Source organism: Galeopterus variegatus, unplaced genomic scaffold (genome assembly GCF_000696425.1).
Source record: "Galeopterus variegatus unplaced genomic scaffold, G_variegatus-3.0.2 Scaffold5571, whole genome shotgun sequence".
In the NCBI taxonomy this organism is placed as follows: domain Eukaryota; kingdom Metazoa; phylum Chordata; class Mammalia; order Dermoptera; family Cynocephalidae; genus Galeopterus; species Galeopterus variegatus.
The window spans coordinates 3,622-146,386 of record NW_007731682.1 but is presented as its reverse complement, the minus strand read 5'-3'; the positions used below and the strand labels follow the sequence as shown (position 1 = coordinate 146,386).

The following is a 142,765-nucleotide window of genomic DNA, read 5'->3' as shown; positions in this document are numbered from 1 at the left end:
TTGCAATCCCGTTGCCGGTCCCCGGTCCGGTATGGGGGCAACACTGAGGGTTGCGATCCGTTGCCGGACACAGAAAAAAAAAAAAAAAAAAAAAAAGAATACCTCATAACACCATGAGGTATATGGTATATGAAAGTGCTATTCTCAGTTCCTGATAATACAGTTAGACGGTCAGTAAATGTCAGTTGAGGGTGGTAAGAAGAAAGGAATATAAGATTTAGAGTCAAGACCTAGGTTCAAATTCCATCTGTGCACTGATTTTCTCATTTGATAAACAGGATTAGCAATTTCTGCTTTCACCTACTCTGTAGGTCTCTGAAGGTTAAACTCTATGTGTTTGTGAAAACATTTTGAAACATAGATATTTTTTAAATTCCTTGATTCGTGTAACACACATAAAAAGAGGCCTTTAGAGTCCTCAGTATTATTTTTAGGATACCTAAAAGTTTGAGAGCCACTGGTCTTAATATTAACATTATTGCTAAACTTGAAAGAAAATAATTATTGTAAGCTATCTAATAAATCTTAGTTAATGCTTATATTAATGAGTTTTCACTTACATTTTTTATACTCCTTAGTAAAGTTATTGCTTTTTGGTTAGAATCAGTGGTAAGCTCTATTTATATAATTGCCCAGTTTTGCAAAGATGAATCTTAACGGTTTTTGTCAAGGATTAATATCCGTTTATACCCGACTTAACTCTCATATCTAAAGATATTTATTTTAAACCTATGTGCATAGCACTCTAATAACAATTGATATCATTTGCTGAGCACTAACTGAGCCAAGCACTGGACTAAACACAATCATAGTTAATGCTTTTAACAACAATCCATTTTGCAGATTAGAAAACAGGGATTCTCAAGAGGTTATTATTTGCTCAAAGTGATACATCTAGCAAGTGATAAACTTAAACCCATGCTTGAGATTTTTAACTACGATGTGACTATACTGCAGCATAAGAGAAATCCCTCGGATTTTTAGTATATGTTCTTTTTAAAAAATATATTTGTTTGTTATTATTTTTTACATTCTAAGATGTGGAGCAGTTGGTAGGGAAGGGGGGAGGGGAAGAGGAGGAGGGATAAGGTGGGAGGAGGAAGAAGGGAAGGGAGGCGTGGCTGAGGACCTCGGTCCCCCACTGCCCCAGCTTGGGAGCCTGGGGTGCTTTCAGCAGCAGCCTGGTGGTCGTTGCTGGGCTGGATGTGGACATTGGGGGGATCGTGGCTGAGGCCCTCAGCCCCCACTGCCCTGGCTCAAGAACCCGGGGTGCTTCTGGCAGCAGCCTGGTGGTCGTTGCCGGGCTGAATGCCAAGGTGGGGGCAGGGAGGGAATATGGCTAAGGCCCTCAGCCCTCCTCTTCCCCCAACTTGGGAGCCTGGGAGGCTTCTGGTCTTTCTAGGTTTTATAGATGATCTTTGGTGGTTTAGACCTTTACTGGTTAATATCACAGCCTTTTCTCTGATCTGTGGGTTTTTTGTTTTTTCTTTCAGTTTTCTGTCAGATTATTTGCTATTCCCACCACTTAAATTCTGCACTGGAACTAATTTGTTGTCCTTTGCTTACTTCTAAAATGGGGAAACTTCCTGTAGGGACCAGCACATGAACCGTGTGGTTGAGCTAAATTGCTGCTTTGCTGCTGATTCCCTGGGGAAGGCTTTTTGTGCAGCTGAGATTTTAATTGTTGACCTTGTAAGTACTTCTAGGTCTTGTGAGGTCTGGTACACCTGGGTTGTGTAGAACTTTGGCCTGGTCCTGAGTCTTTTCAGCAGACTGCACCCCCTTCAGTTCTGTATTCCTGACCAGTCTCCACTGAGTGGGCCTGTACTGATTGGAGGGCAGATCAGCTGTCCGTGCTGTGTGTGCCCCAATGTTCCTACTGTGGGCCCATTTCTCTCTCCCTTCCCCCCGCACTCCAAATGCTTCCCATGGTGTGGGCCGTGCGTCTGTCTTTTGGGATGACTCACCCACCGGCCTGTGAGTGGCTCCTTTTTTCAGTTGTCTGTGGCCCCTCACTCCTATGTGAGTCCACGAGAACCCTGTTAGTGGTCTTGCTGGTCTGGGAGCCACCAAAGCCCTCTTCTCCCCTACAGCCTCCAAGCAACTTCATAAGAAGGGCACAGCAACAGCTTTTGCCAGCTCTTGCCTCGTGTGCTCACCAGGGCCAGCACTGAAGCGGTCGGGTCTCGAAACGGTTGGAGCAGTCCTTTCTTTCTCTCATTGTGGGTTTTCCTGCCTTTATGAACTCTGTAGGCCTTTCTTCATCTTCCCCTGAGCTCTAGCAGCCTCAGCTTGGCAGCCATTGCCCCCCCCCCCGCTTTTTTTTAAAATTTTAACTTCTCAATATACATTGTAGTTGATTTTTGTGACCCTTTATCCATTCTTCTTTCTCCCCTCCTTCTCTCCCCTCCCTCCCTACATCATATCTCTTCAATTGTCTTAACAAGTTCAAGGAATTGTTGTGATTGTTGTGTCTTCTTCCCCCCCCCTTATTTGTTTGTGTTTATTTATTTATTTTTAGCTCCCAGAAATGAGTGAGAACATGTGGTATTTCTCTTTCTATGCCTGATTTGTTTCACTTAATATAATTTTCTCTAAGTCCATCCATAATGGAATTCTACTCTGCAACCATTGCTTTTTAATAGTAGTAAATTGGTTGGTTGTGGGAAAGAGTGACACTAGGTACTGTCTATTCCTCCATCTTGATCAGAAGTCTGCCTAGTGTATGTTCTTAACTCCTTCCATTTTAACTTGTTTGGTTGACGAGGGGACTGATAATTTATATTTTTAACAAGTGCCTCAGATAATTATAATTCACATGGACTGGGGTTCATGCTTTGAGAAACCCAGCTCCTCTGTATATGCCAAATCTAAGGATATCTGGAGTATTAAAAAAAAAAAAGAAAAAACTGTAAGATCACTGACAACTATTTATAAACATTATGGAGAGATCAGACAGACCCATGGAAAAGGTTACTGGAATGTATAATGCAAAATAACAATATTGCTATATGCAAAATGTAAAGATATTTAAGTGAGAGAAAGATTTGTTTTTGAAGAGTTTGTGGAAGTAATGAATGAACCCCAGAGAGGAAGCCCAAAATTCAGCAGAGTGGAGAGATTATATGCAAGGACAGATAGCATCAATGAAGACAGGAGGGCTCTTAAAACAAGTAAAAGGATTCATCACTGTGAAAGGAACAATAGCTTTTCTATTTATTATTATCAGTTAGCTCTCACTATGCTGCAGTTATTAGGAGAAATTGTGATGGATGATGCCAGCTGATTTAGGGCCCGAGTAAGTAAATTCAGGAAACTCAAGAGTTAAAAAAGATACGTTATTCCCATTCAAAGAAAAACCTGTATTCCAAACAGTATTTATAATAGGTCAGAGAAGAAAAAAATATGCTTAACTACTTGGCTGCCATTTTGTCTCACCTATTCACAAGTGACATAAAAACCCAAAGAAATACAAATAGTGACTGCAAAATTATATCTAAGCACGACCTTGAAGCCATTTTTCTTCAACAAAATCCCCCAAGGAACATTAACTCTGGTATTAATGTACATAAAATGCTGCTGACATACTGCAAAATTCAAGCTAATTTAATAATGCCTGATGGGTCGTACTTCATGTTAAGATGATGTAATAATCTGTTGTTAAATGAGTCTCCTTATATTACTTTCATGGCAATCACATAACTTATGAGCCATTAAAAGGAAACTGGTGTAGCAGTATTACTGGAAACATTGATAGGTCATTCTACAATTGAATTTTTTTTATTGATCCAACACAGAGCATAGAAGCCAACATCTTTATTAATAACAGGTACAATACTTTAAAAATACCACAGTTCTGTGAAAAATTCTTTTATCATTACAACAGAGTTTTTCATTGATACTTCTTAAACAAGTATTTTTTTCAAGTAATTTGAATAAGTTTTTCTCAAAGTGCTCAAACCTGGAAGATGCCAGCATCATGGGGGGTTTTTTGTTTTTCCCAGAAAGTTTGAAATTTCATCTGAGTTCAGATATTATACCCTTAGGAAAATGACAACTTCTAAAAATTCAAGTAACTCTTAGTTATTTGGAAATATACCCATACCGTTTGCATCTTTCCCATCCTCTTTTTCCATTATAGCCAATTTCATTATATGTGGATTTTGTAATGATAAAATTACAAGAGTCAATATGTCAGGAAGACATAACAATGGTAAATGTGTATACACCTAATAAGAGAGCTTCAAAATAAATGAAGCAAAAAATTCATAGAATTAAAGAGAGAAATAAATTTACAGTCATAGTTAAAGATTGGAATACTCCTGTCTTAGCAATTGACAGAATAGTCAAAAAACTTCTTAAAGGAACTTTAGTTCCTTCCTTTCAAGGGCATATTTAACAGTGTTGAAACATATGCTGGTCCATAAAACTACTGTCAGTAAATTGAAAAGGTTTGAAATCATTTCAAACTTTTTCTAAATTGAAAGGTTTGAGTTCTCTGACCGCAAAAGATTAAGTTAGAAGTCAATAAGATATCTAGAAAAACACCAAATATTTGGAAATTAAACAAAACATGTCTAAATAACCCATGGTTTTAGAAAGAAATTACATGGGAATTTAGAAGGTATTTCTAACTAAATGATAATGAAAATATAACAAAGTCTGATGATGCAGGTAAAGCAGTACCTAGATGGAAAGGTATAGCTTTAAATGCTTATATTAGAAAAGAAAATTTGCCCTAAGAAGCTAGAAAAAGAAGCACAGAGTAAACCCCATGTAAGTAGAAAGAAGGAAATACTACAAATAAGAACAGAAATCAGTGTAACAGAAAAACTATCAAAGCCAAAATTTAATCATTTGAAAAAACACATACAACTAATAACTTCTAGCTAGAGTAGTTACCACAATGGGTGAAGGGAAGGGAGAGAGAATACAAGTTATCAATATCAGGAATGAAAAAGAGGTTATTACTAAATTATATATACATTAAGAAGATTATAAAGAAATATTATTAATAACTTAATTCAGTGAAGTTGACAATTTAGATGAAATAAATTTCTTGAAAGATACTTACCAAAAGGAGACAAGATGAAATAAAATCTGAATAGATATATATCTATTAATGAAAGTGAATTCATCTCAAAAACTTGAGACAGAAAGCTTGAGGGTCATATGGTTTCCCTGGTGAATTCTTTCAAATACTTAGGGAAAAAATAATACCAATCTTACATTTAGAGAATAGAAAACATTTCTGAGCCCATTTGGTGAGAGGAGCAACACCCTGATCCTCAAACCACATATGTGGTTTGTTCCAGAAGTGAAAGTTTGGTTTAACATTTGAAATCAATCTGTTTAGTTCACCACATTAAGAGAATCAAGGAGAAAAACAGTATTTCCATATATACAGAAAAGGTATTTGACAAAATTGAATAGCATGATAAAATCTCTCATCAAAGTAATGGAAGGCAGCTTCGTCAATTTGATAAAAGACATGCATAAAAAATGTACGGCTAACAGCATACTTAATGGTGAAAGAGGGACCAAGGTAAGAATTTCTACTGTCACTATTTGCATTTTAAGTCCTGGCCAGTGTAAAAAGGCAAGAAAGAAAAAAAGACATAACAGAATAAGTTGAACTGAATTTGCAGATGACATGTTTGCGTACATAGGAAATCCTAAGGAATCATCAAATAAATCTCTAGAACTAATAAGTGCTTTTAGCTATATCACAGGATACAAAGTCAGTCTAAAAAATCAATTACATTTCTGTACACTAGTAATGAACAATAGAAATTGAAATTAACAAACTACTTTTTATAGTAGTATCAAAAAGCATAAAATACTGAGGGATAAATTTAGGGAAAGATTATAAGATTTCAGCAATGAAAACTATGAATGAAACATTGCTGAGAGAAATCAAAGATTATATATTAATGGAGAGGTAAGCCATGTTCATGAATTGGAAGACTCACTATTATTTAGATGTTAGTTCTTCCTTAATTGGGTTATAGATTTAATGTAGCCCTGATCAGAATTTAAGCAGGCTTTTTATCAACGTTGACAAGATTGTTTAAAAATTAATTTGAAAAAGCAAAGGATTAAGAAGCCAGAACAAGTCTCAAAAAGAAAGGAGGAAGGAATAAGCCAGAACAAGTCTCAAAAAGAAAGGAGGAATAACCTAACCTAACTTCAAAGCTTACCATAAAGCAATACTTATCAAGACAATGTGGTATTTGTATAAAGATTGACAAATAGATCAAGGAACAGAATCCAGAAAGGGACCCAGATGTATATGACAAATGATGTTAATACGAACATCACAGCAATTCAATGATAAAAGAAAAATCTCTTTAACATATGGCACTGGTGCAACTGTGTTTCAATATGGGGGGGGTAGGGGAGTTCAACCTATATACCTTGTACTGTACACAAACATGAACTTGAGATGGATCATAGACTTAAATATGAAAGCTAAAATAATAAAGCTGCTGGTGGGTGGGGGAACATAGGTGAATATCTTTGCCACCTTGGGGTAAACAAAAATTTCTTAGAGAAACATAGAAAGCATAAAACATGAAAGAAAAATTGATGAACTTAATCAAAACTAAAAACTTGTGCTCATCAAAAAACACCATCAAGAAAATGAAAAAGGAAGCCACAGACTGGGAGAAGATATTTGTAATGCATGTATCTGTCAATGGTCTTGTATATAGAATATATAATGATCACTGACAGTAATAAAAAGACAAGCAACCCAAAATTTTAAAATCAGTAAAACACTTGAGCAGACACTTCACAAAAGCATATATAGAAATGGCTAATTAGCACTTAAAAAATGTTCCACATTATTAGCTGTCAGGCACATGTAAATTAAAACCACAATGGCACACCACTGTGCAACTACCACAATAGCTAAAATTAAAAAGTCTAAGAACATCAAATGTTGGCAGAGATGTGGAACAACCTGAACTCTCTTACATTGCTAGTATGACTGTAAAATGGCACATTGACTTTAGAGAACTATTTGACAGTTTCTTATAAAGTTAAATATGTATCTACTCCACAGCTCAGCAATTTTACTCCTAGGTATTTATCCAAGAGAAATGAAAACATTGTTCACAAAAAGCTTTTATCAAGAATGTTCATAGGTGCCTTATTCTTACTAGTCTAAAATTGGAAGCACTCCAGATGTTCATTAACAGAATGGATAAATGACGTCAGGTATAGTCATACGTTGAATGTTATTTAACAATAAAATGGAATGATTCAGTGATACATGCAGCATGATAGATGAATCTCAATTTTACAGTAAGAGTGGCCAAATCTCAAAAATATATACTGCATGACTCCATTTGTATGAACTTCTATAATAGACAAAACTGTCCTATATTGATAAAAATCTAATCAGTGGTTGCCTCAAGGAGGAGGATTTGGGACCCACAGAAGCATTCTGGGGTGATAGGCATGTCTTATGTCTTAATATGCATTCATCAAAACTGGTTAAGTATACTTAAGATCTGAACATTTTATTGTACATAAAGAATACCTTAGTTTAAAAAAAGATGAAAAACGACATTTACAATAGCAACTGAAATTTTTAAATACTTATGAATAAAGTTTTGTTTTGTTTTGTATTTATTTTTAGTTTTGGCTGCTGTCCAGTACGGTGATCTGAACCCTTGACCTTGTTGTAAGGAATAAATTTTAACAAAAGACATGCAAGACTTCAACAGTGAATACTAGTAACCATTGCTTAGATAATTTTTAAAAGACCCCAGCAAGTACAAAGACATACCATATTCATGAAATGGAAGACAATAGTCTTACAATGTCAGTTCTTCCCAAATTGATCTGAAGATTAAGTGCAATCCCAATAATAACCCCATCAGGATTTTTTTTTTTTTGTAGGAATTAACAAGCTGATTCTAAAATTTCTTTGGAAATGCAAAGGACCTAGACAGAATACCCCAAGTAGCCTTGAAAAACGAAGAGCAAAGTTGGGGAATTTATGCTACCTAACTACAAGACTTAGTATAAAATTATAATAATCAAGCAATGTGGTACTGGCATGATTGAGAAATATGACATTGGAAATGATTATCCAGACTAAGATGTCAACAGAATAGAGCCCATATGTACACCAACACTTACGTGGTTCATTTGATTTTCAACAATCTTGCAAAAGTAGTCTAAATGATGCAGGAAAGATTTTTGAACAAAAGATGCAGTAACAAGTGGATATCTGTATGGATAAATGTAAACATCAGTCCTTCTCTCACACTAAACACAGAAATGATTTGAAATGGATCCTAGCCTAAATGTACAAAGCTAAAAACTACATGGTTTTTTGTTTTGTTTTGTTTTGTTTTGTTTTGTTTAGGCTAGTCAAGTGCAGTAGTGTAAGGGGTGCCAAGCTTTAAGAAGGAAACGTGAGAATAGCTCCTCAATTTGAGGGTAAGCAAAGGATTCTTATACAGAAAGAAATAACCACAAGAGGGGCCGGCCCGGTGGTGCACTGCTACAGTGCGCCGCTTGGGAGTGTGGCAGTGCTCCCGCCGAGGGTTCGGATCCCACATACAGACCGGCTGCTCACTGGCTGAGCGAGGTGCGGGCGCAACACTGAGGGTTGCGATCCCGTTGCCGGTCCCGGTCCGGTACGGGCGCGACACTGAGGGTTGCGATCCGTTGCCGGTCACGAAAAAAGACAAAAAGGAAAAAAAAAAAAAAAAAGAAATAACCACAAGAGAAAAATTGATGTTAGACTTTATCAAAACTAAAGACTTCTACTTATCAAAAGATGTAGGTTTAAAAAAAAAAAAAAGAATAGACAAGCCACAGTTTATCTGGCAAAGGACTAGTATCCAGGATATATAAAGAATGCCTACAACACTGTAAGGTTACCCAGGGTTTCTACAGTTTTTCTCTTCAGGACAGGAGGTTTAAGTGCAGTGGATTAACAAGTTTCCAGACCCTTGTAAAGTTATATTCTATGGTAATTTCAAAAACAGGATCATTTCTGGTTGGTAACATGATTACAAGCTGTAGTATAAAAGATAGCTGTGGTGTAGTTACTTCTTTCTTTCCTTCTTTTTTCTCTATAAGGTTTCTCTTCTAAAGGCAGATAGTTTTCCTTAGCCAGTGAGAACTGACAGCTTTAGAGTTGGGTTATTTTTGTTGTTTTGGGGGGGAAGGGGTTTGTGACCAGTAAGGGGATCACAACCCTTGGCTCGGTGTGGTCCGCACCACACTCAGCCAATGAGCGCACTGGCCATCCCTCTATAGGATCCGAACCTGCGACCTCAGCGCTACCAGCACTGCACTCTCCCGAGTGAGCCACAGGGCCAGCCCAGTTTTAGAGTTTTAACTATGTGATTTGATGGGGTGATTTTAGACATTGTATTTAGAAAACCCCCTAAGGTAAAGCATATCATCAGTGGAATGATTATGCACACTAAGATGTCCATAAGAAAGGCTTGATGCTCTTTCTCATAAAATTAAGTTCCTAAGACTATGAATTTTTAACACATTTTAAATTATTTCAGTAACTCAAAATTGTTTAATCTCTAAATGTATAGTTTCGTTTAGTTCTTTTATAAATTTCTATAAACAGAATAAATTTCTTAAGTATTTGAGATGATTTGCTTTCTGTACCTTCTTTGGACTAATTACACAGATCTTTATCTTACAGCATGAAGTGTTCATTGTATTTTAACATTTCATTGGCCAGATTTTTGTCATTTTAGTGTTATTTATTTTATTTTTAATAAAAAGAATCCCTCATTCTCTAAGGATTATTGTGTTCTTAAAAATTATAACATACCCAACTCACAAAAATTTGTTGTTGTAACTTCTGTTTTAAGTAGACCAAATTAACTTAAAATTTAAATGCTTCATCTTTTCTCTCATGCTTCTTCTTATTGGGTAAAAATTGTCAATGAAACAACTTCACATATTACAGGACTTGCTTAGAAAAAATAAAGAAATTAATCAGTATGTGTTTTACCACGTATAAGGAACTGGGCCAGACTATAGAATAGAAGAATTAATCAGCCCTCAAGAAGCTTATATTCTACTTGGGGGAGACAGGCTCTGTACTCACAGAAAATTAACTAAAATCAGTAGGTGATACATAATCTCAGGTAAGTAGGACACATGTAAATTGGAACTCAGAGAGGGACGAACGTGATTTTGGTACAGAGAAGTTTTATAAAGAAAGTATAGAACCCTAAAACTTTGGATGATGGGTAAAATTTGACAGAGTAGAGAGGACATCTTGAGGAGAGAGAGCATATGACTAGTAAAAGAGAGACAGCAATACACAGTGCATTTTGTAGCTGTTTCCTTAATTTTCTCCCACCAAAACTATGAGCTTTGTGAGGGCAGCGTCAGCAGTTGCTTGTTTGTATTTCCAGCATCTAGCTCAGTGCCTGACAGAAAGTATCAGTAAATCTATTTTGAATGAAAAGAGATATGAATGTGGGATATATATTCTGGGAATAGTAGTATTTTAGTTTGGTTTGAATGGAATATTTTTGTAGGAGAATAATGTGAGATGTCTGAATTATTAGGAAGAACCTTAGACGCCTAACTAAAGAGTTTGTTATTTAGCCTATGAGGGCTTTAGATTGGACAGGTGGCATAAAGAAAAATAAGAGTTTCTTAGAAGGTTAAGCTCTGGTTCAGGATACACAAGAGGATTTATAAACTGGAGAGAGAAGGAAACTTTTGAGATGGTACTGCTCTAGGCCGTATGCAAAGAGCTATGAGATGGGAGGTAGTTTAGATGTATCTTATATCACAGTACATTACAGGTGATAAAAGATAATTTTTTAAAGAAAGGTAAAATCAGGACTCTCTCACAGATATAAAAATGAATAGGTATATGGATTTTATCTCATCAGTGAAGAATTTTGTAAGGTGTTATCACTAGTTCATGGGAGAATCCAAAACCAGACACATTTATAGAGCAAAAATATGGAAATTAATTTACAAATAGAGGCAGAACTGGGTTTTTTTTCCCCCCTTTTTGGAGGGGGCAATAGAGATGTTGAGGGTTGGGAGACTGTTCGTCCCTCCACTGGACAGAATTTTTTTGCAGATTTATAGAAAATTATTTTGCATTGCTATCAGTAATCTACAACTTACAGAGTTGCAAAACCTCTCATAGAATGAGAATCAGATAACCTGGAAAGGTATGATTTGAGGGGTTAGCAGATTTTGGTTACCAGCCAAATCCTACTACCCCATCTTTTCATTTGTTTAATTTTTTGTTTGTTTAGTTTTTTGTTTTACTGGAACATAGCCATGTCCATTTATTTACATGTTGGCTACAGCTCCTTTCTTATTACAATGTCACAGTAGTAGTTGCAGCAGAGTCAGTATGGCCTGCAAAGCCTGAATGTTTTCTATCTGGCTCTTTACAGAACTATCCCTACTCTAGATAATGGGTAATAGTGCATCGAAGCACAGTTTTTTTCCTACACAGGTATATGTTCTGACAATTAAAAGAATCAGGGACTTTCATGTTTGGCCAGTACTACACTAGTCTGCTGTTTTCCCAAGAGTATTAGTTAAAGCTAGTTGTTTTGGGGCCAGCCCCATGGCTCATTCAGGTGAGTGCGGTGCTGTTAGTGCTGAGGCCGTGGGTTCAGATCCTATATAGGAATGGCCGGTATGCTCACTGGCAGAGTGTGGTGCAGACAACACCAGGCCGAGGGTTGTGATCCCCTTACTGGTTAAAAAATAAATAAAATAAAATAAAGCTAGTTGTTATAAAGAACAGTTTGGATCTTTCTTTATGAAACAGCAAACCTAATAGTGTAGGAATATTAGCCTTGGGCAAAATTATTAGAAACATAATATTTAGAACAAGAAAGTTGATGTTGTATTCTATTCTGAGCAAATATATTTCAAACCAGTTACCAGTAAACCAAAATTCATTCAGAGAAGAACTGGTAAATAATAAAGTAACTTGCAGCTTTGTCATATGGAGAATGGCTGAAGGACTTAAGAGTGCTGAGTTTTAAGAATTTAGGACCACTGTAACCTGAAAAGCACTTTCAACTGTTTGAAGCATAATTTGGCTTCTTCTGTAACTTTTAAGGTTAAAATATTGGACAGTGGGTAAATGTTAAGCAATCCTGATTTCAACTTAATGTAAGAAGGAACATTGTCATAGAGCTGTTCAGAGGATGGAATATTTTACTTTGGTAGATAGTGACTTTCCTCTTACTGGACATATTCAACAGGCTAGACATCACTTTACTGGGATTTTGTAGTAGAGGGATTAGAGCACCTATTGTTTGATTGAAATAAAAGACCATAAAATGTTCCTCAGTTCTGTGAGCTCTCTAGTGACAAGTAAAAGGCTTTTCAAATGGTATTGATGATCCATCTGAGGTTGACATCCAGAAGTTTCTATTGACACTAACCTATATGGTTGTATATGTGTTTTAATTTTTATTCCAATAGTACCTGGCAGACTAAGTGTATAAGCACAGACAACAAATGATTGAATTGATATAGTGATCAGGTTTGCAGTCCAGTTGGATAGGTTAATGATAATGGTAATACATGATGACTAGCATATATCATGACATTTAGCCTTACAAATGTTATTTCATTTGGTCCCTACAGTACTCTCTGAAAGGGGTGTTGTTCTTGTTGCTGCTATAGCTGTTGTTATTTATTTCTCCTATTTGATAGCTGAGGAACCTGAAGCCTCAAGGAGTTATATAATTTTTCCAAGACTTCATAGTTGATAAATGTCAGAAGGATAGGAGAATTGAAATAGTGGTGAGAGAATGGTTGAAGTAATAGACTATATGTGGTTTAGATTTCAAAAGAAGGAAATGAAGCTATGATTAAACTTTGGGACCAGGTAAAAAGATAAAGATATTGAATGTCATGAGGTGAAAGAACAGGTACAACAAGTAATAAGGGGATAATGGCACTGTAAGTATAAGAGGTTATATCAAAGACTCCACTGTTGTACTTAAAAATTTCAGAAGTCAACTGGTTTCCAGTGCAAACAACAACCTCCTTTAGGGAGTAGATTATCAGATTGGTGCTTGGGTGATTGTTAGAATCACAAAGGTTAAGAAGATGTAAGACTAACTCTTGAATCAATGTTGAAACTACCTAAGAGATGATTCACTCGTGAGGGAGCATGTGAAAGGGCCACAAACAATGGCTGGCACGCAGTAAGGCATTCAGAAAATGTTTGAATCTGAACCATATGTTCTAGGAAAGAGCATGTTAGCAAAGGTAATACACCATAAGGTGCCTCCAGTGTGATCTTCTGGGTTTTGTGGGTTGTTTGGAGCATTTGTAAAATAAATTGTTTTGTGGGAGGAAAGTCTCCTCTTAAAGTATCAGGGAATAAGTGATTTTAATTTCCTGCTTCTGTTAAGGGCCAGAGAGTTAGATTATTCAGGGGTTACTTGGCAAGGGAAAAACTTCGTTTATTGTTTCTGTTCTCTCAATAAAAATTAATAGTTATACTTTTGGTGATACTTATTGCTCTTTGGGAACATTGTTTCAAAAGTTAGTTCATTCTTTTGCAATCTTATTTTAGGAGAAAAGATCTTATTAAGTAAAGGGTAGAGATTAGATACCATCTCAAAACAAACAAAAGGGGGTAACCATATATTGGGTATTACATGATAAGGGATTATTGTCAATTTTGGATAGTATAACAAGAGCTGGGAGATGGCAGAGTAAATGAAGCAGGAAAAACACAATGTTGACAGTTGTTGAAGCCGTGGGTGATAGATACACAAAGGTTCTTTATACTGTTTTTTCCTACTTTTGTGTATATGTGAAATTTTCCAAAGTAAAAAGTTCAATTTTCTGAAGACATGCAGTATGTAATGTTTCCATTTATAAAGTATTGCATGCCTAACTCTATGCCTAATGCTATATTGGGTTTTGTATTACTCTTAATTGTACTTATGAAAATGCAAGGAATTGGGAAGAGGGAGTTCTCATTTGCTACAGTTGAAAGCTAGCATGAAAGGGAAAGGGAGTAGCTTCAAAGTATTTGAACTCTTCTGAAAGTCATAGGACTATATAACACCATTTCCACAAAAGCAAAAGAGAAATGGCATTTCTTGTACCTTACATAGCTGACTCCTTTGTATTCATTAAAGAGAAGACTCAGAGGCATACTGGTAGTAGCACTGTAGGAAAACATTCAGAGGGCCCCTTTTAACAGGAAGTTTCTGAATTTAGGCATTCAGCAAAACTGCTCACTTTGGAGAAGACATGCTTAGAGTATGCTAACTACCAACTTTGTAAGAGTCTGCCTTCAAGAAATCCTCTGTAGCATTTTCGAAGTGGGGATTCATTATGGAAGCCTATAAAATCTATAAATCTACAAAAAGAAAGTCATTCTTATTGCATATTTATAATTATTTAAATACTGGATATATTAAAATGGCTTTTTAGCTGGTTCTCTTCATATTTCTTTTATTTCCAAGAAGTCTTTCTTTATTGATCTTCATCCCAGAACTCTCTACTCTGATGTCTTTTCATTGTCTGATATAGGATTTAGGAGTAAAGTTGAGAGAAAAAAACTAGTGAAAAAGAAATATTAAGATAGTAAAATTTCCCTTTGCTGTTAATAATTGAAGAAGATTGGGAAACTTAAGCTGCTAGATTACCATGTTATAGTAATTTAATGGTACATAGGTAGTTTATTTTCTTTTTTAAGCCAGAAAGATTTGGCTGATTGTATTGGCAGAATGCATATGATGGATGACTGTCATTATCTTCTCAAACCTGTGCATGTCATGCATGTCATTATCTTCTCAAACCTACACTTTAAGTGTAGACAATGATAATTAAGTTTTGAAGAGACCATGTTGAGATTATAAAATTTGAGACCTGTAAAAGAACCAACGTAACAGTTGGCTAGTGGTGGCTGGTATGTTTTTATTGACCCAGGAAAGGATTAGAAGCATCTAGATTTTCTTTTAGTTTGTTTCCCTGTACATCCCCCCCAACCCCCCAAATTAATACATTGTCCAAAGTGTTGGTAATGACTTGGAACTATTCAGGTTACACAAAGCATTTAATGAAATCTTGTCTTAGACAAAACACTAGAGAGAATCATAATTAATGTCTCGTTTTCTGCCATTTGCTATTGATTACTCATTCAAGATCTCTTTGTTCTCAGAATGGTAACAACTGTAGTTTGCATTACTATCTAATGAGATTCTCAGGATAGAATTCTTTAACAACATGCTGATAATTGCTAACATACCCCTGAAATTTCAATGTAAATGAATTTGCATCATAATACAATTATTTCACAAATGTTAGTGTTTTCCAAATTTGAAATTTATTACAATCTGTTTTTTAATCATTTATAAAAAATTAACAGAAGACTGAGCTATTATTAAAGCCCAACATTTATTTTTTGCCCTGGGTTCCCCTCACCTTCTGAGATTTTTGATTTGATTATGACTTGGGGTGAGAGGCTTCTTTGTCACTCTTCAGTTCCCCCATCATAATCTCTGAAACTTCAAATGGACTTACAGCTAAACTGTGCTTTGATGTTTTTCAAAATTCAAAGAACTATTGTAAATATAGTAATACTATACTAATTTTGCTTTGCTTAGAACAGGTTTGTTTCTTCATCCTCAGTGACAAAAGGAACACATAGTACTACTGCATGAAGAATTCAACTGAGAAATAATAGCAGTTTATGTATTCTATTTTATCATGATTATGTTTTATACCTTTGTATCCCTTTAATTTCAGCACAGTCCCTCCTCAAAAAGACAAATCTTTTGAACAGCTGCTTGCCTTTATGTATTAAGACTGCATTCCATTTCAGGGGTGTAAGATGTGTAAGATAGGCAGAAAATTAAGGAATTCTGTAGAATGTTCACAGAGCAGAGGTTTCATGAATCTATAATAAATATTTTAAATTTTTTGAGATATATAGCTATAACATTAAGTACTCTTCATCTTTTTTTCTAGAAAACAAATTATTGAGTTACTGCTTCAAATTTTTTATCTTAAAATGATGCTAATTTTGACATAGGGTTAATTAGGTCCTTATTTAATCTGAAGTTATGAATGCATATCAAAGAATATTTAGTATGCTTTATGAGCCAAACCATTTAATGGCAAAAAGCAGTTCTCAGAAAGCAATCCTATGTTTATCAAGACTTCAGACATTTTCTCTTTTAAGGGTAAAGAATATCCAAATTATTGCACTGTGTTTCTGAATCCACCTAGCTACTGACTAATACTATTTTGCATAGGATAATGTTCTTCTTTCCTATAAAATCACATTTAGAGTACCTTCCAATATAATTAACAAGAGTTCACATTAATAAATGAATGGGCAAACCCACTACTTTATTCCTCTCCTTTACTTTTTGATCAGTATCACCAACAAGGCTTACAGTGAATAGCCTCTTCAGGTTCACATCTGAGAATCAGAGTATCTTTTACACACATGAAGAGAAGAGAAAACTTACATATATATGTATCACATAGGCCATTAAAGTTCATTATAAAGAAATGGGAATTTTTGTTTACGGGCTATAGGTTTCTTACGTGTAATTCAAAATGTAACTTTCTGTAGGTTTGATTACAATAATCGAGGCTATATTATCATTTCAGGGGATAATCTTGACTGATAATTCTTCAGTATTAGATACACTTTTCACAGAAGAGGTTCTAGATGACTATAAAAAAAAGATTCTTTCTAAGAATGTGTTAAATGAGTGCTATTTCATTACAGAATACTAATTCTGCCTTGAATAAGACAGCTCAGCAGAATAAAACTGCTTTGCCTAGTTCTGTACCCTCTGGGATACTTGTGTATTCTTTTTGCCTGAGATACCTCCAGGACAAGATCAGTGGTAATCAATAGTGCTTCTCATTTGTTTTAGGCAGGCAGAAAAATCAATAATATAAGGTGAATACCATTTTATTTTAAGAGAAGAAAAATAAAATGCTTTATATGTGTGCTTTGGGGTTACCTAAATATTTAAAGAATCAAAGGAAAAATATATATTGTGTTAGTGGTAGAATATCAAAATGTTAGGCTTTTATAATTTAGCCATTGATTTTTTAGTTGTAATTTTCATTGGTTTCTTGGATATTATTTCATAGATTGTCAAGTCTTTGTGAAGAAAACCTTAAACTTCTTTTGTGATACAGTACTGAACAATTCATTTCAGTTAACAGGATAAAATATGGTATTATGTTCTTAAAAAGAAACAATTTCTCCTATATTTACTTTGCCTAATCATATGGATCATGATACAGATGTAAAAGGGCGAAATGGTTCTTACAGTGATTAGGACAGCTGAGTGAAGTACAGCCTCTATATCTTTTTTGGCATTAATATTCAGTATGGAACAAGAAGACAGGTCATCTCATAAGCACATGTCCTGATTTGTCTATTGTGTGAAGAAAGACTTATCATCACCAAAATTGCTAACAAGTAAACTTTTTTTCCTAAAAAATTTGTTCTTTTTCTTCCTTTATTATATGCATCTGTGCAAAAATTGACAGTAATGTATTCTGTGGAAAACTCAGCCTCAGGATTGTAATCCACAAGTTCATTTATAAATCATTCATATTTTTTGAAGTTAACAATCTTATAAATGGTAATTAGGTTCCTGGACTATTGTAGAAGTCTTGCAGTATTGAGGTAACAGCATTCTAATCATACCTAGATTCACTTTAGGGTTCCACTGCTTTTTATCTGTATAACATATGAAATCTATATAATACTTAATAAGATTGCTGTAAAATTGAGATGATACATTTGAAAATGCACTAATGGATCTTCAATATTTACTCTGATTTTCTCCAACTTTTTATTTTGAAAAATTACAAACCCACAGGAAACGTGAAAGCTCTTTATAGCACAGCAAATGTCTATATGCCCTTCATCAAGATTCATTAATTAACATTTCACTATATTTGTGTCCTTTTCTCTCACTCAATGTGTGTGTGTATATATATGTTTGTATGCTATATGTGACTTTATACACACAAATGCACACACTTCTGAATCATTTGAGAATAGTTGACATTTTTCTATTTATTCTTGATCTGGATTGATACAGCTCGAATCTGTCACAACCCTCTTTGGATTTAGTGTCTAATTGTCAACCCAGTCTCCAGGGATCTGTCACTTCTGCCTCTGTTTTCTTGCCTGTTTCCAGCATCCTGTCTTACCATAGCCATTGGGAGTTGTAACCCAACCAGCTTGTTTTCAGGGCAGATTAGGTCTCCTGAAACCTCAGGTCACTTACTTAGGACAAAGGGTTTGTTCCCAAGAAACAGAGAATAAAAATGTCATGTACTTTTCTCTTTATCATTTATATTATTTCATACCTCTACACCTATTTATTATGACTATTATTTGACTTCTTTGAAGAAATAACTCTCTGGCTAAAATTTACTCATCTGAAAGTTTATCTACCCTTACCTTATTACTGAAGGAGACAGACTTTTCTTCACCATCCTCAGTCCTTTGTCCCTCTATTGAAGCATTAGAGTAAGAGTCAAAAACATTTTCTAATAAGGGTCAGATATTAAATATTTTAGGTTTGCAGGCTATTACATTCTCTGTTGCAACACTCAACTCTTCCACTGTAGCCTCAAAAGTGCCATAGCCAGTACATAAATGAGTGGATGAGACTGTGTTTCAAGAAAAGTATTTTCAAAAACAGGCCCAGTTTGACCTGCAGGCTGTGGTTTGTTGACCTCTAATATAAATTTTGTCTTATATGCCCGTAAGAATTTGTATGCCAGGGAATGTTATAAAGGGCACTGTTAAGAGGGAAATGAATGTTCTTCTCTCATGTATTTGTTTATGTGTGTACAATGACCAGCTTCATATGTGCCTTCCACATGAGAAAATGCAGGTGAAATACAGCAGGTGCCTCAAAACATGATATCAATAAAAGTCATTTTGGCACTGAGCAGGGTACATCCTGCTGAAAGACCAGTGATGTTTAAAGGAAAACTTCAAGGTACATGACCTCTACCCTGAAGCATGTGGTAATAATATGTTCCATCTAATATACTATGAGCCATATTCTGATCTTGCTATTTAAGGAATGTTGAAAGTGCCTTGGCACGGGCAAGATAAAAGAAAGAAAGAAATGCAAAACAGATGTGACAATGGAAATTTCAGTATAACCTCTATGGGACATTTATTGATTCCTAGGTCACATCACCCTCACGCAAATAACATCATCAGGAAATCCATAGATCATAGTTTGTTATATAAATAGAATGCATATACATTTGTTTTTTACTTTTATATTGATCATTTTATCCCTTTTGTCATTTCTTCTGGAGATTATTATTTTAAGGGGGACTGTTTCTCTTTTAGGTCTCATAATCACATCTTTCTTTCCCAATCTGCTGAACATTTTACTGTTCGGAATTTGTGCATTTAATGCTAACTGATTATATTAATATTATGTAGTCTTTTCGTGTGCACGTTATACTGCCTGGTGATTGAAATTCTCTTCTCCCCACTTTTCTTCTTTCTAAAGAAATTCATCAACTCTGTCCAAAGAAGAATTTACCTTTTGAGGAGTCTGAAAAAATTATGTTCTTAATTATGAGTATTTCTGAAAGATGTAATGACTTTTGGCTAGTTTGGTACATTGATTACTTCACGTGTGCTCCAGCATTGTTGAATAAGCTTTTAAGAAACTGAAATATCAGGGGCCGGCCCGGTGGCGCACTGGGTAGTGTGCCGCTTGGGAAGCGCGGCGGCGCTCCCGCCCGAGGGTTCGGATCCCACATACAGACCGGCTCCCGCTCACTGGCTGAGCGAGGCGCGGGAGCAACACCGAGGCTTGCGATCCCGTTGCCGGTCCCCGGTCCGGTACGGGGGCAACACTGAGGGTTGCGATCCGTTGCCGGACACGGAAAAAAGACAAAAGACAAAAAAAAAAAAAAAAAGAAACTGAAATATCAAATGAAAATGAAAAGACAACATAGCAAAACTTATGAGATGCAGCAAAAACCATGATCAGAAGAAATTTATAGTTCTAAATGCCTACATTAAAAAAGAAAACAAACTCTCAAATCAGTAACCTAACTTTATACCTTAAGATACTAGAAAAAGAAGAACAAACTAAACCAAAAGTCAGCAGAAGAAAGGAAGTAATAAAGATTAGAGTAGAAGTAAACAAAATAGAGGATAGAAGAAAATAGAATCAACAAAGTCCTAAGTTTTTTTGAAAAGATCACCAAATTGACAAGCCATTAGCTAGATTGGCTAAGAAAAAAAGAAAGCAGAGTTAGATTACTAAAATCACAAATGAAAATGGGGGACATTACTACCAACCTTCCAGAAATAAAAAAAAAGGATTATAATTGTGAACAATTGTATACTAACAAAGTAGACAATCTAGGTGAAATGGACAAATTCCTAGAAATACACACACTACCAAAACTGGCTCAAGAAGAAAGAGAAAATCTCAACAGAGCTAAAACAAGTAAAAAGATAGAATCGGTAATAAAAATATTTTCAGTATAAGAAAGTCCAGGACGAAATGGATGCTCTAGTGAATGCTACCAAATCATTTAAAGAAGAAATAATGCCAGTCCTTCTCAAACACTCCTTAACTCGTTCTTTGAAGCCAGCATTATCTTGATACCAAAGCCAGACAAAGGTATAATGGGAATAAGGAAACTACAAACCAATATTCTTTTTAAATACAGATGTAAAAATCCTCTACAAAATACTAGCAAACTGAATCCTGCAGCATGTTAAAAGGATTATACACCACAACCATGTGGATTTTATCCAAGGAATGCAAGGGCTGTTCAACAAAATGAAAATTGGTCAGTGTAGTTCACTACATTAATAGAGAGAAGGACAAACAAACAAACACATGATCATCTCAATTGATGGAGAAAAAGAATCTGACAAAATCCAGCACCCTTTCATGATAAAAACATTTAACAAGCTAGGAATGGAGGGAACTCCCTCAACTTGATAAAGGTCATTTATGAAAAACCCAAAGCTGATATCGTACTCTATGGTAATAGTGTGAAAGCCTTCCCCCTAAGATCAGGAACAAGATATGGTTGTCTCCTTTCATATTCAGCATTGTACTGGAAGTTCTAGCCAGGGCAATTAGCCCCCCCCCCCAAAAGGCATCCAAATTATAAAAGAAGTAAAACTATCCTCATTTGCAGATGATACAATCTTACACATAGAAAATCCTGAGGAATTCACAATAAAACTTTAGAGCTGAAAAATGAATTTAGTAAAGTTGTAGGATATAAAAGCAACACACAAAAATTAGTTATATTTCCATACACTAGCCTTCATAGTTTTAATTACACATAATTCTACTCTTGATTTATCAGCTAATAAACAAACCAATGGGCCGGCCCGGTGGCGCACTGCTACAGTGCGCCGCTTGGGAAGCACGGTGGTGCTCCTGCCGAGGGTTTGGATCCCACGTACAGACCGGTTCCCGCTCACTGGCTGAGCGAGGTGTGGGAGCAACACCAAGGGTTGCGATCCCGTTGCCGGTCCTGGTCCGGTACGGGCGCAACACTGAGGGTTGCGATCCGTTGCCGGACACGAAAAAAGACAAAAAGGAAAAAAAATAAAATAAAATAAACAAACCAAAATTAAAATTAAGAAAACAACTCCATTTACAATAGCACCAAAAGAATAAAATAAATAGGAATAGATGTAAACATGAGGTATAAGACTTGTACACTGGAAACTACAAAGCATTGCCAAAACAAATTAGAGAAGACCTAAATAAGTGGAAACACATTTGGTATTCATCAATTGGAAAACAAGAAATTGGAACTCCCTTACTTTGCTGGTAGGAATATAAAATGGTGCAGCTGCTGTGGAAAATAGTTTGGGAATTCCTCAAAAAGTTTAATATAGACTTACCACATGACCAGCAATTCTGCTGCTAGTTATATACCCAAAAGAATTGAAAACAGGTACACAAACAGATAATTGTACATGAATAATCACAGCACTATTCACAGAAGCCCAAAGCTGGAAACAACCACAGTGTCCACCAACAGATGAATAGATAAACAAATTGTGCTATATTCTTATAATGGGCTATTATTCAGCCCTAAAAAGCGATGAAGTACTGATACATGCTCCATCATGGATGAACCTCAAAAACGTTATGCTAAGTGAAAGAAGCTAGACACAAAGGTCACATATTGTATGACTCCATTTATATGAAATACCCAGAATAGATATATCCATAGAGACAGAAAGCAGATTGGTGGTTGCCAGGGGCTGGGATAGGGTGGAAGGGAGAGTGACTGTTTGATAGGTATAGGGTTTCTTTTGGGGGTGATAAAAATGTTCTGAGAATAGATTAGTGTGGTGATGGTTGTATAGTATTATGAATATACTAAATGCCACTGATTGAAAACTTTTAAATGGTTAATTTTATGTTATATGAATTTCGTTTCAATTTTTTTTTAAAGGTGAAACATCAAAAAATCATTTAAATGAGAATTTTTCTTGACTGTAAGAATGGTAGGAGGGACTGGACTACTATGGCTACTGTTTCACAAGTTCTGCTGATTCTTCCTGACCAGAGCTGTGGTTTATTTCTCAGCCCTCAGTGGCTAAAAGGACACCTAATAAGAGTAGGGTGATGGCAGTAAGGGGTATTAAGTATATGGTAAGAGCATAGTAAATGTACTAGAGGAATCACAGCTCTTTTCACTTGAGGGCATCCTCTCAAGTGTATTCAACACCCTTTTCCTTTCTGATCTTCTTTCCTTCTTCCATCTTTCTGGTCTCTGTGATCCCTTTTCATCTCAGCTTCTAGAAATCTCAAAGCCAAATTCTGCCAAACTAACTTCATTGCTTTATGTTAGAGTCACTGGGTTAGTAGGTTAGGGCTGGCGAATCTCTGGATTTCAGTGAAGCACTTGACAAAGTCTCATGATGTTAGTTTAGCATACCTCAGGGTTCTCTCTTTAGCCTTGTCATCCTGATGGGTTTCTTTAATCACATTTTTAATGTCTAGACATTAGAAAGGCTAGAAAATACATTGGTTGACAGACTCAAAAATGGAAAAAGATAGGAATGGGTGATCATTATGGACCAAATATAACAAGAATTTTATCAGAAATAAATGTTAAATCTTGTACTTGGGACCAAAAAGCACAGACTGAACAAGTACAGCATTGGAGGGCCATGATTTAACAGCAGCACATACAACAAAACGAAGAGCCACAGGATAGGATTCTTCTTAACCTCTCAATATAAGCTAACACAAATGGGTTGTTTAAATGTGGTGCTGAAAACTACGCCACACTGTCAAGCCACATCTGGAGCATTGTCCTCATTTTACCAGAAACTGACAAACTAAAAATAAATCCAGGGGAAATTGTCAGGGTTGTTGAGGAGGACACTGAAATCCATGTCATGAGACACAAGTGAAGAACACAGGAGTAACTAGTCTTAAAAATATTGGCAATCCTCAAAAAATGAAAGCTATTTTAAAAAGAAAAGGAAAAAAACAGAATCTCGACTGCCTTGTGTGGTCATGAAAGTGTTCAAACAATGAGTGGAGGACCATTTATCAAAAATATTCTTGATAATTGAAGGGTCAGACCACAGTCACTAAAGTGTCTTTCAACCTAAGTTCATGTGGATCTACATGATTACTAAAAGCAGGCAATGTGAGGATGGGGGGAAAAAAGAGAAAATATAGGCTGAAACCAGTGGTTTCATTGGATTCAAAAAGTACTTATTGGGTGCTTCCTACTATGTTCAAGGCATTGATGAAAGTATTGTTTCAGAATTGATGAAATTTTAGGTTTGGGTCAGTATCAACTGGGAAATAACTTGCATCCTTTGCCTTGTTTAATAGTCTAGTCTCCTGAGACAAGATCTAGGGCTTGGGAGCCCAGTACAGCTGTCTTCTTCAGGAAAACCTGGGACACCATACTATTCATTCTCTGCCACAAGTTCCAGAAGAAGACCACTCCATGACTCTGCAGCACTTGGTGAGTATATCACACAACAAATTCCATCCCACAAATGGTTCTTTCTTTCTTTTTTTCTCCCTCAGTCTGTACTTTGGGCTGTGCTTTTAATTATAAGACACTCATTGAACTTGTTAAGACAAGCGAACAGATATGATGTTGAATGAGTGGGGAGAGGGAGGCAGGAGGGGAGGATTTGGTAAAGGGACATGAAAATCAACTACATTGTATATTGATAAAATAAAATTAAATTAAAAAAAAGAAATTTGGTTTCTTGGTATGTTGATATCGGCTTATTTGCATCAAAATAATATATCTAATAGATATTTAATGAAATTATCAGAATTCTTACTTTTACCGATATGTAAGTTTTCTCTATTAAAGGTTTGGCCATGAGTAATTTTGGATAACTGTTTAATTTCTAAGCCATAACTTTAACAACTTCCGAACAACCAATTTAGTACTCTGTTTGGTCCACAATGTGAAGAACAAAATAGTGATAAACGGGACTTAACCACCTTTTCTTCTCATAAGTAAAATTTCATGTTCTGATATTTATGCCTTATTTTTGACTAAAACTGATATAATACTGAACAGTTTACAAAATGGTTTAATATACATTATCATCTCTTCAATACTACAGCCCTGCCAGTCAGTGGATATGATCCTAGATTAACATAAAAACCTGAAACTCGGGCCGGCCTGTGGCTCACTCGGTAGAGTGCGGTGCTGATAACACCAAGGCCACGGGTTCGGATCCCATATAGGGATGGCCGGTTCGCTCACTGGCTGAGCGTGGTGCTGACAACACCAAGTCGAGGGTTAAGATCCCCTTACCGGTCATCTTTAAAAAAAAAAAAAAAAAAAAAAAACCTGAAACTCAAAAGAGAACACATTCATATTATTACTAGGTAGTTTACCCAGGAAAAAATTTAAGATTTTCTCACTCCAAGTCCAGTGTTCTTTGCATATTAACTGCTTATACTCCTCACTTTTTAAAAGTTGAAGTAAAATTTACATAGCACAAAATTAACCATATTAAGGTGTACAATTGAGTGGCATACAGTACAATCACAGTGCTGTGCAGCTATCTCCCCTATCTAGTTCTAAAACATCACTTCAAAAGGAAACCCTGTATGTATTAAGCACTCAACCCCTATTTTTTTTTTTTTTTTTTTTGTCTTTTTTCGTGACCGGCAATGGATCGCAACCCTCAGTGTCGCGCCCGTACCGGACCGGGACCAGCCACGGGATCGCAACCCTCGGTGCTGCTCCCGCCCATCGCTCAGCCAGTGAGCGGCCGGGCTGTACGTGGGATCCGAACCCTCGGCGGGAGTGCCACCGCGCTTCCCAAGCGGCGCACTACAGCAGTGCGCCACCGGGCCGGCCCCTCAACCCCTATTTTTTTTTTTTTTTTTTGTCTTTTTTCGTGACCGGCAATAGATCGCAACCCTCAGTGTCGCGCCCGTACCGGACCGGGACCAGCCACGGGATCGCAACCCTCGGTGCTGCTCCCGCCCATCGCTCAGCCAGTGAGCGGCCGGGCTGTACGTGGGATCCGAACCCTCGGCGGGAGTGCCACCGCGCTTCCCAAGCGGCGCACTACAGCAGTGCGCCACCGGGCCGGCCCCTCAACCCCTATTTTTTATAGATTCCCTTTTTTATGTCTTATACATAGCCTAACCAGGCCTGTCTGTGGTTGCTTATAGCAAGCTTCAGGTATCCTCAGAAGCCTTAGCCAATCTGTGTTTAAATGTCAGAATTTTTGGTGATTGCTACCAAAAATTTTTTATACAAGAAAATTAAAGTTGTAAAGCATGTTTTATATTAAAGTAGGCCAATTTCTAAAATGAATATAGTCCACCAAAAGAAAGTATGTCATTGTTATTCATTTCACATATATTTGTTGACTGCCTCCACTTTATATATCTGCCTTCTGTTAAACCTACCTTTTGATAAAATATTTCTAGTCTCTGGGTCTAGGGTATGCATGAGGGTGTAAAAGGGCACAATGACGGATCATCACATTCCACATAGAGAATTCTGATTACATGGGCCCACTTCTTAGTAGGATGGATGATTTAGTATTTGTACTGTTAGAGTCAGTCCAGATAATTTAGACCAGTATACTTTTCATTAAAGAAGTGATAAATCGTAAAATGCATTTCTTGATCTCCACTCTTGATTTCTGCCTAATAAGTTAGTCAAAGTAGGAACATTCATTTCAGTCTAGATGTGTAAGTGTCACTCTAAAAAATATCTTGTTAGTATTCTACATGAGTACATACAAAGACAAAAAGCACTCGTCCAGACCAATATACTATTACTGAAAGTTTGGGGCAGGGTGGGATTAACTATTGGAATAACTAGGAAAGAGGGAGGTAGACTTAACATTCAAGTTTTCTATAAATTAAATTTTATATCTTCTTCATTTTCATTTTGTTTATGATGATAGATACTGTTGATTGTCTCCTCCCTGACAGGTACAGTGCTATATACACTTCATCTTTACAAATACTCTATTAAGTTGTAATGTTAACCTCATGTTGCAAATAAGGAACCAGACCCACAGAAGCTAAGTAACTTGGCCAAGGCTGAGTGGAAATATCGTCATTCTTTTACTGCCCAGGGAGGCCCCCCTATCTTCTGTGTAAATACCATGTAGTGTATTATTATTACATTCTTCATTGTTATTTCTCAGTCTTAACCACTCATTTTTAGCATGGCAGTTATTGATAAGATCTGAGTTTAAAAGGACATCAGAGAATGTCTGCCCAACCTCAGCATCTTCTCAAACTACTTAGATGCTTTAGGAAATATAATTCTGTACAACAGTATCTAATTATCCAATTTATATAAACATTTTAATATAAACCAAATAGTAATGGCTAAAATTTATTAGGTATCATGCTCTGTTAGGCAGTGCCCTGAGCACTGTTCATGTATTCATATATGTTAATATTTGAAATACACAGAAAGAGGTACTATCCCTTTTTCAGTTTCATGTGAGGTAACTGAAGCTCAAAGAGGTTAAGTAACCTGCCCTGGTTCACACAGCTGCTGTATGATGCAGCTGAAATTTGAATCCAGCCAGCTTACTCTTATTACATTTTTCAGCCTCCCAAAAGTGAAATGTGAATCCCAGGCTCATGATTTTAAATCAGATATGTTGTATGTAATTGTATGTAGTGGTAGCTAATGATGAGATATGAAAGAAAATTTTCTATTCACGTGGCAGGGAAAAACTGGCCTAAACTAAGAAGTGACATCTGCTAGTAACAACCACAGAATAGAGTGATAGGTCCCAAACTGATAGGAGCAGTTAATTCAGTTGACTCTCTCAGTACAGGTTGAGCATCCCTCATCTAAAACTCCAAAATGCTCCAAAATTCGGAACTTTTTGGGAGCCAACATGACACTCAAAGAAAATGCTCATTGGAGCATTTTGGATTTTCAGATTAGAGATGCTCGACCAGTATGTATATTCTGCAAATATTCCAAAATCCAAAAATATCCAAAACACTTTGGTCCCAAGCATTTCAGATAAGGGATATCCAACCCATATAAAGAGATAAAGAGTGTGACTTTGGTTCAAGGGATGCTGTATTGTTTGTGAGGACTTGGGCTCTAGAAAAAAGGCTCACAAAGAACAAAGATTTTTCCTTTAAGTTTTACAAATACAGAGTGTGCCAGATGTTGTTTATCTTTGGCACTTCTGTTTTAAGGAAGTATAGACTGCCTCTTGGGATAAGGGCATAGATGCTAATGAATGATTTTTCTCCTTTTTGTTGTGTAAAATTTTTTCACATGCTACTTATAAAGTTGTTTTTTTTAGCTTTGCAGCCTCCTGGGATAGTCACTGTAGAGAATTCCCAACCCAAATTTAAATGGGTTTCATTCTTTGTTAAACTGTATGTTTTATTATGTGGTATCATTTATGGCCCAGGAAAATACTGTGCTTGTTTAACTCTCATCTTCACAGTTTTCAAAATATTATACTTTACATCAGCCTTCTCATGTATTCTTGCTTCTTAATAGCAAACCCCTCTGAAAATCCTGAATTTGTTCCATTATTTGTATAAGGCTGGAAAGCTCTGCTTATCACTCTATTTTACAACAAAGAAGATGGATAAGTTTTAAATTTTGCAGATAAGTAAAATTAAAAAACCAAGTGAAGCCAGTTAGCGTATGAAAATACTCATGTTTTCATTTATATTGACAAATTATATCTTAGAATGGAATATACTGGAAATAAATATAAACATTCAAGGACAAATTGTACAATAATTAGTGCTGAAGTTGCAGTTTTAACCACACATTATTAAAAGAGCTGTTCTTAACTCAGATGACATTGTATATGTCAATACCCATATTTAACACTAGTTGAGAATCTCTAATCCAAAAATCCAAAATTTGAAATGCTCCAAAATCCAAGATTTCTTGAGCACCAATATGATGCTCAAAGGAAATGAACACTGGAGCATTTTGGATTTGGATTTTCGGATTGGGGTGCTCAAACCAGTATGCATAGTCATCTCTAGGTATCTGTGAGGAATTGGTTCCAGGACCCACCTCGAATACCAGAATAATCAAGGGATGCTCAAATCCCTAGTATAAAGTGGCACTGTATTTGCATATGATCTATGCGCAACCTCTTGTATACTTAATAATATCTGTTACTTCTAATACCTAGTACAATGTAAATGTTATGTAAAAGTTGTTATACTGTACTATTTAGGGAATAATGACAAGTAGAAAAGGTTTGTACATGTTCAGTACAGATGCAATTTTTTAGAATATTTTCAATCTGTAGTTGGTTAAATCCACAAGTGAGGAAACCACATATACAGAGGGCCAACTGTATTCTATAAACATTCCAAAATCCCCCCAAAAATTCAAAGTCTGAAACACTTCTGGTCTCAAGCATTTCAGATAAGTGATACTTATCCTATAGTTATGTAGTATATCTTGACGTTAGTATAATCTTAATTTTTTATTCCTTAAATTTTATTTCTAGGGCCGGCCCGGTGGCGCACTGCTACAGTGCGCTGCTTGGGAAGCGCGGTGGCGCTCCCGCCGAGGGTTCGGATCCCAGGTTCCCGCTCACTGGCTGAGCGAGGCGCGGGGGCAACACCAAGGGTTGCGATCCCGTTGCCGGTCCCGGTCCGGTACGGGCGCGACACTGAGGGTTGCCAGTCACGAAAAAAGACAAAAAGGAAAAAAAAATTTATTTCTAATATTTAACATAATAAATTGTAGCATAGCATTCATTTTTAGTTTTTTAAATATGCCTTTAAGCCTGATTTTCAATGTGATGCAGACACTAAATTGGTGTCTCTGTTAAGGAGTCATATATTTTATTTTTTTTGTCTTTTTTTTTTTTTTTCGTGACCGGCAACGGATCGCAACCCTCAGTATCACGCCCGGACCGGACCAGGACTGGCTACGGGATCGCAACCCTCGGTGTTGCCCCCGCTCCTCGATCAGCCAGTGAGCGGCCGGTCTGTATGTGGGATCCGAACCCTCGGCGGGAGCGCCGCCACGCTTCCCAAGCGGCACACTGTAGCAGTGCGCCACCGGGCCGGCCCAAGGAGTCATATTTTTAACATGACCTGTTGCACAAAGTGCCCCTCTGCAAATAAAATTGAGATAATGATGTAAATAAAGTGCCTAGTATTGCACCTGGCACATAATAGGTTCCTAGAAAATGTTAATTCCCTTCCCCCACACATGTTTACTGGTTTGTTTTCTTTCTTGTTTTGTTTCCTCTACTGTTATATTCCCAAACTTATGGGATATATATTTCAGAATGTGTCACTTTATTAGGAGAACTTGTTTTGCATTGGAACTGTTAAGAGGAATGAGGCTGCCTGCTTACTCCCAAATATTGGGAAAAAAGAAAATCACTAGGGGAAAAATTATTTGCTGTTCATTTGAAGTCTGATTTTTTTTTCTAATATAATATTCTGATGAAATATATTATTTTCCATGTGCAGATCCTTTGCAAGCAAAGAAAGTCAGAAAGGTGCCTCCTGGTTTGCCTTCTTCTGTAAGTACCCATCTTTTTTGACTTGGTAGTAAGCAAGCTGATTTCAGGTATCCGATATTTCCTTGCTAGAAGGGTAACTTTGATTGGTGCCAATGGCATACTTTACATAGTAACTGTTCACTGCTTAATGAAATCATTGATTGAGATAAATCCACATTTAATGTTTGGTTTTTAGTTTTCTCTGCAATGATTTGTATCTTACTCGTATGCTTTTATTCCATGTCCCTGTCATTTGAATTCCCCTCTTGGGAAGAGGACTTGGCCAGTAGCTGTCAAAGATGATCTCCTATACAGGTCTTTTGATGTTTAATTAGTCATTATGTTGCTGAACAGGAGGACAGACAGAGATTAATAGCTGAGAATCTTAGAAATTTACATTTGTAATAATCCCAGTGGAGCTAAAGACATTAAGATTCGGAGGACATGTTTGGCTCAGCTTGCCTCAGTAGGACTGAGGTTATTAATATGCATAAATCACCAAGTCAGATGTTCATTGTGAAGCCCTTGTGGATTTTAAAGCCTTCATTAAGCCTTTCCTAACTTGAGCCTAGCATCAGGAAAGCTTTCAAGCAACTAGTTTGTTGATCCCTCTTTGCTCAAAAAGGTATCCTTTGAGAATAAAGGGCTTTGATGAAGGAGGTTGGAAAGGTTTGGTGGAACAATCATTAATGGCCATGATAATCTAATACTGTAGGGGTGTTTGTGCTATTAAAGATACTTTATTCTTTAAAGGAGTAAAAGTATTTGTAAATGATCTTACATCATAAATCCACCTACAATTTAAAAATCCCTGGTGCAAAGAGGGAAACATTCTTATTCTCCCTTGTGCAAGGAAGGAAGATTTTTTTTTCCTTGTCCCTTTGCTTAGAACGAATGGGGAGTGAGGCTGCTGGATTTAGGCCCTGATGCCTTGTAGGGTACATCTCTTTGTTGTGTAAATGGATGTTGGGCTTTTATTTGGCAGTACTTAACACATGGGCGCAGGTGCTGCTGGATGAGTCACAGCTCGCCGAAGTATAGACTGAATGGAATATCTGGCTTGGCAAGTAGTAATCTAGAAGGAGCAGCATGGGTCTGAGCTTTTTATTTTTTATTAAGGCTAAAGTAGAGATATCATCGTTTTGGTCGTTTGCCTTCCTTCTTTACTGTGTTCTTCCCCTGCCTTCTCTTCCGTGTGATACATGAAAAGTCGAATTAGAAATCCTCTTTGAAACTCAGTTCCAGATGGATCTGAGTTTTATACAGCCTAAGGCAGCTGTGCTCTGAACCTGCAGCCTACCTGGAAGGTTGGATTGCAGCTGCAGGCATTCTTAAAAGCTTTTGCTTGCATAAGCAGTTGGGCCCACTAGAGGCTGAATAGCTGCTTGATAAACAAAATGAACACAATGCCTCAAATCATTATTCCCGAAGACAGGAATCTTTTCAGCAGCAGCTAAAAATAGTTGAGCAATTTACATTTTAACAGTTGTATACTATGCAGGGGTAGGTGGTTCAACAGTATAACAGAAGATTTCTTTTAGATTAACAGAAATCATATTAAAACTGACAGAACTGCTACAACATGTAACAGTGCAATTTTCTTGTAATTTATTACTATTCTGTGAGAGTAATAAAAGTTAAATTACATATTAATATTTAGTAAAACTACACAGGTTAAAAAAAGTAAATGAAAAATTCATTTTATTTCTTCTTGACATTAATTTTAAGAAACAATATGTATTCAGTGTTTCATAGCTCTTTCATTTTTAAAACAGAAGGGCAAAATGGACAGAACAGGCTAGAAAGAGAATAGACACTGGGGGTCACCAACGTTCCTTAACATTCCCAATCATAATAGCATTCACTACTTGGAGATAGTTCTCCGTATTGTCTCAGGCCTCTGGGATAAGCCATAGAGAAGGGAAAGCCACTGAATTCTGATGAAACTTTGATTTCTTTGAGAACCATTAGGAAATTTCTCAAGCCAAGCCTGCTTACATATTGTATTTTACTAGCTGCCTTAGTACACATTGAGTGTTATTAAGAACATATAAATAATAAATTCTTCTTAATTAATTGAAAGTATATTTAATATTAAATGCTATGTTGAAATCTCATGATTTTTAAAAAAGAAAAATAAAAAACTTTAAAAACAGATCTTTTGATAAATAATGGCAAAATAACTTCTGAGAACATGTATGATTATACTATTTACCTTCTCAGTATCCAAAACAAATGGGAATTTCAAGTTGTGGTTTTCTATTTGAATGTTTTTATTGAAAAATATGCAATTTATAGGCATTTGACTTGTGAATTGTAAAAAAAAGGGGAGGGGGTCATAAAAGTTAAAGTGGACTATGTGTATTTTATTTCATGATAGTTTGAATATCATACTTCCCAAACCAAACTAAATATTTGACAGTAACATTCAGATTTCAGTAGTTTGCTGCTTGTCCAATCTATCTTTAATTATCTGTAAAATATATTTTACCTTTACTAAAGAAACACCAAAAGAACTAGGTTAGTATCGTACTGCTAATATTGCTACAAAAACCAATAGGCAGGGTTACTTAACGTGCAAAGTACTGGTAATCTATATAATTTGACCATAGAGAATTGGTTAGAGGGCTCCCCCCCCCCCATAAGCCATGATATATATTTAGGTATCATAAGTACGAACCTTAGTTTCTCTTTTCCCCTCTGCAGAACAACAGAATGATAACTTCTCTTTGTGGATGAAGGTCCAGTTAGGATGTTGAACATCATTAGAGCAGTATGGTCAGTAAGGTTAAAGGAATGGTTTACCCAAATCTGCACAGCTCAGTTACTGATTGGTTATATGACCTTAGACTAATTAGTTAGCTCTTAAGAAGTTTGGGGCGGGAAATATGAAGTTCCTTTCAGGTCTAAAATGCTATGCACTTATGATTTTTAAATTGATATGCTCAATACATAACCAAAAAGCATACTGAGCAAAATTGTCTTCCTCCTGATGAAGAAATGGCATTTTTAAGCACAAGAAATTTTTCAGTTCTCTAAACAGGTTGAAATATTGGACAAAGTGGATTTTTCTCTCAACAACAGTAGAGCAATGCTTAGACATTCAGAATTCAGACATATACAAACACCATAATTGCTTTCAGGGAACTCATCATCTGGTATGAGAAACACACATGCAATGAATTAATCATATGGCAGTAAGGCAAGTAAAGATGTGTACGAAATGCTCTGGTAACATAGGGTAGGTAGAACCAACCATGCCTTGGGAAGTACTAATGGCTTTAGGAGGAGCTGATATTTAAGCTGTGTCTGGAAAGATGAGTAGCAGTCCATTTGTTAGAGAAGGGGAGAATGGACCAGACAGGTAAAATGTATGGAGATGTGAAAAAACAAACACGTGTTCAGGACACATATAGAAGAATAGCAATTACTAGATTCTGTACCTGATGCAACATTTGTAATTTTCCTATAGCAGACCCTCTCTCCCACCCTTGAGGATGCTGGGGGCAGGAGATATATAAGACCAGTCCAGATATGAAAAGGGATAAACTGTCACAGCAATCTACCCTGGATGAAGGGCTCATGTATCCTAGCAAATACACAATAGAAGGCCTTTGTAATTGTTAAGGTTATCTGGGAGTTTACAAAGGCATGGGTGGTACTTTGACTTTGCAGGGTGTTTTCCTTCCTTTATAGAGTTCCCGAACCTCCCCTACCCTTGTCTAACCACTAGCTATAGTCTTTGTTCTTTACATGTATACCAGCTGTTTTTCATCTATATCAGATTTTTACTAAGATATAAAGTTTAAGGGAATTTTGAAGCACTGGGTAGAGATTGGGGGCAGTTTCTTTTTCTCCTCTAGTAATTTGTGGGGGAGAAAATGGAAACATTTGCAGTATATTTGTTAGCATCCTTTATAGCCTCAATATCACTCTGTTAGAGGTATAGGACCTTAGTGCATGAGGAACTGTGTTAACCATTACCTGTGTCATTTTAATCTTTGCCACACAACTCTATAACATAACTAATATCCTCTACTTTCAAATGAGGAATTTGAGTTTCAGAGATATAAGTAATTTGCCCCAAATCACACATAAGGGCAAGTTTACAGTCTAATTTGATATCAAAGACCATTTTCTCTTTGAGTGTTAAATCACATTATATGTCTTGGTTTACTCATAAAATATCTTGTTTAGTATATTAAGTTTAAAACATGGTTTATTCTGTCAATTATTCTTTTACTGATCAAATTTATTTTTAGTTGGCTTGGTTGTTTAAGGACCCACCACCATCTGAAAGGGTGATGTAGTAGCAGAAAACACAGACTTCCCAGTCAGGCACAATAATGGGTTTTATTTAGTCTTACCTCAGCTTCCTTTTATTTTATAACCTTGGAGATGTTGCTTTTGAGTCTCAGACCCTCAAGTTTCTATTTGTAAAAGGAGATGATAATGCCTATCTTAAATGTTATTGTGAGGTTATTATGTACCTAACATGTACCTAATGCATCACAGTTACTCAGTAAACGTTCCTTTATTTTATCTAGTTCCTACCACTACAGCACAAAATTTAAAGAACCTTAGCATTTCATTTTTACCAAATTTTGTTGAAAAGCAAGGAAAAGTTTAAACATAAGAAAGATATGCTTGGCACACAGGGAATTCATGGTAAATTGTAGTTTCTGTTGTTGTAGAGAAAGCATTAATTTGCAGAAAAGGAACCTATAAAAGGAGGGAAAGCTTGTTGAATCAAATTCTGCTGCCTAGAATTCATTGTTATTATTTTTGTTTTCTGAACTCTCGGGAATCTATGCTTTTGCCCCCACCTTTATTTTTATCATTGATTGAACATCTTTATGGATCCATTGAAGCATTTCTTAGATTTCTTTGTTCTTTTTTATTTCCTAACTTGGTGTTAATATGTATTTCCATAATAGATCATTTTTCTAATATGCTGCAGAACATGCAGAATTCTGAAGTAAAAAGCAAGATTTTATTTATCACAAGAAGTCTTTCTCAGAACATATTTGATAAATTTCAGAATGCCCTCCTAGACTTAAATGCCTAAAGCTGTGTTCTTTCTTAATAGCATTTGAAAACATCTTTTCAACATCAAATCTTAACTCTTCATCAAAATGGCATATCTTATTAGTTTTGAGTATAACTGGTTTGTGGTCCCATATATGACTGATGACAGTTATTTGTTTCGTAATCAAATGTCATGCTATCTTTTGTCCTCTGTTTTAAAATATCTATATCTTACCATAAAAGCTGTTGCTATAATTTTTTGGTTAAAGTATATTTTACCACCCACCCCATCAAGAAAAAGATGTTTTCTAGTGTGCCCCTCACCCCCAACCACTTCCTAAAGAACTTCTCTGTTTCTAAAGTGAATCAAAGCATCTTAGACTGTACTTTTTCTTGCTTTGATGCAGACAGGTACAGAGTTCAGTGGCTTTTGAATTGGTAATTGACTATAGTTTAGAAATTGATGCCTTCCCTTCTCCCAAAATTTTTATAGAATTTCATTTTGTTGGGAATGGCCTTTTAAAAAATTAATGTGACTTTGAGTCATTTGTAGTATTAAATTTAAAAATTTATGGATACCCCTTGAGATAACTGTAGATATCCTGAAATGTTTCCAAACTGCAACTGATAGACCGTGTCTAATAGTCTAGCATTTTAATGTACATACTAAATAGAATAAGTAAGAATATTAAATAGAAAAAGTCAGAATGTTAAATTCTCAGGGTGTCTAAACCAAGGATTTGCCTTTTTAAATATGAAAGAGTTAACAAACAGAACTTTCTGGAGCTGGTACAATGAATAACTTGGGAACCTATGACTTAAAAGATTGCTAACCAACTGAACCAGTAAGAAAAAGGCCAAGGGTTAGAACTGTAGAGAAAATGTTACCTCCAATTTATCCATGAAAATAGCAAGATGAGCAGCAAGTAGAATACTGTCAAAGGGAGTAGTGTCCTATGGAAGTCAGTAGAAAGCCAAGATAACAACATTAATAGACAATTATCCAAGGCCTTTAAAACTGGCAAAAAATTCAGTGATTCTGGAATAAACAGAATATATGTGCGGTACCAGCTTCAGGAACTTCATGAGTAAAACCTTTAATTCTTGAACTTGAGTTGGAATAGGTATTGACTTAGTTCCTTTGGCAGACAGCAAAGATGGCACACAAGAGTTTCTTATTTCTGGCTGTTAGATAAGCTGTCTCTATCTGAAGGCTACTGTGATACAAAATTTCCAAAGTGGCCTGTTCATTCTCTGACCTCACAGGTCAGACTAGCAGAAAAATCTTATTAAATAAAGGGGATGATTCTGTAATCCATTCCAAATTTATATTCAGTTTGGTCATTGAATGAAAGATTTTCTTCATACATGAATAAGAACAGCCACTGTTTTTGCTGACAGTAACCACTGTTCAGAACAGTGTCAGAATTGTATCAGTGTAAATAATAGGCTTTTAATCCATAGTTCTAAGATGTAAATTTTTGTGCAGAGCCGGTGATGTCTTTGATCTGATTTCAAGTCAAAAAGGAGAAGGAAAGTAACCACTGAGTGAATCCTGTTGATCCAATTGTTTGTACTGATATTGTTGTACAACCTCAGTGATATGTTATTTTCTTACTCCTGTATTTCTTTTTAAAGAACATGGCTGAATTTCATTGAAGTGGCTTTTAGAGTTTATCGAACCCTTCAAGTGCTGATATTTCAGATCTTTGAGACTTCACAAACCAGGTGTAGGATAAAATGTGTGTGTGTGTGTGTGTGTGTGTGTGTGTGTGTGTGTGTAACTTACATGGTTTTTAAAGGATATATGGTTGAATTTTGTAAATGCCTTTAGAGTTTAAGGGTACTGTTGGGGTATTCTGCATCAGTAGAACCATGAAGTTTTTTATTTTAAATTTTACCTAATATGATCAGGGTTATTTTTTTGAGTATAGGAAAGAAAGAATAGATTAAGAAATTCAGCATTTTATTACTGAAGAGTGTGGGTTCTGGATTTCATTCAAAGTTAAGGAAGGCATTTATATTCTAAGTAATTTAGTGACATGAAATTTACCATCACTGATACTCCCTTTGTTTAACCACTAATGATTTTGCTTTGAAAAGTTTTGTTGTATATTTTTTTCAAGGACTATAATAGACATAGTCATAGGTTAACTTTTAAGCATTTAAAAAACACTGTTAGTCCCAGGATGGTTTCTAATTTGTCCTCATGTGTTTATATTTCTTGAATAGATTTCAAACAAATTTTAAAGTATTGACCATTCAAAGTTTTTGTTTTTTTATTAGCTGTATTAATACATAACCCAATAAATCAACCTAGTGTGCCAACATTTTATTGGTTTTCAAAAACAATTTTCTATAAATTATGTCTTCTTCAGGATTTGCTAGAACCTACTTATCTCTTTGTTATTCGTTGTTTTGCTATTCATCCTCAATGCACTAGACCCAGCGTCAGCAAACTTTTTCTGTAAAGGGCTATGTGGTAAAGATGTTCAGTTTTGTGGACCAGACAGTCTCTGTTGCAACTACTAAAGTCTGTTATTGTAGCACAGAAGCCACTACAAATGCTACTTAAATTAATATGCATGGATGTATTCCAATAAAACTTTATTTAATAGGTGGTGGGCCACATATGGCCCCCAAGCCGTAATTTGCCGACCTGCACTAGACTTACAGAACACAAGTATATGTCTAAAGTAGACATATTCTTACCTTCTTTGTAAGTGTTGTTCCTGTGGAAAACAGACCCAAAGAGAAACAAAAAATAAAATTAAATATTTTTTAGGCCTGTTTTCTAATTTTTTTTAGATTCATTGTCTTATATTTATTAGTTCCTTCATCATTTCCTTAAGGCCCTGGACACTGGGTCAGAGTTTATTGTACGGACAGACACTTTCCCAGACCATTATTTGCCATATTCTAAATTGTTCCTGACCAGAATAATGGTAGAACCTCAATATATATATGGTACACTTTCCCAGACCATTATTTGCCATATTCTAAATTGTTCCTGACCAGAATAATGGTAGAACCTCAATATATATATGGTATAAAGTAGGTGCTGCGGTGTCCTAATTTTTTTGGATTTGTGTTACATCAGGTAATGATATGCAGGATAGGTTATGACATTGAAAGGAGGCCCATGAATAGATATATTAGTAAATAGTTATTTGATACAATTGGGTTTAAAGTATTTAAATAATCTAGCTTTGATATAAACAGTACTGCTATAATTTTTACTTTAACTTAGATATGTATGTGCCCATTTACTGTCTTTTGTCCTAGTCCAACCTTCTCATAGAACCAAAAGCTAGTGGTAGTTGCTAGCAGCTTGGGAATCAGTTCCAACCCAAGTATGATTATAAACAGATTCTTTTGAGTCATGTGACATGTCTCTGGTCTAAACCAAAAAGCTTCATCCAGAAATTAAGACTCTTCTATCCCTAGAAAATTTATTTTTCTCAATGTTAATCTCTATAATTTTAAGTGAATTTTATATGATTCTTATACATTTTCCTTTTTAACTTTTATGATGGCTAATGTTAGTAATTAGGAATAAAATTCTTCTCAAGTTTTATCACTTGTGCTTGATAATTTCCTAAACTATCAAACTTGACATTATTTGAAATCAAAAGTTACGGCCGGCCCGGTGGCGCACTGGAGAGTGTGCCACTTGGGAGTGCGGCGGCGCTCCCGCCGAGGGTTCGGATCCCGTCTGGAGACTGGTTCCCGCTCACGGGCTGAGCGCGGTACGGGCGCGACACCGAGGGTTGCGATCCCGCTATCGGTCAGTAAAAAAGACAAAAAGGAAAAAAAAAAGTTATCATTGTCTTTTCCAGTATCACCAGACATTTAAATTTTTTTTAAATCATTAATTTGAATGAGAATTAGAAAATCTGCTACTGGAGTGGTCTCCATCTAGTAGATTCCCAGGGAGGAAAACATGAATTGCTTCTCTTAATGTCATATATACTAAGTACTTATTGTGAATGAAGAACTCTTTTAGGCTTTAGGGGTTTAAATATGAATAAAAAAGATGCTTATTGTCATTAGTTAACTTTTACCTTTGTAAAGAAGTAACTTTAATTTTTTTTCTGTTGAGTAATTGTCCTCCAGACACTTAATGTAGTATCAAGAAAGTGCTTTTGGAATTAAAGGGATAAAAATAAAGACTGTGAAGCCATTATTTTATATATCTATAATAGAGAATATAATCTGATAATGACTTCCTGCTCTAAGCTGTACTTTTCAACTTCCTCTTCCTCTTGTTCAAGCCCTTGAAAATATGTTAATTTGCTTTCTTTGTATAAGGAACCTGAATTATTTGTCCCATTCCGTCCCCCCCCCCATCATGCAGTTAATTTCTAGTTATATACAAAAATAAGAATATTTTTGTGGGGCTGGCCAGTTAGCTCAGGTTGGTTAGAGCATGGTATTGTAACACCAAGGTCAAGGGTTTGGATCCCTATACTGGCCAGCTGCCCGAAAACAAAGAAGGAATATTTTTGCAAAAAATATTAACTCTACATTGTCTTAGGAATGACCTAGTTAAAAATATAGGTCCTCACATGACAGAGAGTATGGAAAACCATATAGAAAACTTTTTTTTTGTTTATATATATATATTTTACATTCTATGATGTTGTTGTGGAGCAGTTGGGGGGGGAAGGGGGAGAGGAAAAAAGGGAAGGAAATAGGGTGGGAGAAGGAGGAAGGAGGAGGGGCGCAGTTGAGGCCTGTGGCACCCCCTCATTCCTTCATGAGAGACCAGGGGACTTCAAGCAGTGGCTTAGTCATTTCTGAGCTGGGTGCAGATGTCAGAGGGGTGTGGCTGAAGCCCTCACCCCACCACCACCCCAGCTCAGGAGCCCAAGGCGCTTCCTGTGGAGGTTTGGTGGTTATGGCTGGGCTGGTTGTGGGTGTCGGGGGGCGGGTCATGGCTGAGGCCCCCAGCCCTCCCCCTTCCCTGGCTTGGTAGCCCAGGGGACTTCCAGTCCTTCTAGGTTTTATAGGTGTTCTTTGGTGATGTGAGACCTTTTCTAGTTAATATCAAACTTTGTCTCTGGTCTGTGGGTATTTTGCTTTTTCTTTCAGTTCTATGTTGGATTATTTGCTGTTCCTACCCACTTAAACTCTGCACTGGAACTAATTTGTTGTCCTTTGCTTGCTTCTAAAATGAGGGAACATCCTGTGGGGAACAGCACTTGAGCCCTATGGTTGAGCTAAATTGTTGCTTTGCTGTTGATTCTCTGGGGAAGGTTTTTTTGTGCAGCTCAGGTTTTAATGGTTGACTTTATAGGTACTTCCAGGTCTCATGAGATCCAGTACACCTGTGTTGTGTAGAAACTCTGGTCTGGGACAGAGTCTTTTTCAGCAAACTGCACCCCCTGCAGTTCTATAATCCTGACCAGTCTACACTGAGTTGTCCTGCACTGTTTGGGGGGCAGATCAGCTGTCCTTGCTGTGCCCCAGCATTCCCCCGGTGGACCCATCTCCCTCACCACCGATGCTCCAAACATTTCCCATGGGATGGGCCATGCTCCAGTCCCTTGCAATGACTCACCAGCCTCTGAGTGGTTCCTTTTTTTCAGTTGTTGTAGCTCCTTACTCCTATGTGGGTCCATGGGTACCCTGTTAGTGGTCTTGCTGGCCTGGGGACCACCAAGGCCCTCTTCTCCCCTGCCTCCTCTAAGCAACTTCATCCGAAGGGCACAGCAGCAGCTTTTGCCAGTTCCTGCTCAGTGTGCTCACCAGCTCCAGCCTTGGAGCAGCTGGGGCTCAAAAAGGTCAGAGCCGTCCTTTCTTTCTCTCATCGTGGTTTCTTCTGCCTTCATGAACTCCATAGGGAACTCCTCTTCCTCTTCCCCTGATCTCTAGCAGCCCCAGCTTGGCTGTCATTGCTTTTTAATATTGCAAATTGGTTGGTTTGTGGGAGAAAGTGACGCTGGAGACCATCTATTCCACCATCTTGACTGGAAGCTGAGCTACAAAACCTTTTTTAAAGGAAAAAAGTTATGATTTCATCGACATAAATGTGAAACAGTGGTAATCTTCTCATACTAAATTTCTCTTAGTAAGATTATCTTCAGGGATTTAGTCATTTGTCATCACCTATGTGGCTGTCATCTTTGTCCACGTCACTTTTATCTCTTTCTTGCATTATGGCAACAGCTTCCCAACTGGTCTCCCAGTTTTCCTTCAGTCTTTTTTTTATTTTTATTTTTTTTAACACAGGAAGATTCTTTTAAAGTCTAAGTCAGATCATATCGTTCCTCTGCTTATAATCCTCCAATAGCTTCCCTTAACACTGTAAATCGAAAGTCCTCAGAATGGCTCATGAGACCCTTCATGATCTGTCTGTACCCTGCTATATCTCAGACCTCATCTTTCACTGATCTGTGCCTCCCTCACTCCAGTCTAGCCACACTGTCCTTTTTACTACTTCTTAAGGATATCAAGCTCCTGCCTCAGGGTCTTTGCATTTATTGTTCTCTCAGCTGGAACACACTTCCCTTAGTATCCACATGCTAGTTTTCTCTTTGATCACATACCACTTTGTTAGTAGGATCTTTCATGACCATACTATATAAAATGGCAACATGGTCCCAGCACCTCCTCTCCGTCTCCTACTGTATTTTTCTCTATAGTGCTTAATGCCATCTGAATACCCTAATTTGTTTATTCTTTATCTGTCTCATTCACGAGCAACTTGATAAAGCAAAGATTTTATTTATGTTGTTTATTGCTGTATTTGTAGTACCAAGGAATATAATAGTTGCTCAACAACTAATGAACAAACCCAAATGATTGGCACTACAACCATAGCTCTTCTTTCTTCCTGGTCCATGCTCAGTTGACTCAGAGAAGGTATAAGCTACATACTGCATAATCTGAATTAGCTTCAGAAGGAGAACTACAGGTAGATTTTAACCCATTATACTGCAAAATATTTGACATGCTTAAACTTTGCAAAAGCTTCTCAGAGAGGAAAAAATAGCTCCAATTTTTCATCATAAAAGTAAAAGTCTTTTCAGTGACAAAGACCACTAAAATTATTCCTATTTACATGGACATACAGTCTCTCAATTATAGCTTGGAAGACATGCATTTGATTTCCAATGTGAGATCTTGGCATTAGAAAATTGTGTTCTTATATTTATATGATCTTTATTCCACTTTTAACAATAGTAACACAGTTTGACCCTTTTTTATATATCAATCATTTTATTTTATATATCTGTCATTTTAGTTTGAAATAACCAATGTTAGAGCAAGCAAGTGTCCGTCCTCAGGATCACGTACCTACAAAGTTAGTGTATGGTGTTGCTAACTGTTTTTCACCCTTTACCTTCTTACTGTATCTTATAAACTTTCCAGCCTGCATGTTCATTACAGCCACCTTTGTTTATAATCTACACTACAGTCTCTTTTACTGCTCTACTAAATTCTCCAGCCAAAAGGCACAAAGAAGCAAATCATAGGCACAGAATCTATGTTACAGAATAGTGCAGGAACCGGAGTCCACTTATTTAAGATGGGCTCCCACACTGACTCCTTGACTCTGTTCCTTGCTAAAGTTATAACAAAGCCATCTCTATAGAGGCTTACATGTTTATTTGAAGGACATGACCACAAGTCTTTTATTTTCCAGATGATGTTATATTAAACATAAAATGTCTGACCTATAGATCAAATTGCACATTATTGAGAAACCAAAATGTTATTGAGTAAATTAGAAAAGATGTCAACCTTTTTATTCTTTCTTTTTTTTTTCTTCACCATTTTGTTCTAGTTACTACATACCTTTTAAGGATTCTCATATATAACTAGCTCTTTATACAGACACCTCATTTGCTGGCAGAAATGTTATCAGAATACAACATTTGGACTCAGAACTGAGGAGTATTAATTGTTTTTGGATTCCTTTATTGGATCTGACTTTCATTTCATGTGAGGCTTTAGGCTTCTAATCATGCCACTTGCAGATGTGATTATAAAAATATAGTTTAAGGTTAGTGTGGTATTATCTGTGCCAGTGAGTCATAGCTCTGGGTCTTCAGAAATAGTAATACAGTAAGATTTAAAATATATCAGAAAACCTAACAAATTGTTTAGTTTACTAAAATGAAATTATCCGTGGTCACTAAAACATCAGATTTCTTTCACTGGAATTATTTCAGCTCGGCATGGCAGTGCTTCATGTCCCTTTTAATCAGAAGTTCTGAATGGCAGTTACATGGCTTCGATTTTTCTCTCCCTTTTCAACAGGAAAAAATCTTTATTATAAATCTTTCAAAATAGGAATTGAGAGTTTTGGGTGGAGTATAAAATGAAAAGTTTTATTAGTGGTGAAATGGCTAGAAAATCTTTGGCCTAGTTTAATGCCTGCATTTTGCAGAAATGAAAAATTAGGCTTAGGGAGATTTGGTGACCAACCCTAAGCTCTCATGCCTTGCAAGAGGCAGAGCTGAAGACTGGATCCCTATTTCCTGACTCCCAGTCCAGTGCTCTTTTACATTATATGATGTATCTCCACAGTATTCTGGAACCCAAGCAGCCTGTCTCATGTTACATACTAATGAGCGGTAGAGAGAATTCTTCTGCCCTCCTCCATAAACATGTGGTATAGATACATAGCTCAAGTAGCTTAACAGATTTCTTCCAAGTTTTGTTTGTTTCCCAATCTGTCTGATAACGGACACTTGTCATTGTTAGGGTAATGTCTTGCCTTTACTGGTGAAGCATACTAAATCTTAGTCAAATATGTTTGTTTTGCTTTGTTCTATGTTAAAAAGGCACCAGTGACACCATTTCCCATTTCTTCTCCTGTTTATTATACTCTTCTCAGATGTGTTTTCAAAATGAAGTATTGTTTGGCTTTTGTTCAGAATTGTCACCACAATTTAGTAGTAAGAAACCAAACTTTTAAGATTGGTTCAGTATCTGCATGATTTCTTCCAGTGAGTATGGCAAATATTACCTTTACTTTGTTACTTGATCATTATGAATGTGAAGCAGGATGTTTTCATAGGCTCTCAATATTTAATTATTCAGAGGGAAGAAGTATTTAAAAATTACTACCACTAGCAAGAATTTTTACAGAAACAAAATATAGATTGGGAGCCAGAAATAACTTAATGTATAAGTTTTAGAGCTTTGAATTGCAGATTCTTGAAATGGTTCTGGGCTAAGATGTAGATGTTACTTCTGGTCTCTTTAAAAATAAATTTAAAATAGAATAGAATATCTTGGTGTTGTTCCATTTCTCATAAATTGAAAGGATCTGGCACTTTCCAGCTCAGAAGAAAAAAATTGCACAGACCAAAAGAAGAAACAAAAAAAACGAGTGGCACTTTTCTTTAAGGGAGAGCTAACTGGACCCAACACCATGTTCACAAAAATTGTTTACCTTTACAGATGATTTAAAATAATAGCTTTGTTTGCTTACATTTTGTTTTGTTATTAGATTGCCCAACAAGTCAGTAATGTAAAGCCTTGTGCTGGTTTATTGAGGAATTGAAAATCTGGGGGTTCTCATCGTTTTTTTGTGTGTGTTCGCACACACACCATTAAGCAGTCCTGTGATTATAGAGCCATCTGCAGGAAAATTATCAAGTTGCAACATAGTTAATGATTCTCTTACCATGTTATTTCAAGTGGTAAATGAGAAGTGACAAACTGCAATTCATGTGGGGAAAGAAACAGACAGCCAAGAGATGCAGGAATTATTAGGGCAGGGGGATCCCCTCCCTTTAATTTTTCATAGTGAGTTTGTGATCAAAAGAAACATGCAATTTGCTTCAGGTTTTACATATTCTCAGTAATTATAGTTCTATCTCATTTGAAGGGGTATCTAATGATTGCATTTTAGAAGCTTTGTATGATCTGTCAATTCTGTTCATATTGATGTCAGAGGAATACTATTTATTTACCTCAGAAAGAGATTTATTTGCTTTCTGCTATGGTTGTCATAAGGGGTATTAAACAAGTGTTCTTTTGCCCTAGAAATGCCATTTATATAGCCGTTTCCATTGGCTACACAGATAGGTGTTTTCTATTTTTTTTTAATCATTAAGCATTTCTAAAACTTGTTGGACTTGAAATATTTGTAAAGAAACCGAAATCTGGTGTTCTATGTCTGAGGCAAATTCTGATTTGTGAATTTTAGCATGTATCTACTCTGCATTGAAAAATGTATGTTTAGGGGCCGGCCCGGTGGCGCACTGCTACAGTGCGCCGCTTGGGAGGGCGGCAGCACTCCCGCCGAGGGTTCGGATCCCACATACAGACCGGTTCCCGCTCACTGGCTGGGCAAGGTGCGGATGTGATGGCGACACTGAGGGTTGCGATCCGTTGCCAGACACGAAAAAAGACAAAAAGGAAAAAAAAAAAAAGAAAAATGTATGTTTATGTATTGTGTTACTGCTCCTGATTCCCAACCAGTATCCAAATAAATTGTTGTACCAGTTCTCAGACTAATCTTAAATATCCACTATAAGTCTAATTATTGGGTTGGGTAAGATTTAGGCATTCACAATTAAGGCTTAATTGGAACAATTTTTTCATAGAGCCTCACCTGAGTAAAGATCACAAAATCAGGTCTTCGGTTTTTAAGATTTTCACATAGTGGAAAAATAGTAATTGGAAACCTTTTTACTGAGGGATTGGGTATCAGCAAGATGAGAGTAACTGTTAAATTAGAAGATGTAGGGGCTGGCCCGGTGGCGCACTGCTACAGTGCACCGCTTGGGAGCGCGGTGGCACTCCCGCCGAGGGTTCGGATCCCACATACAGACCGTTCCCGCTCACTGGCTGAGCGAGGTGCGGGTGTGGCACTGAGGGTTGCGATCCCGTTGCCGGTCCCGGTCCGGTACAGTACGGGCGCGACACTGAGGGTTGCGATCCGTTGCCGGACACAGAAAAAAAAAAAGACCAAAAAAAAAAAATTAGAAGATGTATTATATGATTTCAGATCAATAGCATTATTATCTTTAAATAATATGCATTGAATGTGAGTGGATTGGTTTGAAAGGGATACAGTATTTCACTGGAATTTTATATTCTTATTTTCTTTGTTGCAAAAGTAAATTTTCTAAAATGTGAGAATATTGGAAAAAAACCAGAAGACCAATTTTCTGAACATTTAGGAATGACCTTATTTACAAAGTAGCACATACTAGAAAAATCTGCAATATAACATTGAGATAAGACCTAAAATCTTGGTGTTTGATTTGGTTAGCAAGGCTAACTAAAATACTGCAAATTTAGGAGACAACATTCACTCACAAGTCATCTCTGTACAAGCTAAATAAGGAAGAGATGGCATTGGGGGAAGGGTCTTTTGCTTTGAATTTGCCCTCTTGTAGATTCTGTACTTATCCTCCTAAATCTGTCCTCACCCCCACCTACCTTGAAACCAATAATTTATTAGTTATTTACTGAGTTCATCCTTTAGGAAGATGTAGAGTTCATGTGTGGAATTATTCATATGTGAACTTTTAAGTTTGGCTTTGTTTATTACTCTGAAAGTATGTTTTTCAAGAATTGATTCACTTAGAAATAGTGTTGAAACTTTTCATGAGGAATCATATGAGTGGATTATAGATTTTACTTTTGCAGTCAGATCTGGCATTTTGGAACAGCATGATGTTGCCTGTTTGTTTTAGAAGAATATACAGTACGATTGACCATTAACTGGCCTTTATTAATTAATTCAAGATGTGTAATTAGTTTAATTACAGTTTTCTTTTGTGAACTGTTTAGAATTTTATGTCACTTCTTGAAACATTCTTGGTTAAGGATAGTTTTAAAAAGTTACTACAATGTTTCAAATATCAGGGATAAAGAAAAGCTAATAAAATAGATTAAAATACTGCATGGATAATTCCAAGAAATTTTGCACAGCTTTCCAAGGAAGATCTATATCCCAATTGACAGAAAAATAAAAAGTAAGAAGGAAATTTTGAAGCCTGGAATTTAAACTGCAGTTTCCAGAAAGTCTCTACCTAGTAGACTTTTTGTTTGAAAACATCTTTTCATAAATCTTCAGTAAAGAAGTAAATTGCTTAGGCAAAGCACATTATAGCTTTTTCTTATCTAGTTTAGGTGTATCCTTGATGACTGTTGGAATAGCAGTAAACATCACATCCTGAAACATTTGGGGGGAAAAGATGTGTTTGAAAGACAGTAAAATGTAATAATCCTTAAACTAGGAATCATCAATTTGCTAATAAAAGATATATGGCTCCAAGTCATTTTTTTTTTCCAGGATCCTGTGACATTTTCATTAATCATGTTGCCAGTCTGTACAATAATGCCTATCTTGCTATAAAACTTGGTGATTTTTTTAGATTATTGGACTAGGTGATGTGAATATTGAGTCAGATCACATAATCTTAGAATAACACATAAGTGATTATGTAGAATTGTGGGTGGAAACAATTCGGGATAAAAAGCGCATGACAGCTCAGAGCTCCTGTGCAGACTGCACGCCTGTCTGAAATCAGGTTTAAAAATTGGCCCTGTCTCCAGCTGACTCGTTTTGTCAGACTGAGTCACAGGATTAACCCTTGACATGTTTCTTTAAAAAAAAAAAAGGCAAAGATTAAACAACTGCATTTACTAGAGCAGCACTTGATCCATCTATATGCATTTTTTCCCTGTAATATGATTCTCCTTAGGAAAAAATTGTGCTGCAGCTGTTGCATAGATTAAATTAGTTTTTAAAAAAAATTTGAAGAGAAAAAAGAATTTATTGTAGAAAATAATTTATAATTGTGATAAAGCAAATGACTACATCAAACAGTTTTAGTACCTTTTGGATAAGGTAAACTTCAACAAGATGGTATTTTAGAGTGACAAACTTATAAGACCACGTTTATAGCATAGAAGTAAAATGTGAGAACATTTTAGATTACCACTAGTTTTCTTGATGATTTGTTGTTTTTAAGGAATGAGTTTAATATCATTTAGATATAGATACAGAGAGATTTTTTTTTTAGGTTTCTACATCTTTTTTCAGTTTAGGCAGTAGTGTATACCAAGTGACTATGGTATGTATGGGGGAGGAGGTCTTACCTATACACGTGCGGATTTTATATCCATGTTTTTGAGAGGAGGAATGAAAAGCAGAGCAAAAGCTTTTAAGTAGTTACTTAACTCTGTTTAGAAACTATTATGTTTCACATTCAGGTTTCAGGTTTAACAGCAAATCTTATCCAGTTGCTTAATAAACCAATTTTAGAACAGTAAATGAAGTTCGATTATATTGTTTGGCTTTACTCTGAATTTCTTTTTTACCTGAATGTTTGTTTATTCCCTTCCAAATGTCATATAATTGCCTCTAAAAGAACTGGGGACTAGCCAATTAGCTCAGTTTGTTAGAACACAGTGTTATAACACCAAGGTCAAGGGTTCAGATCTCAGTATCGGCCAGCTGCTGAAAAAAAAAATTAATTAAAAAAATAAAGAACCAGTGATGAAATATTAAAATTGTAAGTGTGCTTTAAAAGCCAAAGTTGCATAGTTGGACTTACATTATGCTGTTTGTTTTATTAGACAACTTAGTAACTCTTTGTTTTCTGTCAAGCAGTAGAGAAATGAGCTTAACTATTGCAGGTGGATTCTTATAAAACCAACATTAAAAAGTTTTTTCAGGTTGGAGTAATAATTACAGAAAGAAGATGTCGAAATATTGTTAGTGCTTTGTGACACCCCTCTTCTCCCTATTCCTCCTTAGTTCTATTGAAAAGTAAGTTTATCATTTTTAATAATTAATCAAAAAAGGAAATTTTATTTTGGGTGGTTGATTTTCCTTTTTTTCTTTTCTTTTCTTTTTTTTTTTTTTTACTTTTTAAAAACTAGCTGCTCTGTCAGTAGAGAAAGAATGTGTCTATGAAAGACGAAAATTTACTTGAATAGTTTTAAGGCATGGCATTGTTAATTGTAAATCAAAGCTTTTTACACAGTTCTCCAAGGATTGAAATAGGTCTTTGTGGTCTCTCAGGAGGGAGGAAGTTACAAACCATTCTGCAGACTGGCATTTTAATAGTCTGCTGTACAGTGATGTTCTTTTGCAGCTGCTGCTTAGCCTTTTCTATATCTGGAGAGTGTGGGGAGGTTTTATTGTTGTTCCGATACCATCAGCTTTTAAACATTTGTGAAGTTAGCTGGCCTTTTTGTCTGATTTAATTTTATTGCTATTATTTGATCAATGTTTCATAAAAATAGGGGTTTGGGGTCCCTTATACTATATTCCTAGAATATTTCCTAGAGGATTTCTGCTTCATGAAAGGTACCTTTAAAAAAAAGTGATGTGCCTCCCTTTTGCAGCTTGTGAGCTCTCCTCTGATTAACACAGTCTTGTTAAAACCTACACAGACAGAAGAGAGTACAAAGAGGTTTTGATGGGGGAACATGAGAAAAAAGAAAAGTTGCTGTTCTGCTTTTCTGTGTTAAAATCCACATGAAAAGATAAATTAGAAAATTTTTAAATAGTAAAAGGTGTTCATGTGGGAGAAACATGTATTTGTAGACAGTGTTTAAAACTCTGAAGTATAATAAATCAGAAAAATCTGTGAGACGTGTATTTCCACATTGATTATTTTTTCTTTCTGAGAAATTTGAGCATTAACATAAAAATATGAATATATAAAGTATTTCCTAGGAATGATAATGAACTTAGAAGAAAGACGTCTAGGAAATCTTTAGTTTATCAACTAGAGTGCATGCTTTGCTGTATACACACCAGCCTATCATACTTTATATAAGGTAAAACAAAACCTTGTTTGTTTTTTCTACTTAATTACTGAATTGCTTAATACATATTAGATGTTCTAGAAAACTGCAGTTCATTATATATAAACTTTTAATTGGTGTTGTGAATGAGGAATGCAAGGAGTTTTATAATTGAAAATCTATGTTATTAAATGTTTCCACTTAAAAAAATTTTAAAGATAATTTTCCTGATTTTTGGACTAAATTTTTTAATGAAATGTGTTCCTTTCAATTTTTTAAATATGATTTTTATAGCTTAAAAAAAATCATCGTTTGTTCTAGCTAGTTTAGAGGTACTTACATGACGGTCAGCTTTCTCCAGGAAGTGATATTGTACAAGGCTTAACTGTCTAGATCCTTCTTGTTACACATGATTCAGTGTTTCCAATTCCTGATTGCTTGATCATGTGTTTTATCAAAGTTGGAAGCAACTTTAGACCATGACAGATGGTAATGTTGCTCGAGGTGTAGCAAGCTAGGTTTCCCTGCCACAAGTGCTCTAATTTAATTAAAACTAAAAACAGATTAGCAGAAGATCTGTCAGTTTGCCTGCCTTTGTGTTTATATATATATGTATATATATGACCAAACTGATAATTCCTTGGGATATTTATCTTCAGGACACTTTATCTCTTTTCTTTATTTAGCATTGGTAAGTCATTTGTATCTTTTAAATGCCCCAAAGTTTGTCTTATTGGTATCCTCCACCAAATGCAAGGACTTGATGGAAATTGAAAGGGGTTACTTACAGTATAAACCCTCCCTCTGTGCTCTGTGAGTTGGTTCAGTCCTATTTTGCATAAGTTCCTTTTGAGTAGATCCATGTGTGGATGCATAGTGCTGAAGACTTACTCTGTTTGCCTGTGTGGATGTGTGTCTTAGAGAGAAGCTGCATGCATTAGCTGCAGACAGTAACGTTTTCAAAATCAACATGTATTGTGCTTATCCTGTCCCTGGAATGGGCAGCAATTCTTTGATGTATTACTACAATGGAAAAACGGTAAGCCTTTTTCTTTGTTCATATAGCTTCTGAGTTGTTTAGTGGAAAGTAATGTGTAGATTAATTGCTTTTTACTAAAATCTGTGAGGTTTTTTTCATCCTTTTCTGCAATACATTAGATTGTATATTTATAAGTAGTGTCAGTAAAGTCATTAACACAGTTACTCAATAGTTGTCTTTTATTTTATTTTTAAAATAGTGTAGAAAATAAACTTGAATTTGTGAGTTACTATTTTAAGCCTGATGTCTTTACTAGCAATGAGCTTGAGACTATATTTGTTTTGATGTTTTCATATATTGTAAACACATAATCTATATGTAAAACATATATATACACACAAACATACACATATAAATTGAGAATTATTTGATGCTTTGTAGATGGAAGGAAAAGATGAAAGGCATCTTGGATATTCTTAAGAATAACAAGTATAAAGCTCTGGGAATGATTAGGGAAACAGTCAGCTAGTGAGGGCCGTATTTCCTGTTTGGAGTTTCAGGTCCAGAGCCTGACTTTTCTGGGATACCATCTGTTTCCAATCAAACTACAATTTTGACCCTGTGCAGATTCATAAAATAAATCACTATTTTTAAAAGAATGTATTTATTCCAAAGAATGTATTTCTGTTTGATTTATAGCACGTGGTTAATATTTTAAAATAATACATTTCTGTATTGCTAAGCAAGACTTTTCTATTCTTTAAATTACTTAGTAGTAATTATTTAGTGTGTTTCTACAAAAAATACCTTCTAAGCCAGAGGATTTTTTATATTTTATGAAGAAAGTGAGCTTCTCTGGAAGATTCAGTAGGGGTTATCTTTGCAAGATAACGTTATAAAAATGTTATACTAATAAATAACAATCCTGATTTATGTCAGAAACTCAGTGTTTTCCTTTTCAATCTTTCAAAAAAATGTTTCCCCTCCAGAGTCACTAAAGCCACATATGCATTATGAAAAATGCATATGTGGCTTTAGTGACTTAGGGGTTGAGATGGGGGGAGCATTTTTGATGCTAATGTTGGAAGTTATAAAGAAAATTTAATTACTTTTTCCTAAAATAGATATAAAGTCAGATATGTTTGTCCCTTCCCTTTTACCACTTGAAAATGTATTAAAGCAGTACATGACTATAACCAGTGTGCTGAGAAGTAATAAAAGCACTTTTTCATTTGCTGACTACTTTGGTGAGGCCCCTTTGAACTGGGCCGGTGTTTGGTTATGAACTTTTGGGTAAGCTTTCTTAATAGGTGATAATCAAGCCAGACTATCTTTAAATTCATTAAAAAGAGTATGTTTAAGCTGCCCGTATAAGGAGAGCTTTGGAAAATGTGAGAGGTAGATTTAGATGGATAAGATTACTTGATCTCTGTATAATTTTTCTGCTAGCTGTCTTTCAAATGGGAAAATATTTTTCTTTTTGTGTCTGATTATAAGTAAAAGTCTGTTTGAAGATGGAATGTGAAAGTGTGTGTGTGTGCGTGTGTGCGTGTATGTGTATAAGTTCAGAAAAATTAATTACACAGGACCCCTGAAGCAGAGAGACTATAACTCAAATTGAGTTTAGATTTTATTCCTTCCAGAGCACAGATCACTCTATTACAACGTTTCTCTTTGTTCTACATTGGGAGGGGGGTGGGGACAGCTTTGATAGTATTAAGTATTTCCAGGCTTATAGTAGATGGCAGAGATGGGGTAGTAGAGAAGTGTATCCTGAAAATTGATAGCTTGTGCCTGATAGAGGTCAAAGGTGACTTTTATATTCTTGAAAAATGCATAAAGAGATAATATATTGTCTTAATCTTCTGAATCATAAGGCCCTAGACTTATTATGTATTTTATTTTTACCACCTCTGGTTTTTTAAATTATTATTATCAAACAATTAACAGAAATTTTATTAGAAAATAGTAGAAACATTATTTCCTAAAACTCTTCAATAAGAAAACAATGTAGTATGTAATTACATAGTCTAAAGACTATATAAATATATCACCTTAATACACATTGAGAAATGTCTACCTATCAATGCTTCATAGTTAAAACTAGCACTTTTATTAATATTTTTAGACTCTAAATGAAATATACTTCCTTAAATGAAGACATTTTTATATAATTCTCATGGTGAACAGGTTAAATTTAAGCTCACTCTTTAATCCCATTTAGTCTATTTACTTTAAGATGGTGGAGCTGATTAGTATTTTGAAATGCTAATAAGTTCACATTGATTTCATTTTTAACATCTCATTATGGGTATTTTGAGAGAGTGAGAAATCCTAAGCAGTCCTGGTCTTACATAGAATGTGTTCCTGTTTTTCCTGTTTCTGTTTTTAAGTATTCAGTTTGATTCCATATATTTAAGAGTGTTTAGGATCTTTTCATTAAACTGAACGAACCATGAAAAGATAGATTAACAAGAGAAGAAGCTCCTTTTCATATTTTATTACCTCACATTATGTGGCCAGTATTGTATTTTTGGAAACATAACAGACTTGGGTATATATGTGCAGAAGAGAAAAGCCTAAATTTTTAACTCTATTTTTCCCACTCTTTCAAAAGAAAAGGGGTTAATGTCCTGTATCATGTAAACTTTTTTATAGCCATATTCTGCATCATGTTGTAAGGTATTAATATGTGTTTATAATAAATAAGGAAATTAAAACTATTTGAACATTATACTGTTTTGAGATTTAAGAAACAGCAAGGAATAATGGGTGTTTGAGGTTCATTATTTATTTAAAAATTCATCCTGCATTCAGTTTTCTCATTGATATAAATAAATTATGTCCTTTATGCAGAAAGATAAAAAGTCTTAGAGGTGTAAAAGAAAGGAAAATTTGGGGGTGGAGATTACTCCCATGTTTTCTTTACCTTGAAGATTCTGGAGTTTCAGCCTTCTTGTGATCTAATCTGCCTCCATTTTTCTAGACCTTGAACTGAAGATACTACAAAGTATTCCAGGTATGAAAAATTGTGGCAAGTACAGCCATGATGGTCTTTTCATTGTATTAGGGGATTATTTTAATGTTATGAGAAACAACACAGAAATCCAAGTTTTAAAACTCAAACTAGAAGCATTTTCAATGTTGAGTTTCTTTGGTTGGAATCTGGGAAAGAAGAGACAGAAACATGGTTGTAAGGGTTACTTTGTTCCAGGAACTAGACTGGGGACTTCATCACATTTAATTCTCACAACTGCTAGGTCATTTAGATGTTACTAGCCTCATTTTACACATAAGGAAAATGAGATTTAGGGAAGTTAATTAATAACTTGCTCAAGCCCCACCCAATTAGTAAGTACAGAGGCCAGAATTTGAACTCAGGTCAAGAGCAGGTTTTCTCCTTCATCTCACCCAAGTATAAATAAATTAGTCTCCATAGCAAAGAGCAAAATTAAACTTACCCTTACTACCATTTGTTTTAAAATATACTCCACTGGAAAGAAAAATGTACCTGGGCAAAACACTAGGCCATTCTTACAAATAAATATGATCACATATATGACTGGAGTAACAATTTTATGAATACTAATTGATAGTTAATCAAGCAAATTTTTATCAGTTTTTGTTTAAGATAAAAAACTTAAAACTATTTTAGCTATGTTTTAAAACTCGGGAGATTAACAGGCCTCCTCCTGTAACAAAATTCATCTTGCTGAAAATTAGTTTAGTCATGGTTTTGGCACCTGCCTGCCCATGCATTTTTTTTTTTTGTATGAATTAGAGTAACAAGTAACTAAAATTAATTTGTAAATTCTTCTAAGACTTATTTTTCAAATAAACATTTCAGTTAATAAAAGCACAGGAACCAACGTGAAAGTATATAGAGCTGATTTTTGTTCTTTTGGGAGATTTATTGCTAGTTAACATGAGAGAAGAAAGTACAATTAAGTTAATTCAAATTCCTAGACTGTGGGCCTAGTAGAGTTAAATGTAACATTTTTGTAATAGGGAAAACATGAAGTCACTTAAAAATTCTCTGAATATAGAAGGCTAAAGACATTGAATGACAAGGACTTTAGTATAAATCTACTTTATGGTTTTTTTTCACCCCTTTACCAAAAATATCTGTAGCTAAGAGGTGACTCTCATTGATTTGTTCAGTATTTTATCCTAGCAAACAAGTTCCAAATCCTGTCCCTTAGAAATTTCATAGTTTATCTTTCAAGGAAAAAAATTGTGATTATTAGAAAAATGATGGCACTTATAGTAGAAAACTTAAGAAATATGCCCAGGATGTTAATTTAATATTAATAAAAAATGTGCTTGATTTACCTAAGAAGAAATTTTTGTCATAATTAACCAATAATATTCAACTGTGCTTAATACATAGAAAAAGTAAAAGCTGATTTTAAGATGCTTTGTACTGAAAGCTGAAATTCTTTTTCCTTATTGTTGCTAGAAAGGAAATTTTACTTTATTTTACCCCTACAAGTGTCACTGGAAATTTTTGGGAAAAGATATTGGTCCTTTTATTTTAGGAAACTGTTAAAAATGTAAACATATATTTATTCCTTTTATAAAAATTCCAGTTGTGTTTTTAGCAAGCTAATTAGGTGAAAAGAATCTTTCATAGCGAAGGCTTATATGTCCCTGAGTCAGTCCTTATACTTCTGACATTTTGCTTTATGATGCCTTGTGGTTTCAGTTCTTGTGGAGTTTTTACTGGAACTATCTAAATATTTCCCATTTAGGCTTGGAATTACTGTAAAAACTGTAGTAGTACATTGGACTTTATGGCAAAACTTGCTATTTTTATGTAATATTAAAATACTGAAAGCATGGGGATATTTATCAAACTGTCATTTAAGTATTCTTAGATATTGGAGAATTCTTAAATTAGATGGCCATTTCACAGATTTGTCTTAAATTTTTTATGTCATTTTCTTTGTTTGGGGTTGTATGTGTTTTAATTTTGATTAGAGAAGGAACAAGGAAAGTGGGAAGACCTAACTTTCAGAAACTTTAAAATTTTACCATTTAGGTTTAAAGACATAAGCTTTTTACCCGAGGCTATACATAAGATCAGTACTTGTACAAAATAATGGATCCAAAATGGTATTTAGGAAATTTCTTTAATTTCTTGTTATATCTACCTAGCACTCTTATCTGAGTAGGTATAGTTATTAAAGCAAAATTTTTATGTACTCTCTTTTAAAAAGCCTCTTTTTACTAAATTCAGATCCCACAGAATTCAGAAATAGAAGGGGAATTGTGTGTATTACTATGTGTGGAACTTTCATCAGTTAACCAACAATAATTAAAACACTAAAAAATAAATTTTTATGGTTATTACCTAGTCTTTCTTTCTTAGTTTTTGAGTGCTGACTCTTAAATGTACATATTTTTAAAATTGTAGGCCCAGAGGCTTAATTAGTTTTTTAATATACGAGTTGACTTGGGTTAGGATTTTCTTTTTTCCATTGACCAAGGCTTTTTTTTTTCTTTTCAGATTTTAGGTACTCATCTAGATGTTGTAAAATTTTTATTGTTTAATACAAAATATAAAACATAAGATAAATCAAGTGGATGTTCCTGAATATTATATTTCATTTTAAAATTATGATGGTAGGGTAAATTAGCCAAATGATTTAGTTTTTTATTATTTTGGTAAGTTGATATAAATTATGTTGAAGATAGTCTTTATTATTAGCATAGAAATTATAATAATTTCTATTATTAGCATTGCAGAGGTCCATGTTAGCATGCCTTGAAGTGTTTAATGATATTGAACGCATTGGAACCTAAAGAGAACTGCTACTCAAACTGCTTGAAAAAAGAGCTAGTAGAAGCCCAAACATAATAAAATCTTGGTAATTAGTTCTGTGTTGGAGCATGTTCAGAAAAATGAGTAAACTTCTCCATCTTTCTTTATTTCAAGTTAGGTGAAGATGTTCCCAAAATGTTAGAGAATTTAGGCTGATTTTGGTTTTCATAGGTCTTGGGAGCTTGTAAGAATTCTAGATTATTTCTTTCAAAATAATTTATGTAATCTTAAACTGCTAGGTAAGGAAGAGTGATCTAAATCTGCCTTGCTCAGTATAGTAATTGTTAGCCACATCTGGCTATTTAAATTAATTAAAATTAAAAATTCAGTTTCTCAGTTGTACTAGCCACATTTCAAGTGTTCAGTAGTCACATGACTAATGGCACAGATAAAGAACCTTTCCATAATCACAGTAACCTCTGTTGGACAGCACTCATCCCATGCTTTTCTCTCATTTTCTATGGAAGAGTATCTTAATTGGGATATATAGCTATTCTCACATACTAAAGAAAATTCCCATCTCCTCATCATTTGGGACATTTAAAAATATCAGCCACCACACAAGCTGTGGATCTGTTTTTTAAAGGATGGGGAATGTCTTATCACTGAATGTGACTAGATAAAAAGGAAAACTTTTTTAACAAAAGCTTCTATTTCTTTGTATGTTTTCTTAATGATTATCAGAAAGTCATTATACCTCGCTGCCTCACAGGGATGTGTCCAATATTAATTACAGCAAAGATGCATTGAAGTCAGGAGCACACCACCTCTAGAGCTAAACAGAGAGTGGTCTGCCCTGAATTTGGGATTATCCATATGACTAAACTGAATTATCCAAGCAGGGAAAAAGAAATCTGTCTTTCCCAATTACACTCAAATGGGTTGTTATGAACTAAAAAAAATGTCCCAAGGATAATTGTGTAATCACTGTAAAGAGTAATTGTAACTATTCATCCCTAAAGTATGCTATACCTTTTAAAGAGTTATTTGAAGTGTGTGCGATAAGGACATTCACAATACTAATGTGGGGTTGTTCTTTTCAACCAGACTTAATAGTAAAAGGGAGATATCTGTTAGATTTTTACTTATATTCTTTCAAGTTAGGAGTGTCTATTCACCAACCACTCAAAATTTCTCCTAATGCCATTCTTGGAGAGGAAAATATAAGTGCTTGGGAAAGAGACAGTCCCATGATAGCTACTGTGAGCCTGACATTCTGAAACAGGGGCTAGAAAATTTCTACCTACCACATTTTAATAGAACATCTTAAATTACTTAATTGTACCCTTTTCTATTCTTTTTAAAATAGTTTGACTCCTGGTAGATTTTAATCATCTTAAAACATACATATTCCTTTCTCTTAATTTTAAGATTGTTTGTTGTGATACAAAATCATCCTTGATATTTAAATGTATGATTAGATCATTAACTAGGGAGAAAAAAACTGGCATCTATGTGCAGGTGATCAGATCGCATAAGCAGTCTGGTTTTAATTTGTGGCCAGTACTGATTGTAACTAAGAGAGACTTGCTCTTTTTGTGGAATTGGATGACTATTTTCCTACATCTGGAATTAATAAAGTCTTTGAGACCACATCAGTTGCTCTTTGCTGCAAGAACTCTTTGATCTGAAAAATCAAGACTGGCACAACTGCTGCTTCATAACATTGCATCTATGTTTTTGCAAGCTGTGGTTAAGATACCAAAAGTAAAGTTGTTTAGCCTGTGTTGGAAATGCTGTTAGATGGGCCTCTTTGGGAACCATGTATTTCCAAACATTTTTATTATGATAAAAGTTTTGAACTTGTATTAGTACATAAATGATACAGTCGTTTAGGATTTTGTTATGGTTTTGTTTTTTCGGTTTTTTTAATATTTTCATTTATTTGATCTATCCTTTAAAAGTTTATTTTTCTCAAAGTCTATTTATAAAGTCCAGCACTAAAAACAAATTCTACTTCTAAAATGAGCCTAGTTTTCTACATACAGTTTCAAAATTTTTGAGTAGGTGTAGGCAAGTCTGTTGCTGTTTTGTATAATTTATCTTGGGTTTCCTTGCTTTTCATGACAGCCATCAATGAACCATTATCTGATCAGTATATTCTTCTTTATTAGCAACAATTTATAAATCAGTGAAGTCAGATTTATCCCTTCATTTTGTAATTGCAAACATTTAAAAAACTTAAGAGTGTAAATATATCATATATGGAATACAGTGAATTGAATGGGAATAAGGATAAAGAAGTATAAATTGACAAATTATGTAGAAATTTAAACTGACTAATTATGTAGGGTTTTTTGTATGAAATGACACATTAAAACTGAAGTTCTTTCATAGTTATCAAGTGTGAAGGTTACATACTTTTTCAGTCTATAACCTGGGTGGAATTAGAGAATTTTATATTTCACTTTCAGATCAAAGATGATGCATGTAGTAAATATTCATTTGTGATAAAAAGCATATGTTCTGATGCTGTCTTCTGAATTTGATTCTGTTTGTATTTTTTGGCTAAATCAATGGCCTTGTACTGTTTTTCGTTGTTTGTGGTTTCAGCTTGGGGAAATGTATATATACAAAAGAGGCAGAGGACATCGAGCTGTGGCTAAGTTTAGAAGATGAAACTTGATTAAAAGAAAATAGTCCGAAGTTCCTTTCCTGAAAACTTTACCTGCCTCTTAGCCTGTGTAATACCTTTCAGACACATTTGTATATGCCCAATTATTTCATTCTAACACAATCTTTTATGAAATAGCTTTAAACTAGAAATGTTTGTTTAATATTTGTTATGAACAAACCATTATATCTGCCATGTCCCCCTATCTAGGATCCTTCTGAGTAATTCTTAGGACTATATCTTGTCCCAGACTTCTCAGGTACCAAAGATGTGTGTTCTCTGGGATGTGAAAGGTAGGAAACCTGAATGCCAGTCCTTTAAAAAGATATACCTGTGCTACTGTTAACAGGACTAGCAAGAAGAGTTAAAATGGACTTTTTAACCCTTTATTTAGGATAAATTGTATATATAGGTAAAGTCATATCAGACAAAATCTCTAAGAAGCAGTATTCAGAGACTGAATGGTGGCAATATTTAACAGCATAACTTTCTATTAGAATGATAGATGATAATATTAGCTAATATACTTTGCACAAGACACTATGCTAAACATTTTATTTATATGTATTATCCCATCTAATCTTCCCATCATCCCCTTAATGAAAGTACTATTTGCACCATTTTATAAATTCTGGGGAATGTTGGGTTAATTTGCAGAGGTCTTTACAGTTAATACCTCAGAGGAAGAATAAATTAATATAATTGCTAGTTAATGTAAACTAAAAATTTGGCTCCCATTTTAATCTTGGTGTGCTTCCTTAACTTTTTTTGTTGTTGTTAGTATATAGAAATACATGCTTAGGGTAAAAATATCAAATTATGGAGAAAGGCATAAAGTAAGACCTCCTTCCCAATTCTAAGTCCAGAGATATAACTGTTAAGTTCCATGTGTGTAATTGCAGAAATTTTCTATGCTTATGCATACAGGTATGTGTATTTTTTTTTACATATGCTCTTATAATTGTAATGTTATTTACTTTCTTCCATTTAACTGAACACTTAGAATTTTTTCTTTTGCAGTGGAATTTAATGGACATACTCTTATCAAAGTAACACAAAATAAATAGTTTCATTTGCTGCTCGCGGTAGTTCACTTTTCCCTCTTTCCTGACTACTGGCTTACTTTTACAGACCATACATCCCTTTAATTGTTGCTTATTTGTTTTCCTTCTTGGTTTCAGTCGTCATGAGAATGGTGCGATCATGTTTTGATCATTAAAGTTGTTTGACCACCAGGTTTAGTTTTCCAGAGGAATGCAAATGTTGGCCATTTGCTAATTTAAAATGTTGATAGTTTGCTTATCAGAAACAAAGGTTTACCAAAGGAAATGAATACTGCACTAACAAATTAAATGAGATTTTTCTTAAAGCTATGCCAAACAGGAAAATGTACTTGAAATTAAAGAATTAAAACCTCAGCAGAATTTGGTTTACTTGGCCATGTTACTAAGTTAAGGAAGTCCCTCAACAATTATGTTGTGACCTTCACAGTTAACTTTTAATAGTAACGAAGGATATCAACATTTAATCTAACTCATTTTGATTTGATTAATCTTATAACAGTGAAAAGAATGAATTTTATGAATCCAAATTCTATTTTATGCTGTATTCAAAGGACATTTGTTTGCTGCATCAGATTTTGAATTATGTGCCTATGTGAAATTTGTGTTTTGTAAGCCACATCAACACTTACGACTTTATTCATCTACCTGATGTAATTGTCATACAAAGATGCATTACAAGGATATTTTGACTAGTATTTTTTTCTAGTAATCAGCTAAAAAGAAACATGTAGATAGTATGGTTACTTTTTATGTAGTATTGGACACTTTTTATGTGGATTTGGGCAGTATACTTTGCATTCGTAGTAGGCCTTTATAGCGATTAAATAGGCCTTTTAAGGCATTTTATGGAATATAGAACACATTTTAGATAGTAAATGAGGTAGTATGATAAGTCATTTACACTTTAATTAAATTTCCTATTTAATTTTAAGGTATATGCACCATCCCCAAATTCAGATGATTTCAACCGTGAATCTCCTAGTTATCCATCTCCTAAGCCACCAACCAGTATGTTTGCTAGCACTTTCTTTATGCAAGGTAAGTACTACTAAATAGTTGTCAAATACCACCACAGTCATCTGTATATTAGCCCATTGTCTTAAAGTGTGAGGAAAGAGTACCTATACAGGAGTTCAGACATTATTTATCTAGGTATTTTTTGACTTAAGTAAATTAAAATTTAGCTTTATAGTTTTCTAATGCCTTTTATTGCTGACTGCAATTCAGTTGTATTATCCAGGAAACCACTGGAGTGCCCATCCAGTATTGTCTGAATTTATAAAGGACATAAATTGAGAGAAATGAGAACAGTCTTGTGTATTTTAGAATTTAAATGTATGATAGCAATTAACAACTCTTGTTTAAATTACAGAGTCCTATCACACCTAGAATTACCAATTAAATAAACAGTGAATATTATAGAACAAAGTAAGACTTAAGAGAAAAAGTGTTGCATTTCCTTTAATTCATTTCTTGTAAATCATTTTTATTTGGTCTCTTGTGGTTTGGGACAATGGGAAGCGTATATATGGGATCAATAAATTGTTTCATAAATGGTTCCTTGACTTTATATTGGTGAGTGAGGTCATTGCTGACACATTTCATTTGAAGGCTAACTATAATATGGTCATTATCAATTTATTTAGGTTTACTATTAGGGAAACTTCTTTATTCCACAGTTTCAAATGTTTGATACTATGTACATTGCTTGTTATGTATTAAGAACTTGATTTGTATATTTATGGGTTTACCATTTAACCAAAAATTAAATGCAACCTATCCCTTAATTTAGAATTTTTATTATCCTCCTTGATATGAATTTAGATATTCTGAGGATTTTTGTAATGACCTACCTCTTACAGTTTGGATTACTTTTTTTTCCTAACTATAAAGCTTATTTCTTCTTTTTAAATAGTAATTTTACAGTTTAGAGGGAAGAAAACTGGATAGAAGACTAGGTTAGAAAAGGGAGGAAAGAAATATCTGGAGGGTACCCTTTGAATTTTTATAAGCATCATCAAAATTAAAAAAAAAAAAATTTTTAACTAAAGAAAATTTCATATTTCTCTTTTTGTCTTAGATGGGAACCACAGTTCTTCTGACCTTTGGAGTTCATCAAATGGGATGAGCCAGCCTGGTTTTGGTGGAATTCTGGGAACCTCCACTTCCCATATATCTCAATCCAGTAGTTATGGCAGCCTTCATTCACATGACCGCTTGGTAGGTTATAACACATGATTAGGGTGCAGCAACACTTTGTCCTCATTTGTATTTCTTTTGTTTATTCTAAGGGTAAATTTTGATTCTGCCAAAACTTCTGAAGTTTGAAGTACTTCTCAGCTTACTGCATTTACCATGCCCTTTTAAAAAGTAAACAACAGTAGTAGCACTCTTTAGCTGCTAACTTGTAATGCTCTTTTTGACCCGTTACAGTAGTTGTCCATTGTATGTGCATATTTTTCAGAAAATGTATTTAATAGATTATGTCTCTTTTCCTCTTTTTCTAGAGTTATCCTCCACACTCAGTTTCACCAACAGACATAAACACTAGTCTTCCACCAATGTCCAGCTTTCATCGTGGCAGTACCAGCAGTTCACCTTATGTGGCTGCCTCACACACTCCTCCCATCAATGGATCAGATAGCATTCTAGGTGAGCTTTCTGGGTTGGCAAAACTTACAAAAACCTAATTTCGAGATTTTCAGTGAATCCCATGTTTTTTAATATATTTTTTGGTATTGAGTTTAAAAGTGAAAGAAAGGAAGAAAAGAAACTTATTTATTTTTGTTAATATAGAAACTGGTAAGGAACGTATCTTTACTTATATATTAAGTGCAACAGAAGCAGAGTATTTCCTGGTTTATTGTGACAGATATGAGATAACAATAGAGAACACCCCTGAAATGATGGTAAAGTGCTTAAAAAAAAAAAAAAAAACTTGCCTGCTTAAATTCTTAATTTGTTTCCCTACTTAAAATATCCAGGAACTAGAGGGAATGCTGCTGGAAGCTCACAGACAGGTGATGCACTTGGAAAGGCTTTGGCATCTGTGAGTATTGAGTTTACATATTCTGCTGAATGAATTTTACACTGCTAAATGCAGTGATTAGTTTTGGTGGGTGATAAGTGTCCTTACATTATCTCGTGAGAATGAACCACCTTCCCACCTCATCCCCATAAGTACCCTCTGACTTCAATTTAAATATCTGTGTTTGTTTTAGTGAAACAGGTATATGGAGAAGGAAGAGAAATTTGGGATTTTTTTTTTGTAAGCCTTTGATTTTTTTTTTTAATTACTCAAAACTTTATGTTTTTAGTTAGCTTTCTGACTCTGTGCTTGTGCCTTCAACACTTTTACAAAAATTTTTTTGCTTCTCAGTAAGAAAAGCATGCTTGATCCTTTCGCAGACATATTTAGCACACACAGAACCACCATAGGCTCTGCTGACATGTTTTTTAGTTTTAGACAACTTCATAAGAACCTTAGTTCACAGCACAAATCCCTCAAAGTCTGCTTGGGTACATACCACATGAAGATTTTCATGCTTTCCCAACCTTCTTGGTATGAAGGTAAACAATTCTCCCGCGCCTCACTCAGCCAGTGAGCTGGAACCGGTCTGTATGTGGGATCCGAACCCTCGGGCGGGAGCGCTGCCGCACTTCCCAAGCGGCGCACTATCCAGTGCGCCACCGGGCCGGCCCGGGACAGTCTACTTTTGTTAAGGACTATATTATAGTAAAGCCTACAACAGTATGTTAAACAGCATTCTGAATGCTTCTGGACACTGTCCCCAGAAAAAGAAAAAGAAGTAATCTAAAATACAAATTACTGAGATTAATCATGAAGTCTATTTATTTGTTTTAAATGTATCACACTTAGTGAGTGGCCCATTAAAATAAGTCAAGTAGAACCAAGAAAAACAACTCAGTTATTTTTCTGATCCAGAGAATGAAGTGCCTCTGTAAGGAGCTTTTCCAAGATGGAAAGTATTTTTTTTTTTTTTTTAAAGAAAAAAAAAGAGGAAAAGACATTCAGCTGCAGCTGATTCCCTGATTCCTTCAAAAGATAGAAAATGAGAGCCTTCAAAAAAAGCCAAATTTATTGAAGAATTTGTGCTAAAATGAGTAAAACTGTTTTGAAGGAATCCCATAGTATTTTCTTCAGCAACAAAGCAAAATTGTGTTTTAATATCTGATTCTTAAAACATTAAAATTAAAATCTATTCTTTTGGAATGCTCGAACTTGAAGGGAGAACATTTATCAGTAATCTACAAAGATTCAAACTCTTAATTATTTAAAAGAGGCACTTCTGCTTTGTACTTTCTGAAATTTCTCCTTAAACTTTCTTTCTTCTTTCTTTCTAAGCAATATGCCTCTTAGAATTCTCATAGAATTGTCTTATTTTCTGTGAAGTGCAATTAACTCTGTCAAACACATGTCACTATTCATGGGGAAGGCAGAGCACTTTAATATGTGAATAGTAGGAAGCAACTATTGAACATTTAAGGAGATAAACTTCTTTGTATATTGTTTCTGTAAATAAACCTTTCTCCACAGATAAGTACAAGCTTCTTAAGAAATGAAACCAAGGCGAATTCATCCACTACATAGTGAAGCCTCGCACAAAATGGAGCTCAGTAAATGTTGGTTGAATTCAGTCTTGGATCGTATAATATAGTGATGATAATAACAAAACCCACAAAAATTATCAGCTATAATTTGAATGTTTACTAGGAGCCAGGGACTATACATACAGTAATGTAATACATACATTTATATGTCCTGTTTCATTTAATTCTCAAGAAAACCTTGTGAGGCTGGCATTATTATCCCCATATTACAGAGGGGGAACTAGGTTTAAAAGGTTAAGTAATTTGAGCTCAGAAAGATTAAGTAATTTGCCCTAGGGATCACAGAGCTAGTAAGCTAGTAGGGATCACATATATTAGAACCCTGATCTGACTAGCTTCAGACTCTGCTCTTAACCTCTGCTCTATACAACCAGAAAGAGCAGTGCTGTGGAGCAGTGCTGTGGTAAATATGTCTCTCAAGGTGTTGATGAGTATTAAAGAGAATTGTCCCACCTTTTTCTGGACTTATACCTATCCAGTGAAAATGACCTTTTCAGGAAGAAAATTATTCTATACTATTAAATCTGAGGGGCTCCCAGGTATTTGACTAGCTTGCCTTATTACTTCTGCTGATTCTGAAAGAATCCAGTAACAAACATTTTATATACAAGAGGACAGATAACATTTGAACTTTCAATACTAGGCAACTTTTTAAAATATAACCTACATTTCGGGGGCTTTTTTCTCAAAGGTCATTTGCTTATTTTATTTGAGGAATATTCTGTAAAGAAACCTTGGCATATAGGCAGGCAGGAATTTGTGATGTCCTCAGTGGCCCTTCAAGCTCATTTTCAATTACTCTTCAAGTTCTTGAATATCTTCCTACATTATGAACATCATACTAGCCAAACCAGGATGGCATTTGGAAAAGAAAATCCAAATTCACTGTGAATGGAAGCCAGGGAAGAAATGTTTAATCTAGTTAGTGGGTGGGCTTTGGTTGTCATAGAAGCACAGTTCTGTCATCCTGTGTTGTTACTAGGCTGGAGCAGCCAGGTCATCCCATAAATCATTTCTGTCATAGCTGACGGTGATGCATTCCATCTGCTCCATCACTGCATGCCATAGTCTTCAAATCCCTTCCTTCGGTCCATCTGCTCCTCTCCGCCCCCTCCCCAACCAGATACCTTCCCAAACACGTTCTTTTTCTAACTTTCATTACAGATTCACATTCACTTTAATGTGTGTTCAGTGTTCTCAAAATGTACTGAAAAACAAAAACATTACATTGTCTGGGATAGGAAGGATTAGAACAGATGAGGACAAGGAACTTAATGAGGATTACAATTGAGAGTCTGACATGCATATCAGAATTTTATTTTAGGTATTACAGACTTTGGAAATGATGACCATTACTATTTTGAAATTTTAAGTTCTTTAGAATGTGACATTTTTAACATAACATCTAGTTTTAGATGGAGAAACATCATGCTATTGTCATTAGAAGTTACTTCTAGTTCCCCCAAATGTCTGATGTATGTCTTAGAAGGTCTTTCATGTGTGAAACATCAGAGGGTACAACCTTTGTTCTTCAGTTTAGGTATTAAAGAGCCCACAGAATACTGTGTGATTAAACATGTAAGGCCAGATAATGCATTTGCAAAGGTTCCTTTATTTTAGGTTTAAGCCTGGATAATTGTGGTCTTAATCTCAGGATAGCAAGAAAGAGAATTGTACATGAAAGTATTTACACAAAGTTCCCAAAGCCCTGTGGATTATGCATTAGTTTAGACAATAAACTAGGGTAGATAGAAAGAAAGGAAAATCTGGGTATTCATGCCATTTTTAATGTGTTTCCCTGAACATTTGCCAGACAATAACCCTTTAAGATTGCGCCCATGGAGAGTTATATAGAGGAAGAAACATCTGGTTTATTTCAGTGCCTAATACCATATCAAAAGACTTGGTCTTTAATTTAGAGGAGATCAAACAAGAGGACTGTTTAACTTTGTTGATTATATCAGACTTCTTTGTGATAATTTATGTTTTGATTTCTACCTCAGAGCAAGAGTGAGTGTGCTTGTGTGTGTGTGCTTGTGTGTGTGTGTGTGTGCTCGTGCGTGTGTTTTAATCTGGATAGTTAAATGGTCAGCAGTCTCTAACAAAAGAAAAGACAATTCAGGGAAGTTGACGTTTAAAAGTAATTCATGAAATAAGTTTCTTTGTTCCTTAGACTCAATAACATTAGCATAATAAAGATTAACTGAAATGTGCACTGTAGTGTTTAAAAAATGGAGCTCATGGTTCCAGGTTGGGCTTGGGGTACGCTCCATTGTTTCGTTTTTGTCCGAAGCCCTTTTCATTAGCCTCTGGCTTATTGGCACCCTGCTGATTGGAATGGACCATGACTGATAGGAGGAGGAGCCTCATTTGTTGCAGTAAAATGAGGCATATTACCGTTTAAGCCTGGCAGAAGGTATTGGGAGTTATTCATCATTGGTCATTTAACAGTATGAGGACCATGGACTGCATGCAGAATGAGTTCTTACTTTGTGTTTATGCTCTAGACTCTAAATCACTCCCACCCCCATTTTTTAAGTGACTGAAAAGATATGTATTCTTGATTTAGAATGTTGTTTGCCAAATAAAGCCTTGTGTTTAAAATTTCTTAAAGTAGCACAACAATTTCTATAGAATAAGTATAATTCATTTGTGACTTGGTAATAGAATAAACATGCAGTGATAACGTTTAGTGAAATGATCTGTGATCCAAAAGATTGTATTATGCTTTTTTAATGTTGTATTGCTCCTTCTCTCCGCATATCTATATTCTTTTTATGAAAGTAAAAGGAACAAGAAAAAGTCCTATAACTTGCTGGGCTATCTGTAAGTTCAGGAAAAATATTGATAACACTTTCATCATCACTTTCACTGATTCTACTTTGCCAGTTAAAGTGATGGATGAGTGGGGAAAAAAAATGGCTTTTATTATACAAATGAAGAAGCTGCTTTTGGAAAAATACCAGAAATTATTTTATCCTTGATACATTTTTGATCTACCTCTCATGTTTACACAGTGATTTTTAAAGGTCACACCTATTTTACATATAACATCAGAGCATTTTGCTAAGTCACTTACAGTAGTGATCTTATATGACTCTAAAGTGTAATCTCTTCCTTCTTTTTTTTTTTTGTCTTTTTTTGTGACCGGTAAGGGGATCGCAACCCTTGGCTTGGTGTCACCCGCACCGCGCTCAGCCAGTGAGCGCACCAGCCATCCTTATATAGGATCCGAACCTGTGGCAGGAGTGCCGCTGCGCTCCCAAGCGCTGCACTCTCCCGAGTGCACCACGGGGCCGGCCCATCTTCCTTCTTTGACTTAAAGGAGTTGTCACCAGTTCTTGACATGCTTAGGAATTGTTTAAGGGCAGAGTTGTCAGGGAAAATAGGGTTGGTAATTCATTTCTACCCTCAAAAGCCTATATCTACCTACCGAGTGATGGGATATGGACAGCTTAGTGCATCAACACTGATTCCCAGAAGTAGGGGAACCTCACCATATCATTATTCTCAAAGTTTATGCCATAAAACTGATTTGAAATGAAGTCATCTTTATGACAAGCTCTTTTTCCCCCTTTGATATTTCTATTGCTGAACCTAATTATGTAAATACTACAATAAATACTACCATTTACTGAGGCCTGTTTTTCGTCAGTGAGTATTATAACAAATTTCAAGTGTAATTTAGTCACTCAAGTTTAAAAAAAAAAAAAATGAGCATCTCCTTGTACAGGATAGTGGCAGACAATGATGGATTTAGTGTTGAGCAATGTAAGGGCCCTGCCTTCAAAGAGCTTATAGTCAAGAAGAGAATATAAGACAGACACAAATAATGAAAATGGAGAACACAATGTGAAGTAAAAGACCAAAGAAAAGGTCAGGTTATTCTGAGAGTATAAAGGAGATGGAAATGACATGTAAATCAGGAGGTGACATTTGAACTGAGCTTAGATGTTGTGTAGAATTCCATCAGTGAGAAGTTAATAAACAGGCATTCTGAAAGGAGGACATGCTATGTTCAGAAAAAAAAATTTTTTTGTATAATAGGGCATGTAGTTTATAAGTAGATTATAAGGCAGAAAGGTATTTTTGTGACCATATTATGGAAGACATCAGATGTCATTCTCTATCATTTAGTAAGCAACAGGAAGCATGGGATTTGACTGTTCAAAGTCATGTTTGAGGACAATAGTTCTGGCAATTATGTATAGGATGGAAGGAGAAGGGCATAACTAGACATGTGAAGACTTAACTAGTCCAGCCACAGGTTCTAGTAAAGATTTATAGTGGTGTCATTCGCAGTGAGAATGATGTGTGTCTATCCTAGAAACATTTTAAAGAATTGAGTACTAGTGTTTACAGAGGGGTAGAGGGACAGATGTTAAAAGGGGAGAAGGAGAATGTTTTTGGTTACAGTAAAAAGGGTGCTCCTTACCGACGGAAAGAAGTCAAAACAGTGGAGATGTGAAGGTTAAGTAGCTTGGGGTGATGATGCAAAACTTGGATTTGGACATACTGAGCTTAGGATGAAAGAAGAGCATGTCTAGATGGAGAAGTCCAGCAACCAGTGTGAGGATAGAGATGTCAACTTAGGTAGGAGTCACTCACCTAAGAAAGAATAGTATTATCAAGAGATAAAGCACAGGTAAATAGAAAAGAATAACCCAGACTAGAACTCTGGGGAAACCTACATCAAGGGAACTAGAAGAGTAAAAGAGAGCTGGATCCTAGGTAAATACATCCAAGGACCAAAAAGAATCACTGAAATGGAAATTTCTAGCAAGGGTGATATTCATTCTTACAATGAATATATATCAAACCCCCACCATTTATCAGACCTGTTGTGGAATCTGAAGTTACCGCAGTAAAAAGACAAAGTCCTTCTCTTCTGGAACGTACATTGTACTAGGGGAAAGGCAAGAGACATACAAGTAAATTTAGATGATTAGGAATGTAATGTAAGCACTATGAAGTAAACAAAAGCAGGAGGGTGTGACAGAGAATGCTGTTTCTCCAGTGCTTTCATGCTATTAATCCTTACAGATGAGGGTTGGAAATCAGTGAGCTGGGCTAGTTTATGATAATTACAGTTTTGCATGGAACTGAAGCTTTTCTCACTCATATACTCACCATCAATGTTATCAGCCCTACTCTTACCAGTCATATAGTCAAGACATATTTCATTAAAGTTAGCATCAATTGCTCACAAAGGTATAATTATTTAAATCTGGAACACAGGAAATAGTGGTTTACAGTGGTAAAGAGGTATGTTGAGACATGTTTTTGTTGAAGTTTGGTGACCTTACCTAATTTACTTACATGGTTGAAATAAATCAATATATGTATGCAAGCCACTAGGAATGAAATGTGACCTTTAGCTAATTTTCACCTGTCCTATAAATTTTTTAAAAGATAACTTTAAGATCAGCAATATTTATGTTATGCCACCTCCCTGTTACTAAGTCCTCTCAAAGTGTTTGGAACTCTTTTCCATAGCTTTGCTTTTCCAAAATGTCTTTCTAACTTGAGTATACAACTTCTAGATCTGGCTGTTTGGGAAAGTTGGTGTATAAAGGTATTTACAATTTCAATTTACAAACATCATACAAATAGGTAGATTTTATCTGAAGTAGATATATCCACTTATAGTCAAAGGAAAGTAGACTTGGGGCTGCTTGAAATTTGGAATTGTTATCTTTTTCAAAAATGAAAGCCATTACGTTTGTTAACTGTGACTTGTGGAATTTTGTTTTATTTACATGAACCTGTCCCAATATCTGGCTTTTTCAGATACTGAAAAAACATTATTATGCTTTTTTGAAAACCAATGCTGAGACCCTTTATGTCATAATTCAGTCCTCTTTAAATTTATTAGAGCTGTAAGCTTATTCAGAACAAGGTTATTTCTATTGGATGATTCTGCACTCACAAATAGTTTTCCTTTTTAAAATATTTGACCACAATTTATACACATAAGTTGACTTGCCTGCCCTAAATTAAGGACTGATATTCAAAAATAATTTATTAAACCTGTTATAAGAATAGGATTGTCCCAGAAGAGACCTCGGAACCCTTGGTGTGTGGATTAAGGGTACTTTTTAAGTATATACCAGTTAATTAGGTAAACTTGAGTGAATATCTATCATTATTTATTTTTGTCAGTATGAGAAATATTTAAAATGTTGCAACAAAACTTTTAGCCAGAATACCAAAATTCATGCATACAGACATGTTATCCTCTTCAAAGTAGACCTGTTGGGAAGTTAAGTCCACAAATCATTTTGGGAACAATATTTTGAAACACTTCATGGTTTTTTCAGTTTCTTCAAGGGTGACAAAGTATCATTTGAGAGTAAGTTTAATTTTTTACAACACTCACAACACATTTGGAGCTAAAATTGACAGAAATGTGCTTGATCAAACTGAGTAGCTTTTTAAGTATGTATGTATGTATGTATGTATGTATTTATTTATTGGTGGCTGACCAGTACGGGGAGGACAGAAATGTGCTTGATCAAACTGAGTAGCTTTTTAAGTATGTATGTATGTATGTATGTATTTATTTATTGGTGGCTGACCAGTACGGGGAGCCAAACCCTTAACTTTGGTGTTATCAATACCATGCTCTTAACCAGCTCAGCTAACCAGTCAGCCCCCTGAGTAGCTTTTTATTAAAGACCATTCCAGAAGATAAGTTAATAGTTTCCTGAGGTAATTATTTTTAAAGGGTACCACTTATTTAGATTGTATATTCGAGAATGATTGTTTAATTACCAGATTTGTTAACTTTGTAGTCATTTCTCATTTTTCTGTTCTAGTAATTAGAAACTTTAAATTATTTTCAACTAGAATAATAAATAAATATGATCTATTTTATTCCTCCTATATTAGAATATATATACTTTTTAATCCTCATTTTAAAACTGAGGCTTCTATAGCCCTTATGTAATGAAACAGTCCTAAAATTGATGAGAAAATTTTTCACTCTGAATCTTAGGGGTGGCAGCTTAGATTATAAAAATAACTCTATGTGAATGGATTTATATTTTTACTGTTGTCACATACCTATGCATGTGTATCTCTTGTTTTCTGGTTAGATTTATTCTCCTGACCATACCAGTAGTAGTTTTCCATCAAATCCATCAACACCAGTTGGATCGCCTTCACCTCTCACAGGTAGGCTTCTTTTTTATCTACTTCATCACATGTGTGGGGCTACTTGGAAATATTTCAATTTATTTATTTTTAATCTAACAAAAATTTATGAAAAAATTACTTAGATTTTCACTCTAAGAAAGCATGTAAATAGAGCCTTCTCCTTGAGTTCATTTTGAAGAATATTGAAATATTTGCTAGTTTTGATTTATTTAAATCTTTCCTAATTCTTAAAATAATTTGATAATTTCGAAGAAAATTGTTATAACAGGATAAAAATAAGGCTAGGTGATTGGGATGAAGGTAAAATGCAGAGAAAGAGCTAAATCAAAAAATTTTATAAGAAATCATAGAAAATAAAAATAATCTATTTAAAAGTGCATATAACTTCTTTCTTCCTTCTTCTCCAAACTCACCATGTACCATGTGTAACACTCCGAGATGAATAACTGTTTCTGCTAGATAGTTCGTGAGTCCACCAAGTTACTATTTCACATATATATATAAATAAATAAAATTCTTGGGGATGATGTATTTGTCTGCTAAGGAAAAGAGCTCTCTGTGAATGTGGTTGAATACTGCTAATGAAGATAAGTGGTTCGGATTTGCTTTACTTTTTTCTGAACTTTTTCACATTAGTTTTGACAGGTTCTAGATACTATCCTACAGAATAAATTTGTTGAGACACAATTATTATTGTAAATGGGAATTTTTCAGTATATTAGGAATAAAATTACATGTAAATGTTTATTAATATCAAGCTGTAATTTTAAAATTTGAACTATATTTTTTTGAGCAGTTGGAGAAAAACCTTGCTGAAGAAAAAGTGTATTTGTTTTGAGGAAAAGACATTAGGCGATTGGGTAAAATGGCTATATTTGTTCAACAGCACTTGACCTCAGAAATAATTCTGTTTTCCTAATCAAGCCATTGGTTAAGTCTGTGTTGTTTTGCTTTCTGTTGTTATGAGCATTTTTGCCTTATTCAGGGTTTCTCACAATCAGGGCTCTGAGCTGTCAGGGCCCTTGGGATCACCTGTGCTTTTGTATATTAGCTTTTGACTCTGCTGCGAAGCATTCCGGTGTGGAGATGATGAACTGCTGGCAGCTGCTTTCAGCTATTAGCAGGTTCTGCCACTTTCCCAGACACCATGGCTTCAGCTGTCTAGTAAAAGTTGAACAGCTGTTCCCCACATAGACAAGACTATGAAAGACCCATTGACTTAAAGTTGTTTAACAGAGCTGAAATTATGGGAAGAATGATGTAACTTTAACACTACTCGTACTCTTGGCACAGTTTCTCTAAAATTATCAGTATTTTTGCCACAGACTGTTCCTCTCTCTCTCACCTGAGGTGACCATATCAGCCCTTACTGTGTGTTCTGACCTCTGCCTATAAGATAACTACCAAAATGTCCCTTGGTTTTAGTTAACACCAGGTAGGAAGGCAGACTGTATGCTGACATCAGTGAAATGGAGAATAATAGACTTAGAGGTTCTTCAAAAAATAATGGTATCAAGTGAAGTCACACATTTCTTCCTCCATCTTTATTTGATGTTTAATGGATAATATTTTTTTCCACTTTAATTCAGCTGATTAATGAAAATTTAGATTGTTGAATTGTGTAACGAAGATATTAATAGGCTTTTTCAATTCAGCAGTCATAATCAAAGAATCTCTCCTATCTCCTTTATCTCCTGCTTCCTTCTTATCTCCACATCCCTTACACACACACTCTCCCTACCCCCCATGGCAGAGCAGAGATGGAAAAAGAAAAGGAAGAAAGGAAAGCACTATTTGACAAAATATGCACAGTCAAAGGGAAAAAGAAAAAGAGTAAACCAGAGCTCCTATGTAATATGTGGAAATTATTCCTTATCTTGTGTGGCAATGGCCTATAACAGTATCTGGAATTAAAAGTCCTACCTACTGTGTGCTCTTTACATTTGCCATATTCCTTATGCTTGAGCATCAGTGAGACTCAGCACCGACTTTGTGAGTAGATTCACAGGTGCAGAGCCACAGAAACAGCTTCTAAGACAATCATCCTTGTTTAAATCAGGCCAGGGGCATATGTTTCTAGCTAGAGAGTACTTATGAGGAAGCTTTGAGATATTTTATCAGTTAGGATATTTTAGGCTGAAAGGAAAAGAAACTCTTGTCTCAGCTAGCTTAAACAATAAGAAGATTTGTTATCTTGCTTGACAAGAAGCCCATAGCAGGCAGGGTCTTGGCCTCTGTTTCAGGGCTCCTACCCTACTTCTCTGCAATTCTTCCTCAGGCTGGTGGCAAGACAGAAGTTCAACGTACCATATGCAGACATAACAATGTCCAGTAGAAGAAAAAGAACCATCTCTTCCTTGGCTTTTAAGGATCCTTTTCTAGAAGCCTCTTCAACAGATTTCCCCTCATGTCTCATTGGCCAGCATTGGGCTGAACACAGTTGTTTGCAGTAGAAATGGAACCACCTTGTTTATTTTAGGCATTAGCATTTATCACAAGAGCTAAAAATAGACTTAATCTCTCCTGGTTCATAGTAGGAAAGGATAGACTCACCCTCCACCTCCTTGTGAACAAAATCAGGGCTCTGGCAACAAGGTAGAAAAGAGAAATGGCTGTGTCTACTATAGCTGTCATGTAGGAAAAGACACAAGCATTTGTGTTTAAAAATGTGTTTAAGGGAGCTTGGAAGGCAGACAGCAAAACCATCCTTTGCCTTTCTTTTCCTCCTTCTAGAATATAAATGAATAAATGTTCAGTAATTGCAGTTCTCAGTAGCAATCCTCATAACATTTACAGTAAAAACAAATGAAGAGAGAGAGAAAGGTGAATCCTCACTTTGGGCTAATTCAATTAATGAGATATTTATTTTTATCATCTGTCAGAGTGCCTGGTGTTAAATCAGTTACCTGACTTCAAATTTTCAGTCTAGTTGAGAAAATAACAGATAAACACATGAAAATAAAGCCATCCAAATTAACTCTAAACGAGTGGTCAGTACAGGTTTCATGAAGAAGAATAGGATTTTAAAAGGAAGAAAAGGAGTTTTCTGGGTATAAAGGGAAGAGCGTAAGATCCAGATGTGAGAAAGTATGTGACCTGTTCCTCCAGAGTCATCGAGATGACTATGAGCTTTTCACAGATGGAAGTATGAAGCACTAAGATGGAAAAGTTGTGTGGGGCCAGATTGTGAAAGCAAAGTGCTATATTAAGGATTAGGATTATCCAACCTTTTCCTCGTAAAGGGGAGTCTCATGAAAGCTTGAGTTCAGGATGAGATTACAAAGAGAAACAACTAACAAAATAAGAAAATATGTGGTAATGGTCCAAAGAATTCTCTAATCCATGCAAAATGTTGGGATCTATTCTCTAAATTAATTAACCAATTGTAGTAAGTGAAGTACTTACTAAGTCCCACTCAGAGTGAGAGCAGATCAGAAACACTGGGTGAATGTTAGATTTAGTGATCAAAGCCTTTCCAGATTTTTCTAGCCAAATAATTCAATTCTGTTTTCCTAATGACCCAGCTAGTTTTTTTTTTTTTTTTTTTTTTTCTGGAAACGTTTAATAGATTTTAAGATCAATTAGGTTTATTATAATTCTTCTTGTATAAGAGCTGACTTTTTTAAGTGGTCAATAAAAAGCTCAGGGCAATTACAGAAATTGTTTCCTACACAGAATAGTTTGAGAGCTTGTGTTTCTCTACTAGAAAAAAGTATAAGCCCAATCCCTATTTGTATGTCTACCACCAAACATCAAGTGACAGTTGAGGAGGGGGGAAATATCATGTTCTCTAGGAAACCCCTGACATTTCCAGCCTTTGCACTTTTGTTTTTTCACATTTGTGTATTAATGCTACAGTTGATGATTGCAAGCAGGAGACACCAATATGATTCTAAATTTAATCTGTATATTTTATTCACACACTAGTTTTATGAAGAGATGAAGCTGTAGGGCTCTCTAGTGTTGAGAGGCATGCTAGCATTATGGTTTTTGTGCAGAATTTGAATCCCATCCCCACCCACAAAGGTCTCGTCCATAGCTAATAAGTCAGCAGTGGTCCAAGATCACAAAAGTCTTAGGATATGTACTTTTTTCCTTCATTTATTACATGATAGAACTACATCAAGAAAAGACCTTTAGGCTTATGAAGTGAGCACTTTCATGTCTCATACCTATTGACTAGCATTGTGACGCAGATTAAAAACAAAACCTATGTGTCCCTATTTTATAGTCAGGGCTCACAAAATTAATTAATAGTATAGATCAACCAGAATGTGGGTCTGCTAACTCCTAGTGTCCACTAAACTTCTATACCCTCCTTTGAGTTTTATCAGCCATAGTACTGACTTCTGCTAAACTAACTGTCTTGTCTAACTATGTAGTCATCTCCTTTGTGACCAATACCATGAACTTTTTAAATGACTTGATAGGGTTAGAAGTGCTCTATCCATGAAATAAATATAGCTTGGCATTTGTGTGAAGTCTGCTAAACTAACTGTCTTGTCTAACTATGTAGTCATCTCCTTTGTGACCAATACCATGAATTTTTTAAATGACTTGATAGGGTTAGAAGTGCTCTATCCATGAAATAAATACAGCTTGGCATTTGTGTGAAAGAAATAAATATAGCTTGGCATTTGTGTGAAGTTCAAACAGGTATTCTATTTTAACTAAGTCTGTTACAGTGGTAAAGCCCAATCTATAATAAAAACAAAACAAGTTTAAGTGTATGTGTATTTTTTTCTGGTTTAGTGGATTGCATTTTGGAGATAGACTTTAGCATAGTTTCTTCATATCACCATCAAAAAATTATGAATATAGATAATTTCTTACCTGAGTAACTTTGTGCACACATCTGATTCCACATTAAGCTAGTGAAGAACCACAAAACTTCCTGTTTGCAAAGCAAGTGCATGCTGACAATTCTGAGGTGTTTAAACATAAAACTTGTATTCATATTTCATGCAAATTAAGTAATTTGATGATCAAACTCCTGTCACAGGCCAGTCACCCAAGGGAGTTGGAGGAGGAGTGGAGCAAAATGATTGACAAGTAAAATATTATATACATTAAGGGAAAGTATTTTTTAAAAATAATTTAGGGTCTTTTTGTAAATAGATTATGATTAACCTATCCATAAAATTCATTACTCTTTATCAGTGCTTTGAAATTATTAATATGCTAAAATCAGTGGTAAAGTGTTGGCTGATTGTTTTTTAATGAATTCTTTATATAGTTAGTTACTGAGTTTTTGTGTTTGCTAAGTTCTACTTATTTATTATAAAATTAGCCCACAAGCTTCTGTTTCAGTGAGCAATTTTAGATTGTCTGTAATTTGTGTAATTGATTTATGATTATATTTTTTTGTGTCTAGCAGGAAACCTTTAATGGTCCTCAAAATAATTTGTTTATAATTTACTTATAAGTAAAATAATTAACTGAAGTATAACATTTTTCTCACAATTTTAGTGTTTAAAATTTATTTGTATAATCACAAAAGTGTGTGTATAACTAATTGTAAAATTTAGTCAGGTTATTAAGAATCTGTGTATCCAGTTTTTTCAACTTGCAAAATGTATATGATTGATGGAAATACAATTAGTACGTTGTTTAGTAATCAAAGGTGTTGTTCAGCTTAAATGAACTATAATACTTCTGATTTGCCTTAAGTTTTTCTGAGACAGCAGGTAAGTTGTAGTGTTACATTATTTTTAGCTTCCTAGATATGGCAAATTGACCTGCAACAATGGGCTCTGGTGTAACACAATTTAAACTTCATTTAGCAATAATCCAGACAGATTAAGTAAACCTTCAACTTCCAATTTAGATTTCTAATATAGTTCAGATTGTCACTGAAGCTTTTATTAGGAACAATAATGTATATTTAATTGAATGGTCTTTATTATTGTCTGTAAATAACTTATTTCAAATGCACAATCATGAAATAAATGAAGATTTTTGATCAATTGTTTTTATCCTTTTAAAGCTATTTTGGCAAGACCATGAAAATATTGCATTCCGCCAACATATGGATGAATTCGTTTTTTTTTCCCTTTTATTCTTTCCACTCTGAACTTTTATCCTTTCTTTTCTTCTATCTTGTTTTTTCATTGTGTTTCTACTTCCTAACGTTGAAAAATAAACAACATTTAACAAAAGTTTTTATAATGACAGTGATGTAAAATGGTTATATTTTACTCTTTCTCGTATGGTAATACAGTGTATAGTTTATTACAATTCCATTAAAAATTGTAAATGAATATCAAGTATTTTTGTCATGAAAGTGTTGTTTCCCATGTTTTCTTATAAAAAAGAATGTATTATGCAACTCATACAAGCAAAACATTATTTAACAAACATAAAAAAGGTAGTAGAATAAAGGAATCTTCTAGGTACTTAAGAGTGAAGAATTTGTGGTAGAATGTTAACTACTGTTGCTTTTTTATGCTTACATTTGTAACCCAGAATTACAAAATAGAATAAAAACAAAATAAGGGTGATTTGATGGAATACTAAGTCATGCTATCGTTCAATAATTCCAGGTTGCAAATGGAACGTTCTTTTTCTGTTGACTAACAGAACATTTTTATATGAAGGAAAGTTTTCAAACAGCAGATATAAGCTATGTGTGCTGTTTAGATGCTAACCTTGTAACTTCCCTGTTGAATCCCAGCCTTCTCATACCTTAATACAAGTAGATCTCTCAGGTCTCCGCGTTAACTGTACTAACACGTTATGCTGACATGCACATCAGCTATTTCCTCATCTCTTTTGAAGTTAATCTTAACCTGTGCTTTGCCTCCTGTTCTGTCTTGACTTTGCCAGAAAAATCGAGTTGAGCAGCAACTTCACGAGCATTTGCAAGATGCAATGTCCTTCTTAAAGGATGTCTGTGAGGTACTATTTCTTTTAGATGGTGCCTTTTTTGTGTTTCAATTAATTATACTTCCCGTTATCCATTTAAAATCTTCATGCTATACAGACTTCGAAGTCTTTTAAAATCAAACAATTGACCATTTCAGTTTTTGTAACACTATATAAGAAAGAATAGGCTTTTGTCTCTTACGTTGTTGAGAGTGATTCTTTTTAAAAGAGCTCTACTGGCATGTGCATTTGATTTTTTTTTTAATTCTAATAAGTTTGTGTATGGGGCATGTGTGTGTCCACAGACAGACAATGTCATTTCTTCAAAGAGCATATCTGGATGTGTCTACCATTTAAGATAGGTATGCTTTATTCACTTAAAACAAAGTTATAACTTGAACTGATGGATTTGAGGACCCTTCCCCAAATTGCCATCATTTGAAGATCAGTGTTAAAGTACAGGTTATCCTTTTTAATCGGCTATTGTTGAATATCAACATAGTATCCTTCATCTTTTGTAGAAGCTAAAAGAAATAACCTCATGGTAGATTAGTAAATTTATTTTATAAAACAGTCATTTGTTTCTGAAGCTTTGAAAATTTAGCATAGTCTACAGATAACCTTTCTTTTTTTGTTGATTTGTAGTTCAGGTAGTTGCTCTAGAAGCAACTTGATATTGCATTTCACTTGCTATCTTTCACACATCCCAAAGTAGGAAACATAGCAGTTTAATGAATTTAACAGATAATCAGCTGTAACCTCCATGTTTTTTTCAATCCTTACAGCAGTCTCGAATGGAGGATCGTTTAGACAGACTGGATGATGCTATCCATGTGCTGCGGAACCATGCTGTGGGACCTTCCACCAGTTTGCCTGCAGGTCACAATGATATACACAGTTTATTGGGACCATCCCATAATGCACCAATTGGAAGCCTCAATTCAAACTATGGAGGGTCAAGCCTTGTTTCGAGCAGTCGATCAGCTTCAATGGTAAAATAGTGTTCATCATTTTTGTAATAACCCCTGAAGCCTATTATCCTAAGTGTTTTTTAATGAAATCTTTGGGGAAGAAGGTCTTTATTTTTTAAAGGAAGAGTAACTATTAAGAATTTTCTTTACTGTCTTGGGCAGGGTCCCTTAGCATTGGACCTTAAAATCCTGCTATGATCATGTACAAAAAGCAGAAACTTTCTACAGAGATCATTTTATCCAAGAGAACTTGGATTTTTTTCAGATGGGTAATAATTGGCATAACATTTGTTGCCTTGAAACAGGAAGTCTGAAAAGCAAAGGTGATAAAGCAAGACTGAATTTCAAGGGTTGTGGTTTAGAAAAGTTGTTTATTATAATTTGGAACCAGCCTTCAATAGCAGAAAGAATGTGAAACTAATTTGTACAGGTCAAAATTTAAACTTTATTCCCAAATGAAGGAGAAAATGGGGGGCCGGCCAGTTTGCTCAGTTGATTAGAGTGTGGCGTTACAACATCAAGTCAAGCATTTGGATCCCAACACCAGCCAGATGCCAAAAAAAAAAAAAAGAACAAAAGAAAAAATGGGCAGGGGGTAGTTTTAGAATGGCTGTAATTTAAGTAACAAAGAAAGGAAACAATTTTAGATTAATCCCTGAATACAGTAAAATAATTCAATCCATCTTTTAAAAAACATGGTAGTTCTTTAGAGGGGGAGAAAAAGTAGACTTTTGTAGCCATATACATCAAAAATTTTATATTGAATGTCTTACATTATTTTTTATCCAAATTATCTTTTAAAGGAATGAAGTTCTTTTTGAACCTGCTATTTAACTGATACCATGTGTTTGCATGTTTATGACATGGTTTTTTAAGGTTCATTGCCTGCTGTGAAATTTTCTCCTGTGAAACAGATTTCTACCTGTAAGGCATGTGATCAAGGCTAAAACTCACCTATCATCAGAATAATTAGGTGCCCCAAATGCTGAAGGCTTGTGTTCTGTAAAATAGGTTCCAGATTTTCACATTCACCTGTCTTAAAGACATTTATATTCATTTTGGAGCCTCCAAAGTAAACATCAAACAAGGCTGCTTTGTTTTTGAGAACAGTGTTTTCAGCAGCATGGATAACATAAGATGCCTGCATATCTTAACCACCAGTTCTTTGTTTTCATTTAAAGTCAGGAAATCTTGAACTTCTGCTACCTTTTTTTTTTTTTTTTTTGTCCTTTTTGAGACCGGCCGCACGACGCTCAGCCAGTGTGAGCGCACCGGTCATCCCCATATAGGATCCGAACCCACGGTGGGAGAGCTGCTGCTATTGTTGCTATTGATAAATAGCAATAAATGTGAAAATATTTATGAATTATTAAACTCATAGAAATAGGGGGTATTGTTATCACTATTAGTAATAAAATAATTTTAATGGTATAGTCAGTAGGACCAATAAAATGGTATTTGCAAATATGAATGTAGAATAGCAAATTATTAATAATTTGTTGAAATGCTAAGTATCATTTAGAAGAATGACTTGAAAATCAGTATACTTGTATCCCAAGTTTATGTCAACTGCAAAATTTGCGGTTCTTATTCCTCACCTCCTAATCATTTTTTAATTCTTCACTGTTACTAGCTTACTGCTCCTGTACCTACTTATCTGCTGCAATATTTTATATATCTCTGGCTCTTCCCAATAAATGTGAAGTTTGTATAAAATGGAACTTCTGTGTTAAGGAGGTTGTTTTTACCAAATTTGGATATGCCTTAATAGGAAAAGAGATTTTTCAAAATCCAGTCCTCCAAAGCCATATAGAAACTAGTACATTTAGAAAGGACTGGTAGAAAGAGAAATTGTTTTATTTGATATTGCCCTGAAACTTTTAACTAAGGAAATAGCTCACACTATATTCTACAAGAATGTGCTCCCTGCTTTAGAACATCAACAAAAGTGCTGCCATAGGTATTCTTACACAAAAATTTCAAAGCAGTCTAGAAAAAGGGTCTTCTGAAACATGAGGTAAGTCTGGCAGTAACATCAGTGTCACAGCAATTAAGCCCAAGCTGTTTCTTGGTCTTCTCTTCAGTTCTTATAAACTTCCTAGAGGGCACAGACCTGTTAAGAATCTGCCAGACACCATCTGCTATCTCCGCAACATCCACACACAATCACTAGTGCTTCCCAGTGGTGGAGATCAGATGTTTCTGCCAGACTTATCCCTCAAAAAGATAAAGTTTTAGCTGACAAAATCTGACACTGTCAGGTGAGTCACTATTCTTCACCCATCCTTCCAAAGTTTTTAAACTGTGAGTCCTGTTTTCAGCTTCAGCAAAAAGACCAAAGGATGGAATGAAATGAAAGTAACAGTCTGCCAGTGACTCTCCCAGCTGAGTCTTAGGCATGTTGTTGAGGAAGACTCTTATCTTATTCTGGCAGCTCTTATCCATATCAGGGGACCATCAGTACTGCTGGAACCAGTGCCTTGCTTACATGCTCAGTACCCACATATAAAATCAACTCTTTCATATTGTTGCACGGGAGTGTGTTTGGAGGATACGTTTTTGTAAATGTTGGCAGCCATCTCCAAGAGTTAACCTCCTGCTTTTATTGTTCCCTTCTCACTTCCATTTATTCTCCTAACTGATCATGACTAAGAAATAATGCAATTTTACATTCTGGAATCACTTTCCTTTTTTTGTCTTGTTGAACTTCCTAGAATTTTATATACTTTTTCCTGTGTTGACAGACATTAGTTTGTTTTAGGCTTCTAAAAATAAAGGCCACATGGCCAAAATTAAAGTGACCACAGAAATATCAGTTTATTAGCAATTCTATATCACCACGCAGTATTTGTGAGGTCAACTTCTTTCAAAAACATTTAATTTTCATCATTCCATTTATTTCTTGCAGAGAGTAGAATTTTTCTGACAAACATAAATATCATTTTCAGGAACTCCACAGAACATTCAAATAATATTTTTCTTGTAATTGTGTTCTAATGGGCATTATTACTGTAGGTCAGCATCCTAATTATAGGGTTTAAATATGATATTGCTTTCTCTCCTGGCATTTAGAAAAGGAGTCAGCACACTTTTTCTATAAAGGGCCAGATAGTAAATATTTTCAGCTTTACAGGCTATATGGTCTCTGTCACAACTACTTAACTCTGACATTGTAACACAAAAGCCGTCATAGACAATGTGAAAACAAATGGGTGTGGCAGTATTCCAATAAAATTTTATTTACAAAAAGAGGCTCCTTTATTTATTAAAAAACTAGAACAAGATTTGGCCACAGGTTGTACTTTGCCAATTCCTGATTTAAAGCATAAATTGGCTTTCCAGAGCAGGTAATGGAGGTTAGCATGTTTTTTCTTTTTCTTGAAGCCTGTAACGTTTTGCTTATTTTGTTTTAATGAGTGATTTTGGAGTTTTGTTAAAGTAATTGGAGTATTTGAGGTGAGCCAGCATGCATTGGGAGTGGAAGAATAAGAGTTGATAGCAGGATAATAGTGGTACAGACAATTCAGTTCCCAGCCTGCAATGTAAACAAGCCGGTGATCAGGTTACTTGTAGTACAAAGTCTACGTGGACAGGTTAACCAAAACAGCGTCCTTGGTCAAGGAAAAATCTCTGTTGTTGAGAACCTGTCACTACATTGTTTTTAGTTACAACAAGATTATGCCAGTGAGGTCATCCAGAGCTGATAGCATTAATTTGTAGGAGATCCATCTTCATGTCTGATAGGTCAAATTATTGTCTGGTATTTTTTAATTGCTCCAGAAAAATACTTTTATGTTTTACACCAAGGAATTCAAAAGACTACTACCTCGGCTGATCAGTTAACTCAGTTGGTTGGTTAGACCAAGGTCCAGGGTTTGATTCCTACCAGCCAGAGTGAGAGAGAGAGAGAGAGAGAGAGAGAGAGAGAGATTTAACTCAGTTGGTTGGTTAGACCAAGGTCCAGGGTTTGATTCCTACCAGCCAGAGTGAGAGTGAGAGAGAGAGAGAGAGAGAGATACACACACACACACACACACACACACACACAAAGAGGAAGACTACCACCTGCCAAAAATATATCTTAATAGGATAGGAGTCAGTATTAAAACACTTAATTTTGGCTATTGTTTCTTTTAACTGGACATACTTGACTAGTATCAGAGTTTAGAATTAAGTGAGGTTTCAAGCACGAAGGCTTTTAACATATTTTAACTACCTAATATACACAAAAATTAAATTTCCTGCAAGATAATTATATTGTAAAAAGAAACTAGGAAATGAGTAATTCCTACTCCTTTTTATGTAATTAGTGTATCCAGCCTAGCATCTTTTAAATATTTGCTCTTCTTTTTCAGTGGGGTTAACATTTTCATTTATTTAATTTCCTACTCCTTTTCAATATTTTTGACATATTTCTCTATATTTGCTTAAAGCAAATATAAGACTTAAGACTTTGTCAGACACATTAGTATGTGATACTGATATATCATTTAAATTCTAAAACAAAATCAAAGTTTTTAGAAGTATTCTAATGTCAGCATTTAGCTTTGGTTTTGTTCCCATTTATTTAGTTTAAGAGTAAACTTTTGTAATAAAACTGCTGACAGGAAGAAAAATTAAGTGGAAAAATGAATGGAATCATTAATTTCATTTGTGCATTACAAAGCGGTCTCAGCAATACAAAGTTATCGTACATCACGTCTGTTTATGGCTAAATATCTATATACCTAGGCCCAAAATGATAGCACTTTTATCTTTTTTTGTTGTTGTTGTTGTTCCTTTTTGTCTTTTTTACCGACCGGTAACGGGATCGCAACCCTCGGTGTTGCGCCCGTACCACGCTCAGCCAGTGAGCGGGAACCAGTCTCCACATGGGATCTGAACCCTCGGTGGGAGCGCCGCCGCACTCCCAAGCGGCGCACTCTTCAGTGCGCCACCGGGCCGGCCCTAGCACTTTTATCTTTAACAGAAAGTTCTCAGTCAGTGATTTCACCTTCAGACCAAACTGAGATTATAAGCTTTTTGTACTAATGGAAGCTTGATGCAGATCTTAGAAAGTGCCTTATTTATGATATAGAATAAAATTCCATTCGTGAGTTCTTCTGATTTTATTGTTACAAGTCCTTAGGAAATTTAATCCAGGCGTTTCACGTAATTAATTTTTTAGTATTGGGTTTTTCATTGTTTAAGCTATGGTTGGAGAAGTGTGGTATTCTTGTATGAGAGCATAGTAAATAATGTTAAATTATAGAATTTAAAGCAACTTTATGACATGAAAATCAACTACATTGTATGTTGATAAATTAAAATTTAAAAAGCTACTTTATACAGTGATTTAAAATTTTAAATCATATCTGTTTTCTAAATCCTAAAGCAATTAGAGAAACTATATATTTCTTAGTTCCAAAAGACTTAAGACTAAGTTATTAAAGATTAATGGCAAATAGCGTAATATTTCATTTAAAATTACCTTAGCATTTTTGTCACTTATCAAAATAAATTTGGAATCCTTTTAACCTTACATACGGACAATATTTAATTTTAGTAGTATATGTTTATATGCTGTAGAAATTGTGTTTTAGGATTCAACTAAATAGAAAGTTTTTACTTTTAACCACTCACTCTCTTACTATTTCTAGCCAGTGTTTTCCTAAATGGGCAATTTTTAAAAATTTTCTTTTTTTAAGACCACATTATAGTGCTTTTTAAGGGTTTGCATAACATTTTAAAATGCAAAATTGTCCAAAGTTTTTAAAGTTTGAAAACCATAGTGCTTAAACATTTGTGGAAATATCACTTAAATGGCAAACCGGGTTTATAGTATGAAGTCCCTCTTCAGATAAAACAATACCTTAGGGTAGACAGTATATTATATAATGGTCCTTTTGTTGGTCTATAGATTAATGCTGATTAATTAATATTTTTTTAAAAAATATTTTTTTTGGTGGCTGGCTGGCACAGGGAACCAAATCCTAATGCTGATTAATTTAAATCATTACTATTCATTTAAATCATTAGTATTCAGTGAATGGTACAAATTGAACATATTATTAGAACAGAATTCAAAATCAGAGAGGAATTTTATACTGAGTATTTTTCAGTCTATCCCTTAACAACACCTCTCATTCCTCAACTAATGAGATTTAACATTTTTCCATTGTGAGTGTGAAAGCCATTGGCAGAATTAAATGAAAACAAGTCCCTTGTTGGGTACTCCCACAAAAGTAAGTCCATACACAGATTGTGAAGATTCAGTGTGATGAATGATGTCATTTAATGGGATGGGCCTTTTATTCTGAAATGAGGATCTTCATAATAATTGAAATTTAGAGCATAGCAGGCCTAGGGATTTGCCTTCCCCTGCTACTCCCCCAGCAGCAGCAGCAGCTTGTCAGCTGTATGCTAACGAGATGAACAATTAAACAGGGTCCTATCTGACTGGCCCCACAGGCTCTAGGCGCAGACAAAGAACTGTTTATACACCTGTTGTGTGTGTAGACAGAGCCATTTGAATGTGGAGCTGCAGATTAAAGGGAGGACATGGGAGTGAGGGTGAGCAAGGGTTAAAGAGAACTGTAGAAACTGTGAAAGTCAAATTCTCCAGAAAATATTACCAGAGCCATTTGCACAGGGAATCAAGTTACAAAGAAAAAGTTCTGCTAACTTCATTAACATGAAAAACTCCAGACTTCAAGCTTTCTGCTAGTCTGAGGCTATTTTTTAAAGGCTTATGTTTTCGTTCTGTGTACCAATTAAATTTTTTCTTTTGAAAGCCAATAATGTAGATTGATATGAGAAAATAGTATATAGTATTCCACAGAGGCAAAAAAATTTGTTGGCATGTATATCCCAAAACAAATCAAGCAACCTTTCTGATTTCTTTAAGGGAAAGGCAAAATTCCAAAGATTTATCATTTAGATAATGATCCCTATGTCTGCCAAGCTGTTCATCAGAAAGGAAGTATCAGAACATTTTTTATTAGTTGAGTTTCAGAAAATCAAAGAATTATTTATACTAATAAAATAAAAGGAAGTCAATCCAGCAGATGCATCTCACTTAACCGAGTGAAAATTCAGTATGTTACTGGTCAATGGTATTGTTTTACAGAGCTATAAAATGAGTTTCACATATATATTATGTATAATATATAGTAAGCACACATATGTTTAAAGTTTAGATTTTAAAAGACTATTTCCTTTAATTATTTGGTGTGATAGTTCAAAATACTAGCTAAGAACAGAATTAGCATGTATTACCAAAGATCATAGGAAGTTTTAAGTCCACATTATTATAAATATAAAGAGAGCTTTATTTTTTTTTTTTTTTTTTTTTAACTTATCCTGCAATGATTTCCTTAGCCAGTCAAAAGTATTCTAGTAAATTTTATCTTGAGAATAGGCTTAGGCTTCTATGGTTCCAAAGAACTTGCAGCTATATATTATGTTTATCCCTTATCTACAAGTATTTTTATAAAATGGGGTTTTAAACTGACCTTTCTTTTAGGTCATTGAGTACTTCATAGTTAGCAAGAAATCACCCTTAGGTATTAAGAATAAACATGACCAGGATGCCCTTGAGAAAGGATTTCATGAAACATTTTCCAAATAATTTTCTCTCTTGAATACAGTTTTCACAGTCTATTTTTCATCGGTTTTTATGTCTAGTTCTTCAGATTTCTCAAGTTTTTTGGAGGGGAAATCTCTGAGGTGGGAAGGTGGATGGAAATCTGCCATAGTATCTGTGGTCCCTTCCCAGCTTTGAGATTTTATGATTCTAATGCATGATGAAATTATGTGGTTTAGAAAAAGGGTATAATTAATGATTATCCAAGGGAGCAGTGACACAAATAATTCTCAGCAACGACTAATCCTCAAATAATTTGAAAAGTAGTTATGGACTACATTAAATGGGTTTTTAAAAATACATTAAAGAATAAGGGTGAAAGACAACCATTTCTTAGAAAGTATTGTGGAGGAACTGATTTATTCTATTCAGATGCACTGCCAAGTTGCTTGCATTGCTTAAAACTTTGCTCTGGTTTCTTTTGTTTAGCTCACAGGAAACCAAAAGATAAAGTTGCATAGGAGTATTTATATACTTCTTACGGTAAAATCTATACAAAATCATGAAAGATAAAAGCTATATTAATTACTCAAGAGGGATTCAAAGCTTGACAGTTTACTAGGATTGAAGGATTTATTGAAAAACTGTGGTTCTTATGTATAACTCCAGGCAATAAACCTATTTAATTAAAGGCTTAATCTTCTAGTTGACACTTCTCTACTGTTCTGATAAAAACCTTCATCTGTAATATGTTCTTCTAAAAATACTGCAATAGCTGAAGGCTTGGTGGTGTTTGTGCGCTTTACCGCCTGTTTCAGGTTAACCGTAACTTGTATAAATTTGATTAAAGCTGAGATTAAAAATATATGACAATTGTGTTGCCTGATAGTGCAAAACTTTTCAATTACTTTAATTTTGTATTACTTTTGCTGCTCTTTTAAAAATTTTGAGGGGAGGCAGTTAGAGGAAGAAAAACTAAGATACTGTGTATGTGGAAGGTGCATGCCAAAGTTAGATAAATACTACTATTACTTGGAATCTAGTAGTATTTTGTTAAATGCACGTTCATGGATATTTTAATATATTTAGGTAGAATATAAAATAGGTTTTCAGATTGATTATATAGGCTCATTAATGGACCCTATAATGTTTACTGCTTTATGGCTTGTAGAATGCTTTATCTCTCTTAGCTTATTTGCATCTCACAACAACCGTCTGTGGTATTTAAAATTTGAAAGTTAGGATTTTCATTTTTTAGAAAAGTAACATTTTGTTTTGATTCAAAAGTGGTACTACTATCAAGTATTTTGAAATTCCCACCAAAAACCAGAAAAGTGGCATCCAAAAAAAGTTGCTAAATTCAGATGAGTACTACTGTTTTTTCTATTAAATCCAGTAAAAGAATTTTGACAGTTACTGCCCTGAACTATCTTGAGCATTTTGGGGTTTTTTTTTTTATTTTTATTTTTTTTACTTTAGGTTGGAACTCATCGAGAAGACTCTGTCAGTCTCAATGGCAATCATTCAGTCCTGTCTAGTACAGTCACTGCTTCAAGCACAGACCTGAACCATAAATCACAAGAAAATTATAGAGGTAACTTTATTGTTGGTTTTCAGCAGTGATGCAGACAGAGATATCATGTGGAACACTGTTACTTTTCTCACTGCCTGATTGACATTTGTGAATCAAAAGTCATCTTAGGTTTGAAAATTCTAAACAGTAGTGCTACTGCATGAGTGAGGAGGGTGGATATTTCGGGTTCCAGTCGGCCCTAAAGTATGACTGCCTGGGCCAGTTGTAGATATCTGTTGATGGAAGGACTCGTGTGCAGATCGTCGTTAGGTATTTGCTGGTTATCTTGTTCCCACTCCTGCTTCTGTCATGTCTGTCTTCCTTAATCACTTCCCCTTAGGAGTTAGCCTCCATTGTCCCTAGCTAGAAGCAGTGAGAAAGATATTTCTGAATATACTTTTCAGTATACTCAGAGCTCTCACTCTGAATGATGGAAGCCATTGTTTTGGAGATTATAATTTTTTTTTTCCTTTTTGTCTTTTTTACTAACCGGTAACGGGATCGCAACCCTCGGTGTCGCGCCCGTACCGGGAACCAGCAACGGGATCGCAACCCTCAGTGTTGTGCCCGCACCGCGCTCAGCCAGTGAGCGGGAACCGGTCTCCACATGGGATCCAAACCCTCTGCGGGAGCGCCGCCGCGCTCCCAAGCGGCGCACTCTCCAGTGCGCCACCGGGCCGGCCCTGGAGATTATAATTTAATTGAAGAGACACACAATTCTGATACAAAGCAAACTGTTATCAGTGTTACAATAGAGCTTATAAATAAACAGAAATATATTGCTAATATTAAGACCAGCAAAATAAATTTCTCCCAGTTATATTTAATCATGTCACTTATTTTATTATCTGGGAAAATGTTCAGTTTATTTCCTTTACCTTGGCAGCATTTTAGAAATTAGTTCCTAAAATGCATGCATCGAATTTCTCATACCTTACTCAGTTTAGTACCTGAAAATTAGCATTACACTGATTATCAAGGTCAGGGTTTTTTTTTTAAATACAAATGGTGTAAAAACCATAAAAAGTTTGTGGACACAGTTTTTAAAGCTCTAAATAATATACTTTTCTACATCTTCAGATTTCCATTATAGCCCTGTAACACCTAAGAATACTCACCATCTAGAAAGCTTTTTACTGCCTTAGTTCTAATTCATAAATAAGTCTGGTCATTTATTTTATGTTTCCATTGCCTCTTTGTTAGGTGGCTTGCAAAGTCAGTCTGGAACTGTTGTTCCAACAGAAATCAAGACTGAAAACAAAGAGAAGGATGAAAACCTTCATGAACCTCCTTCATCAGACGACATGAAATCAGATGATGAATCCTCCCAAAAGGATATCAAGGTTTCATCTAGAGGCAGAACAAGGTATTTGTTAGCAACCAGTATTAAATTTCATTCATTTGTCGTGGGTAAAAATACTTGGGAAGCTGAAGGGTGTCATGCTGTTTACTACCTGCCAGCCATGTTCTAGATACTGCTGGGATTTTTATGTATGTTTTTTTATTTAATCCTTACAACATCCCTAAAAGGGAGATATATGAAGGTTTGACTCCAAAATTATATTTTCCATTATACCATATCATTTTAGGGTCTACAGATAAAAAAGAATTCTATCTTTTCCCTCAAGTTGCTTGCAGTCTGTTAGAGGCCCAAATAGCTAAAACAAGTTAAATTGTGTGGTACAAACATTTAGATATATTCAAATATTTATTAATTGAATGTATTAATTTAAGGGCTAAGTAGATGGTAGGACTCTATTGTTTGATTTTTGTTTTTTTGGTAGCTGACCAGTATTGGGATCCAAATCCATGACCTTGGTGTTACCAGCACCATGCCCTCCCAAGTAAGCTAACTGGCCAGCCCTCTACTGTATGATTTAAACCAGGGGTCAGCAAACTATGGCCATGGACCAATCCAGCTCACTGCCTGTTTATATAAAGTTTTATTGGAACACCACCACACCTCGTTCATTTCCATACTGTCTGTGGCTGCTTTTGCACTGCATTGGCAGATTTGAATAGTTGCCACAGAGACTACATGACCCACAAAGCTGAAAATATTTACCATCTGGCTCTTTTCAGAAAAAGTTTGCTGACTCCTGATTTAAGCAGTAATTTGAAAAAAGTATGAAAATGGAAATACTACAGGGAGACTGATGTTGTCAGAGAAAGTTTTTTGAAAATTGACTTGACCTCTCTTTAAAGTATGGATATAGGCACAAAGTACATTAGTTTCAAAGATTTCAAGATTCTTCCTTCAGATTTTCCTTCTAGTTCTATATTAAAATTGGATGATTTAGTATATTTGTAGTATGTCCTATTTCTTGGTATATGTTTCTATTTATCAATAATATGTATATATCACATGTTCTTTGTGTTAAAGTATGGTACAAAGGAGATTATGAGTTTGGTAAAAGAACCAGCATAGTCCTTTTTGTAATTCACATACTTAAAATGTGTTCTTTTGCCTTTTGACATTCTATTTTCAACACCTAATCATTTCTCTTTGGAAAAATGGAATTTTAAGATTCTAATACTGTCATTTTAATATGCATCGTGGGCTGGCAAGTTAGCTCAGTTTGTTATAGTGCAGCCTTGTAACATGAGGTCAAGGGATCAGATCCCCATGCCAGCCAGCTCCCAAAAAATAAAATAATAATAATAATATGCATTGTACTCAACTGTCAGGGGCATGAAGAAGTAAAAACTGGGTCAGGGAATCCAGAAACCACTCCTTCAAGGCATCTTAACTCTTTCATAATTTTATTATTCAAATAAAATTTTAAGGGGAATAATTTGCACTTTTTCTCCCTGTATATCTCATTATCTTATAGGTCAGGGTTAAGCAAACTTTCTCTGTAAAGGGCCAGAAAGTAAATATTTTGGGTTTTGTGGGTCATATAGTCTGTCACAGCTGATCAGCTCTGCTATTATAGAAGCAGCCATAGACAGTATATAAGCAAATGGATTTGGCTATTTCAATAAAATTTTAGTTACAAAAACAGGTGACCGGCTCATGGGCCATTAGATGGTAATTTTAGATATGTGTTGTAGGTTTGTTTCTGTGGAGGACTGACCTGAGTTCTTATCATTATATTACCACTAATTAGCTGTGGGATCCTAGAGAGGTCACTGATTTCTCTGGGTCTTTCAGTGGTTCTCAACTCTGCTACACAGACCCCTGGAACATTTTAGAACTACAGGTGCCTGGGCCCTGTAAATCATCATGTCTGGTAGTGGGACCTGGGAAGTTGTATTTTTTAAATATTTCTAGAGATTCTGATGAGTGGCCACATTTGGACACCTGTGGACTAGATGATCTTTAAAGTCCCCTTTGAAGTCAAAGAGCCAATGATTCCCTATTATCAAAAGAATGCATTTATGTAATTCTTGGTGATTAGCTAGTAAGAGTCTGTTGTGTACATATTCTTCATTATAACACTCAAGGTATTAGAGAAGAGGTAAGAACCTCTTTTTCTTTGTGCACATTATTTCAAGGTTCTGAGAATCCCTGCTCAGTCATTTGTTTCTGAAATATAAATAGAACTTTCAACAAGTTATACCAAAGCATGTCCCTCAAAAAAAATTTTTTTTTGAATTATGTACTCTACTTTCTTTATAGAAATTTGGAAAATACAGAAAAGTATGCACAAAAATCACAAGAAACTCCATTATTCAGAATTGACCACTGTTTACATTTTCAGGAATATCTCTTTTTCCATAAATATATTTTAAATTGGAATTAAACTGAACATAAGTTTTATAATTTTAATTGTTTTTATTCAGTACCATATGTTTAACATTTTTATCTGTCCAAAGGTATTTTCTGCAGCATGGTTTTTTGTTTGTTTTTGTTTGGGACTAGATTTTTTGAGGTTTAATTCACATATAATAATTAAAATTCACCAATTTTAAGTATACAGTTTTTGTCCTTTTGACAACAGTAAAAGTCATATAACCAGCATCATATTCATAATGGAGAACATGTCCACCACCCCCCAAAATTTCATCTTACTCATTTGTAGTCATCTCCCCCATTCCCTGGCCCTTGACAACACTTGATCTGCTTTCTGTTTCTTGTCTTTCCTAGAAGTTCATGTAAATGGAATCATATAGTATGTGGTCTTTCGTGGCTGGCTGCTTTTACCTTAGCATAATCTGCAAATTGATTTTTAGATGCTACATAGTAGTCCATTGTCTGGATGTACTGTAATTTATTTAACCCATCTCCTATTTTGGATTCCAGTATGTTGCTAATGTAAATAATTCTGTGATCAGCTTCCTTTACATAAATTTCTATGTACATCTCTAATTACATTCTTAGGGCAAATTTCTAAAATTGGAATTACTGATGAAGAGGAAATGAACATTTTAAGGCTTTGGATTCATTTGCCAATATGTCCTTCAAAAATATTGTTTCAGTTCTCCCATGTTTTATAATCATCACTACTGACAATGATACATCTCTCTAGAACAAAAAATAGCCATTTTCTGAGATATGTCTCTCAATCTGTGTCTTAAGCTTTTCTTCTTCCTTCTCATCAGGTGACTGCCAGAATATATTCATGAACATAGGTTAAGCAAATTATGAGAAAGTCACGTACTAGGACAGTGCTTTCTGTCCTAAATCAGCTGAGGATTTTATTACGATGCAGCTTCTGATTCAGTAGCTTTGGGATAGAATGTGAGATTCTGTGTTTTTGGCAAGCTCCCAATAATGCTGATGCTGCTGAACTGTGAATCAAATTTTGTATAGCAAGGTGCTAGAATATTATGTGGTCATATCATTTATTAAGAGTTTCATTAGCATGAAGAAGTCTTTCTGTTATAATGTGTAATGAAAAACGCTTAAATATATCTATGGTATAATTTCAACTATACAAATATACATATATATACCTTGAAGAAAGACTGCAAAGAAATATAGAATCATGTTAAGTGCAGCTATCACTACTGTTTGGTAATATTTATAGGTAATTTTTATTTCCATCTATATACTTTATAATTTTGCACAATCAGCATATCTTACTTTATAGAGACATTAAGAGACATTGTTATTACATTATTTTGCAGCAGTACTAATGAAGATGAGGATTTGAACCCAGAACAGAAGATAGAAAGAGAGAAGGAAAGGCGGATGGCTAACAATGCTAGGGAACGCTTGCGTGTGCGGGATATTAATGAGGCATTCAAAGAGCTTGGTCGAATGTGTCAACTTCATTTGAAGAGTGAAAAACCCCAAACAAAACTCCTTATTCTTCATCAGGCCGTGGCAGTCATCCTTAGTCTAGAACAGCAAGTCAGAGGTAAGTAGGTTCAGCAGAGATGCATAACTGTCCTGCCCCAGGTGGGCAGACATTTCTGTTTACAGTTGCTCTTCTGCTGAGGCAAATTGTTAAGTTTTCTTTGTACTTTTGCTACTGTGTTATCAAGATCAAGTTTTCCCTGTAGTTCTCACCTTTGTTTCACTGTATTGGTCAATATCTGTAGGCTCAGTGCTTCCCACAAACCAACAGAGAGTAATCCTATGAAACAAGACAGAGAACAAACAGCCTCTGTCTGCTGCTCATTATTAATGCTTTGTGTCCCTTTGTTCTTGTTAACTCTGATATCTCATGCTGTTGAATGTACCTGCCTAGACCTGTTATCCTCCCTGCTCCTTCCTGTCATCCCTACTTCTCAGTACTCAGTTTCTTGCCTGCTTTACCATAAGGCATCTACCAGGCCCTGCTGGTTAATAGAATGCCTAGTCATAGCCTGTCATGGCTTTGCCAGATATGGATGTCTTTTATACCTATGTCAATAAGGTCTCAGGGCTTTTTGCTGATCCCTGATCAGGAATGCCATGAACTTCTTGGGCTAACATGCACTGGCATGCCTATGTGTCCCTAAGGGCAAAAGTGTGGTTTATACAGGCTTACCCACCACTAACTCAGGCAGCTCTTCATTTTTCATGAAGTTTAATGGGATCTTGAAGAAGCTTTGAAATTTCATTTGTTCAACATGCAATTATTGCCCACCTCCTCTGTCCCAGCCAGCTATGTCCTAGACCCTGGCTATCAAATAATAGAAGCTTTCTGCCCCTAAGAGGTTCTACCATCATGCTTGTATTTTTGCACATACCTAGTTATCTTCTTATCCAGTGTTATGAGTGCTGTATCCTAAGCCTTTTTGCAAGGAATTCATAGATGTGGCCCTGGGTTCCAGATCCTACCTGGTCTTTCTTCATTGAGAGCAACTCTTTCTTATTTACTGAATGTTTATGTTAGATTTTATCTGAGGAACGTTCAAAAAAGAATAGGGTGTGCAAATGCTCAAAACTACAATCACGAACCCTCCAACATAGATTACAGAAAGAATATTCTTTATTAGGGAATCAGAGATAGAGAACTTGAACAAACTTTCAGAAAAACATGCAGTAGTAGTTAATTCATCCATCTACTTCCCTCCAATATTTTTAACCAAAATATATTTTATTCAATATATTTAATGAATAAAAATGATGAATAGATTATTTCATGCATAACCAACCTACCAGTAAAACCAGATACTTGCTCCCAAGGCCCTTGAAATTTCTGTGGAGGGTAAATATTAAGGAAACCTAATCTTCAAGAACTTGTAGACTCCCTTGAGGTAGTCATAAAGATGCTGATTGTTGTCCACTCATCTGTCAGGAGCAGTGATTCCTTGAGCTTACCGGTATCTCCTGTCACTTTACCAAAGGTTTTTTTTTTTCTTGAATTGTGTCTGACAGCCTTTATCTCATCCTCAAGGCTGCAAGGCACCTGTGTTCAGTGGTCCAGGTATATTCATCCTTCTCATCTTTGACCCAGGATATTTTCTTTCTCTTTTTTTTTTTTTTGTCACCGGTAAGGGGATCGGAACCCTTGGCTTGGTGTCGTCTGCACCACGCTCAGCCAGTGAGCGCACCGGCCATCCCTATATAGGATCCGAACCTGCAGCCTCAGTGCTCCCCGCGCCACTGTGCTCCCAGCGCCGCACTCTCCTGAGTGAGCCACGGGTTCGGCCTGACCCAGGATATTTTCTACCCTGCTCCACCCAGCCATTTATTGTTAAAACCATTGCCTCCGTCTGGGCTGTGAAAGTCTGGTCAACAGGGGCGCTAGAATTTATTCTAGTACAACACCTTTCCCTCCCACAGTGCATTAGAGATAGAATACATAGTTATTTGTATTTTTAAAAACTTCTTTTTAAGAGCAGAGATACCTACTCTCAGATCCAGGCCATCAAAATGAGAAATACTTATGTGTTTGAAAAAATTTATAAACTCCACCTTGACCAGATGGACCTTATTCATTTGTAGCATTTGACTTTTCACTGGTCCCGTGCAGGCACCTAGAACAGAAAAGCTGAATCTGAGAGAGGATCTAACATCTAGGCTCATCCAGCTGCTTACTGACTTTCTGGTCACTATTACGAGTACTAAATTTTTCACATAATTCTGGAAAGCTCTGCCTAAGGGGTCTTTGACTGATTAGAGTTTGAACAGACTTCAAATACACTGAACTGTAACTTCATAGGGATTGCTTTGATATTCAGATAAACCTACTTTCCCCCCCACCTTCAAACTCTGGGCTTGAACCCAAAGCATTTATCTTAAGGCTTTATGTAAAAGCCCTGAAATCCGCATAAGACTCCTTGGAAGGCATTCTTATGGCTGTGTGGCATACAGGATTTAGAACCTTCATATAGCCCACAACTGTGCCTTGTCTTTGACTGCACCTTCAGAGTTTGGTATAGCAGCTGTCCTTTCCTGTACTTTATCTCCAGCAGTTTTGAGTTATTTTGGTACCTGTTCACTTTTGAGAGTCTCTTAATCCCTGCAGGGACGTCCCTGCAGTCTGAGAGCCCAGCAGTTTCTATAAAGACATAGGTTTTGTTTATATAACCTACTTTGGGCATCCTCTGGACTCTCTGGCTCTCCTCGTTTGAGATGGTGCTCCAAGACTGTATCTGATGTCCTCTGGGTGAATAGTTATACCAGGAGGCAACCAGATCCAGGTCAAGCAGTGCATCCTTGAGAAGAGCGGGAAGAGTGGCTTCTCTTCCAAGCCTGAGACTTTGCCAGAGCACTTTTCATGCCTTGGTGCCCCATATATCAAACCCTATTTGGTCCCAGCCATTGGTAATTTAAGCCTTTCCATTATCATGGCTACAATTTTACCAGTACCCTTGCCATTTCTATTTCCCAGCAAATTTTACATGTTACCTTCAAGTTTGTACTCTCAGCTTTACTCAAGATTCAGTTAGTGGTGAAACACTTCCTCCTCTCAAACTCTTACAGGTCAGCTCAAACAGCTCACTTGTCTTCTGGTGATAATTTAGGGATAAGAACTATTAGGTATTTAGTTTCCTACTCTCCAAGTGACTTTGAAGATAAATGGGCTAGGACAGTGGTTCCCGAATCTGACATTAACCCACAAGAGAGAAGACAATAGCAGATGAGAAAATAAAAAAATGTGCATAAAATGGAAAGTAAATGGGGCAGTGGTAACTGATTTATTTATTTCCAAGTACTGAAGAATGCATGTCTCAATGTTGGTAGGATCGAATCTTGTGCTAAGTATGATGATTAAAAATGACCTGAAGCTAAAGTACATTATCATGAAATTTCAGAGCATTTGAGGCAAAAAAAAGAAAAAACTTAAAGCTTCTAAGCACAAAACTTAAATAACTTATAGACAAAGGAACAAGAGTCAAAATATCAGAGTTCTAGAAAATAGTGCTAGATTCCAGGAGATAGTAGAGCTGTGCCTTCAAATTTCTGAGAAAAATAATTTTTAACCTAGCAAAAGTTAATCAAAAGGTGAAAATAGAATACAGATACTTCAGATATACAAAGACTTTAAAATTTTACCTATTATGTACACTTTCTCAGAAAGCATCTGGAACATATGCTTTACATAATAAGGATGTAATCAACAAAGACAAAGCTATAGGATCCAGGAAACAAAAGATCTAACACAGGAGAACAGGAAAAAGAAATACCATGACAAGAGCCCCTAGGCCTAGAGAGCAACCAGTCCCTTGAAAATAGAAGACTATTAGCTGCAGAAGAAAGGTTTCCAGAAAAAGAAAATGTAAATAATACATAATATGATGGGTTTGAGATTTTAGGAAAATATATTGATAGTCATTTGATAGATCTATTGTAGCATTTAGTGTGGCAGAGCAGGGGATAGGATTTAGTATTATAAATGAGAAAACAAGGCAACTATTAACTACAGGAAATACAAACAGTTGTATGGGCAAAGAAACAATCACTGTAAAAAAAATTTTTCCACTAAAATTCTTGACTCAGTAAGTATCTTCACATAGTCATAATAACATAAATATTTACCTACTCATAATAATATAAGAAGTGATTACTGCTATAAACATGTTGAAACAATGGTATTATAAGAAAGCCAAGTCCTCAACTACATACCAGAAGTCAATAGTTAGAATTCTTCTAATGGAAATGTGAGAAGATGAGCACATCTCATGCACTACAGGTGATGTCTGACTTCTATGAAAGAGCAACACTAGCCTTTGCCTTTTTTGGGGTCAAAGCTATATTTACTTCACATTTCCTAGAGCCTGCTGTGGTGTTCTGGTTCTTCCAGCCCTAAGTGTTCTTTATGTGTCTTGGCTGTAGGAATCTGCAAGATCTTACCTGACTTCTTGAATTTCTGGTTCTGGGCCTTTGCAACTATTCTAATCATGCCTCCTAGATCCTGGTATGACACAGAGTCATAGTTAGCTAAAAGCAGTATTCCATTGTAAGAGAAATGTGAGCCTATTTGAATTGGAAAATTCAGCTTTCAAATTTGGAAACTTTCAAATTTCACTTTCTCTTCCTCAGATTTTACATGTTATTTTATGCCCTCTTCTCAGTCTCTTTGGTCATTTTATGAGACTGTTGCCTCCACAGTAAAGGGCCATGACAACTAATGAAAGACAAACTCTTCTTATTAGTCAGAGGTATCTAATTTTCTCCTACTAGATATCCTAATAAATTAAGAGTTTACCTTTTTTCCTTCCCTAATCCTCCTCGCAGGGGGTATAGGCTTTATGTCTTTTCCTAAGTGCAGGGACTTAGAAAATTAGAACTGTAATGAAATTTTGTCATTATGCATCAGTGATAGTCAGTAGAGTCCCCTAAGATTACCACAATAAAGTCCTTTGTTTTTTTAAAACTACAATGTGAGCTATAAGTGTATTGAAATGTACACATTCAAATACATTTTTACTTAGCTTAAAAGGGGAAACAAAAAAAGAACTGTACTATGATCTATTTAGTTAGGTCCTCATTTCAAGAAAATCTAACAAGTACAAAATCACTTCTGTAGATTATTATTTTCATTACAGACTAGTTTTATTTTTATTTATTTTTATTTTTTATTGAAACGATTGTACATATCTGTGGGGTACAGCCTTGAATATCAATAACTGTGCATTATCTGATGCTCAAATCAGGATAAATAGTATATTCAACATTATACAATGTAATCATTTTTTTGTGGCCCTTTACCAATTTTTTCACTAACACTCCCACCCCCTCTCCCTTTGCCACCTCTCGTGGCCTCAGTTCTGTACTCTCCTTTTGAAAGTTCAGCGAATTAATGTGATGTTTGTATCTTTCTTTCTAATCATTTTTTTGTGGCCCTTTACCAATTTTTTCACTAACACTCCCACCCCCTCTCCCTTTACCACCTCTCGTGGCCTCAGTTCTGTACTCTCCTTTTGAAAGTTCAGCGAATTAATGTGATGTTTGTATCTTTCTTTCTTTTTTTATTTATTTGTTTACTTTTTTTTTTAGCTCCCACTTGTGAGTGAGGACATGCAGTATTTCTCTTTCTATGCCTGGCTTATTTCACTCAACATAATTTTCTTTCAGTTCATCCATGTTGTCCATGTTGCTGCAAATGGCAGAATTTCATTCTTTTTATGACAGAGTAGTATTCCATTTTGTATATATACCACATTTTCCTTATCCAGTCATCTATCAATGGACATTTAGGTTTGTTTCAATTTTTGGCTATTGTAAATAGAGCTGCGATAAACATGATAGTGCAAGTATCCCTTCGACATGATGATTTCCATTCCTTTGAGTATACACCAGCAGTGGGATTTTTTGACTGTAGGGTAGTTCTATCTGTAGTTGTTTGAGGAACCTCCAGACTGTTTTCCATATGGCTGAAGTAATTTACAGTCCCACCAACAGTTTAGGAGGGTTTCCCTTTCTCCTCATCCCCATCAGCGTTTGTTATTCTCTGTCTTTTTGATAACAGCCAGTCTAACTGGGGTGAGATGATATCTCAGTGTGGTTTTGATTTGCATTTCCCTGATACTTAGTGATGCTGAGCATTTGCTCATGTGTCTGTTGGCCATTTGTATATCTTCCTTTGAAAAATACCTATTCAGCACCTTTGCCCATTTTTTAATTGGGTTGATTATTTTTTTGTCAAGTCCTTTGAGTTCCTTGTATATTCTGGATGTGAATCCCTTGTTGGATGCATAGTTTGCAGTTTTTTCTCCCATTCTGTAGGTTGTCTTTCCACTTTGCTAATTGTTTCTTTTGCTATGCAGAAGCTTTTCTTTTGTTGCCAGTCCTTTGGGATTCTTATTCATAATATGAAGTCTTTGCCTAGTCCTACTTCCTGAAGTGTTTCCTCTATGTCTTCTTTTAGGAGTTTTATAGTTTCAGGTCTTATAAGTCTTTAATCCATTTTGAGTTGATTTTGGTATATGGCAAGAGGTATGGGCTTAGTTTCATTCTTCTACATGTGGATGTCCAGTTTTCCCAGCACCATTTATTGAAGAGGTAGTCTTTTCCCCAGTGTATGTTCTTGATGCTTTTGTCAAAGACCAGTTGGTTGTAAATATGTGGATTGATTTCTGGGTTCTCTGTTCTGTTCCATAGGTCCAAGGGTCTGTTTTTATGCCAGTACCATTACTGTAGCTTTGTAGTACAATTTGAAGTCAAGTAGTATAATGCCTCCTGCTTTTTTTTCTCAGGATTGCTTTGGCTATTCGGGGTCTTTTGTTCTTCCATATGAGTGTTTTTTTCTGTGAAGAGTGTCATTGGTATTTTCAGGGGGATTGCATCAAATCTGTAGATCACTTTGGGTAGTATGAACATTTTCACAATGTTATCTCTTCCAGTCCAAGAGCATGGAAAGTCTTTCCATATTTTTGTATCCTCTTTAATTTCTTTCAGCAGTGATTTGTAATTCTCATTGTAGAGATCTTTAATTTAGATTCCTGGTTAAAGTTATTCCTCAGTATTTATTTATTTATTTATTATTATTTTTTTGGTGACTGTTGAAAATGGGCTTGCTTTCTTGATTTCTTTTCCTGTTACAGCATTTTTGTGGTATAAAAATGCTACAGATTATTGCATCTTGATTTTGTGTCCTACAACTTTACTGAAATGGTTTATCTTCCCTGAGTTTTTTTTTTGTAGCATCTTTAAGTTTTTATATGTATAGGAATATGTCATCTGCAAACAGGGTTGGTTTGACTTCATCTTCTCCAATCTGGATTCGCTTTATTTCTTTCTTTTGCCTGATTGCTCTGGTGAGTATTTCCAATACTATGTTAAATGGGAGTGGTGAGATTGGGCATCTTTGTCTACTTCCTGAAAGCTTTTCCCCATTTAGGATGATACTGGTGGTGGGTTTGTTGTATATGGCTTTAATCATGTTGAGATACTTTTCTTCTATACCTTATTTGCTGAGAGTCTTTCTCATAAAAGTATGTTGAATTTTGTCAAATGCTTTTTTCTGCATCTATTGAGATAATCATATGATTTTTGTCCTTGCTTTTGTTGATGTGGTGTATCACATTTACTGACTTGTGTATGTTGAACCATTCTTGCATCCCTAGGATGAATCCCACTTGATCATGGTGTATAATATTTTGATGTGTTGCTGTATTCTGTTGGCTAATATTTTATTGGGGATTTTTGTATCTATGTTCATCAGAGATATCAGCCTGTAGTTTTCTTTTTTTGTTATATCTTTGTCTGGTTTTGGTATCAGAGTGGTGCTGGCCTCACATAATGTGTTTGTGAGAACGGCGTACATTGCAATTTTTTGGAATGGTTTGAAGAGAATTGTTATTAATTCCTCTTTAAAGATTTGGTAGAATTTAGCACCTAAGCCATCTGGTCCTGGGTTTTTCTTTGTTGGGAAACTGTTGATCATTGCTTCAGTCTTGTTGCTTCTTGTTGGTTTATTCGGGTTTTCTATTTCTTCTTGGTTTTGTAGTTTGTATTTGTCCAGAAATTTATCCATTTCCTCCAGGTTTTCAAATTTGTTTGCATGTTGTTGTTTATAAGTCTCTAATGAGTCTTTGTATTTCTGTGGTATCAGTTGTAATATCTTCTTTTTCATTTCTGATTATTGTTATTTAGACCTTTTCTCTTCTTTTTTTGGTTAGCCTAGCTAATGGTTTGTCTATTTTGTTTATCTTCTCAAAAAATCAGCTCTTTGTTTCATTGATCTTTTGTATCATTTGGGGGTCTCTATTTCATTTAGTTCTGCTCTGATCTTAATTATTTCTTCCATCTACTAATTTGGGGATTGGATTGTTCTTTTTTTTCCCAGTTCTTTGAGGTGTAGTTTTAGGTTGTTTATTTGCAATCTTGCTGTACTTTTTTTTTCCTTTTTGTCTTTTTTCGTGTCCGGCAACGGATTGCAACCCTCAGTGTCGCGCCCGTACCGGACCGGGACGGCAACAGGATCGCAACCCTCGGTGCTGCACCCGCACCTCGCTCAGCCAGTGAGCAGTAACCGGTCTGTATGTGGGATCCGAACCCTCGGCGGGACCGCCATCGCACTCCCAAGCGGTGCACTGTAGCAGTGCGCCACCAGGCCGGCCCTTGCTGTACTTCTGATGCAAGCATTTATTGCAATAAACTTCCCTCTTAGTACGACTATTGCGGTGTCCCACAGCTTTTTGTATGACGTGTCTTTATTTTCATGAGTTTCGAGAACTTTTTTCATTTCCTGTTTAATTTCTTCTTGGACTCGTAGGTCATTTGGGAGTATGCTGATTTTTCATGTATTTGTGTAGTTTTCAGAGTTTCATTTGTTATTAATTTCTAGTTTTAATCCATTATCGTCTGAAAAGATACTTGAAATTATTTCACTTTTTAAAAATTTGTTGAGACTTGATTTGTAACCTAACATGTGGTCTATTCTGGAGAATGTTCCATGTGCTGATGAGGAGAATGTATATTCTGGAGTCATCGTATGAAATGTTCTGTAGTTATCTGCCAGATCTTATTGGTCTAAAGTAGATTAAATCCTGTGTTTCTTTGTTGATTTGTTGCCTAATCTGTCCAAAGCTAAGAGAGGAGTATTTAGGTCCCCAACTGTTATTGTATTGGATTCTATCTCTCTCTTTAGGTCTAACAGAGTTTGCTTTATATATCTGGGTTCTCCAGTTTTGGGTGCATATATATTTGTGATTGTTATGTCTTCTTGCTGGATAGATCCCTTTATCATTATGTAATGGCCTTCTTTGTCTCTTTTTAGGCTTTTTGGTTTGAAGTCTGTTTTATCCTATATAAGAATAGCTACTCCTCATTTTGATTTCCGTTTTCTTGGTATATATCTTTTTCCATCCCTTCATTATTATTGTGTGTGCATCTTTACAGGTCAGGTGAGTCTCTTGAAGACAGCATATAGTTGGGTGTAGCTTTTTAATCCAGGCAGGCAGTCTGTGTCTTTTGAGTAGGGAATTTAATCTGTTTACACTTAGGGTTGTTATTGAAAAGTGTTGTCATATCCTGGCATTTTATTGTTTTCATTTGGATGTTTTAAATACCTTCTGTTCTTCCCCTTTTATTGTTTATCTTCAGTGTTTTTTGTCTTTTTTTGGAGGTGGTAACATGTAGTTTCTTTCTCTTTCTCATTTGCATTTTTTCTACCAATGGGTTTTGTTCTTTCTTGTGTATTCATGGTAATGATTATCTTTTTTTGGATTCCAGATGCAGGACTCCCTTGAGGATTTTTTGTTGGGTTGGTCATGTGATGAACTCCCACAGTTTTTGTTTGTCTGAGAATACACTATTTCTCCCTTGTTTCTGAAGGATAGTCTTGCTGGGTATAGTATTTTTGGCTGGCAGTTTTTTTCTTTTAGTATTTTGAGTATATCATCCATTTCTCTTCTGGCCTGTAGAGTTTCTTTTGAAGAAGTCTGCTGTTAGTCTGATGGGGACTCCTTCACAGGTGACTTGGTGCTTTTCTCTTGCTGTTTTTAAGATTCTGTCTTTCTCTTTGAGTTTTGCCAGTTTGACTGTAATGTGTCTTAGAAAGAACCTTTTTGGGTTGAATCTGTTTTGAGATCTTTGAGCCTCCTGGATCTGAAGGTTCATGCCTCTCCCTGTGCTTGGAAAGTTTTCTGTTATTATTTCATTGAACAGGTTTTCAATGCCTTTTCCTTTCTCCTCCCCTTACGAACACCCATGACTCAGATGTTTGTGTGCTTAAGGTTTTCTGCCTGCTCTCTTAGATTTTCTTCACTTTTTTAAAATTCTTTTTTTTTTTTTTTTTTGTCCACCTGGGTTATTTCAAAAAGACTGTCTTTAAGATCAGAAATTCTTCTGCTTGCTCTAACCTGCTGCTTAATCTCTCAGCTGTGTTTTTTATTTCATTGAATGTATTCTTCTGTTCCCTGTGGTCTACTACATTCTTTTTTTTTTTTTGGCCTTTTTTTTGGAGACCAGCCGCACCGCGCTCAGCCAGTGAGCGCACCGGTCATCCCTATATAGGATCTGAACCCGCGGCGGGAGTGCTGCTGCGCTCCCAGGGCCGCACTCTCCCCAGTGCGCCACGGGCTCAGCCCTACTACATTCTTTTTTAAGGTATTCATCTATTTGTAAATTTCTTCCTTCATATCCTGGGTATTTTTCTCATTTTATGGTGTCATCTAACTGAGTCTTCCTGTATCTCATTGAGTTTCCTTCAGATTGTTGCTCAGAATTCCTTTTCAGTCATTTCAAAGGTTTCTTGCTCTATAGGGTTTGGTATCTGAGAATTATTGTATTCCTTTGGTAGTGCCATATATTCTTTTTTCATACTTCTATTATCTCTGTGTTGATGTCTGGTCATCTAGTAGAGCAGCTGCTTCTTCTATTACTCTGGAGTGGACTTTGAGGAGAGAGATGTGTTTTACATTGAGCATTGAGTAAGGTGTTCTAGTATTAGTTCCAGGTAGATGTAGTAGTGTAGTCTCTGTGTGGGTACTAAGCCTGTATTCAGTGTTGGAGTTGCAAGTGAATGTGTTTGTGGCCTAGGCACTGGTGTGCTTAGTGATTCCTTGCTGAGGTTAGTGACACTGTGTTGGTTCATCAAGGACATAGGTGATCTCTCGAGTTCTTGGGAGAAGCACCTGGGTGCCCTATTGCTCTTTGGCTTGGATGGGTGCACCAAGGTATACTGGAGCTCCTCAGTTTGAATGGGTGACCCTGGGGTAGGGTTTCTCTTTCCTCTTGCCTGCAGGCAGAGGTCCCTCCTGAGTCCTTGCTTCCTCTGGTTGGAGGATGGGTTGGTGATGATTGGGAATTTTCTCGCGCTCCCGCCGCGGGTTCGGATCCTATATAGGGATGACCGGTGCGCTCACAGCACTCACTGGCTGAGTGCGGTGCGGCCGGTCGCAAAAAGGACAAAAAAAAAAACCTTTGAACAGAATTTTCTGGTGGGCACTGGTCAATGTAAAGGTCACATGTAATTTGGAATACAACAGTTACCTCTCTGTTGTATAATCAGACTTAGAGAGCTAGGGTCATTTTATACCAAATTACTGTTCTCTTCAAAGTGTGATAGTATCCTGTGGTTTATAAAGAACTTTTGGTTCTTATGTTCTGAATCATCATGTCTCACAAATATCCTTCTAATCCAAGAAGAAAATAGGGTAGTGACTCATCTATCAGAAAATACTTTTGCTGCCACGTACACTCCTCATTCCTCTATTCAGAAATGCTCGACTATATCATCAACCAGTTTTCTACTAACCATCTGGCTCTTCTTAGTTGTGAAGCCTTTATACATAAAAGCATTATTTCTTGCTTCCATTTGGATCAACAATGTGTGTTTGAAATTTGCACCTTCCTTTCCCTTGTAAGCACATCAGTAACACCCTCTAGAATCTATTAATGAGTATGAAGGTGCTGTAAGTAATAGAGCCAGAATGCCTTTCTCTCTGGTGGAATTTTACTTTTTGAAAGACTGTCCTTTTTATCTTTCTCTTCATGACTAAACAATTCACCTCTTTGTAATTTTTTTTTTTTAAACAAAGTGACAGGAGCAATTAGGTTATTGCCCAAGTAGTAGCAATTAGGAGCAATTGGGGTTATTGCCCAAGTAGTAGTATATAATTTAGATTTTTTTTTTTTTTTTTTACTGTATACATCCATATTGTGATCTAAGTTGTAAAGTTAATATTTAGGTAGCTAAAGTTAATATACCATACACTGTAATTAAATATTTGGAACAGTAGCATTTTAGTAGCATGGATTAGGAATACAACTGATAACTTCATTTTTATAATCTGCCTTCAACAGTGTGTAGTTCTTTTCCCAATTTCATCAGCAAATTGAAAGTAATAAGTTAAAGGCAGGTGGATGGGCAATATGGAGCAGAAAAAAATATCAAGTGCAATTAGTCAGCTTTTTGGCTATCTCATTTCGAGGTGAAAGTCTGAAATTTGATGGAATACTTAATAAACTACAAACATGAGTCAGTAACTTACTTGCCTTTTCCTGAAGGACTTGGTTCCTATCACCATTACATATATCTTTCCTAGGATCAAACTATACCACAACTGAAGATTTCATTTGGGGAAAAAGGGAGGAAGAGTTAATGTAATTATTACTTAAGTCAATTATAGTTGAAACAGCACACTAAAGAAAACTCCAAACCACTTTCTCCACAGAAAATATCCAGCAGTCTAACAAACTATGCATGTCAAAGAGACTTTAAGCAAGAGCTAATTTACGGATCCTCTAAAACCCAAGCCAGTGTTTTGTATTCCGTGGGAAATATAGAATATCATGAAAAAATAAATATTTTTGTTTCAAAAGTATAGTTTGAAGTTTTAAAATAAAAACATGTCATTTCTCAGTGCAGAAGTCACTTTCTAAATTGATGAGAGATTACTTCTTATGCTGCAGTTCCAGGTACCCACCAGGCTATGAAAAAGAGCATTCAACATTCAACCCTCACACTTATCTCAGAGCCTGTGTCTTATTTTTCTTATCTCTCTCTAGTTAGTAGTGCATATTTTCTCTGTTCTTTTACTACTTCTGTATCTCATACTGCTTTCATGTCTCTACCCTTATCTGTCTCCATAATGTGAAAATTTCCTCACTTAGGTTAAAATTAAACTTTAAGCATTCTCACCAATCAAAAAAGAGATCAAGAATTCTTTTTTTCAAAGTTTAAAAGGCTTCAAGATTATGAGATCTGTAGTGAATGCACTTTGTTCCATAGACTTTATAGGCTAGTGTTTGTCCCTAGCCTATATGTCTTAAAGTTGCTAATTACACATAGGTAGTTATCTGGTTTCACCTGATAAACTTCAGTTCTTTATAGAACTGGATAGCAGATGAAAACCATTGAGAGACTGGGCAGCAGGAAAACTACTGTTCGAATCCAAACGGCTAAGAAATGACCACAGAATGACTGGCTATAAAAGTACAGTCACGTATCACTTAACAATAGGAATATGTTTTGAAAAATATGTTGTGAGGCAATTTCGTCACTGTGCAAACATCATAGGGTGTACTTACACCAACCTAGATGTTCTAGTTTACTACACACCTAGGCTATAAGATATAGCCTATTGCTCCTAGATTACAAACCTGTACAGCATGTTACTGTACTGAATACTATAGGCATTTGTAACACATGATAGGTATCTGAGTATCTAAACATCAGTATTATAATCTTTTGTGACAACTATCATATATGCAGTCAGTCATTGACCAAAATTTCATTTTGTGGCACATGACTGTACAAGAATTTGCCACCATGTAATGTAGGGCCAGGTAGCTTTGAATATTGTAGTTTTCCATCCCTAAGAGCTTCACTCAATTACTAAACAATACTGTAGTTATTATTTAATAAGGAAGCAAAAGGTATGATTCTTCGTAAAACTATTTCCATTAAAAATGATTGAATGGAAAATGTCAGTTATTACTACATATATTGGGGATATAAGTATGTATAGAATTTATACTAATAAAGTAAAATTTTCTTAATAAATGTATTAAACATTTATGAAGGACCTACTATGGACCAGGAACTGGGACCAATATGAAAATGAATACAGTCTCTGACTTGAGAAACTTTTGGTTTAGAGATAGATGTAAACTATTAACTCAGTGTGGTTCGCCAGATGCAGCAGTAAATAAGTGCTTTAACATTGTCTCTACTGAGGAATGGATGAATAGAACCTCACAGCTCAGGTATTACCAACTTGAGTGTTGCTAAAATTAAGGTTTGCATAATTGTCACAGCTGTCATATAATCCTACAGTTTGTGATTCTATAATCACATGATCTCCTTTAAAAATCTTACCACACACATAAGTAAAACCATTTCAATTATACCTTAAAAGGAAGAAGCTCATTTGTAAGTCACTTAGTAGACTGCTAATTTAGTGCAAACCTGGGTATAGATGAGGAATACCAACTTGTTTTATTTTGGGGGAGGGAGTTGTGTTTATTTTTAACAATTATGTATTGACAGGTACTGTTCTCTCCCTTGCCTCTCTCTGCCACAGTTCCAGAGTTATCAATAGGCTAGATAGAAGGTGACCTCTCCTTTTAAGGACTTGGACAACTCAGATTATCTGAAGACACAAACCTGACAGGAGGGAGAAGAAAAAACAAAACACTTGAAGCAAGAAACTCAAATGTAATCCTATGATCAAAGCAACTGGTCAACACTTCCATCAGAAGTGAAGATAGGAAGTTCATCAGATAGAACGTCAGTCCATGAGATGTTTGCAACATATCATTTTGTTGCAAGCAAGGTGTCGCTTCTGCACAATCAGAGACTGTCTCGATCTCTCCACTCACTGTGGAAGTTGCCTTGTGCCTAAACTGAATTGACAAATGCATTGTAACTACAAATTTTATTTATTGTTATGGAACTGTAAGGTCTACATATAAAGGGAAAAAGTTAATATGGAAAGCTGATTTACACTCAGCTGATGCCAGCATTCGTTAAAGCTGTTCACATGCAGAGAACAAAGCAGTGACAACCATTGGCCCTTAGCATTCCCGGCATACCTATTAGTGTCTTAAAAAGGAAGGGAAAAGTCTTTTGTTGCCCTCTCCTATCCTTTTGCCATATGAATAGTGTTTTCCATGAAGTAGGAAAATATTACTTGGTATAGCGTTTCTCTTTTTTCTCATTTTTTCATTCATTTTTATTTTCTCTTTGTGGGTGTTATATTTGATCTCTGAATCTGAATAGTTTATGGTCACAGTCCAGAATTCTCCATGCAGCCCTATGTGCTTTGCACATTTACCTTACAGTGGTAAGCAGAAACCATCTGTGACCATAGCCTAGCTAAGATTTTAAAAGGGGAAATTTTGACCCCTAGCTTTTCCCCCAAATAAACATTGCTTTATTTCTAATAATAACTAAGACATTTCAAGCTTCTAGGCTTCATAGTAAAGCTTGTAATAGCAAGAAGTGTAAATTACAAGGAAAGAATCTACTTTTTAGGAATTGCTTTGTTTTCCAAGCAGTAAGTACTACAGATAGTACTTGTAAAGTGTTAGCTGTAAGTAAGCACAAAGTACATTTAAAATACAAAGACGATTTTTCAGGCTGTGATTATGGTGAACATAACAAAACCCAGTAGTCACCAAGGCAGGTAGTGTGATCAATGAACACACCACTCTGAGGCTAATTACGTAATGGAATACAAGAGCAATGGTCACCCGTGTTTTCTTATCCTAGCCTTTATTTCTCTGTCATTTGGATGGCTGATCAGTGGGGAGGAATTCAGTGGGTGATTTAATCAACTGCAAACCATCTGCCCCTGTCCCAAGAAGATGAGCCAGATTAGCATTAAACTAGTACTTGTCAGTCCATCAATACTGCATTAAGGCACCCTCTGTCTCTAATCCTTAGGAGTTGTTTTTTAAGACGTAATAATCACTTTGAACTTCCATGAAATCTGTCTTCCACCACAGCAACCCTGGGAGAGAAAAACATGCTAAACAAGGTTGTCTTGGCTAAATAATTCCTTACTAGCCAATATCAACAATGGCAATCAGCACACAGAAGAAAGGACCCAAATCACTATGTAACTTAAAGATTTCTGTTAATTTGGAAGAGCAAAAACAATTAAGACAGAACTTCCGATCCTCCAATCAGGAAGATTCCTAACAAATCAGTCATTTGTGAACTTAGTGGAGTTTTGGTTACTTTAATTTGCATATATTCTCCAATTACATCAGACTCTATCTGTGGCCTTGTTCTTCATTTCAGTGTTAATCAGCTAAACAGAAGTTGTTGCTTATGATGTGTGAGTGAACATATGCCACTGCCTGGCCTTTTTTCTTCGGAGCTTGTTGTCTTTTTCGCTATATTAGACTTTGCAGTATGCCCAGAAGCTTTCCTTCATAAAATAGAAAGAAAAAAACATTTGGCTTATTTTTCACTGTAGCTAGTCTTTTATACAATAATCTTGTAAGAAAATTTCTTGAATTCTAAATATTACTCTTTCTAGATTTTTGAAATCGAAAAGTTTTCAGTAAAAAGTTTCTTACTTTATTTTATTATATTAGGTAGTAAAAATGTAGGGTTATTTACCATAACCTGTTCATTAATATCAGAAATTTACAATAGCATTTTAAGACCATAGTAGGATTCTAGCATACCGTGTAGTACCTATGGAGTATTGTAAGAGCTAATTGTCCGAGATGAATTGCTTCTCATCTTGTTCTCCAGTTTTCATTGTTGGTTTATTGCAGATTTGTATCCTGTGTCAAATTCAAGGTGTTATTGATAAACCTTTCAACCAGCAGCAAGAGGTTCAAATTTTTTTCTGTCACTGTTAACAGAAAACACAATATGTATATAACATTTATGTAGCAATAAATGTGCCATCTTTTTTTAACATAGTAAACTAGTGAGTTTTTTACATTCCTCTTTCTCAAAGAATAATGTATTTTCTTTTCTCCATTTCATTCCTCACAGAAATGCTCACACTGCTTTTTATGTCTGTATTATCCTGGAAACCCTTCAGGACAGAATCAGGCTTAGAGAACTGTAGCTTCTCCAGGCTGTGCATTTCTCCTCTCATCCTCCCTACTGATAGTGACCTTTTAGCCTTTTCCTGAAGGTTGACCAAACAGCAATTAGTAAAGAAAATCTACTCATTTGCAGATGCAGAGAAAAAAATGAAGATGGACAAAGCCTCAACTGAGGCGTTTTAAGTTAACTCTCTTCAAAGCGCTTTCACGTTTCAAGTCCCTTTTCTCACACACAAAAAAATCTGCGTCATGATTAGGAAGTGGTATTATTTACTGTTTCCAGATTAAAAAGCTCCTCTTTCATCCCAGTTTTCATCACCACAAAAAAAAAAAAAAAAAAAAAAGCATAGTGATCGTTCATGAGGATTTCATGTAGGACCTATGCCCAAGAAACGCATGGTGTTTATCACGTCCTCTTGGGACCCTGGCAAATTGCTTTGGGTGAATTATGAAATCCACTGTTTACATTGCGCCCAACAGATCATTTTACTTCTTGTGGAATTTAGTGAAAACAGTTAAGCTTTTTAGTTTGATTTTATATGAAATGATTACATAAAAACTCCTTCTAAGAAAATGTATAATGTTAGAGCTGAAAGGAAATCTAGAGACCATCTAGTCAACTGCCTCAATAGGTTTGTAAAAACTGAGGCCCAGAGAGATTGTATGTCTCCAGGAGTTAATAATTAGTAACAGGTCAAGACACTTGAAACTTTTCCCACAAAACCTCTCTGCCTTTATTTTCTCTCCTTTGCAGATTTCTAGGCCAATTCTATTTTGTGGCTTCGTTTTTCTCTAGTTTTCTTTCATGTTTCTGTCTTCTAGTTCATATAATTTTTTCTTCCTTGGAAACTCAGAATTTAAATATGCATCACATGGTGTGTGTGTGCGCATGTGTGGTGAAGATTAGAGTATTAGCTTTGGCATCAAACAGTCCTGGATTCAAATCCAAGCTCAACATCTACTTAACTCCATTTCCTTATCTGAAAAAGAGATACATATTAGAATTATGTAAGTATTTTAAATGAAACAATGTATGGAAAGCTTTTACCATGGTTCCTGTCAATAAGTACCCAATAAGTGATATTTTTTAAATGGTACTATAAACACCTCCCAAGATGATTGCTCTTTAGCCAACCTGTCAGAGGCAAATTGGTAAAATACACCCCTGGAAGATGTCGATCCATCTTTGTGGTAGTCTACATTCTTTTGCAACAATCCAGTGCAACATTGCATTTCTTTTCAGTGCCCTCCCATGGCTGCATTTTCGGAGGATTTTTTTAAAACCTCCACATTTCAAAAGAGTGAGCCAGTAAGTAGGCTTTGCTCAGTCACATTGCATGGATTGGCAGATATATCAGTTTGGATCCTGAGGAAGCAGTTGCCAAGATGGACTTTATTGGTGAGTTCGAGTGCAGTAGTGTTCACAACTAATTGAACACAATCAGTTACAGATGTCTTTGTTTCTTCACTCCCACTGCTTCATTTGACTTGCCTTAAAAAAAAAAAAAAAGTGCAAAAGGATTTATTGGAGGGACTACCTGTGGAAAACAAAGGGGAGAAGAACCAGGAGTAGGCAGGGATGGCCTTCAGACCATGATGCTGGTCTGACATCTGTAAAAGAAGCAAAAGAAGGATTAGGTAGCGAAAACCTCAGCCTGCCCTGTAGCTCTGAGAAAGGCCTGAGTGGCCCAGTGGGGGTTTCTGGCATTAAGATTACCTATTGAGGAGTCATGTTTGACAGAAATGGCAAGGTACCAATGTCCCTGTCATGATCAGTTATTGGCTGAGAGTTACCTGGAAAAACTGAGGCCTCCATCTGAACACTGCTGCAGAAGTGCTGCAGCTGGAAGCTGATAGTTAACCACATTCTCCCAACTGGTTATCCTTGAAGGGAGGCCTCAGAGAAGCACCTCCATGGCTTCCACAGCATCTCAACTACTTCCTACAAAACTAACTAAACAAAACCAAAGGGTCTTCTGAGGTCACTTGGACCATGGCTGACCCAGAGTGCTGATGAGTATTCCAGAAATTGCAGTTCTTTCTCCCCTGGCATTCTATAGTCAAATAAACCTATACATGTTATCTGGAAGGATGAATCCTGTTCCTCCTCCATCTTCATGGGCTCTGGTGTGTGATTATGTAATCTGGGTATGAGCTCTAAGTTTGCTGTGTTTAGTATTATAGTGTTCTTCATAGGACACAGTGACACTCCCTGTCTTCTAGGTCAGGGAACCTCCATGTCTTTCTGGCCACCTGCCTTAAGAATAATATGTCTACACCATTTGGGGGTGTTTCTCTATGAGTGTCCTCAGTCCCAGGGGTTCTTACCTCTGCCCTATATTGGAGCATATATTCATGGGAGTAAAAATATCTTTCCTGTGTTCTTTTTCTTTCCCTCTTTAATCAGTTATTGCCAGGAGACAACCTGGAAGGGTTTTTCTGTTCCTCAAGTGACACCTCCAATCCCTTCCCTGTACTGATAGGGGTACTGCCACTGTCTTCTGCCAGGGTCTTCCTTCACACTCTTGAGGATCAGTGCTCCACTAGACAGGGTCCCCAGCTAAAGTCTGTCAGGATCTCTCAGCCATTTGTCCCTGGGCATGGTAAGAAGCATAATGCCCAAGGCCTCCCAGCCTTTCAAAGCCAGTGAAAGTGTTTGCAACTTGACAAAATACAGTACCAAAAGATAAAAAACTGCAAAATAAAACTAATTTCAAAAACAATTACAAAAATCATGTAAAATTGTTACAGGAAAATGAAATTGCTATTTAATGTGGGACTTGGGCTCATTTTAATATATTTGGTCTCAATAAATTAGGTATAGAAATAATGTACCTTAAGACAATAAAGACCACAGCTCACATCATACTCAACAGTGCAAAATTGAAAGCTTTTTCTCTAAGATCAGGAACACGACAACAAGGATGCCCACCCTCACCACTTCTATTCAACATAGTACTGGAAGTCCTAGCAAGAGCAATTGGGCAAGAAAAAGAAAAAAAAAGGCATCCAAATTGGAAGAAGTTAAGTTTTTCTGTTTGCAGTCAGCATGACCTTATATAAAGGAAACCTTGGTGACTCCACCAAAAAACTTATAACTAACAAATGAATTCAGTAAAGTTGCAGGATATGCAAAATCAACATACAAAAATTAGTAACATTTCTATATGCTAACTAACTATCCAAAATGGAAATCGAGAAAATCCCACTCACAGTAGCTACCAAAAAATAAAGTAAAATACTCAGGAGTTAATTAAACAAGGAGGTGGAAGACCTGTGTGCTGAAAACTAAAACATTGATACAAGATATTGAAGAAGACACAAATAATGGAAAGATATCCCATGTTCATGGATTGGAAGAATTTATATTGTTAAAATGTCCATACCAGAATCTACAGATTTGGGGCACAGGAATAGAAAAAAATGATCCTAAACTTTGAATGGAACCACAAAAGATTCTGAATAGTCAAAGCAATCTTAAGCAAAAAGAACAAAGCTGGAGGCATCACACTACCAGCTTCAAAATATACTATGAAGCTATAGTAATCGAAAGAGCAAGATACTGGCATAAAAGCAGACACAGACCAATGGAACAGAATAGAGAGCCAGAAAAAAACCCATACCTTTACACCCAATTGATTTTCAACAAAGATGCCAAGAATATACAATGGGGAAAAGACGGTCTCTTTAATAAATGGTGTTGGGAAAATTTGATATCCGCATGAGTAAGAATGACATTAAGACTCTTATTTCACTCCATATACACAAATCAATCTACTCAAAATGGATTAGAGTTTTAAACATAAGACCTGAAACTGTAAGACTACTGGAAGAAAACAGGGGAAATGCTTTATGACATTGGGCTGGGAGATGATTTTTTGGATATGACCCCAAAAGTGCAGACAATGAAAGCAAAAAGAGACAGATGGGATTACATCAAACTAAAGCTTCTGCACAGCAAGGGAAACAAACCCAGTGAAGAAACAATCTATGGAATGGGAGATAAAATTTGCAAACCTCACATCTGATATGGGGTTAATATTCAAAATATATCAGGAACTCAAGTCAATAGCAAGAGAACAAATAACCCAATTAAAAAATAGGCAAAGTACCTGAATAGACATTTCTCAAAAGACATACAAGTGACCAACAGGCATATGAAAAAATGCTCAACATCACTAATCACTGAGGAAATGCAAAAGTAGAATGGCTATTATCAAAAAGACAAAAGATAGCAAGCATTGGTGGAGACGTGGAGCAAAAAGGACCTCTTAATGCACTATTGATGGGAATGTAAATTAGTATAGCCATCACGGAAAACAGTAAGGAGGTTCCTCAAAAAATTAAAAGTAGAACTACCATATGATCCAGCAGCAATTCCACTACTGGGTGTATGTCCAAAGGAAATGAAATCAGTACATCGAGGAGATATCTGCACTTTCATATTCATTGCATTATTCACAATAGCCAAGATATGGAATCAACCTAAGTGTCCATCAATGAATGAATGGATAAGGAAAATGTGGTATATATACACAATTGAATACTATTCAGCCTTAAAAAAGAAGGAAATCCTGTCATTTGCAACAACATGTATGAACCCAGAAGACGTTTTATTAAGTGGAATAGGTCAGGCACAGAAAGACAAATACCACGTGATCTCACTTATATGTGGAATCTAAAAAAAGTTGAACTCACTGAAGCAGAGAGTAGAATGGTGGTTACCAGGGGACAGGGCTTGGGATAGTGTTTGGGGAAATGTTAGTCAAAGGATAAAAAATTTCAGTTAAATCGAAGGAATAAGTTTAAGAGATCTATTGTGTAAAATAGTGACTGTAGGTAATAACAGCATACTGTATTTTTGAAAATTGTTGAGATGATTTTGTGTTCTCGCCACAAAAAAATGGTATGTGAGGTAATACACATGTTAATTAGCTCAACTGAGCCATTCCACAATGCATACATATTTCAAAACATATTGTACACAACAAATGTATACATTTTTTGTCAATTTAAAAATGTTTAAATATATTTGATTAGACATAGGCTAGGGTTTCCAAAGGTCTTCACACCATGCCTGGTTATCACTGTTTGTAGTTCTCTGACTTCTTGATAGTCCGGTTGGAAGAAAAACAACTGTGTCTCCCCCTCTGGAGGCAAGGACCATCTCTGTATCTCAAGATCTGGCCTGCTACTATGGTTTGAATGTGTCACTCAAAAAAGCGTGTGTTTGAAACAACCCCCAAATACAACAGTGTAGGGAGATGGGGCCTATCAAGAGGGGATTAGGCAGAGCCCTCATGAACGAATGAATGTTATCTGGAGATTGGGTTTGTTATAAAAGCAAGTTCAGCCCTTGTCTTGTTCATGCGTTCTTGCCCTTCTGCCCTTCTGCCACAGGGTGACTCAGCACGAAGGCCCTCACCAGATGTGGGCCCCTCAACCTCAGACCTTCCGGCCTCTAGAACCGTACATTACCCAGTCTTGGGTATTTTGTTGCAGCAACAGGAAACAGACTAAGACACCTGCCTAGGCCATGAGGACCTTCAGAATTTTCTAAGAAGCTCTAACCAGACTACTTTTATCTGCTCCTAGGGCGAGGTCCTTCCTTTCTTTTTCTCTTGTAGCCCTCTGAGATTTTTTGCTTTCTCCCATTTCCCTGGCCTTCTGCAGCCACCTGTCCTGCAAGCCTGTGTCTTTTCTCCTGAACAGTTAGTCCTTGTTGGTCCAAGATGTTGGAAGCAGCCCTATGCTAGGAGCAGGCCTGTGGCAGCGCCTCTGGTCAGCAAGCAGGAGGGATCACCTTGTCCTGGAATACGACTCAGCCATTTGCCTGGTGGTTTTCTCCGTCTTCTGAGTATTCCCAGTGACCATCCTTGCAGCTCAGAGAAGTTGGGTAAGGTTCCAAGGCAGCACGATCATGAAGCTCCAACACCCAGATGTTGGAAGCAGCCCTATGCTAGGAGCAGGCCTGTGGCAGCGCCTCTGGTCAGCAAGCAGGTGGGATCACCTTGTCCTGGAATACGACTCAGCCATTTGCCTGGTGGTTTTCTCCGTCTTCTGAGTATTCCCAGTGACCATCCTTGCAACTCAGAGAAGTTGGGTAAGGTTCCAAGGCAGCACGATCATGAAGCTCCAACACCCAGTTTCTAGGGTCTTGGGCCTTAGAAAACCCTGCCTTGTGGGGCCACCTCACATTCAGGAGGCAACAGCTAGGAAGGAGTTTCGCTGGAGGATCTCTTTCCTTCCTCCTGGCAGCATTCCCCACACCCCCCTCCAGTCTCTCCTGCTGTGTAGGCGGCCACACCCACACACTCCCAGCCTCCCCCAGGCCATCCCACCTCATCCTCATTAAAGCCTGCGCTGAAAGGGCTGGGGTGTTTTTCAGATTCTTTCAGGAGTGAGTTATTGATCAACACTGATAGTGCGAGGAGCTTGATCTCACAGAACTGGCAGAGATTAATTACCTTGATTCCCGAGCATAATTCCTAATTAGGCACAGGAAGAAAGGAAAGAAAACACAAAGGAACTATTCTTCCCCAAGAACTCAACCTTCTGTCCAGGGTTGGAGGGGGAGGAGCAGGAAATCGGAGGAAGAAACAAGTAAACATGTCCCAGCACCTGAGTGCTTCCTGCCTAGTCCAACCCGGGCAGCCAGCCATCTGCACAAACAGTGCTGAGGACGGCCAGTGCAAAGGATCGCATATGAAAATGTACATTTAATTGTTTGCTTTCCTCCCTGCCTAATAATGCACAGGGAAGGCACAATTAAGCAGGAAGCTTTGAAGTACCTGCTCTAAACCTGCTCGGCCACCGAGGGCTTAGAATGCTAGCAGAGAGTTTAGCTCCACTGGGCTCGGGGAGAAAGATTGGATAGGGAGGGGGTAGTTGCTCTGAGACTTGAGTAGAAATAGTGAGGAAACCATTTCCTACAGCTGGGAAGCAGAAGCCATCTTGTTCTATTGCAGACGTTTTCTAGAACTTTCCAGCCAGGACTGATGGCTCGAATGGCTCTTCACTGGTGGGGGAAAGGCAACAAAGGGAGGAGGGACCTGTGACTTAGCCACAGTGAGATCTGGCCAGTCAATTTTGCCACTCTGACCTTCAGTTTCCTCTTTTGTGGAACAGGGATAATTAACAATCACACTAGCTTACATGACGGCTGTAAGAATTAGCCGAGGGATTCAGAGATGCATGGCACATCATAGGCATTTCCCAACCCCCCTAAAGAAAGCAAACCAAGGGAGTGGCACATCAAAACAGGATGAATTACAATCCTACTCTTCATTCACTGGCACATCTTTAGTAGACCCAACTGTGTGTCGGGTACACGCTGACCCTGCTGTCACAGAGATCACATTGCATGAAGAAGTCAGACGAATTACAGAGGGTTGCAAGCAATGTGACCAGGGAAAGACAGTGGACTCTGGTACAGAGCAGCAAGGACACCTAGCCTGGGCTGGCTGCCGAGACACCATGCAGGGAAGGCTGCCTGGGAGAGGTGACACACCCCTAAGTCAGAGGTGACATTTCTGACCAGGAAACAATGAAAGAGCAAGGGCTTGCTGCTGCTGAGTTCAGTAGGGGTTAATAAAAATTGGGAGTCCCTGCCATCTGTAGTAGGCCAGACAAGTGCCAGAGAGTGGAGAGAATGTCCTTCCCATCACCACTAACCACCCCATGCCCACACCAAAATGTGTCACCCTTGGTACCATCACGTCTCTGCTCAACATCCTGATGCAAACAAACCACCTACAAAAGTGCAATTATGAAACAACCGGGGAAACTCGAACACTGGCTGGACACTTGGGGCTATTAGGAAATTGTTTATATTTTTAGGTGTGATGTTGTGGTTATGTTTTTTTCTAAAAGTCCTTATCCTTTAGAGATACATACTGAAGAGCTTTCAGACAGGTCCCTACAGTCCAGTGGGGGAAGTGGGGGAAGGAGCGAGGGGGTTTAGGTGGAATAAGATTGGCCACAGGATAGTAATTGTTAAAGCTGAGTGATAGGTACATGGGGGTTCAATATACCCTTTAGTTTTGAGAATGTTTAAAATTTTTCATAGTAAGTTGAGAAAAGGAAAAAAGGGAGGAGAGAGGGAGAGAGGAAGGTGAGAATGTTTAAAATTTTTCATAGTAAGTTGAGAAAAGGAAAAAAGGGAGGAGAGAGGGAGGAAGAGAGGGAGAGAGGAAGAGAGAAGGAAAGAAGGAAAAAACTCTGCTCAAACGTCCCTCTGAAACCTTCCCTGACCCCCACAATGGCGGGGGGCAGGGAGGCTGTTTTCTGCTCAGCCACAGCAAGGAGGCTCGTGAGGAGACGGGAGGGACATCTGGGGAGCAGCCACACCATGGAGAGAGGCAGTAGGACAGGGGGACAGTGGAAGAGCATAGCACAGGTGGTGCATGTGACATCTGGTTGAGTTATGGGACCAGGATGGGGACATTAGAAAGGAGAACATCAGAGCTGGTGAGGAGGAAGAAATGTGAACCAACTTCTCTGCCAAAGGAAGGGGTGGCAGGGCGGCCAAGGCTTGGGAGACAGGACATCCTCCAGGATTAGAGAAATTTTTTTTGAAGAAAGTGAGCCTCCTTCAAAAAAGTCACCTTTTGAAGAAGATGGCTCAGGTACCAAGCAGGTGGTATTTTAGGAGATACAATCATTCAAGGCAGTTTCTAGTCTGGACATGGGAGGTGCCCGTTCCCTCACGAGCTAGCAGATGACTTTACATCTGGGGAGCAGCCACACCATGGAGAGAGGCAGTAGGACAGGGGGACAGTGGAAGAGCATAGCACAGGTGGTGCATGTGACATCTGGTTGAGTTATGGGACCAGGATGGGGACATTAGAAAGGAGAACATCAGAGCTGGTGAGGAGGAAGAAATGTGAACCAACTTCTCTGCCAAAGGAAGGGGTGGCAGGGCGGCCAAGGCTTGGGAGACAGGACATCCTCCAGGATTAGAGAAATTTTTTTTGAAGAAAGTGAGCCTCCTTCAAAAAAGTCACCTTTTGAAGAAGGTGGCTCAGGTACCAAGCAGGTGGTATCTTAGGAGATACAATCATTCAAGGCAGTTTCTAGTCTGGACATGGGAGGTGCCCGTTCCCTCACGAGCTAGCAGATGACTTGAAATAAAAATGTCAGAATATTGATTATTATTGAACCTGGATGAAGACATGAAAGTTTATTATTTTATTCTCACCTACTTTTTCTCTTAAGCCTACAGCACCTGGTATTCCCAGGCGATCTCCCATCCCAGTACCAACCAGGCATGACCCTGCTTCTGAGATCAGATGAGATCGGGCACATTCGAGGTGGCATGGCTGTAGACTATTCTCACCTACTTTGGTGTATGTTTGAAATTTTTCATAATAAAAAGTTAAAGTAACAAAGTAAAATAAATTTCATTCTCCTGTAGCTCCAATTCTCTGCCAGGTGGATTTGAAGCTGAGTCGATGGCACTTCTGCCTCTCCCTCCCTCCTTAAAACATTCGGGATCTCCCGAAGTGGCAGGTCCTGTGCAGGTGTTGAGGGAGATGCACAGACGGCCACACTCAGACCAGTAGGAGGGGCCAAGAAGCCAATGAAATGACAAGACAGCATGGCAAGTGCTCCCCAGGGTGTCAACACAGGGCTCAGGAACCTGAGGAAGGCACAGTTATCTCAGAGACAGTGTCAGAGAAGACCCCACCATGGTGACAAAGATAATCACACTAATAGTAGCAGCTACAGCAGCAGCAGCAAACATTGGTGTGGGGTCTGGGGGACTATGGGCCTCATGTGATGGGAGGTGTGGAGCAGAGGACCCTCCACCGCACTGCACGGATTCTTACACTTGCTAAATTGCACTGAATTCTAATGTAACCCATTTGGAGTCTCCTAAGATAGCAGTTAGGAGTCCCTTTGAACCTACAGGATGTTAAAAGCTTACTCCAGCATTGACACTGGGTCCTCTTGGTAGAAATAAACCAGGTTTTCCAGGCAAACCTCAGTTCCATGTCTATTCCCTCATTTATTTAATCAATTATTCAGTTATACATAATTTTTAATGTCTTCTGATTCTGTGGGCCAGGAACTCAGGCAGGGCTCAGCTGAGTGGTTCTTCTGCCCCAATGTGTCATTTGTTTGTCATTTGTTGGGGTCACTCTACCCTCAAGGAGCTCACGTCTAGTTGGGGGGAAGGTTAATACAAAGTTACTACACTACATGAAAAATCTTCAAATCTGCGATCTTCACAGGTGTGTAGGGAAGTTCAAACTTTCTCTCTGAAGGTTCGAGTCTAAGTCTCCTGAAGTGAATTGAAAACAGATTAACAGAAGAAAGGCCATAACAAATCTACTTAATCATAGTTTTACATGACACATGAGCCCTCAGAATGAAGATCCACAGACCCAGGGTGAATTCTCCATTTTTATGCTTAGGTTTGATGAAGCATGGACAGCCATGTAGAAATATGATTGGACAAAAGGGTATGATCTATACTGATAGACTGAGAGGGGAGCCCAGCAAGGCCTGTCTAGATTCTTGGCTTCTCTGTGCAGCATCCCTTCCCTCGGGACAGGGGGCAGGATCCTCTCAGGAATGGGGGTCTTCTGACCTACAACCAAAAAGATAGGTCAGAGAATTTCTTTATGGCAAGTTCCTACACAGAAAGGTGGGGGTGAAGTTAGAGTAAGATGTTTAGGTTTTTATGGCTGGCTTCGGGGAATAGGGGTCTGGTTTCTATGACATGCCTTGAGGAAGAGGGATTTTAGTTTCTATGACTTGCCTCCAGGGGAGAATAAAGGGGAAGAGACAGGAGGGCAGGAGAAGGTCAGAGAGAAACTTTGCATCTGAGGCTGTTTCTGAGACCTTCTCTTTGGGATGTCATTTTCTGAGCCCCAATAGGTGTGAGCCCTCCCTAGTGTATGAGAGCATTCTTTGCTAAATGATATGACTGTGTTAGCCAGCCAAGCACACACAGAGGCTAGAGTATGCACAATTGGTACTTCACTCCTAGCTGAAATCACTTCATCCAACCCATACAGGCTTCATGGAGCAGTGTGTGGGTTTATCCACGCCTAGACTCTATTCCACTCACTGCCAGTCCCCCTCCCCCCATCCCAGCTCTGCAGTGTCCAGTGTCCTGTGAGCTCAGCTTGCAGAACTGACTCACTCAGTCAACAGCTGCCTCATCTGCTAGGCTTGCCTTATAATAGACAACTCCCCATTTCTCTAACTTTTCTTCCTCTCCTGGGTCCTGCCTCTCCTTGCCAGACCAGGGGTTTGCCAATCATTCTGGATGGGCAGAGGGGAAAGAGCACTCAGATCCTGCAAAGTATCCGTAAGACAACCAGACCTTGTGCACAGCCAAGTCAAACCTCCTGTAAGTGTATCTCCTGGGTGTTATTATACTCAAAGACACTTTGTGTCTTTACATTGTGTAACTAAGTGTCTCTTTGGTTTTCCTAGCTTTGCTGTGTACATGGACCCAGGAAAGGGGCTGGTATTTGTGTCGGGGGTTCAGGGGGCGGGCTTCTGGGGGTTGGAGCTGGAGTGCAAGTGCAGTCCCTCCACAGGTTGTAAAATATGGGAGGCAGCAGTCACAGCCCCGACTAGTGAGGAAGAGCTCTGGGGCTGGACTTCTGTCCTCACTGTTCAGTGCGACACAGGGGAGGGGGAGAGAAGGCACAGTCCTTTTGGGAATTTGGTGACTTAGGCAGCAAAAGACCCTAAACAGTTTAAAAGTGAAATGCATCATTCAGGTAAGAAGGGTTTCTGTCATCACAGCATAAAGCCTACTCCAAAACCTAGTGGCTTGAAATAGCCACAGTTTTTAAATTTTCTTATAATTCTGTGGGTGAGGAATTCCGGCAGCAGGGAGCTGGCCTGTTCTTCTGCTCTGCGTGGCCTCAGCCAGGGTCACTCATTCATCTGCATTTATTTATCAGCTGGCAGGTGCACGGAGGCTTCCCTCACATGCCTGCTGCCTGGATGTTCCTCCACGTGGCCGCTCTCTCCCTTGAGCTTTCACGTTTAACCCAATTTCCTTACAGACTGATGGCTGGTTTCCCCAGAGAACAGGAGAGAGGCCCAGGCCCTGAACTGGCAAAGCCAGCCCAGAATGAAGGGGACTGCAGGAGAGACAGGCGTGCCCAGACGGGCGGGAGGAATGTCGGCAGCCGAGTTGGGAGCCTGTCACGGGGTTCAGAGTATTTCATTCCAACCTAGCTTTGGTCTACCTGCCATGCTTGCTGGGGTCTTGTCACCACTGCCCCAAACTGCCACCAAGCCAACAGCAAAAATAAACTATCACCAAGGAAAATAATACTTGCTGAGACAGCTAAATCATGGAATTCAGCTCAATCGAGACAGTTCAGTCTTGGTGGCTTGTCTCCTGTGGTCGGCACAGGCTGTTTTATGATGTCTAACATCTGTTACTTCTCGTGACATCCCCTTGAGGATCCACCCTCTATTTTCTTGGTCCCTGTGGTCTGGTCCTGCTGTCTAGCTCCAGAATATAAGGTCCACATTCCCATGGATATAGTGATTGGTTCAGGAGTGGGCAAATGACCCAATCAGGGCCAATAAGGTTTTACAGAGTTTTCTGGAAAGAGACTGTTTTTTAATCTTACTGGACTTGAAGGGGTGGAATTTTTGCCACCATCTCTTACTACATTGTATAGTCTGAGCCAGAAGCCTCCTGAAAGGTTTCTTGGCCTCCCCCTCTATTAGGGTTTTCTGAAAAACAGAACCAATCAGATCATATATACATACACATACATGTATGTATGTGTTTCTATACATATATATAAACAAAGATATTTATTTTAAAGAATGGCTTATAAATTATGGAGGCTAACAGGTTTCTTGGCCTCCCCCTCTATTAGGGTTTTCTGAAAAACAGAACCAATCAGATCATATACACATACACATACATGTATGTATGTGTTTCTATACATATATATAAATAAACAAAGATATTTATTTTAAAGAATGGTTTATAAATTATGGAGGCTAATGAGTCTAAAATCTGCAGGGTGGGCTGGCAGCTGGAGACTCAGGGAAGAGCCAACGTGCGGTTGAGGTCTGAAGGCTGTCTGCCGGCGGACTTCCCTCTTGCTTGGGGGAGCTCAGTCTTTTGTTCTATTCAAGCTTTCAACTCATTACATGAGGCCCATTCACATTATGAAAGGCGATCTGTTTTACTCAAAGTCCACTGTCTTAGTTTATTTTCTGCTGCCATAACAGAGTACCACAAACTGGGTACTTTATAAAGAAAAAAACATTTTATTTGGCTCATAGTTCTGGAGGCTGGAAAGCCCAAGAGCAAGGTGCTGGCATCTGGCAAAAGTCACCCCACAATGGCAGATATCACATGGCTAGGGAGTATGTGCATGAGACAGAAGGACAAGATGGGGACCAAATTCACTCTTTCATTAAGAGCCCACTCCCCAAATAATGGCATTAATCCACTCATGAGGGTGGAGCTCTTGTGACCTAATCATCTCTTAAAGGCCTCACTTCCCAATATGTGTACATTGGCAGTTAAATTTCCACGTGAGTTTTGGAGGGGACGTTCAAACCATAGTATCCACCAGTTTAAATGTTACTCTAACCCAAAAACACTCTCACAGAAACACCCAGAATAATGTTTGACCCTATATCTGGGCATGGGGCCTAGCCAAGTTGACACACAAAATTAACTGTCACATCCCCACTGTCTATTTTCAACCTGGAAGCCAGAATAATACTGTCCCCATGAAGGTCAGTTCATCTGAAACTGTTCAGTGGAAGTCATGTCAGTTCTCTGCTCGGAACTTCCCCATGACTCGCACGTCACTCAGAGCAGAGGCACAGTCTGCTCGGCCGCCTCCACCCGCCAGGCCGTCCTGGACCTGGCCTCGTCCCCTCTGTGAGCCTTCGCCTCGCCCAGCCCAGTCCAGCCACCCTGGCAGGCATTTCTCCCCCTGGAGTCCTTGTACCTGCCGTTCCCTTCCCAGGAATGCTCTTCCCCAGGGTATCTGCATGGTTAGGCACCTATTTAAAGTGACAGTCTCATCCCCACCCCCCACATATGCCGAATTCCACCCCTGGGCCTCAGGGGAGGGCTTCTGCAGGCCCCAGCTGAGACTGACTGAGACAGGCTGGTCTTAAACCCACTCAGGGACATCAAGGAGAGGAGCCACAGAGCAACATGACGCTCAGTGACCCTTCATGGTGGGTGCATTTGTTATTACCTTGGGGTCCTCCACAGGGAAGCTCCATGCTCTGCCTCTGTGACTGCCTGGCTCCCCGATCCCACTCATCCTGCAGGGAGAAGGCCCACCTTCCCACACTGCTCCATGTCCCTCTCCGGAGGAACAAGCAGGTCCAGGCCCTTCTCCTGGAGCTTTGCTGCGGTGCTTCAGTCCTGGCCGCCCCCTGCCCGCCCCCAGTGGCTGCCCTATCTCACGGCACCCTTCCCACGCCAGACCTAGATTAGGAACCTGAGCTCGGATGAAAGGCTGCCTTAGACCTTGCTCCTACTGGAAACAGAAATGACACCTCTAAGTTGGCTGAGAAAAGTAGATTAGTTTAGAGGTGGGTATGGATGGGGGCCATAAAGTTTTCTCAGTGAAGGATTTTGTTATTTGAACTAACTAAATATATTAAATTATTTATACTAACTAAATAAATAAGACGCATTTTTCAAATTTTTAAATAATTCTCAACTTTATTCAGAGACCGAGAGGCCAGCGGAAAGTGAAGCAGAGGACTCTTTAGACATCGGGTCTTGCCATCTCCTTGCGTGTGTCACTACACCTCGCCCTGAGAGAACACGGGTCGTAAAAACCACTGGCTGGTTGATCCCCTGGAGAAAGGGACACTGTCACAGAGAACTCTGTGCCCTTTCTGCCGACACAGGGCTCTAGAGAAGGCAAGTTCTCCTTTTGAAAGTGAATATGGTACATTTATTAAAACTAAGAAATTAACATGGGTATATTGCTATTAACCAACCTTCACATTTTATTCAGATTTCGCTGTTTTTTCCAACTGATGTCCTTTTTCAGCTTCAGGATCCAATCCAGGATACATGTCCAATTTGTGACCATGTCTCAATCTTCCTTTGTTTTCTCTTCACTTTTGACACTTTAAGGAGTATGGGGCAGGTATTTTGTAGAATGTTCTTCAACTTAGGTTCGTCTGGTGTTTTCTCATGATCAGGTGGGGTTACGGATTTCGGGGAGGAGTACCACAGAGGTGAAATGTCCTCCTTGTCACATGCCACGAGGGCCACATGGTACCACCGTGACCCATCACTGGCGATGTTAGCCTCGACTGCGTGGCGGGGTGACGCCCGCCAGCTTTCCCCGCTGTCGAGGAAGTCTTTTTCCCGTGCACTTTAGCCACTCGCTAAGTCCAGCCACGCTCAAGGACAGGGGAACCAAGCACTGCCTCTCGTAGCGGGCAGCATCCACATTTCCTACCCGGCATTCAAGGAAGATCTCTGTCCCTTCTCCTTCACTCAGTTTAATCCTTTTGAGCCTCAGTTTCTCATCTGTGAAATGGGGATGATACCTGTACCCAACCAAGAGGGTTAGAGGGTTTAAACAACGTGACAGGTAAAAAGCACTTGGCAAAGGCTAAATGTTATAATCAGGAATGATCAAAGGCCCCTCAGACTATTTGCAGGAGTCATTTGACCCTAGGCCTGTGACGCAGCTGTCAATGTTTGTGTCTCCCAGGCCCCGAGTGGGGCCCGTTTGGGGCCAGGCTGGTGTTTGCCTGCTTTCTGTTCCTCCCGAGAGCACCTGAGAAGAGTAGGGAAGTCTGCAGATAATGCCGGGAGCCCAATAGAGGCACAGCCTTGCTGGCCAGAGAGGGAGCAGGTCTAGAGAAGAACCACAGAGCAGCTCAGCTGAGACATGGTGGATGGGTTGGATTTTGGTGGAAGATGATAAGAGCCAAACATCTGAGAACACACGTTGGAGAGCGAGGTCACAACAGAGCCTAACACGTAGTAGGCTCTCCGTAATTATTGGCTGATTGAACGGCTCAACCAAACAAAGAACACTGGACTGGAAGTGTAGCTATTTGGGTCTTGCATTCCAGATGGTTTTTTGTTTTTGTTTTTTTTTGGCCAACTTGCTGTGTGACCCCGAGCAAGTTACTTAACTTCTCTGGGCTTCAGTTTCCATCCATGTAAATTATGAAGAGGTTGGGGAGAGAGGGGGAGTAGGTCCAGGCCTTAAAGGGGAGCCACTGACCCTGACTTCTCCCTCTGTCATCCCACTTTCCATGACCCAGCCTGACATCGTGACTCCTCGCCTCGCGATCACAGCAAGTGCGCAGTCTCAGCGCGTGTCAAAGAACCCCGTAGAAACTTCTCCCTGCAGACAGTGAGGGCTGTTGCAATACTTGCTCTGCTCGTCCTTGCTCTCTGCTTCCTACACATGCTCCTGTCGTTTCTCTTCAACATCTGTCCCTGACTATTCTCCTCTCATGCTTGTCCTCAGCAGCTGAAAGGGCCATGTTTGTTTTAATTAGATGTAAGACCGCCGAGCGGGCTGCTGGGCTGGGGGCTGCGAGGTCGCCCCTCCAGCCTCTCTCTAAGGATGGGTCGATCCTTCGGTTTCCCTGTGTTTATTTTTAGACCTTGGGCTTTTTGTCGCAGTAATTCATGTCCTTAATGTGTATATTCCTGGGTGGGAGGAGAGCTCGTGTTATCTTTGTCCTTCCGGGAGGAAGCTCACAGGGCAGGAAAGGGATTTTCCAAGGGGGGCGGTGGGGTGAGGGGACGAGCTTTTTGTCGCAGTAATTCATGTCCTTAATGTGTATATTCCTGGGTGGGAGGAGAGCTCGTGTGATCTTTGTCCTTCCGGGAGGAAACTCACAGGGCAGGAAAGGGATTTTCCAAGGGGGGCGGTGGGGTGAGGGGACGAGCAATTGTTTTTAATGTTTGATTTCCTTTTCCAGCTGGAATTCTCCTTCCCAGAGAGAGACCTGAGCTTTCTAGACCTGAGCTGCCTCCGTCCGATGCCGTCCACATGGCTTCCCTGGCAGAGCCCAGCTTCCAAGCCCCGTGGCTTGTCCTCCCCACCAGTTTTCCACCAGCTCCTGGGCTCACCTGGTCCAGACGACCTTCCACTTCCAGCACTGGGGCGCCCCCTGCTGCCACCAACAGTTGTGCCCATTGGTCAGGGGGTTCCCTTTGGGGGCTACTTGGGTTCATAGCATGTGCACGACAAAGTCAGCGGCAAGTGATCAACCAGAAAGAGCTTCTCGGTTGCCCACGGGCCAGCACTCTGCTGGGTACTCGGTAGGAAGCAGAGTCGGTACCTCTGCTGGTTACAGCCAGGGGACGTGGCATTGCTGGGCTGGCCCCCGCTGTGATTCCTGCAGGAAGTGTGCCCCCAGCCACAGGCCCCCGGCTCTGGGACAGCCTTGCCTCCCCATCATGGCAGCGCTGGAGACCCCTGGGCAGGAGAAGGGGCAGCGAGCAGGCACCTGGCCACAGTCCCGCTGGGCTCTCCCTGAAGTCCTGCTTGCTCTGGGGACACAGCTATAGCCAGTGACTGTGGCCTGGCCTTGGCCCCCTGTGCCTCCCTCCCTGCCCCGTCCACGAAGAACCAAGTCTGGTTTTCCACCTTCCAAGGGCTGGAGTCCATTCTCTGAGAGTGCTGAGGGTGGCCCTGCTGCCCCCTGCCTCACCAGCCTGTGTGGCCTCTGGGCTCCAGGATCCCTCACACCACGACCAGTCATAAATATAACTTTAAATATTATTTTGATGGAGAAAGGAGCCCATGAAAGCAATGGTGCCCTGGGCCCATGAAAGTCCCAGTGTGGCTCTGGACAGGGCCATCTGCCTGGGCCGCCAAATGAGGGACATCATGCTCCAAGGCCAGTGGGGCTACAATGCTGGTAGAGGCCAGATTGCTTGGACACGGTAGTGACAGGATTCCCTCAAGAGAGCCCCATGTGGATCCTTTGCTTTTTATTGCCTCTGTTAATAAAAATGTATGATATTTGAATTGTCAGAGAACAAACAGAATCGTGGCTTGGGCTTCACGTCCTACTAAATGGGTCCCGTGTACTTTTGGCTGTTCCTTCACGTTCTTGGCAGTTATAGATTAGACTCCCTCTGCAACAGAGGGACAGTATATATCAGGATGTTTGGGGTGGACAGTGCAGGGGACATGTCCACCCCTCCCTGGCAGGTTGATTTCTCTCCGGAGCCCTGCTTTGCCTTCCGGGCTGTTCTTCCTCCTATTCCCAGATCCACCCCCAGGGTGCTTGGCACCCCTGCCCACCCCTACCCAAGTGCGTCTTCCTCCTCCAAGCCACCCACTCCCATGTGTCCCCAGCCCTGGCCTTCTCAGGGGTTCTAGCAACCTCCTCTACTGTATCATTTTGCTAGGGTTGTCATAACCAAGTTCAGTACCATAGATTGGGTGACTTAAACAATAGAAATTTATTTTCTCACGAGGCTAGAAGTCTGAGATCAAGGGGTCTACAGGGATGGTTCTTTCTGAGGCCCCTCTCCTTGGTTTGTAGATGGCCGTCTCCTCGTGTGTTCACGCTGTCTTCTCTCTGTGTCTGTCTGTGTCCTAATCTTCCCTTTATAAGGACACCAATCATGTTGAATTAAGCCTATCCTAATGGCCTCATTTTATCTTAATTACTTCTTTAAAGACCCTATTGCCAAATGCAGTCACGTTCTGAAGCACTGGGGGTTAGGACTCCAGCATGTGATTTGAGGGAAACACAATTCAGCCCACAACACCCACCTCCACCTCTGCTCACAGAATTGAGCTTGTACAGGGTGACAATCTGATAAGGAGCAGGTGAGACAAAGCAGTGTGAGGTCTGTGGGCCAGGACGATGGGAACCAAGGCTGCAGACAGGCAAGGACTACTGAGGCCTGCACAGCCCGGAGGCTGGGAAAGGCAGAACTTTGCCCAGGGGCAAGGGCCCTCCATGGCTGGATCTACTTCGCCGGCCCTTGAGAGGACTGCCTCTTGATGCTTGTAAAATAATTATCATCCAAGGACTTAGCACCCCTTAACCTACATTTATGGATACTTCTTTTTTACTCCAGGTTTATAATAGAAGGCAGCAGCATGCCCTCCCCAAGGCCTACCCAGCCCACGGTGCCTATACCCAGACATTACCTGCCTTTTTAAACCCAAAATGTCTGATCTTTATTATTTGTGAATTGAGTTTATGAAGAACCTTCTGGAGGATTCTTTTTGATAGGAGAATCTTGCACAAACCCAGACTATACTTATCCAGTCCTTGGACTGAGCATTCTTGGAAAGAGGCCGAACTCCAACAGGCCTCCCCTGATGACACCCCACACCCACCCCATCCCCACCCCGACTTTTGCCCTGCACATCTGGCTGGCACCTGCTCAGAGGAGTCAGGTTCATTCAGAAAGCTTAAGAGGACAAAGTGAGGAAGATTAATCTTTCCAAAAAAGAATTATTCCCTGTATTTCAAAGCCAAATGCAAATTTTTAAAAAAGTAATTTTTTGAAGATAAAACACTGCTTGGCATCATTCAGGCTGGTGCTGTTCTCCCTCCAGGTCCAGGTCTCTGTGCAGAGCCCATCGATTGTCCTGCTAGTAAAATAAGAACAAGCTGGAGGACCGCTTTCTAATCTTATCCATTCTGGCAGCGACGCTTCTGACTCTCTGTTAACACCCTGAGACCACGAGCCCCTGCCCACGCTGTTCCTGGGGGGGGAAGATGAGGGAGACATTGCTGCAGGTGTGCGATCTCCTTCAAAGCTGACCTCTGCTGAGGTCTCCAGATGCTGAGCGGCTCTGGAGAAACACTAAATCCCATCCTGATTGCCAGTGAGCCTGGAGCTGCTCGCGCAGAAAGTATTTCTAGCCTGGGCGCAGTCTTACCTCAGAGTGAGACGTGCTCTTTGTTGCCTGGCCTCTGCTAAAAAAATGACCCGCGGCCCCTTCTCTTATCCTGCCCTCTTCCGGTAAGGCTTTCTGGGAACTTCTGTTGCAGAATCTCAGTCCTGCATTTCAGGATGATGAGTGAGGTCCACATCTGCCTAGCTTTCCCCCGTCTCACTCACCCTTCCTAAGCGCTGAAGTTCCCCTGGTCTCCTCCCCACCGAATCCAGCACAATTCAGCCAGATTCATAGCCATCAAGTCACATTAGCATTAATTTCCCCCTCTCACCCGCTCATCCCACTTTATTCTGCATAACCCAGGCCCTTCTGGGAACCTCCTGAAGCTGTCTCACTGGGCCCACTGACAGTCCTATCATCTTCTCCTGCCAGAGCCCTGGGGTGACGTGTGGCCCCCACCACCATGGCCTCTGCGAGGTGCTGCCTCACAGCCTGTGACCCTTCAGAGCAAAAGCCTTGAGGAGCCACATGGGCCGTGCCTCCTTCAGGGCCCCCCACACTCTGTGTCTCACCCTCTCCCTGGGACTCTGGAGGCTCGACCTGTGCTGTGTGCCCCACAGACACCCCTGTAAAAATAGCCCCCAGGCTGTTCTATAAGGGGACAGACCTAGAGGGTGGGGCATGGGACCCACACCGCTCTTTCCACTCCCTACTTCTCCCACTTCTGCTCCCAAGCACCTGCTCCCAAGACACACTTCTTACTGCTTGTGTCCTTCCTCACACAAGCAGCAAGGGTCGTTAAGTCCTAGAGGCTGCTGGCACACAAGTTCATCAGACAAAGCTAACTCAGAATCCAGGTTTAGGCTCAGTGAGACCCCCCTCCCAATTCTTCCTGGAGACCCTTCCCTGTCTCGGGTGCTCTAGCTGTTTAGTGCTGTTGCTGTGGCACCTACTGGTAAGTTGACACCAGCCTGTGTTCTTCATGGTCTCTATAGCAGAAGTGGGGCAGACACCCTTTATGGAGAGCCTTCCCAAATGCCCTGCATGAAACCAGCATGCAAACCCCTGCAGCTTCAACCAGTCATAAACTCTTGATGCAAGAGGGCCTTTGAAGTTACGAGGCCTTGGGCCAGCCCTGTGGCTCACTGGGGAGAGCGCGGTGCTAGTAGCGCAGAGGCTGTGGGTTCGGATCCTATATAGGGATGACCAGTGCACTCACTGGCTGAGTGTGGTGCAGACCACACCGGGCAGAGGGTTGTGATCCCCTTACTGGTTGAAGTTACGAGGCCAACTCTGACCCAGTGCCCTCCACCAAGGCTCTTGTGCCAGCTTGTGGCCAATGAAGGGGACTCTGCTTGCTGCGTGGCCCAGTCTCTCCTTTGATCACCAAAGAGTGAGTAATACTAACAGTAATGAAAAGTGCTAATAGGCCAACTGAACAACCTTTGAGCTCTCTGAGGGGCCTGGCACCATGACGGGCACTAGGGATAAGACGAGGGGTTTGCCAGTGCCTCACGTAATACAGCCAGAGCCTACCCAGCTCGTGGCATGGAAGTTTGTCATCAGGAGGAAGGGGCCCTGGAAAGGATGGCTCATGGCTAACCTTAATCTTTCTGTGCCTCAGTTTCTCATTATAAAAACTGGGGTAATAAGAGTACCTATTTCATTTGGGGATTAAATGAATACATATCTTAGATATATATTGCTTAAAACCATGCCTGGCACATAGTCAGTGCTATATAAATATTAGTACATTAATCTTTCAGTCTGGGTCCTATCAAGAGAGTAATTTGAACAAGTTTAACATAAAGAACATATCAGGACTCCGCCCCCCTCCCACAGCCAGGCACATTGCACCAGTGCCTCGGGGCCCACCCAGGGACCCCAGTCAGTGAGAAGGGGACCAGATCCTCCTCCCACAACCAAGCACACCACACCAGTGCCTTGGGGCCTGCCCAGTGACTGAAGGCATGGAGTACAGGACCAGAGCCTTCTCCCACAACCAGACACACTGTGCCAGCACCTCGGGGCCCACCAGGGGACCCAAGGTATGGAGAAGGGGACCAGACATACCCACAACCAGGCACACTGCCAGTGCCAAGGAGCATTCCAAAAACATCACCTCCATGTGGGTGGCCCACCACAGCCACCACAATAACCATGGCTGCCGCAAAAGCGTCTAGACACCACAACCACCACGCAGGTGGTCCGCCAGCCACTGGAGTGCATTGACACAAGGAGACTCACCAGCAGAGATAAAGAAAAGAAGAGGATGTCTCTCTCTACAAAGCCCATTCCAGAGTGACAGAAGAAGCATCTGCTCTATGATAATAGTGGGGGACCTGATCACACCTCTCAGCATTGGATGGATCATCTAGGCAACATATCAACAGAGTAACCATTATTCTTTCGGAACGAGAGAAGAAATCCAGGGTAATGGGGGGGGAGGAATGGGGAGAGATTAGACAAGGGGCATAAAGAATAATTATGATTTTTAACAACATATATGCTAGTAATATTGATTTGATCAACATATTTCAATGTTGAACCCCCAAAATATATATAACCAATTTTGATTCAATAAATAAAATTAAAATTAAATAAATAAATAAAATAAAGAACATAACAGAAGACTGGTATGACACGAAAGAATATAGAAGTAGCAGATAAAAGGAGCAGTCACTAACTCCAGGGCTAACTCATTTTATGCTCCCAAGCCTGAGATCCAGAACTTGTCATAGAGGGCACAGCTGGGGCTCATTGAATGGCAGAGAGTCACGTGGTGACAAGCCTGCAGAAATGTGCCCTTGAGGGTGCTGGAGAAAGCTGTTCACAGGGAGGTGTCTGAGCCCGCAGGGGGTTGCGGGGGGTGGGCAGCGGCGCTGATGCGTCTTGGTGCTGTCAGCTGTTGTGCACCATGGGACCCCTACACTGAATAGATCACCCAGGCTGCAGAAGCAGAACCTAGACCTGGTGAAGCCACCCTCACTGGCTGCAGGGACCTGCAAGTGAGCTCACCAGCCCTAAGAAGCAAAACCCTTTCCTCTGGCAGTGTCTCTCACGAAGTTTCAGTGCCAGCTGCCACAGCAAATACATTTGAAGGGCCCAGATTTTATTTTACAGAGATGGCAAAAAAGGATGAACTTGAAGCTGAGAGGCAGTAAGTCAGTTACTGGCACAGTTTGCTGATACTATGTTTTGCAATTGTGCAGTGTTTGTTTACATGAGCATCCTAAGAAGTTAGGGGATGGAGAGAAAAAGCCTGGAAGAACTCTGGGTTTCACCATTTGGGGGTTCAGGGTTTGTGGCACACAGACAACGGACTGTGCTAATCACAGTCACTTGGGAAACAAAGCACCAGAGAGTGGCACTGGAGGGGCTTTAATATCCCCAAAGACAGAGGCGAGTGTTGGAGTCGGATGAGAGGCACCTAGTCCCCGCCAAGCCCCAGGGCTTTGGATGCTTCTGAAGGCCTAGCTTGTGATGGTGGGATCTGCAAAAGATGCCAGATGCTGCAGGATTTTGCTAAGGCAGACCTGGTACTGTGGCAACCTTGCAGGGTCAGTCCCTGTTTTTGTAGAGGCAGCAAAAGGACTGGATTTGAGGTGGAAGTATAATAGGGACAAGCCAGAAAAAAGGTCACGGGAAACAAGACTTGGTGAGTTTATTGCTTATTGGGGTGGGAGACAGGGAAGAAAAAGGTTTTGCTCATATTTCAGTGTATCCTGGGGACACCTAAAGGACCACAAATCATGCCTTCCTTGAAACAGATTAAATTCCCTAGGAACTGTGACCTGAACTTATTGTGGCTTCTGGACAGGAACTCAGAGCTCTGCGTCCTCACCACAAAGTGTGGTCCACAGACCACGGCACCACCAGCACCTGGAGCTCGTCAGAATGCAGAATCTCAGGCCCTGCCCCAGATGTAGTGACTCAAACCCTGTGTCTTCTGATCCCTTAAGGCTGCAGAAACGCTGCTCAGCTCTGGCTACAGAATTTGCAGAGCCCAGAGCAAAATGAAAATGTGGGGCTCCCTGTTAAAAAATTAAGAATTTCGAGATAGTGACAGCAGAGTGTTTTGCTTTTAATTATTGTGATAAAAGACACATCACAGGGCCGGCCCCGTGGTGCACTCGGAGAGTGCGGTGCTGGGAGTGCAGCGACGCACCCGCCGCGGGTTCGGATCCTATATATGACTGGCCAGTGCGCTCACTGGCTGAGCGCGGTGCGGGTGACACCATGCCAAGGGTTGCGATCCCCTTACCGGTCACGAAAAAGACAAAAAAAGAAAAAAAAAAAAGACACATCACATAAAATTTACCATCTTAACACTTTGAAGTGTACTGTTCAGTTGTGTTAAGTGCATTTGCATTGCTGTGCAACCATCTCCACCATCCATCTCCAGAATGATCGCATCTTCCCAAACTGAAACTGCTGCCATTGAACACCAGCTCCCCGATCTCCCCCACTCCAGCCCTGGCAGCTGCCATTGTACTCCCTGTGTGAATTTCACTACTCTAGGTACCTCACATAAATGGAATCATACAGTATCTGTCCTTTTGTGTCTGGCTTATTTCACTCAATGTAATGTCCTCAACGTTCATCCATGTGACAGCAGCGTGTTAAAACAAGCACAGGCCTCTTCTGATCAAAGGACCCTTCTGTGCACAAGGTCCCAAGTGACTGCACAGGTCACATGCCCACGAAGCCTGCACTGATGCTACAGCAGTGAAAGAAGCTATTTTTCAAAAAGTCACCAGGAAAACTGCTCCAATTCCTCAAATCAGAGGTTTTCTGATTTTTTTTTTTTTTTGGTACCATTTTTCAAAGTCAGGGATGAAAACCTGAGTACATTTCCCTAATTAGAACAATACTGCAATGGGGAAAGCATTTTCAAGGTGTGAAAATGTCAGCTCAGCCTGGAGGCTTCCAGTATGAATGTGGAGAGGAAGAAAAAGACGACCTGGAAATCACAAGTCCCTGCAGCCTTCAAAAGGGAGCAAAATACAAATTGCTCCCAGTCACTTCCTCACAAGAGTCAGGCCTGTCCCCCAAGAGGGACGGTGTCAGTAAGGTGTCTCTGCATCCTCCTGGCAGACTCCCTAATTTATCCTTGATGGGTAGGTGGGCACAGTATCTGTGTGTGCTCGTATGGGCTCCGTCACAGTGTGACCCCCAAGCGCATGGCCAAGGGCGTGGGGCAGCGAAACCAACCCAACCCCCTATCTGATTGATCATCATTTACATTGTTTTCAAATCATCAATGTATTAATAGATGAAATAATTGGTGTAGCCTTTTATCAACTACTATTTCACCTAAGTGGGGGATGCCTCACCAAATAAGTAAAATGAAATCTGAATTACATCTTTCGAACTAAACACTTTTATTGTTCAAGCACATGAACTTTAGGGGAGATAAGTTTCAGGCAGGAAAACTCCTTTGGGATCTTTAATGAAGACATGAAAAGAATTTATCATTAGCTTATCAGTTACTATACGGAAACAGAAGACTTTCACAGTCTGGAAAAGCCTGTTCCCTCTCCTCCACAGTGACGTCTTGTTTACACCGTCATCTCTGCCCTCATAATTTCCACCCAAATCAACGTCAACCGTGATTCTGCAAAATATCACACATTTCAATTTACTGCATTTAAGTAAATTCTTGATATGTTATCCTTCTGATCCTAGGCTTTTAACATGATTTTCAAAGAAACCTGCTTTGACCTGTGGAAATAGGTGGTTCTGATTGTTTTCTTTTTGAAGATAAGATGGCAGAAATGTCGAGTTATGACTTCATTACGGGCCTGAGTTCCCAGGGCCCAGGCTCCACAACTCCTATGTCGACCTCTGTTTACTGGCCAGTAATCCCCTCTGGGATTATTAATCACAGCCCAGGGCTCTAAGGAAAGGCTGTGGTGGAAGGGGAGGCTGCTCTGGAAACCTCCACCACCCTGCATAATTATAGCACAAACAGCCGGCCTCTCTGCCACACCAACCGTCCAGTGACCGCTGCCCGGCACATGACATTCACCGAGTTCATCTGGCATGTCTGAGTCACAGGCCAGGGGGAAAAACAGGGACTTGTTTTCCCATGCATCTCCAAGGCTGCATTTCCCACTTGGCCATGGCACAGCAGCCAGAACCTTCAGCTTCTTGGCAATTAAATGGTTTTCACACTTCTATTTTTAAAAGCCTTGGAAACGAGTAACCTGGGGGATCAGAGTGGTTGGGGGAATGTCTTTCCAAAGAACCCCCCAGTCAGAGGCCCTGTTTTGGCAGTGATCCCAAAGTCACTGTGAAACCAAAATGCCACAACAAACCTGCTCCTCAGATGATAAAAACAGAAACCCCAGAGACACCCGGGATCCTCGCAGCCTGTGCTATGTGAGGACAAAGAGTACATTTCAGCCTCGGGTCCCCAGCAATCAAGATTATGGCCCCCCTGCTCTGTACGTGTGCTTTCACGTTTGGGATTCTGTTGCAGCGGCTCCCCGGGAGGCCGACTCTGAGATGGGGGTTAGCATGAACGAGGTGGGTAGGAAGAATTGCCGGGGCACACGCCTGGGAAGGGAAGGAAGTGGAGAAAGGGTCGAGGCAGGGCACTTGTGGGCTCACCGTGTGGATGGGACAAAGCAGGAATTCATACCCGAGAAGAGGCTCCTGCTCAGCTGAAAGCCCCATGCTCGCCAGCCTTCCTGGACCCAACAGTGGCACTTCAAGCTTGTGCCCCACCTTCTTGCCACCACGTGCATGCCAATGGGGCCTCAGCCCAGCCTTGCCCCATTCAGGCCACACCAAGTCATCTCTGGAGGCGCCACCTGCTATCAATCCCCTCTGCTCCAGGGAGCCTCTCTTAGTCCCAGCCTGGGTGTGGGACTTCTTGCCAGGCCCAGCCCTTGTCATCTCTCTGAGTCGCTGAAGAGGGAGCGTTTTCTCTCCAAGCCTTAGAGCCACCTTTAAGTCAAAGCCACCTTTCTGGCAGATATGGGATCTACTGGCTGAACCATGTCCTCCTGGGCTGAGCCCATAGGTGAATTTCTGCAGGGACCTCTGGCCCACCCTGTCCCTTCCTTGAGGGCTGGGAAGACACTGCCTGTCCATGACCCCTAGTGCTGGGGTTGGGACAAATGCTGGCTGGGCAGTCACATCCCTGACCCCTCCACGTGCTGTCTCCCCAGCTCATCCCCCCATCTCCGCTCACCTCCTTCCCTGCTTCTCTGTCATGTGTCCTTGTTCTCAGGCACTCCTGGGTGCCCCAGCACCCACACAGAGGTGCTCAAAAAGTGCTGACTGAAGAGCTTCTTCCTTGGAAATTTCAGCTCCATACCTAAGCGTTTCTCTAGAAAATCCTTTACGAGAGTGTAGTGGATAGAATGTCCCCCCAAAACTCACTGAAGTTTGAATTGTATCCCCCAAGTTTTAGGTATTAGACACTTGGGCCCCACTATGACTGTAAGAGGGTGGGAAATCCTATTATGGTAATTGAAAGGTGGGGCCTTGATGAGGTGATTGGATTGTAGGACCATGCCACAGTGAATGGATTAATAGTGGTGGTCAGGGGCAGTTTGGAGGTTTTTAAAAGGAGAGTGAATGAGGAGGTTAGTCTCTCTCTGCTCTGCCATTTTCTGCCATGTGAGACTCCTGGGTCACTGTTGCCACCACCAAGGCCTTCACCAAATGTGTTCCCTGGTCTTTGGACTTCTCAGCCTCTGAAACTGTAAGCAATACATTTTGTTTTCTTTATAAATCACCCAGTTTCAGGTATTTTTTTTATAAGCAACAGAAACAGACTAATACAGAGAGGGACCCTGTCATTTGTGATTCCGGTTTTACACACAGAGTCTGTGACCCTCACGGCAACCCCAGGCATGGCTATTCCTGATTTACAGATGAGGAAACTCAGGACCAAGCCTGCCCAGGCAGGAAGCAGCAGGGCAAGTGTCTGCCCCTGAGTGCCTTCAGGACTGGCTCTGTTCCCCATCTCTGAGCCTTCAGTAAAGTTCTAGTCACTTACACGGTGCGGTGAACCTACTCTGTGCCAGGCAGGGGGCTCATCTCAGAGGTTCCTGAGGTACATGGGGTGGGGCAGGATGAGGAGACGGCTTTCAGATGACTTTCAGCTGAGTTGGGGAGCAGGCCGCGAGCCCAGGCAGTCCAGGGCCAGAGACAGCTGGGCTGAGCTTGATGGCAGAGCCCCATTTCCGTGGACTTAGGGGTGACATGTATTCCTTTCATAACGCAGGGTTGAACTTCACCCAAGGGATGTTCATCAGTAAGGTGGAGAACTTTACTGTTTGCTATGGCCTGAATGTTTGTGGCCCCCCAAAATTCGTATGTTGAAATCCCAACCCTGAAGGTGCTGGTGTTAGGAGGTGGGGCCTTTGGGAGATGACTGGGTGGGGATGAAAGGGATTAGTGGGCTCTTTTGAGGCCCCAGAGAGATCCATTGTTCCTTCCACCACATGAGGTTACAGTGAAGAGATGCCATCTATGAACAAGAAAGCAGCCCTCTCCAGACACGGAACCTGCCTGTGCCTTGATCTCGGACTTCCCAGCCTCCAGACCACGAGAAGTAAATTTTTATTCTTTATAAGCCACCCAGACTATGGTATTTTTGTTACAGCAGCCCACATGGACACTGTTAAACCTGACTCTGTTAAATAAAGCAGGCCCCAGCGGGGGAGGGGAGGGGGAGAGCCGTGGGTACATCAGCCCCCTCCGTGGGACCCTGATGGACATCTCCCGCGAGAGACTTATTCCTTTCCCAGCAACAGTTGCTCTGACTTGAGGACAGAAACTTGTCTTATCTTTTTCCCAGCAACAAACACAGGCCCTGGCACAGAGAGGGTGCCTGGGAAATGTGTGATGAATGAATGAATGAATGAGTGAATGAATGAGTGAATGAATGAACAAACAGGAAGGGACACTGGAGAAGGACGGGAGGGTCAAGAGCAGTGATCTTGGAGGCTGACAATGGAGGAGATGTGTGTGAAGTCCTTTGCAGAAGTTTTTCCCTCACAATATGGATGGGGAGCGAGGGTCTCGTTTTTTTTTCTTTAGGATGGGGAGCGATGAACCCTGCCTGCAATGAGGAACAGGCTCCAATGACCGTGCACATGTGGTGAAAGCTAGAGCAGAAGTGGAAAGCAGCAGAGCCCCTGGAGTGCGGCAGGGCCTGGTCCAGGTGTACGCAGGTGTGGACGATTGGCCCTTCCACCAAGGAAATAGCCTAGAACGTCTGGGGTCTGCTGCCCCAGCTCTGGGTGGTCCAGGTAGGAAACAGGTAAAGGGAGTTGGTGGTTTCTTACCCTTCCCCTGGAGATGGTTATGCTCCCCACTTCCTCCTGTTTCCCTCCCACCCTCCCCAGAGTCCCCAAGGGTGGGCAAACCCAGTCCCCAGGTGCCACACCTGGCTGTGGGGGAAGGTCTGTCCTCAGGGGAGAGGGAGACAGCTGGCACTGGCTAAGGCAGCAGGTGCTGGCCTCTCCTGCAGTAAGAGAGGGAGGCTCAGAAGAGGGTGGGGGTCGGTAATCACATTGTTTCCTTCTATGGGGCTCCCCTAAAGCAAAGGCAGTGTGGTTAGTTCTAGGGTGTCGAGAGGGGTGGTGTTGGAGTCCTGGACAGTGATCAGCAGGAAAGGCCTGAACGGAACACTGAGGTGGGTGGTGTGGACATGGTGGGCAGCCTAGGGCACTGAGCCAAACAGGAGAGAGAGACGGGAGCACTGAGCTGGCAGGCAGGAGAGAGCCCAGGCCACGGGAAAGCACCTGCAGCAGGGCTGGGCCGGCTCTCCCACTTCCCAGCCTCTTGCTTCTCTGTGCCTGTGAGGTTCAGGGTGGGCCTGGGGTTGGGGGGAGGTATTGATAGTCTCTGTGCCAGGAGGTGAAGCCCATCTTGGCCACTTGCCTGCCAGGGACCCCGTGGAGGTCCCTGCAGCTATAAACAGCCTCTTGTCTTAAGTTCACTCCAGCACAACCTCCTGTGGATGGGCGAGAGGAGCAGTGGTTGGGGGTGTAGGGAAGGAAGAGGCTGCTCTGCAGAGAGCTGGACCGCACCAGGCAGGTGCCACTGTGGTGGGAGTGCACGCGCTCATGCACAGCACGCGTCCACGCACACGTGCACACACACCCACGCACACCCATGCACAAGCACACACACCCCCTCCTCTTCTGGGACCCACACTTTCCTGCTTGTCTGGAAGGAAGGCACTGAGCCAGGTTTCCTCCCCGTGCAATGAGCACGAGAGGCCAACGCTGACCCGAGGTGCTTGGTCCAACTCTTTCCCCATTTTGTCAAGGAGGGAAGGCAAGCTGACCCAAGGGCAAAAAGGAAGGTGGAAAGAGAAGGGACGGAGGTCTCCCCAGAGCAGCTCGGGGAAGGGCCTGGGTCCCAGCAAGTCCCCACGGGCCGCCCTCCTCTGTGCTTCCCGCGCGTTGCTTCACAGCAGCTCGGAGTCGGCTGGACACGGACATCCCTGGGGATGGTGTCCTTTCCGATGCTCCTTTCGGCTTCTACCTCGGCTGAAATCTGAAGACTGGGCCAATTTCTTGGTCTCTCCGACTCACATGAACGAGAGGCCCCAGAACAGAGGACGCGCGGAGACCTCTCAGGGCACTTCCTTCTGGAGCCTCCAGGGACATGAATGGTTGCCATGGGGACTCCTTCATCTGTAGAGTAACAGTTTTCAGAAAAAATAGTGATTCACAAGCTCTGTAAGGAGGAACAGTCAGTCCCGGGGGCTGACATGACATAACAGCGTTGAAGAGAGGAGCGGTGACGGCTGCTGTTGTGTCCTTTTCCTCCCTCCCTCTCCGATGCTCGTGCGTGGCTGGGCCCAGCAGCGGCTCCTCAGGGCCGAATTCTGCGCACACGGAGTTGGCGCCTGACTCCACCTGTTGCACCTTTGCAACATTTGAGGGCAGCTGTTAAAAATGACGTTGGAAGCGCCCAGCGAGGCTCACCTGGGGAGTTACTGTCAGCGTTTTCACAAGGGTCTTCATGGCCACTTCTGCGCCTAGCTGGCTGGGTGGGTTATTAGCCCAAAGACACCACAGGACCTTTGCACATCCATGTGCATTATGACTGGCCAGGGAGAGGGCCTTCCCTACACCAACTCTCCTTGAAGGCAGGGCCTAGCAGCATAGACTGGGGACTGAGGTACACAGAGGGGAGGGGCTGACTGACAGCTCCACTGCATGGAAGTGGCAGAGTCAGGCCCAGAAACCAGGCCGTCTAAGCAGCTGGGCCGGCAGAGCAGGAGCCACAAGAAATACTTTTATGAACATTTTCCCTAATAACGGGCAGAGAAAAGGAGGTTGGTTGGTGGGAGCAACAAGGAGAAAAAATGAGGAGCTAGAACCAGATTGACACCTGACTGAGATGATCCTTCTTTTCTTTTGGAAAGAGCGCTGCACTGGGAGTCAGCTGTGTGACCTTGAGGAAGTCACTCTCCTCTGTAGGCTTCAACTTTGTCACCAGCCAGGTGACGGGGCTGGGCTTGAATGAGCTTGGGTTCCGTCCAGCAATGACACGCTTGTACACTGCACCAGCGCTGGAAATGCTAGTGACAGCCTCCCCACGCTTAGTGTTCAAGGGTTCCTTGTGACCCACAGGCCC

General features: G+C 38.3%; 1 protein-coding gene across 1 annotated transcript; it reads left to right on the top strand.

The window, feature by feature from the left end:
• The first annotated feature begins 23,914 nt into the window (after positions 1–23,914).
• LOC103605068 (transcription factor 12-like) lies at positions 23,915–94,545 on the top strand. The gene is made up of 12 exons (XM_008589653.1): positions 23,915–24,018; positions 29,994–30,046; positions 61,203–61,308; positions 62,778–62,922; positions 63,255–63,319; positions 72,000–72,078; positions 77,731–77,747; positions 78,886–78,957; positions 79,710–79,916; positions 88,939–89,053; positions 90,236–90,398; positions 94,106–94,545. The coding sequence occupies exons 1-12, from the start codon at positions 24,001–24,003 to the stop codon at positions 94,344–94,346; spliced, it is 1,281 nt and encodes a 426-aa protein (XP_008587875.1). The 5' UTR covers positions 23,915–24,000; the 3' UTR covers positions 94,347–94,545.
• Positions 94,546–142,765: the final 48,220 nt, after the last annotated feature.

Coding starts and splice junctions, on each gene's coding strand:
- LOC103605068 (XM_008589653.1), top strand. Junction 89,054..90,235: donor ATCACAAGAAAATTATAGAG/GTAACTTTATTG, acceptor CCTCTTTGTTAG/GTGGCTTGCAAAGTCAGTCT. Junction 90,399..94,105: donor TCATCTAGAGGCAGAACAAG/GTATTTGTTAGC, acceptor ATTATTTTGCAG/CAGTACTAATGAAGATGAGG.